Source organism: Eucyclogobius newberryi, unplaced genomic scaffold (genome assembly GCF_026437365.1).
Source record: "Eucyclogobius newberryi isolate DKJ021-1_F unplaced genomic scaffold, fEucNew1.0.hap1 SCAF_9, whole genome shotgun sequence".
Lineage (NCBI taxonomy): Eukaryota > Metazoa > Chordata > Actinopteri > Gobiiformes > Gobiidae > Eucyclogobius > Eucyclogobius newberryi.
The window spans coordinates 17,513,252-17,656,074 of NW_027316532.1; the positions used below are offsets into that span (position 1 = coordinate 17,513,252).

The window sequence follows — 142,823 nt, forward strand, 5'->3', positions numbered from 1 at the left end:
AAAGTGTGCAATATAAATGGAAGTGTGTTGTGTAATGTTTTAAAGTGTTAGAATAAGTCCAAAGACACAGAAATGAAGCTCATCGTTTTTTATTTTCTTTATTCATATTTGAGACTGAAATCTGAGCTGAACAAACAAGAATCCACTGTATTTTGTCTAAACTATTTAAAACCTAAATAACTGCATCAGATTTGCTCATTTCACTGGATCTGGCGCTGGACACTGAGCTCGGCCTTCTCACTCTGTCGGGGATTTAAGGTGATCAATGTTTAATTAATTACTTAATGAATGACTCAGCTGAGCTCTGCATTTGACTTCAGCACTTGAACTGAGGGGCCACGGGTAAACTCTGCTCAGAGGTCAAGAACATAAGACTCCACTGGAAATGTTTTAAAATCCCTTAGTTAAAATACAGTTGCTGTTTTTTAATTTGGTGTTTTTTTTCATTTTATTTTAAAACATTGTTTTTCAATACACTGAAATTTAAACACTGAAGCACAGAACAAACTGAATATTCAATTATTTTAAAACATCATATTTTTTAACAATGATTTTTTAAAAATCATTCATATTCAACGAATATTTTTACTTGATTTGGATGTTTAGAAAAATCAGTCGCCATAAATTGAAATGCAAAAGCTTTGGTAATAAAAACACAAAATAACCTTCATACTTTGGTCTTGTGCGAGCTAAACTAAACGCTGTAATGAAACAAATAAAGCTTCAAACAAATTCACAATTTTATTTTGAAAATAAAACAGTTTCCAAAGCTCGTGTCATCGTAACATTATGTTCAGAACTTTAACATCTTTGTGGACGGCGGAAACGATGATTTCAAATGAGAACGTCCTAAAACCAAGATGTCCACGAGAAACAAACAAAGTGGATCCAGAGGGGACTGTGTGAGGTCCACAGCGAGGGTCCTACGAGGGTCCTACCTGGTCCCAAAGACGGGGAACAACGAGGGTCGTTTGGGGAACAACGAGGGTCCTACGGGAACAACGAGGGTCCTACCGGGTCCCAAAGACGGGGAACAGGAAGCCCTTGTGCTGCAGCAGCGGAGAACCTGGAGTGAAAACACGAGTCACAAAGCTGCTGTGGATCATGATATTAAAGGATTATCTTATCTTAAGAACTAGTTTAACGCCAGAAGAGAACAGTAAGAGTGTTATTACTGTGTTTTTGAGTGTCGAGTCTGTTCCTTAGCATCAAAATAGTTATAAATAAATGTCTAATGTCAAAGGAATAATAGAGGATATTTGGCGAGCAATCTGAGTCTCATTTCCTGGTGGCGTGGACAGCCGAGTAGTTCTCCCACATGTCAATCATTAGGCAAGATGGCAAACATTTTGTGGGAGCTAAATATAATCACATGAATATTCATGTGCAATTACTGTCGTGATCACATGCAATGGTGTTTATTTATTATTTATTTTTATCTTTATTATTTTTCCCCTCCATCCCTTGTTGGGAAATGGGAGGTTTTGTCTATAGAAGTTTTTTGTTTATAAAAGATCTTCTACTGAAAGTGTTTTTCAAACTTCCTAAAAGTGATCTGTTCTTTTCCTCTGTATCTACCTCTGTATCTACCTGCATTGCAATGAAATTTCCCCATGTGGGGAAATAAAGGATTATCTTATCTTATCTTATGAAACTTATTTTTTTGTATTAATTATCAGTAACTTTTGAGCTGTTTAGGGTGAATAATGAACATATCGATGACTCAGTGATAAGAACTATGATGATGATGATGATGATGATGATGGTGAAAGATAAAGAGTTTAGCGTTTCCTTCTGTTATAAAGTAGTTTCATTATTACCGTTTATTGCAACATTTTTATGTGCAATATTGCACTAGGAAGGAAAATGTGACATTGTGGCATCAACTGCTTGTCTCCATGGAGACAGGCGTGTTTAAAGAAGTGACGCTTCTCCTGTTTTTCTAATTCTGACTTAGTTTGGTAGATAGTTATATTTATATACATTTATCACAGTTTCACTTCTGTTAAGTTGGAGTTTGTGAAGATTTTTTAAAAATAAGAGTTTAAAATGACAGGAAGTGGAGCTGAATCCCTCTGTGATGTCATCAGTGTGCGACACAGAGACAGTTTAAACCATGGTTGGACTAAAGAAATGTGTTTTATGGTATTATTGTGGGTCAAATCAGAACTGTTGTGTTGCTTATGTGGAGTTTGGCTCTTGTTTATAGTCTGGTTGCTAGGTAACAGCTGTGGAATTACCTCTACCTGTGTCATATTTGTGCACCTGTCCAACCAGGAAGTACAATTATTAAAGGTTCAATGAACTCGTGGCGTGGACTGCAGATTAGTCCTGCAATGTATCAATCACGTTTCCGCGTGTCTAAGCGCATTGATCTATCATAATATAGTTCCCTCAGTGTACGGGACAAAATTAAGACGGAGAAAGACAGTTCGAGCTGACTCAAAAGAAGAAGGAAATCTATGGGAGACGAGAGATGCGATGCGCTCCGTCGCACTAATAAACAAACGCACGTGTGTGTTGTATCAGTCCGCACGGGGGAGTGCGCATGCGCACTTCCGCCTGAGTTCTCAAATCGCCGAAAAATCGTCCATTGCGCCTTTAACTTTACACAAACTGGCAAAATGTTTAGTCTAATCTGTCATTTAGACTTTAAGCAGAAACAATTCACAAACTATGAACTCGTTTCTGTTTAAGGTGACATAAGGTGCAACATAAAACAATGACTAATAATAATGGTTAAAAATAAAGAACATGCAAAATAAAATGGCAGAACAGCAGTGGCATCTCCATGGAGACAAGCAGGTGACCCTCCAGCAGAAAAGTTACACAGAGCACCTTAAAACACAACTAGATTTCACTTCACAGCTCAAAGACATGACTAAAAACTAAAATTAACAAAAACTGTGACAGAAGTGCCCATGGCAGGTTTTTACGATTTTTTAATCTTGACTTTATTTGGTGTGTTTATACCTGTTGAACATATAAATGATAGTTTTACACCAATCGAGCAGGTATTTGTGGAGAAAACTTTGAAAAATCTGTAGAAAATGACAGGAAGTGACATCACACCAGGGACACTCATACAGGAAGTGACATCACACCAGGGACGCTCATACTGGAAGTGACATCACACCAGGGACACTCATACAGGAAGTGACATCACACCAGGGACACTCATACGCGTTTTCGTGGCAAAACCTGCGTTTAGCTCCGGGCTGTGGGGCCAAGTTGGAAGCTAAACTTGCTATCAACCTGTTAGCGCCGTACCAACCGGTTATTTATCTTAACGAAAGGTATTTATATAATGTATTTATACAATTGAATTGATGAATGTACTGAAGTATTTACTGCATTATTTGTTAATTTAAAGAGATGAACTAAATGACATAGAAGCTAGCTAATGTTTGGGTATTTCACTGATGGTCCTGTCTATTGACCGCAGGCCAGGTATGCCCAGTGGGGTACCAGAACAAAAGATTGAATTGATGGCGAGCTGAGACCAGCCTGGACCCGGAACCAGAACTGATTCACTGAACTTTACAAACCTACAAATCCTTCAACATGAGTCGCCTGCAGTATGGTAGGGGCTGATTCAGCCGTCCGATCCCACCCAAAAGACACCACAGACTTTGCAAACTCTCAAATCAGTCACAGCGCTATCTTTTGGACAATACAAAAACTCTGTTGCTTGCTCTTTCATGGACACTTTATTGCTATTTCATTGAGATGTGCAAATGTTATTTAATATGTGTGTGCACTTCCTACACTGGATGTTTTATGCTGAATCTCATGTTGAACTTTGGTTGCAATTTATACAACCATAGATTGTGAACCTTTCAGTATTTCAGTATATGAAACCATTGAACATCTGCAGATTGTACATTTTGTAAATATTGGATCAATTGTATGTTGGTAAACCTTCACTGTAAATATATAAGGCACAGCCACACTTTGATTCACTAGTTTGTATTATTGCTTACACGCACCTCCCTGAGTCAAACCTACCTTCTGATCTAGCCCAGTGGCATATTGACACACATGCTACATGTGGGTTGTGCTTTATGTGTGTTTTATGGTGCTGAATCAAAAGTAAATATTTAATTCAACTCCGACTTCTGGATGGTAGAGATGTGATTTGTTAACATGAAAATAACTTTCACATTCTTGGATTAATACATTTTTATTATGTAATGCACCTGTGAATTCTGTTTATCGACAAATGGCAATAAACCCTATTCTGATTCATTGATGCTATTCGGGGCCTTTTGTAATCCAAGTATTTCCATTTTAATATAGTAACTTCTAATTCTGATTCAAGTCCAGTTACCATCAATAACAACACTCCTCTTCAGTGCCCCCTACAGCTGTCTTCAGTGACAGCTGTAGGGGGAGGTGGTGTCAGTGTGACAGGGGGGAGGGCTTATCTCAATGAGATGCAAATGAGCCCCCCTGTGACTCTGGGCTCACTCCGGTGAGAAACTTTGAGCCCCGTTTTCTCAGTGAATGGGTTTGAGAGTTGTATACATTCAAATGACCACAACTTACTCAAATATTATCAGATCTACATGAGTGAGACATCATTGGAAAGCTTTGAATTCACACTTTCAGAATCTGTGAATAACTCGAAATGTCTCCGGGTAGACATGTAACTGGTTTAGCCACGGTCAGACACATATGTCATTGATTGAATAATATGCCCCAAGAAGCAATTGCCAATAGTATGTGAGAAAGTCTCAACTTTTACAAACGCATGTCCTACCTGTTTGCTGTTTATGACGGACGAAACGGCTTTAATTCTGTACATCCTTGTACTCAGGTAAGGTACCATTGAAAAACATTATCCACTATTTTTCCTGAAGTTATCCAATTTCGAGATATTGTCAAGTAAACAAAGTTTTCTTCTCTGACGATATTCAGGATTAAGGCTAGTCCGGCGCATTTCTCCGTCCATAACAAATTACCTGTTTGACTTATAAGATGGTGTTTGGCATCGATCTTTTCTTCAGACTGTTACCTACAGAATGAGACCATCCACAATTTTTTTTGTCCGCGGGTCTGTTTGCTACAGCCTCCGGAGGAAAAAAATGCACCGCTTTTTAGCCACATAGCTAACGTGGTGGGACTAAGGTTTTATTCACACAGAATTGTCCCTATTCTCGTGCGTAACGGCTGTAAAGAGACAGATTTTTGGGCAGGAGGCGACTAGATTTTACGCATCACGTTTTCTGATTTTATTAGCCTTTTGGCCGCGCATTTTGTTAGATATATTTATTATACCAATACAAAAAAATATATATATATTATAACTTTTTCTTTTTTTTTCACCTCTGTATGGGAAATTCATGGGTAAACTCATATTTACACATTTTCACATTCATTGCTTTTAGCAGTTATAGTAGGTATTAGTGGCCTACAAAACATCAAAATGTATGTTTTATGATCATAGAGGAGCTAAAATTGTAATAAAACAGGCACATATTTGGATCACTTGTTCCGAATATACTTTTTGATACAAAAAAGGTCAAAAGCACCAAAATGGCTGTTCCTAGAGATCTGAAACTTTACACAGTTGTTGTCAACAAGATAAACTTCATGTACAGTGAACAGCATAAGCACACAATGAAGTATGTCATGCTCAGGACCATCACAAATTGACAATATTCAGGCGAGACTAAAAAAGGATGTTTTGTTTATATTTGGTCTTCTGTTGTGTAAATTCTGAAGCCCTGACAGTGTTCATGTGCACATCTACAGAAACTAGAAGGCCTAAACTTTCTAATGATGCATCACACTCACATGTGGAACGTAAGATCGTCTTTTAATAAGCAATGCCATTTGGGTCCAACCATTGTGCACAGGGCGAAATAGGTGGATGGTAACAGGTTAAGAAGATGCTCACAAATCACTCCAAACACATTTAAACAAACAAACAAAAACGTTCACATTTGTCCTCCAACATCATGCGGCGCAGATTTATCGTGGACACAAGTTTGCTGCTGCAGCGCCGGCTTTTGTCTTTTGGCGATCAGTATCTCGGTCGGTATGGAAACGATCCCGTTAGATACGCACTAAACAGGAGATAAAGCGGCAGCAGAGGGAGGCGTTTCCAAGGCTAATCCAATCTGCATCAGGCGTTTAAAACGTGCACCAAAGTGTGAGTGGCTGCACAGACTCAAAAGTGCGAGCGGCTGCACAGAATCAAAGTGCGAGCGGCTGCACAGACTCAAAAGTGCGAGCGGCTGCACAGAATCAAAGTGCGAGCGGCTGCACAGACTCAAAAGTGCGAGCGGCTGCACAGACTCAAAAGTGCGAGCAGCTGCACAGAATCAAAGTGCGAGCGGCTGCACAGACTCAAAAGTGCGAGCGGCTGCACAGAATCAAAGTGCTCAGAGTGAATATTTGATGATTATTGTCGGGCACATTGACAGTTTAGATGATTAAAGTGGGTGTGGTTTAACAAAGACAGACTGTCGTTTAATTATCTTTGACGAAGGCGCTTCAAACAACTCTTTAATGGTTTCCACGGCAACAGTAAATACTCTACAGTGCGTTTGTGTGTGTTGTACCTGATGCCACGTGCAGGCCGAGGGTCCGGAGCAGAGGAGGGGCCGGGGCCAGAGGAGGGGCCGGGGCCAGAGGAGGGGCCGGGGAAAGAGGAGGGGCCGGGGCCAGAGGAGGGGCCGGGGCCGGGGCCAGAGGAGGGGCACTGGATCTGGACTCTGGACTGGACTGAAGCGAGGCCAGGCTCTTGGCCTGAAAGGACCAGAAAGAATCAGAGCGTTTGGTCAACACTGTATTTATAATGTGTAAAGACAGATATAATATTTGAGAACATTAAAAACTTTTAAGTGTATAGTGCGGACAATACGGTACTTGAATTACACATTTTTCATCTTCGTTTGAGACTTTTAGATTTGATTCGATCAGTAAAATGACCGGCAAATGGAACGAGAGCGTTTGTGCTTAAGAAAAACAATATTAAACGTAAAAAAAAGAACATCTCATGTCTCTTGAATTAAGAAAAACGATCTTGTTCCATTTTAAGATCATTTTTCTTTTCTTACAGATCAAGAGCTTATGTTATAATTAAAGTCCTTTAAAATGGCTCCACACTCTGCACTTCTCCTGATGCTGGTGCTTACGTTGTCGTCGGCGGCCGCGCAATGACCGAGGGCCTGGACCCGGGTCTGTGTGTGGATCAGGTCTGGGGGGGGCGTGGGGCTGCAGGGGGGCTCTGGAGGGTCGGTCAGGAATCCGGGCACGCTGCAGGTCAGAGACGACCCACTCAGAGTACTGGACTGAAACGAGAGCCACACACAAGTCTGAGTCCTAAACATGTGCACGAGCCCATAAATCTGTCCTAAACATGAGCACGAGCCCATAAACCTGTCCTAAACATGTGCACGAGCCCATAAACCTGTCCCAAACATGTGCACGAGCCCATAAATCTGTCCTAAACATGAGCACGAGCCCATAAACCTGTCCCAAACATGTGCACGAGCCCATAAATCTGTCCTAAACATGAGCACGAGCCAATAAACCTGTCCCAAACATGTGCACGAGCCCATAAACCTGTCCCAAACATGTGCACGAGTCCATAAACCTGTCCTAAACATGTGTACGAGCCCATAAATCTGTCCCAAACAAGTGCACGAGCCCATAAACCTGCCCTAACATGTGCACGTGCCCATAAACCTGTCCTAAGCATGCGCACGGGCCCATAAACCTGTCCTTAACATGTGCAGAGAACATAAACCTATCCTAAACATGTGCACAAGCCCATAAACCTCTCCTAAATATGTGTACGAGCCCATAAGCCTTTCCTAAACATGTGCACAAGCACATAAACCTGTCCTAAACATGTGCACGAGCCCATAAGCCTGTCCTAAACATGTGCACAAGCCCATAAACCTGTCCTAAACATGTGCACAAGCCCATAAACCTGTCCTAAACATGTGCACGAGCCCATAAACCTGTCCTAAATATGTGCACGGGCCCATAAACCTGTCCTAAACATGTTCAGAGGCCATAAATCTGTCCTAAACATGTGCACGAGCCCATAAACCTGTATATCTAATTTCTAATTCGTGTGCGATGTTCTGACCTGAAGAGGTGAGGAGCAGTTTTCAATGAACTCCAGCTCCGGCAGCTCCTCGTCCTCCTGCTGGAGAGGAAGACACGACGGTCCGAGGACGTCACACAAATGTGATGTTTGAAATTACAAATATCAAGAGTTCATGTTCCTGGTGAAGTGGAGACAGAGAGACAGCTTTTCTGTGCATGACTTTGAGACTAAAGCCAAAAAAACTAACTACACTGAACACAGAAGCTGCAGAGGAGGAGGGGAGGAGAGTAGAGGAGGAGAGTAGAGTAGGAGAGCAGAGGAGGAGGGGAGGAGAGAAGAGGAGGAGAGCAGAGGAGAGGAGGAGGAAATAAATAGAATGTATTTAGGTTACGATATGATAATTTTGTTAGACTATACTTAAAAAACTATAAAGTACTTTTTTATATGGCTGTTTTTGTCACATTTACTTTATTGTAGTATGTAGTATATGTAGTATATGCAGTAATGTGTGTCAGTAATAATTGCGAATAATGGTTAAATGACGATGTTTCTTCTTCTCACACTGATCGAGACACTAAAGTCTGACATGGAGTCGTCCCTCATCAGCACCTGATCTCCCCACGCGGGACACTTGCCTGGGCGTCGCCCGGCTGCTCTGCCCACGCCGCCGCCTCCTCGGGTTCGAGCAGCTCCACCATCCCATCGCCCAAGTACAGACTGATGGGCGTGGCACGCTGGCACAGCTGGAAGAGACAACAGTATCAAGAGGAGGGTGTTCCAGGAAAACGCCCAGGCTACGGTCAGATGCTAAGGGGGCGCTAAGGGGACGCTAAGGAGATGCTAAGGAGACACTAAGGGGACGCTAATGAGACACCAAGGAAACGCTAAGGGGGCGCTAAGAGGACGCTAAGGGGACACTAAGGAGATACTAAGGAGACGTTAAGGGGACGCTAAGGGGACGTTAAGGGGACGTGTTCGGTGCGTTACCTTGGTGCTGGCCGAGGGGCTGCAGGCCGTCCCGTGGCCCTTCTGGAGCAGGGCCGAGTGGACGTACAGGTCCTCGTCAGTGTGAGTGTCGCACAGGTACAGCAGCAGCACATCTCCGCTGTAACAGTCCAGAGCGCCCACTAGTGTCTGGTCCGAGCACAGCCTCTGGAAGTGCTCCGTGGCCTCCGAGCTCCAGAGCCCCTGAAACAGACACGGGACGGGGGGGAAAGAGAGCACGAGACACAGGTTTATCTGGGACTGTGTTTGTGAGTCCCGCTCGAGGCCACAAGAGGGCAGCAACGTTAATCAGCTATGAAATAAATGTAATGCAACCAATGATTAGTTTAGAAGTCGACTAGTCAGAGGTACATTTTACAGTGAGACTTTTTGAAAACCAAATAAAGCTGTAACTATGGTAACTGGCGGCTTTTGGATCGAGATGACCCCAAATCCATACAAAGTCGATGCATCATTTACACAAGTGAATCGACTTTTTTTGACAATAATTTTACAAAATAAATGTGCTCTGATTTGTATTTGTCAAATGTTTTAAAAAAAGATTGAGAATAGAAACGTTTTGGGTTTTGGAAGTGAATTTCCAAGTGTGATTGTCAAGTTATTACACGCAATGACTAAAGAAATCACATAAACAAAAACAATGAATTACTTACTACTAAAACATGGATGTATCTGAGAGGTCGATAAAGAGAACAATAATTATTGCGATATTGTGGCCCACGATATTTTTGTACAGCCATATTGTCATTCTTTTTCATCGTTCAGTGATTCGTTTTCCACGTTATGTCAAGAACCTTCACTGTCAACAGGTGGAATCATGACAAAGAATATCAAAAACAAGTATCATTTTAATTGTATTTCTTGTTCTGTAAAGCATTTTGAGGCTTTGTTTTGAGCTCTACAAGAAGCTTCTGGTTCACACAGCGGCACAAAGGATCATGGGATATGTAGTCATCTTTTAACGCTAAAGTGGACTCAGAACTACTATTTTTGACGCCAATTCAAGCCTTTCAATAAAGATCAGAGGCACTTTGGCGATCGCGATGCCACATAAATCATCACATCTTCAGCGTCGGACTCACCGCGGTCGGTTTGATCCCGGCCAGAGAAGCAGGAACAGCCTGAGCCGGAAGCACCGAATAACACGACCTGTGGAGAGACGTGACACATGTGACACGCGTGAAGACGCCCAGCCACGTGACGACGCCCAGACACGTGACGAAGCTAAGACACACGTGACGACGCTCAGACACACTTGACGACGCTCAGACACACTTGACGAAGCTAAGACACACGTGACGACGCTCAGACACACGTGACGACGCTCAGACACACGTGACGACGCTGAGACACACGTGACGAAGCTAAGACACACGTGACGACGCTCAGACACACGTGACGACGCTCAGACACACGTGACGAAGCTAAGACACACGTGACGAAGCTAAGACACACGTGACGAAGCTAAGACACACGTGACGACGCTCAGACACACGTGACGAAGCTAAGACACACGTGACGAAGCTAAGACACACGTGACGAAGCTAAGACACACGTGACGACGCTCAGACACACATGACGAAGCTAAGACACACGTGACGAAGCTAAGACACACGTGACGAAGCTAAGACACACGTGACGACGCCCGGACACACGTGACGACGCCCGGACACACGTGACGACGCCCGGACACACGTGACGACGCCCAGACACGTGACAACACTCAGACACGTGATGACGCTCAGACACACGTGACAACGCCCAGACACACGTGACGACGCCCAGACACACGTGACGATGCTGAGACAAACGTGACGAAGCTCAGACACACGTGACGAAGCTAAGACACACGTGACGACGCTCAGACACACGTGACGACGCTCAGACACACGTGACGAAGCTAAGACACACGTGACGAAGCTAAGACACACGTGACGACGCTCAGACACACGTGACGACGCTCAGACACACGTGACGAAGCTAAGACACACGTGACGAAGCTAAGACACACGTGACGAAGCTAAGACACACGTGACGACGCTCAGACACACGTGACGAAGCTAAGACACACGTGACGAAGCTAAGACACACGTGACGAAGCTAAGACACACGTGACGACGCTCAGACACACGTGACGAAGCTAAGACACACGTGACGAAGCTAAGACACACGTGACGACGCCCGGACACACGTGACGACGCCCGGACACACGTGACGACGCCCGGACACACGTGACGACGCCCAGACACGTGACAACACTCAGACACGTGATGACGCTCAGACACACGTGACAACGCCCAGACACACGTGACGACGCCCAGACACACGTGACGATGCTGAGACAAACGTGACGAAGCTCAGACACACGTGACAAAGATCAGACACACGTGACAAAGATCAGACACACGTGACAAAGATCAGACACACGTGACGACGCCCAGACACACGTGACGACGCCGAGACACACGTGACGAAGCTCAGACACACGTGACGAAGATCAGACACACGTGACGACGCTGAGACACACGTGACGACGCTGAGACACACGTGACGACGCTGAGACACACGTGACGACGCTGAGACACACGTGACGAAGCTCAGACACACGTGACGACGCTGAGACACACGTGACGACGCTGAGACACACGTGACGAAGCTCAGAGACACGTGACGACGCTCAGACACGTGACGACGCCCAGACACACGTGACCACGCCCAGACACACGTGACCACGCCCAGACACACGTGACCACGCCCAGACACACGTGACCACGCCCAGACACGTGACTACGCCCAGACACGTGACTACGCTCAGACACGTGACGACGCTCAGACACGTGACGACGCTCAGACACGTGACGACGCTCAGACACACGTGACGAAGCTGAAACACACGTGACGAAGCTGAAACGCACGTGACGAAGCTGAAACACACGTGACGAAGCTCGGCTCGGACACGCGTGACGACGCCCAGACACACGTGACGAAGCTGAAACACACGTGACGAAGCTGAAACACACGTGATGAAGCTGAAACACACGTGACGAAGCTTGGCTCGGACACGCGTGACGACGCTCAGACACACGTGGCGACGCTCGGACACACGTGGCGACGCTCGGACACACGTGGCGACGCTCGGACACACGTGGCGACGCTCGGACACACGTGGCGACGCTCGGACACACGTGACGACGCTCGGACACACGTGGCGACGCTCGGACACACGTGACGACGCTCGGACACACGTGGCGACGCTCGGACACACGTGACGACGCTCGGACACACGTGACGACGCTCGGACTCGCGTGCCGCAGGCTCGTTCTCACTTGAGGAACTTGAGCTGGCTCGTCTGCACCTCGGCGACGGCGCCAAAGTCCACGTAGTAAACCCGGACCTTTGACGGGCCGAGCACCTGATGGACGACCACACGGTAGAACCACATGCCTTTGGGCGACACGCAGCACGCCTGGCCCCGCCGCACAAACCGCCGCGGGAGACGGTACCGCTCGGACACTTCGGGACACGTGTAGCAGCGCCTGCAACGAGAGAGAGAAGCACACGGGGCAGAAGGTTGTGTCCCGGGCGCTGCACAGCTCCTGAGGTCGTACTGAAGGACCTAAACATATATAATATACCTGAACAATATAACCTGAACCTTAAAGGGCCCATGACAGTTTTTACGATTTTATAATTGTTACTTTATAATCATGTGTTTATACCTGTTGTAAATATGAATTATAATTTCGTTTTTTGAAGAGAAAACTTTGAAAAATCTCTAGAAAAATAACAGGAAGTGACATCCCACCAGGGACACACATTCAAGTCAAAGTTCATGCAGAATTTACACAAACTTTTTGGACTCTCTAAACATTAATTCAACAAAAGTTGTTCTCACGTATTTTTATTTGTCGAATAAAAACTACTCTCTACCTGAGTTTTGGCCCAGTGTTTGCGGGGTCATTTCCTGGTGTGATGTCATTGATTACAACCGGGAAGTGAAATTATACATCTAAAAATGTGCTATTCTGCGATACGTTTTTTAGAATTTTTAGCAAAATTCTAAATATATTCATCGTCACCGCATTTTAGTTCAATGAGTCGTCCGACCAGTGGGGGGCGCATTAACCCTACATGACAAGCTTTATTTCATTGTAAACGCTGGTGTTTGTCTCTTCTGGCGTTACCTCATCTCGATCATCATGTCCTCCATGGCGTGGGCCTCCTCCGTCTCATTGAAGCGGACGTAGAAGTTTCCGGGTGTGTCCACCTCCTCCACAAACACGGACACGAGCTCCCTTAGGGCGCGCTGCGTGGGCGGCTGCAGGCGCTGGCACTGGAGGGCGTCGAGGGGCACGATGGGGCAGCGGTGCACCTCGATGGACGGGTACGTCTGAGGGACACACGAAGGACCGGGTCAGGACGACAAGGACCGTGTCGAGACGCGCGGGACCGGGTCGAGACGCCCGGGACCGGGTCGAGACGCGCGGGACCGGGACCGGGTCGAGACGCGCGGGACCGGGACCGGGTTGAGACGCCCGGGACCGGGTCGAGACGCGCGGGACCGGGTCGAGACGCGCGGGACCGGGTTAAGACACGAGGAATGTACAGAGTATTTCACCTGATTACTACGTCTCAGCATCAGAATGCTCTGGGCGTCGACCTCTCCAGGGATGCAAAATATTCCTCTGTATCATATTTACTGCTGTTTTGTGGAGGGAACAGAAATGAAAATATTCTACTTTTTATCTTGTGCAAATAATTACTGTCAAATAATTACTGTCAAATTCCAAAGAGCTCAAATATAAGTCAATGTTTGTTATTTTGTCAGGCTCTTCAGTCTTAGAATGTTCAAGCTCTATAAAAAAAAAAAAATAAGTTCAGAGAGTAATAGTTAAACTTTTTTTTTTAAATAAATATAATCATTTGTGTAATTTTCTTATCATTGCTGTGGTTATTTGTAATTATAGCTTTTCCTTAATGTCAAAATTGAGTTTGAAATGTTAAAGTAATCTATTCTGTTTGGGCAATTGAACAAAATTTTAAACCCTCTCAAGTGTGAAAAGGTTTGGAAACGAATCACAAATACAAGACAAAAAAGGTGCAGGCTGGACCCAGTGCTGCCAGACAAACGTACGTCCCCGCCCTTTCCATCCCCGCCCTTTTTGTCCCCGCCATTTTTGTCCCCGTCCCTTGCTGTCCCCGCCCTCTCGTCCCTGCCCTTGCCACCCCCCTCCCTTGCCGTCCCCGCCCTTTCAGTCCCCGCCCTCCTGGTGCCACATAAACAGCAGAACTTGTAGCAGAAAATAAAGACCGTTTCCTGAGGCTGAGTGCTGGAGTCCAGCTCGTCGAAGGGCTCCAGAGCCGCCATCTCCTCCTGGTCCTCGCCCTCCTGGTCCTCGTCCTCGCCCTTGTCCTGACCGTCCCAGCGAGACGCGGCGCTGCTGAAGTAGAAGCTGGTGGGAGGAAGCTTAAACCCGTCAGCTTCACTTCTGGAGGCTGCGGCACAGGAAGAAAGAGGAGGTAAAAAGGAGACTTTTATGACTCACTATAGATACATTGCTATTGTACATTTAGAAAGTTTTTTGTGCCGTGAATTAGTTTCTATATTATTATTTATTGTCCATGTATATTTTCTTCAGCAATAAATGGCACTTCAAAATGTGTTGTGTCGGGTCCGACGTCCTTTTGATCTGCACTTTTCTTAACACTTTTAAAAGTTAAAACAGCAGTTTCCATGACTCCAAATCGACACAAACCAACCCGTGCGAGCGCCGTCCTCGCCCCGCAGCCCGGTGACGGTCCAGCTATTTGAATCTCCATCGTGGCCGTCCGCTCGGAGGTGGAACACGTCCGTCATGGCTCCCACCAGCTCCGTGACGCTGACGAAGCCGCTCTCCAGCAGGGGGAGCTCTTCTCCGAACGCCGCCTGAGGAGCACAGGGACATGGAGCAGGGGTCTTTTCGCCGGGGGGCAGGGCCGTGGACTTACCTGGTACTCGACGGGGAGGTCGTGCACGGACACTCCCTCTGGAAACCGCGCCACGACCTGCGGAGTTCACGTTTTAGGTCGCGCGTTTGTGGCACGTCACGGTCATTTTCAAACAACATATTTTACACATTTATCTCGACTGTTATTGGCCGTTAAACTGGTTATTTTACGTGTGTCGTTTTAGAGCTTAAACTAATGCATCCTCTGAACACACACATGACTTTCCCTGTGTCAGGATTGTGTTAGTGCGCAGTCTACTGGCAGCAGGGGGGATTTCCATGGGGATGTAAACAAAAGCTAGCTTGTCTGCAGCTATATCTCCGTGTTCTGTTGACTTTAGCTTCCGTGTGCTGTTGACTTTAGCTTCCGTTGTGCTGTTCACTTTCGCCGTTACCTGTTGTAGTTTGTCTTTTAAATCCTGACTTATGGTTCCAGCAACGCCGTTCTCCTGGATTTGTTGACGAAATTCCTCTTCGAGCTAAAAATAAGTAAGTCAGTTTTGAATATGTATTTGAATATATATGAATATGCTCAGTTTGACATGTGGCCCCTTAAAACAATGGACAACAAGTGATGTTCGTACCTTGAGCACTCGGTCCTCAAAGCACTGATGCTCCTCCTGACCGTCGCGACCGTCCCGACCGTCCTCGATGAGCTCGGGCATTGATCCGCCTCCAGACGACTCCTCGCTGAGCGCTCTCATAAGCCCAGGGGTCGCGGGCAGCCCAGGGGCCGGCTCCCGCTCCAGAACGTCAGGGCGAGCCTGGGGCACTTGGGGCACCTGAGGCACCGGTGCGGTCGGGGGCTCGGGTGCTCTTGGCCTGCTCACGGTGAACAGGGGCCTGGGCAGCATCTGGCCCCTGAGAGCCAGCTCGGAGCCCAGCCTGCTCTGACGGACCACCAGTAGGTCAGAGGCAGCCTCCAACATCTCGGCCGTGGAGTAGAAGCCGTAAGAGTAGACGCGCAAAGGATGACCAAAGCACCGCAGGAAAGAGGACTCCAGCTGAGCCAGCCGTACCGGGCCCTGCAGGGAGGAGCCAGAGAGTACCTGAGAGTACCTGATAATACCTGAGAGAGCAGAGAGGAGCCAGAGAGTACCTGAGAGAGCAGAGAGAGGAGCCAGAGTACCTGAGAGAGCAGAGGAGCCAGAGAGTACATGAGAGAGCAGAGGAGCCAGAGAGTACCTGAGAGAGGAGCCAGAGAGTACCTGGAAAAGAGGTTGGAATCCAAGATGGTGCCTGTGTTCGGCCACGCCACTGCTCGACTCCTGTTATGCCGCTTATTAGTGACGATCGTGACATCGTATGCAGTTTTATCAGCCCAGACATTAGTCTGTTGTGTGTCTGCTGTGCGGGTTTATGACCGTGGCGCACTTTTCCGAATCAAAGCGTCGATGGAGTCGCTTTTCGACACATGGGAAAGGTACAAACAAGCCTTTCCACCATCCCTTGTTTGTCCGCCCAACTCACCTGTCGTTTTGCTGCTGTCCCGAGGCCCGGGAAAAAGGAGGAAGCAGAGAAGAGGCACAAGGTCTGGTGTGCAAGTCAAGCGCAGACGAGCCTTGTGTTCGGAGCACAAGAGCCTGGACATTGGGAGATGTGCTCGGTGCTTACTCCTGATCCCGCTCCTCAATGTTTGCTGCTGTTCGCCGTCGTCGTCTTCGCCGCCTGCCCGGGTCAGCGCGGCTGCTTTCCCGGAGCCTGCACGTGTCATTGCGGCTGCTTTCCCGGAGCCTGAACGGGCCATCGCGGCTGCACCGGTCCTGGAGCCTGCGCGGGATGTGGCGGCTGTTTTCCTGGAGCCCGCGCGCCGCTGGAATTATGAGCGCTGGGGTCCACCGCCACTGTCCGCTTCCTTGTTTTCGTCGGCTTACCGGCGAAACAGATGGGAATCACGTGATCGTAACGCGTGCCTTCGACAGGTCCCGCTGCGCTCAGCTGAACCGATGGACGTGACGTCATCCACGGTCCGGCTCGGCTTGTTGAATGCACGTTCAATTGCCAACAAAGCTTTTTCCTTGAATGAACTTTTTACAAAACAAAACCTTGATTTCATGTGTCTTACGGAGACATGGCAGAAAGAGGGTGAGTTTATTCATCTAAATGAACTCTGCCCACCTGGCTGCTCCGTTTCTGCGATGCCTCGCCCTGGTCGACGTGGAGGAGGTCTGGCAGTTGTGTCCCAGGACCGTTACATGTGTAAAGTCATCGACTCACACACTTTCACTTCCTTTGAATCACAGATGATCAAGGTTGGTTTTTCCAAGTCCTTTTTACTGTGTTTTAGTCTACCGGCCCCCTGGTCCTGCTGCTGTCTTTTTAAAGGACTTTAGTGACTTTTTATCTTCTATTATAAAGCTGGAAAATGTTTTAATTCTTGGGGATTTTAACATTTGGGTCGATGGTTCATCATGCTCTGCAAAGGATCTTTTAACCTTGACCGAAACATTTAACTTTGAGCAGCATGTTTCAGCATTGTTTCTCACCAAAAGGGACACACTTTAGACCTGGTGTTTTCACTTGGCCTTGGAGTGTTGCTAACCTCTGTGTGGAGGATGTTCATATGAGCGATCATAGCCGTGTTTTATTTGAAATTTAACTTTTCTCCTGAGCCTGTGCCCTCAAACATCAGGTCTCAGAGGCGCATTATCACTGCAAATACAGCCGTCCAACTTTCTGATATGTTTGATCCTCATTTGTTTATGAATTGTCTTGATGTGGACAGTTTAATTCATTCCTTTAGCAGCCACTCTTTATCCATTTTAGATCAGGTGGCACCTGTAAAATCCACTTTGTCTTCACAGAAAAAAGCTTGTCCTTGGATAAATGAAGATATCCTAAATCTAAAGAGACTATGTCCGGAAAACTGAGCGTCTGTGGAAAACCTCTAGTCTTGAGGTCCATAGGTCACACCTCAGAGATCTTGTGTCATCTTACAATTAAATTATGGAAAGTTCCAGATCTGATTACTTCCGCCAGCTAATAACATCTAACAAGAAAAACCCCAAAGTGTTGTTTGACACTATAAATTCTATTGTTTGTCCTACAGCTGCAGTTACTCCTGTTTTCTGCAAAGCTGACAGCAATGAATTCCTCAGGTTCTTTATCGATAAGATCAAGATGATCGAAGACCAAATCCCACTCCTTTTGTGTGATAAACCTGTTTCTGTGGAGCCTGTTCCCCAAAATTGGTCTTCTTTTAAGCCTGTCACTCTAGAAGACATCTCAGCTCTGCTGACCAAAATGAAACCCTCCATACATCAGATGCCCTTCCCTGCAGGCTCTTCCTCAAAGTGTTTGATGTTATTGGCCCCTGGGTTACCAAAATGGTAAATCTCTCTCTTTCTACCGGTGTGTTTCCTGGTCCATTTAAACATTCCATAGTTGAGCCTTTACTGAAAAAGACAAACTTGGACCCGACAGACCCAAAAAGTTTCAGACCCATATCAAAGCTCCCGTTCATGTCCAAGATCCTTGAGAAGGTGGTCTCTGAACAATTGTCAGATTTCCTTGATCAGTCAAACATTCACGACTCTTTTCAATCTGGTTTCCGCAAACATCATTCTACGGAAACCGCATTGTTGAAAGTGTCCAGTGACATTATGATGTCTGCTGATTCTGGGAAATGCACGGTTTTAGTTCTGTTGGATCTGTCTGCAGCCTTTGACACTGTCGACCATCATATCCTGTTAAACAGACTGAGGGACCTGATTGGACTGGACTGATTAATTGGTTTTCCTCATATTTCTCCGGTCGGAGCTTTAGTGTTGCTGCAAACCAAATAATGTCCGACTCAGCTGATCTGTTTTGTGGAGTTCCTCAGGGCTCCGTTTTGGGTCCCGTCCTATTTCTGCTTTATATAATTCCCCTGGGAATGATCATTAAAGAGTTTAGTGATGTGTCCTATCACCTGTTCGCTGACGATATTCAGCTCTATTGCTCTTTTAAACCTTCTGAGATCCAGAAGCTGAACTCCTTGGTCAGTTGTTTAGTGCAAATAAAACAATGGCTGAGCAAAAACTCCTTGCAGCTAAATGCAGACAAAACAGAAACTCTGATTATTGCCCCTGATGATGCCATTCCAGGGATAAACCAGTACTTGGGTGATTTGGGCCAGACTGTAAAGCCAAGTCTTAGAAACTTGGGTGTTGTCTTTGACAAAGACATGTCTTTAGAGCACCACTCTAAGCTGTTGACGAGGAACTGTTTCTTTCAGTTGAGGAAAATCTCTAAGCTCAGGAAAATGGTGTCTCAAAATGATCTGGAAGTTATAATTCATGCATTTGTGTCTTCACGTTTAGACTATTGTAATAGTTTGTTTTCCTGTCTTAACAAGAAGGAACTCTCTCGTCTGCAGCTGGTCCAGAACTCTGCAGCGAGGATCTTGACCCGCACAAATAGAAGGGCCCACATTTCACCCATTCTCAAAGCCCTTCACTGGCTGCCGGTCTCCTACCGGATACAGTTTAAAATTCTAGTTCGGACTTTTAGAGCTTTAAATGGTCAGGTCCCATCGTACATCAGCGATCTGATTAAACTGTACACTCCCTCTCGCTCACTAAGGTCCTTGGACCAGAAACTGTTGCTGGTTCCTCGCACCCATTTTCGGACTAGAGGAGACCGATCCTTCCAGGCAGTTACCCCCAGACTCTGGAACGATCTTCCACTCTCCCTGCGGTCACAGGACTCAGTTATTGCTTTTAACCTGTTACCATCCACCTATTTCGCCCTGTGCACAATGGTTGGACCCAAATGGCATTGCTTATTAAAAGAGGATCTTACGTTCCACATGCAAGTGTGATGCATCATTAGAAAGTTTAGGCCTTCTAGTTTCTGTAGATGTGCAGATGAACACTGTCAGGGCTTCAGAACTTACACTACAGAGGCCCAAACATAAACCAAACATCCTTTTTTAGTCTTGCTTGTATATTGTCAGTTTGTAAAGGTCCTAAGCATGACATACTTCATTGTGTGCTTATGCTGTTCACTGTACATGAAGTTTATCTTGTTGACAACAACTGTGTAAAGTTTCAGATCTCTAGGAACAGGCATTTCCAGTGTGTTCTGTTTTTTACAATTTTAGCTCCTCTATGATCATAAAACATACATTTTGATGTTTTGTAGGCCACTCATATCTATTATAACTGCTAAAAACAATGTATGTGAAAATGTGTAAATATGAGTTTACCCATGAATTTCCCATATAGAGGTGAAAAAAATATATATATTTTTGTATTGATATAATAATACATATATCTAACAAAATGCGCGTCCAAAAGGCTAATTAAATCAGAAAACATTATGCGTAAAATCTAGCCGCGTCCTGCGCAAAAATCAAGGCTCTGACAGCCTTACGCACGAGAATACAGATGATTCTGTGTGAATAAACCCTAAGTCCCGCCCACCATTCTGAAGCTATACTTATTGGCGTCTACGTCGCTAGCATGCAGCGCTATCTTGATGTCAACAACAAACCATGTGCGTCAAAAGCGGCGCATTTTTTTTCCTCTGGAGGCTCTAGAAAACAAACCAGTCAACAGAAAAATTGGTGGATGATCTCATTCTGTAGGTAACAGTCTGAAGAAAAGATCAATACCAAACAAATTCTTATAAGTCAAACAGGTCATTTGTTATGGACGGAGAAATGCGCCGGACGAGCCTTAATCCTGAATATCGTCAGAGAAGAAAACTTTGTTTACTTGACAATATCTCGAAATCGGAAAACTTCAGGAAAAATACAAGTGGATATTGTTGTTCAATGATTCCTTACGGACAAGACCGAGTACAAGGATGTACAGAATTAAAGCCGTTTCGTCCATCATCAGCAGAGAGGAGCCAGAGAGTACCTGAGAGTACCTGAGAGAGCAGAGAGTACCTGAGAGAGCAGAGAGGAACCAGAGAGTACCCGAGAGTACCTGTGAGAGCAGAGAGTACCTGAGAGAGCAGAGAGAGGAACCAGAAAGTACTTGAGAGTACCTGTGAGAGCAGAATGCGGAGCTGAGCCCGCAGTGGAGCGGGCACAGCAGGAGGGGCCCGTCCTCTCCGGGGCAGAAACACAAAAGCCTGATTGGGGCAGTGGATGTAACGAGGAGAGAAGAAGCTGCCCGACCTCCTCTGCAGGCGCTTCCTGTCGGCCTGGGACGTGCGCTGACGGGACACCAGCTCCTGCAGGTTCCTCGTGGTCTCGTCGCTCGCGGCTAGAGAGAAAAACGTTTATCTTCTGGACCTGGAACTGTGTTTACCGTTTCTAACACTTCTACATTTGTAAAAGATGAAGAGTGGATAAGATGTAGTCACCGAGGCAACGCCCTGGTACCGTGTGTCTGGGGGGCGTCGCCGTGGAGCCATTAACCCCCCTGACATTTAGTACAACATGGTGTAAATAGATATATATATTCTAATGTATAGAACACTCACCGCTCAGATAAATGGTTCCGTCGGGCCTGAAGACGATGGACGCCACGTCGGGCATGTTCTTGACCATGTCCAGGATGTTCCTGAAGCCCAGCTGCCGGAGGGGCATGGGGTGGCCCAGCATGGACGTGTAGTCTCTCCTCAGCTGCTCCGGCTCCAGGCCCACTTTGGACGAAAGCAGCAGCGAGCGCACGTCCTTCTTCAGCTTGGACAACACCACGTCCTGGTCCATGGCCTCTGACCCCAGCGCGGGACAGCTGCAAGAACATAGTAACAATACATTATACTTATCTATTAAGTACTTTTGGAGACACTGCACAAAGTATAAGCAGCAATAAAAACTAAATAGGAACATAATAATGTATCATATGAGATCTTTACATCACAATTACATTTGATTTGGACAAAAGCAGTGCTAAAATGACAAATATAATTATTACATAAAACAGAACTAAAGGTTGTGAACTGAAGAGTAGTTTATTTACGACACCGTGAATTATGTCGTATCTCTAATAAGAATATGACACATTAAATAAGAGCTGTGCAATTAATGCCATTCAAATTATGATTATTGCTCCTATCGATTTGGGGGGAAAGTTGTACGTTTTGCATGCTGAATAATGCCCCTTAAAGCAGACACTGCACGTGACACATGTTATAAGTCTTATTGTAAATTTAAACCTGCAAAAACACGTTTTTACCGTAAAGTGATTCTTACCTTGCGCTGCTAATCCACGTTAGGTCTGGAAAAAACACGATTTAGAGACGTTTTAACTATGCTCCAATGACGTTTCGAACCCTAAAAACACTGGTTAATTTTAATGCGTTAACCGAGCACCGTAAATAAATATAAATATAAAAGTGAGGCCAATGTTAAACTTTAAAACATCCAAAACTTTAGGTTTGTCTTGATCCGCAGCGAGTGACGACAAAGATCGAGTGTTGAAGAGGATGCGCCGCACAAACAATGTTGGCCCACGGGTTTGAGGAGGAGGAAGAAGAAGAGGAGGAAGAAGATGAGGAGGTGGTAGAAACCAAAACAATATTATCCGAGCTTAATTAAGAAAGTCCAGAGGAGAGGAGGGAGGACAGGATACTCAGTAGAAAAGTGACGTGCTCAGTGAGGCTGTCCTCGCTTTATTTCAGCCCACGTGAGCTTTAGATCTTCACCTTGATCAAATCACGTAAACAATAAAAGACTAGATGTTTTAATATTTTACTGACCATTTTAAAAAGAGAATAAAGCATACAACTCAGAACATGAACAGTAATGGGCTTTTAAGATTCACAAAAATAAATACTACTTTGGTTGCACATCATGAATATTAAACTGCCTCATGTTTTTTAATCGCACAAAAACAACTTTAAAAATATGTGTCGTGGTTATCACCTCTCCACAGATCTGACTCGTAACTTGCTTGTCTCCAGAACAGTTTTTAACACTAAATGACCTGAAATATTTTTGTGAATGATCTGTCCAACAAAAATGTCACAAATAGAAAAGCGAGATCTCGTCTGCTCTTTTAACCGAGCTTAAAATCAGCTTTAAAGTTAATAAAAAGTAACTTAAACTAATCGTTAATGGGGGTTTTTCTTGCGACTTTGATTCTGCGTCAAGCAATAAATCCATTGTTCCGTGACATGTTATGCTGCTCTGGTCAGACCCAACGCTGTGAACTAAAGTCTAATTAAGTCCTTTGTTTGTCCGACGTTTCCACTGACGCTCCCTTTGCTTCCTCCTCCACCTCCTCCTCCACCTCCTCCACCTCCGGCTCCATCGCTCCATCCGCCACAACCTGAGCTCCAGAACACCTCGTCTTCTGCTCTACCCGGTCTCAGCATGGACACGGCGGCCTCCAGACCCAAGCCAAGACCCCAAACCAGGACCCCGAGGAGGAAGAGCGAGGAGAAGCAGGCGGGGAAGGAGGTGAAGGAGGTGAGGGAGGTGAGGGAGGTGAAGGAGGTGAAGAGGGCGACCGTGGTGGACATCGACAGCGTGCGGAGCGACATCGAGAACTCTTTTGGACTTCTGGAGGCGGCACAAGATGACGGTGAGTTGTGTGGAGGTGAAGGAGGTGAGAGAGGAGAAGAGGTGAGGGAGGTGAAGGAGGTGAAGGAGGAGAAGTAGGTGAGGGAGGTGAGGGAGGAGAAGGAGGTGAGGGAGGTGAAGGAGGTGAGGCAGGTGAAGGAGGTAAGGGAGGAGAAGGAGGTGAGGGAGGTGAAGGAGGTGAGGGAGGTGAATGAAGTGAGGGAGGTGAAGGTGGTGAGGGAGGTGAGCGAGGTGAAGGAGATGAGGGAGGTGAAGGAGATAAGGGAGGTGAAGGAGGTGAGGGAGGTGAATGAGATGAGGGAGGTGAAGGAGATGAGGGAGGTGAAGGGGATGAAGGAGGTGAGGGAGGTGAGGGAAATTAAGGAGATGAAGGAGGTGAGGGAGGTGAAGGAGGTGGAGGAGGTGAAGGAGATGAAGGAGGTGAGGGAGGTGAGGGAAATTAAGGAGATGAAGGAGGTGAGGGAGGTGAAGGAGGTGGAGGAGGTGAAGGAGATGAAGGAGGTGAGGGAGGTGAAGGAGGTGGAGGAGGTGAAGGAGATGAAGGAGGTGAGGGAGGTGAAGCAGGTGAGGGGGGTGAAGGAGGTGAAGCAGGTGAGGGGGGTGAAGGTGAAGGTGCTGCGCAGATGTTTCCTGAGCGACTTCAAGTACAGTAATTGTGCAGTACTAAGTTACACTCAACACTCGTACCTGAGCGTGTCAAATGTGCATGTGCAGGTCTGAAGCGCCGGAGCCTGAGCGTGCTGGAGTGGCTCCTCATGGTCCTTGTCCTGTCTCTGGTCCTGCTCTTCCTCCCTCTGTCCATCTGGTTCTGCGTCCGGGTAAGACGAGAAGCACGAGGAGCAAGAGGAGCACAGGGAGCACGAGGAGCAGAGGGAGCAGAGGGAGTAGAGGGAGCACAGGGAGCACGAGGAGCAGAGGGAGCAGAGGGAGCAGAGGGAGTAGAGGGAGCACAGAGAGCAGAGGGAGCACAGGGAGTACGAGGAGCAGAGGAAGCAGAGGGAGTAGAGGGAGCAGAGGGAGTAGAGGGAGCACAGGGAGCACGAGGAGCAGAGGGAGCAGAGGGAGCAGAGGGAGTACAGGGAACAGAGGGAGTAGAGGGAGCAGAGAGAGCAGAGGGGGCACAGGGAGTAGAGGGAGCAGAGGGAGTACAGGGAGCACAGGGAGCACAGTGAGTACAGGGAGTACAGGGAGCACAGGGAGTACAGGGAGCAGAGGGAGCAGAGGGGGCACAGGGAGCACAGGAAGCACAGGGAGCACAGTGAGCACAGGGAGTACAGGGAACAGAGGGAGTAGAGGGAGCAGAGAGAGCAGAGGGGGCACAGGGAGCAGAGGGGGCACAGGGAGCAGAGGGAGCACAGGGCGTCGGTTTGGGGTGGACACGGGCGTGACACCAGGTGTGTTTGACCTGAAGGTGGTGAGGGAGCACGAGCGCGCTGTGGTCTTCAGACTGGGACATCTTCTGAGGGGGAAACCCAGAGGACCAGGTACAGCTCCAGAACCTCCTCCTCTTAACCCTAACCCTAACCCTAAACCCAGAGGACCAGGTACAGCTCCAGAACCTTCTCTCATCATTTGAACATAGAATTGTCCAGGGAGAAAAAGCGTAATAAGCGTAAATTTTGGACAGTGCGATGAACATCTCTAACAGTTAAAGCAGTGTAAATATGAGATAAATATGAATATCAGCAGTAAACAGAGTGAACATGAGCAGTAAACAGAGCGAACATCAGCAGTAAACAGAGTGAACATGAGCAGTAAACAGAGCGAACATCAGCAGTAAACAGAGTGAACATCAGCAGTAAACAGAGTGAACATCAGCAGTAAACAGAGTGAACATCAGCAGTAAACAGAGCGAACATCAGCAGTAAACAGAGCGAACATCAGCAGTAAACAGAGAGAACATCAGCAGTAAACAGAGCGAACATCAGCAGTAAACAGAGCGAACATCAGCAGTAAACAGAGTGAACATGAGCAGTAAACAGAGCGAACATCAGCAGTAAACAGAGTGAACATCAGCAGTAAACAGAGTGAACATCAGCAGTAAACAGAGCGAACATCAGCAGTAAACAGAGCGAACATCAGCAGTAAACAGAGCGAACATCAGCAGTAAACAGAGCGAACATCAGCAGTAAACAGAGCGAACATCAGCAGTAAACAGAGCGAACATCAGCAGTAAACAGAGAGAACATCAGCAGTAAACAGAGCGAACATCAGCAGTAAACAGAGCGAACATCAGCAGTAAACAGAGCGAACATCAGCAGTAAACAGAGCGAACATCAGCAGTAAACAGAGCGAACATCAGCAGTAAACAGAGAGAACATCAGCAGTAAACAGAGCGAACATCAGCAGTAAACAGAGCGAACATCAGCAGTAAACAGAGTGAACATCAGCAGTAAACAGAGCGAACATCAGCAGTAAACAGAGCGAACATCAGCAGTAAACAGAGAGAACATCAGCAGTAAACAGAGTGAACATGAGCAGTAAACAGAGCGAACATCAGCAGTAAACAGAGTGAACATCAGCAGTAAACAGAGTGAACATCAGCAGTAAACAGAGCGAACATCAGCAGTAAACAGAGAGAACATCAGCAGTAAACAGAGCGAACATCAGCAGTAAACAGAGCGAACATCAGCAGTAAACAGAGCGAACATCAGCAGTAAACAGAGCGAACATCAGCAGTAAACAGAGAGAACATCAGCAGTAAACAGAGCGAACATCAGCAGTAAACAGAGCGAACATCAGCAGTAAACAGAGCGAACATCAGCAGTAAACAGAGCGAACATCAGCAGTAAACAGAGCGAACATCAGCAGTAAACAGAGCGAACATCAGCAGTAAACAGAGCGAACATCAGCAGTAAACAGAGCGAACATCAGCAGTAAACAGAGTGAACATCAGCAGTAAACAGAGTGAACATCAGCAGTAAACAGAGTGAACATCAGCAGTAAACAGAGTGAACATCAGCAGTAAACAGAGCGAACATCAGCAGTAAACAGACATCAGCAGTAAACAGAGTGAACATCAGCAGTAAACAGAGCGAACATCAGCAGTAAACAGAGTGAACATCAGCAGTAAACAGAGCGAACATCAGCAGTAAACAGAGCGAACATCAGCAGTAAACAGAGCGAACATCAGCAGTAAACAGAGTGAACATCAGCAGTAAACAGACATCAGCAGTAAACAGAGTGAACATCAGCAGTAAACAGAGCGAACATCAGCAGTAAACAGAGCGAACATCAGCAGTAAACAGAGTGAACATCAGCAGTAAACAGAGTGAACATCAGCAGTAAACAGAGCGAACATCAGCAGTAAACAGAGTGAACATCAGCAGTAAACAGAGTGAACATCAGCAGTAAACAGAGTGAACATCAGCAGTAAACAGAGCGAACATCAGCAGTAAACAGAGCGAACATCAGCAGTAAACAGAGCGAACATCAGCAGTAAACAGAGCGAACATCAGCAGTAAACAGAGCGAACATCAGCAGTAAACAGAGCGAACATCAGCAGTAAACAGAGTGAACATCAGCAGTAAACAGAGTGAACATCAGCAGTAAACAGAGTGAACATCAGCAGTAAACAGAGTGAACATCAGCAGTAAACAGAGCGAACATCAGCAGTAAACAGAGTGAACATCAGCAGTAAACAGAGTGAACATCAGCAGTAAACAGAGTGAACATCAGCAGTAAACAGAGTGAACACTTGTTGCTTCCAGGCCTCTTGTTCTTCCTGCCGATCCTTGATGTTTGTCACGTTGTGGACGTTCGACTGAAGACTCTCCAGATTCCCCTGCACACGGTAAAGTCCAACTAACTGGTCTCATGTTGATGACATCACAGCGCTACTTCCTGTCGTTTTAAACTTTTATTTTTAAAAATGTCTATTATAGTATTTATAGTATTTATTCTACTCTGTGTAAGCCTCGCCCTCCGGTCTGCTTTAAGTTTTACTAGAAACTAATCTCCTGGCCCCGGCCCCTGGCCCCCGTTTTTTAAAATGTCCCGGCCCCGGCCCCTGGCCCCCGTTTTTTAAAATGTCCCGGCCCCGGTCTTGGTCTTGGTCTTGGTCTTGGTCCTGGCCCTGGTCTTGGTCTTGGTCTTGGCCCTGGCCCTGGCCCTGGTCCTGGCCCTGGTCTTGGCACTGGTCTTGGTCTTGGTCCTGGCCCTGGTCCTGGCCCTGGTCCTGGCCCTGGTCCTGGCACTGGTCTTGGCACTGGTCTTGGTCTTGGTCTTGGTCTTGGTCTTGGTCTTGGTCTTGGTCTTGGTCTTGGTCTTGGTCTTGGTCTTGGTCTTGGTCTTGGTCTTGGTCTTGGTCTTGGTCTTGGTCTTGGCCCTGGCCCTGGCCCTGGCCCTGGCCCTGGCCCTGGCACTGGTCCTGGCACTGGTCCTGGCACTGGTCCTGGCACTGGTCTTGGCACTGGTCTTGGCACTGGTCTTGGTCTTGGTCTTGGTCTTGGTCTTGGTCTTGGTCTTGGTCTTGGTCTTGGTCTTGGTCCTGGTCCTGGTCCTGGTCCTGGTCCTGGTCCTGGCCCTGGCCCTGGCCCTGGCCCTGGCCCTGGCCCTGGCCCTGGTCCTGGTCCTGGTCCTGGTCCTGGTCCTGGTCCTGGTCCTGATCCTGTTTCTCATCCAGGTTGTGACCAAAGACCTTCTGCAGTGGGAGCTGAGTGCAGTGTGTTATTACCAGCTAGAGAACGTGGCCTTGTGCAGTGGCGCCCTCTGCAGCCTGGAGCCCACACTGCAGGCGCTGGTCCGGGGCGTGATCCGGGACGTTCTGGCCCAGCACAGTCTGACCCAAGCTGTGGGCCAGAGGAGGAAACTGGGCCAGAACATTCAGACTGCTGCTGATGCTCTGCTGTGTCGCTGGGGCATCAGGCTGGAGAGGACAGACATGTGAGTGAACACGTGACCCTTTAACTGTGTGAGAGGACAGACATGTGAGTGAACACGTGACCCTTTAACTGTGTGAGAGGACAGACATGTGAGTGAACATGTGTTTAGACCCTTTAACTGTGTGAGAGGACAGACATGTGAGTGAACATGTGTTTAGACCCTTTAAATGTGTGAGAGGACAGACATGTGAGTGACACGTGACCCTTTAACTGTGTGAGAGGACAGACATGTGAGTGACACGTGGCCCTTTAACTGTGTGAGAGGCCAGACATGTGAGTGAACATGTGTTTAGACCCTTTAAATGTGTGAGAGGACAGACATGTGAGTGACACGTGACCCTTTAACTGTGTGAGAGGACAGACATGTGAGTGACACGTGACCCTTTAACTGTGTGAGAGGACAGACATGTGAGTGACACGTGGCCCTTTAACTGTGTGAGAGGACAGACATGTGAGTGAACATGTGTTGAGACCCTTTACGTGTGTGAGGGGACAGACATGTGAGTGAACACGTGACCCTTTGACTGTGTGAGAGGCCAGACATGTGAGTGAACATGTGTTTAGACCCTTTAAATGTGTGAGAGGCATGTGACTGAACACGTGTTTAGACCCTTTACTTGTGTGAGAGGACAGACATGTGATATCTTTGTATCTTTGTATCGCCAACATAACAGGCTGACTCTGTCCTTTCATCTGTGTTTGTTTCAGAGAAGAGCTCATTTTACCTGTGGAGCTCCAGAGAAGACTCCACCAGGAGGCCAGACCACACCCACCTCTGCAGGTGAGTGTAGACCACACCCACGTCTGCAGGTGAGCACAGACCACACCCAGAGACCACATCCACAGCCGCAGGTGAGCACAGACCACACCCAGAGACCACACCCACAGCCGCAGGTGAGCACAGACCACACCCAGAGACCAAACCCACATCTGCAGGTGAGCACAGACCACACTCAGAGACCACACCTACAGCTGCAGGTGAGCACAGACCACACCCAGAGACCAAACCCACAGCTGCAGGTGAGCACAGACCACACCCAGAGACCACATCCACAGCCGCAGGTGAGCACAGACCACACCCAGAGACCACACCCACAGCCGCAGGTGAGCACAGACGACACCCAGAGACCAAACCCACAGCTGCAGGTGAGCACAGACCACACCCAGAGACCACACCTACAGCTGCAGGTGAGCACAGACCACACCCAGAGACCAAACCCACAGCTGCAGGTGAGCACAGACCACACCCAGAGACCACACCCACATCTGCAGGTGAGCACAGACCACACTCAGAGACCACACCTACAGCTGCAGGTGAGCGCAGACCACACCCACAGCTGCAGGTGAGCACAGACCACACCCAGAGACCAAACCCACAGCTGCAGGTGAGCACAGACCACACTCAGAGACCACACCCACATCTGCAGGTGAGCACCAAGCCCCCGGAAGCCAAGATGGCCGGCATTGAAACCTATGGAGCTGCTCATTGGCGCATGGTTCCAAAAAAGTTTTTTAGTTCCGCATTACTTCCTGAACAGTGGTATATCTCCTCCCACTTTTGTGACGTCATCGCCGTGAGGCTTTGGCGTCGGGAGCGCGCACGTCACAGCAGCGTGAAAGACTGAGAACAGTCAACACGGACTTTTGGAATAATTCGGCTTGAAATAGTCTGTTTACGTAACATATAATGATGAATTGTTATATCCATCTATAAATATACATGTATCATGATGTAAAGCTCTGATATTTAAGAGAATTATAAAGAAGTGTTAAGATAAAAGGTCTGGTTTAATGACAATTAATACAAATTAACATTTAGAGGTGGAATAACGTCCTCATCATTTTCTGTAGTTTTTGGTTTGGGTATTTATTTTGTTATTAACTTTTCAGTTATTTATTTACATAATGTAATTTGGCCAATCTGCATTTTTTTTAATCAGATGAGAAGAAATATAAAATATAATCATCGATTCTGTTACATAATTGAGTTAAGCAGTATTTAATTATATTCAGTTTCCTTTTGTGTCATTTTTTTTTATCAGGTCAATCTTTAATAAATACAAAACACATTTGTTTATTAATGTATTTAATATGAATAATGAACATGAATGAACTTGTTCAATAAATGCAAATCTGATTATATCTACAAATGATAAATTGATTTTAGCCAGTTTTAGTTGAGTTTTAAAGCTACAATGAGTTTTAAAGCTACAATGTGGGAGTCCCTTGTGTACTGTTCATTATTATTATCATCATTAATAGAATCAGAAAATGTATTGCCTTTGTCAAAGAAAATAATTCACAAACAGTGGAACTTGCTTTGGTGATTCAGTGCAACATAAAAATATTAACAATGATAAAACAACCTGCATAAGTCAAATAGAACAAACTGAATAAAATAAGATATTCCTTTATTGTCCACACATGGGGAAATGTCGTTGTTGCAACGCAGTAGATACCGAGGAAAAGGACAGAAAACTTATAGGAAGTTTAAAAAACACTCTTAATAGATCGATCTTAATAGAAGAACTCTTATAAACAAAAACTCCTATAGACCAAACCTCTCATAGCTTAATAAGGAATGGAGGGGAAATAAAGATAAAGATAAAATAAAAACAGCGTAAGACAAAATAATACTAATAATAATGGTAAAATAAACACTCTTTTTACATCAGTTATATGCACATGAATGTGACATTATTGCGTTAAATACTGAATATCTCAGTATTTAACAATACTTTGTTTCCATGGCTACGCAGTCTTCTGTACTTCAGTAACTGCTCCATCGTATGACTGAGACAAACAGAACATGTCAAAGCTTTAGATTATACAAGTCATAGAACATACACTTCATATGTTTAGATTATACAAGTCATATAACATACACTTCATATGTATTAGATTTATAAAAGTCATATAACATACACTTCATATGTTTGTCCTGAAGCTGTTTTACAGACCCATGTGACACAGCAGTGTCTCTTTTAAAGAACAATTATCATTTATTTTTTTTGGTCATAACAAAACAGACATTTTATAAATTCAAAGTACTGATTCTACACTGTTTACTTTTAGTCGAGGCAGAAGTTATTATTAAAATACCTTTTGCTTTGGAGTCGTCAGGAGTTTACTTGAGATGACTCTGTGTCTGCAGTGATTAGGTCTGCAGTGACCTGCAGTGACCTGTAGTGACCTGTAGTGACCTGTAGTGACCTGTAGAGCTCTGGACAGCACAGACAGACTAAACTCACTGGTCAGCACTGAAGATGAGAAAGATACTCATTAGAACATTGATATATTCTGCACATTTAACAGAGAAAAGCTGGAATATGTTATTGACAGATTTACATTTCGCTCTGTAACACAAAAGTTCCTCTTTTCACATTAATTTTTAAAGCTAGAACCAAAAGTCATTTATTTATGCATAAGTTTAAACCTTAGAAATTAGAACATAACTCACATGTTTGCTAAATCTCTACATATTCCATGGAAGTAAATCCATGACATTCCTATAGAAAACAAGCGTGTGCTTTGCTGTTTAAACACAGCACACGTCATTATGAAATATGTAATAAAACCTCAAATGTCGTCTCAGCCCCTGTAAGTACAGCACTGTCACTTTTAAACACCTTTACATTTATATATGTAAGATATGACCCATTTCAGCAGGTTATATTTGAATTATTGGTTGTTTTTTATAGCACATAATACAAACATCACTTTATTTCCCTTCTTTCTCTAGTTTTCCTTGATCTGTGCTTCCTCTTGTCTCTTAGAACATTTAGTAAGAGAAATAATTAGTTATTTATTTGCAGAAGCACGAGCCATCACGACGTGTTGTTGCATCTTTGTGTAGCTAAACTTTAGCTTACGTTAGCTCGTGTTAGCTCGTGTTAACTCGTGTTAACTCGTGTTAACTCGTGTTAACTGTGTAATCGTTGTTTTACACTTCATATGGAACAATGTGTGAAACGTGAGGAATGACATACAAACACAACTTACTTGTATCGTGCTCTCGTCTGGTCACTTTCTTCTGTTTGTGTTTAGTTTCCGTCACGTGTTCTCCCAAGGCTCGTTCATGAGGGTCACGTGCGCGCTCGGTGCGCGTACACCGTTCACCGGAAGGTTAAAAATGTATTTTTTAAGTATTTTAGAAACAGTTGAAGAGTGAAATTCCTTCTATTTTATTTTTAGACTAAAAACAATTTAGCATGTTTGGTAATTTTAGAGGCCGAACTCCTGAAATGGTCCGACCAAAAGGCTGCATTCTGCGAAGTGGCCACTACTCAATTTGGAGCCAGAGGCAGAGGGGGCGTACCCTATCCAGATATTATAATAGATCCATGGTGAGCACAGACCACACTCAGAGACCACACCTACAGCTGCAGGTGAGCGCAGACCACACTCAGAGACCAAACCCACAGCTGCAGGTGAGCACAGACCACACTCAGAGACCACACCCACAGCTGCAGGTGAGCGCAGACCACACCCACAGCTGCAGGTGAGCACAGACCACACCCAGAGACCACACCCACAGCTGCAGGTGAGCGCAGACCACACCCACAGCTGCAGGTGAGCACAGACCACACCCAGAGACCACACCCAGAGACCACACCCACAGCTGCAGGTGAGCACAGACCACACCCACACCTGTCCTTGCACTTGTACTTGAGTATAATTCGAGCACGAGTCCTCTGTCTCTGCTCCTTTTGCTGACATATAACTACCAAAATTTCACAAAAATATAATCGTCATCATGTAACTGTAGTCTTACTCGAGTACACATGTCCCGTACTCGCTCCACCCTAAGAGTGTACAACAGTGTGAACGTGTTGACCTTTTTGCAGTCGAGAGCGGCCGAGTCGGACGGCGATCCCTGGGACGGTCTTCGCTCGTCTCTGCGCCTCCTCCGCCCGGCCCTCGTCCTCCCTCTGCCCCCGGATCTCCTGAATGTGACTTCCGACCCCTCACCTCTGCCCCCGCCGCCGCCTCCTCCACCGCCTGTCGCCATGGAAATGGGGGCCGAGGACTCTTCGATGATGTGACGACTTTTGAAAGGTTCCTTTCTTTACGATGTAAGGATTTGTATTCATTGACAACAGCGAAAGTTATTTCATTATTTTATTCTTATTCACAACTATTGTTACTAAACTTTGACCTTCCAGTTTAATAAATGACAAAAAGGTTCTCTGTTGTTGTTTCTTGTAGTTACCCACTTGAATGTCTGATCGAATCTATTAAACATGATGGTGCACTACATCAGAACACGGTTTAGGACTATAAATAAAACATAACATTAAAGATAAGAATGTAACCTTTTTCACACAGGAGTAAACAAAGACAGCATGTCCGTAATTATGATATTATAGATCATGTTTAGTGTGTTAAAGTGCAGACGTATGTAACAGTCGTGTCTCAGCGTTTCCTGGTCTTTCTGGAGCCGGTTTGGGGTTTGGACTCGGGCGTTTTCTTCACCAGAGCAGCTTTAACCAGAGGAGCTGCAGACGAGGACGGCTCAGGGGTCTTCACATCTACAACAACAACAACAACAACGTCATCATATGTTCATCATCAAATGCTACAAACTCAGAGATCAGAGTTAAAAACATCTCTCCTCCTCCAGAGTTTTCACACTTCAGACCGACTTGACCATAACGTTCTCGCAGTCGTTAAGTCGACACATGAAAACAACTTCTGCTTTCAATTGTGGCTTTTTTCCTTAGTCCTTAAAGCGTCGTCGCGTTTCACATTGACTTTCCGTGCACTCGCTCTTGTAGTTTGTAAAGTTGCACCAGGATGATGACATTATGTCACAGTATACAGTATTGCACTTGAGTATAACAGTATTACACATGATTATAACAGTATTGCACATGATAAACTGGGAGGTTTTCAGAGCTGCCACAGATAGTTTGGATGAGTACACGACACTGTGACGTCATAAATTCGATTCTGTGAGGACAGCATTATACCATCCAACACACACCAAAGTCACCTTCAACAATGACAAACCCTGGTTCACACCAAAACTGAGGCAGTTGAGAGGGCAGGAGGCAGCGCACAGGGCCGGTGATAGAGAGGGCTACAAAGATGCAAAGTATGGATTTAGCAGGGAGGTGTCGAGAGCTAGATCTCAGTACAATACGCCTCTGAAGCAGCAGTTCTCCAACAACAACCCCGCCTCTGTGTGGAGTGGGCTCCGGCTTCTCACAAACTACAAGCCCAGAGCCCCCCCTTCCACGGAAGACAGAAAACTGGCCCAGCAACTCCTTCTACTGTAGATTTGACACCCCCTCCCCTACTGTGGCCACCTCTGCCAACCCAACCACGGTCGGCTGCAGACTTCCATCTCTGCAGGACCTGTACGTCTACAGGACTCTGGGACGAGCAGGTCGGATCACAGCCGACCCTTCTCACCATGGACACGGACTATTCGAGCCACACCCCTCAGGCAGGAGGCCACTCCCCTCAGGCAGGAGGCCACTCCCCTCAGGCAGGAGGCCACTCCCCTCAGGCAGGAGGATACAGTCCATCCGGACCAGACCTCCCGCCACAAGAACAGTTTATTTCCCTCTGCAGTTGGACTCATAAACACTTCTTAAACATTGTCACTTTAACCATAATTTAATTACTCACTGTTCACTTTCTGCACTACATATGTAAACTCAACTGTAAATGTGTGTACATATTAAACATTTTTATTTTTTCTTATTATTGTCTGATAGCTTATTGTTATTCTTATCCCATAGCAGATTTAAATTGTTTCTTTTTTGACTTATTCATTGTTTTATGTTGCACCGAATCAACAAGACAAGTTCCTATGTTTGTGATTTGTGTTACTTGACAATGGTAATAAAACTTTTCTGATTCTGATTATGAAGCTGAATTACACAAGTTCAGGGCTAACAGTGTTTGTTATAAAGTCTGACAGCAGAAGGAAGGAAAGACCTGTGAAACATCTCCTTCACACAGCGAGGGTGGCTCAGTCTGTCACTGAAGCTGCTCTCCAGAGCGGACAGAGTGTCCTGCAGGGGGTGAGATTCATGGTCCAGCATAGATGTGAGTTTAGCCAGGACCCTTCTGTCCTGCACCGAGTCCAGAGCACAGCCCAGGACGGAGCTTTGTCCAGCTTCTTCCTCTCCCTCTCTGTGATGCTGCTGCTCCAGCAGGCCACACCGTACAGGAGGGCTGATGCCACCACAGAGTTGTAGAAGGTCTTCAGGAGTGGCCCTGTCACTCCAAAAGACCTGAATATCCTCAGGAGGTAGAGCCGACTCTGGCTCTTCCTGTACAGTCTGTGTTGTGAGTCCAGTCCAGTTTGTGGTTCAGATGAACACCCAGGTACTTGTATGAGTCCACTCTCTCAATGTCCCGTCCCTGGATGTTCACTGGTGAGGGGGCAGCAGAGTGGCATCTGCGAAAGTCCACCACCATCTCCTTGGTCTTCCCCGCGTTGATGAGGAGATGGTTCCAGACACCAGTCCACAAAGTCCTGCGCCAGTCCTCTGTACTCCACATCGTCATCGTCCGTGATGAGTCCGATGATGGCAGAGTCATCAGAGAACTTCTGCAGGACACAGCTGTCCGTGTCGTGTCTAAAGTCTGCAGTGTAGAGGGTGAAGAGAAAGGGCGCGAGGACGGTGCCCTGGGGCGCCCCCACCCTGCAGGTCAGAGTGTCAGACACACAGTCCCGGGCTCTCACAAACTGGGGTCGGTCTGTGAGGTAGTCCAGGATCCACTCTGCCAGGTCGTACTCCACACCAGCCGTCTCCAGCTTCTCCCTCAGAGCAGCGGCTGATGATGTTGAAGGCACTGGATAGATCAAAGAACAAAATCCTCACAGCGCTGTCGGGCTTCTCCAGGTGAAAGGGTCCATGGCTGAGCCCACGGTGGAGCGGAGGTGGTCTAGGAACAGCCGCTCCAGTGTCTTCATCATATGGGACGTGAGAGCCACCGGCCTGAAGCTGTTGAGGTCTTTGGTGCGCGATGTCTTGGGCACTGGTATCAGACAGGATGTCTTCCAGACCTGTGGTACCACCCTCAGCTTCAGGCTCGTGTTGAAGACATGCTCCATAACTCCACACAGTTCATCTGCGCAGGACTTAAGGAGCCTGGGGCTGATGCCGTCAGGTCCTGCTGCCTTCCTTACTTTAATCCTCTTTATCTCTCTCCTCACCTGTGCTGCTGTGACAGTCAGTGGTTGGCAGGGGGACTGTGCACTGGGGGGATGGGTGAGTCCGGATGGAATGGTGAGCTGATGGGCCGAGGCGGAGGTGTGAAGAGGAATGGGTGAAAGCTCTCTTCTTCTCCTTCAGCAAAGCTTTCAATTCACGGTTAATTCACGGCTTTTTGTTTGGAAAACACTGCGTCGTCCGGGAGGCTACAGTGTTTTTAAAACAGAAGTTTATTGTTTAGTGTTGATGTCCTCCCCATGTGGGTCATAAATCTCAGTCCAGACAGTGGTGCTGAAGCAGTCCCTCAGACCCTCCTCTCTCTCAGCAGTCCATATCATCTGGCATATCCTCTGATTTCTGCTGCTAGAGAAACCATGGCTTTGCCTGCAGCCTTTGGTCTACCAGCTCTTCCACCGGAGCTCCTCCTCAGTTTGCTAAGGCAACTGGATATCTCTGGATGTCAGCAGACACTGTCGCAATACCAAATTTGACAATATTCTGTGGAAGCATCTCTTTCTGAGACTTCAGCGACCTTGATGCCAGGAATCGTTGGAGAGAGACCAACTGGAAAGAGCTTTATAGAAGACATTATAACACTCAATTTTTGACCAGAGACTAGTCCTTTCAGGTCTCGGAATACCCTGCCCAGCTATTACCCCATTACTAAATATATACTCCCAGATCAAGAGGCAGAGACAGAGGTTTTACCAGGCAGTTTTCAACTATTCAAATAAACCCCTTCACTAAATTTAAATAAGCCAAACAAAGTGTATTTCACTTTTATTCTTACACATATTTTATGTAATATTTTAGCTCAGTTTATACTTACTATTATTATTGGTCATTGTTGTATATTGCACCTTAAGTCGAAGCAAGTTCTCAGTGAATTTTGTTCACCGACAATGACAATAAAACTTTTCTGATTCTGATTGACACAAAAGTTTCCTTTTTGTTTCAATTTAAATGTTTTTATTTTTTGATATAAGAACACAGTGAAAGAGAAACATGACCAGAGAGAGCAGACAATACTTACTCAATAGAGTAAGCAGAACAAATAATGGTTGTCACTCAATTAGCAGAATGGTAGCTTTCTATACCACTTCCGACTTTCTTTATCCAGCTGCTCCTCTAGTTCTTTGCACATTTCCTCCAGCAGGTGGCGCTCTTCTTCTGCGCTCCTCAGCTCTTGGTCTTGTGCACTGTTCATCTCCTCCAGCAGATGGCGCTCTTCCTCTGCCTTCCTCAGCTCTTTTTCTTGATCACTATTCTTCTCCTCCAGCAGGTGGAGCTCTTCCTCTGCCCTTCTCAGTTCTTTTTCTTGTGCACTGTTCTTCTCCTCCAGCAGGTGGCGCTCTTCTTCTGCGCTCCTCAGCTCTTGGTCTTGTGCACTGTTCTTCTCCTCCAGCAGATGGCGCTCTTCCTCTGCCTTCCTCAGCTCTTTTTCTTGATCACTGTTCTTCTCCTCCAGCAGGTGGAGCTCTTCCTCTGCCCTTCTCAGTTCTTTTTCTTGTGCACTGTTCTTCTCCTCCAGCAGATGGCGCTCTTCGTCTATCCTTCTTAGTTCTTTTTCTTGTGCACTGTTCTTCTCCTCCAGCAGATGGCGCTCTTCGTCTGCCCTTCTCAGTTCTTTTTCTTGTGCACTGTTCTTCTCCTCCAGCAGATGGCGCTCTTCGTCTATCCTTCTCAGTTCTTTTTCTTGTGCACTGTTATTCTCCTCCAGCAGATGGCGCTCTTCGTTTGCCTTTCTCAGTTCTTTTTCTTGTTCACTGTTCTTCTCCTCCAGCAGATGGCGCTCTTCCTCTGCCCTCCTCAGTTCTTTTTCTTGTGCACTGTTCTTCTCCTCCAGCTGGTGGCGCTCTTCCTCTGCCCTTCTCAGTTCTATTTCTTGTGCACTGTTCTTCTCCTCCAGCAGTTGGCGCTCTTCCTCTGCCCTCCTCAGCTCTTGGTCTTTTGCGCTGTTCGTCTCCTCCAGCAGATGGTGTTCTTCCTCTGCCCTCCTCAGTTCTTTTTCTTTTGCACTGTTCTTCTTCTCCAGCAGGTGGAGCTCTTTCTGTGCCCTCTTCAGGTCTTTTTCTTGTACACTGTTCTTCTCCTCCAGCAGATGGCGCTCTTCTGCACACAGTTTCAAAGCAGTGGCCTTCTCCTCCTCAATTTCAGCGCTCACTCTTTTCTCCCTGTCTTTAATATCGGCGATCTGTTTTTTAAGTTTCTTGGACTCGTCAAGCAGGAATCCTTTTTCCTCTTCAACTTTGTCCAGTTCAGTTTGGACCTTCTGTGTTTCCACGGCCCGTTTTTCTAGTTCAGTTTGGACCTTCTGTGTTTCCACGGCCCGTTTGTCCAGTTCAGTTTGGACCTTCTGTGTTTCCATGGCCTGTTTGTCCAGTTCAGTTTGGATCTTCTGTGTTTCCATGGCTCGTTTGTCCAGTTCAGTTTGGATCTTCTGTGTTTCCATGGCTCGTTTGTCGAGTTCAATCTTATGAGCGTTTGTTAACTGCTTTTTCTGGTCCTCTAACTTCCTCTTCTCCTCTTTGTGCCGTTTGACGCAGAGCTCATTTTCAAGTTTCAGACGTTTGTTTTCGTCTTTCACTTTGTCCAGTTCAGTTTGGACCTTCTGTGTTTCTCTGGGCCGTTTGTCCAGTTCCGTTTGGACCTTCTGTGTTTCTCTGAGCCGTTTGTCCAGTTCAGTTTGGACCTTCTGTGTTTCTCTGGGCCGTTTGTCCAGTTCAGTTTGGACCTTCTGTGTTTCTCTGGCCCGTTTGTCCAGTTCAGTCTCATGCGGGTCTATTATCTGCTTCATTTTGCGCTGTGAATCCTCTTTGTTGTTTTTGATGCTCAGCTCATTTTTGAGCTTTTTTTTCTGCTGTGGGATTTTGAGCTCCCTAGAAAGCTCCTTCTTCCCTGGTTCTCCGAGCTCCTTCAACATGTTTTTCTCTTTCAACAGACTCCTTTCCTTTCTTTGGGCCAGTGACTCTCTGTAGGTCTTTGCATAGGGTCGGTTCTCCTCGTCGGTGGACCAACCAAGCTCCTCCTTGAGGTTGAAGTCCTCATTGTAAAGTGCTTCGTCGTCTTCCGAAGTATAGTCGCACCACCTTTTCGACATTGTTCAGTGCTCTCGGGTTTGGTCGCTGCTTGTCTCTTCGATTACTGAATTGTAATTCTTCTTTGGTGTTTTAGGGCGGTTGGTATCTAAGTGTTACATTACCGCCAGACTTTATTCCTTAGATTTTATTCCAGCTGGCCTTCTCCCACGCCAGACTGTATTCTTTAGAGTTTATCCAATATACTTCATTCATCAATTCTCCTACTACTTTGGTGTTTCAAAGCCCACAAGTTCAAAGCACATGAGTTCCAAGCACACGAGTTCCAAGCACAATAGATCATCTTCTTCCTCCTCATCCTCGGCACATCCTTCAACACACACCAAGTCTATAAACGTCTGCCCAACCCTGTTATATAAGTAAGCAACTACAGCCTTACACAAACCCTGTGACTAGAATATTTTGCAGATTGAATTCCTGCCTTTTACTCTGAAACCACAAGGCCTACCCGGTCCTTTCTCTTTCATAGGCCGAACAGCGAATTAGCACGTGCGCGACAGACTTTGTTGTTGGTTTTATGGCGGTTGGTATCCAAGTGTTACATTACCGCCACCTACTGTGGTTAGACTTTAGACTTTATTCTTTAGACCCAGACTTTATTCCTCAGACTTTATCCAATAGACTTTATCCAATAGACTCCATTCTTCAGTTCTCCTTCTACTAATTTTGGCGTTTCAAAGCCCACGAATTCCAAGCACATTAGATCATCCTCTGCCTCCTCATCCTTCTTCTTCTTCTTTGGTTGTTGTTGTTGTTGTTGTTGTTGTCGTTTTATGGCGGTTGGCATCCAATTGTTGCATTACCGCCAGACTTTGTTGTTGTTGTTGTTGTTGTTGTTGTTGTTGTTTTATGGCGGTTGGCATCCAAGTGTTGCATTACCGCCAGACTTTATTCCTCAGGTTGTTGTTTTATGGCGGTTGGCATCCAATTGTTACATTACCGCCAGGCTTTATTCTTCTTTTGCCTTGATGACAACATCCTTCAACACACCCATTTAACAGGAAAATAATGCTGATGTCATGAAGGCAAAAAGAGGATTCATAAAGGCAAAAAGAACGCTGTTGTCATCAAGGCAAAAATAATGCTAATTTTGCTATGGATACACAATATTGCCCTTTGCCGTTGGCTGCCAGCCGCCATTAAAAGCATCAATAACAACAACATGAGGAGACCTTGCTCAACACCCGGTCTGGAGAGACGGGAGATGGCGGAGGAGAGTGGATCGGGGATGGAAGACATTCTGGACGGCGTGGAGGAGCAGCCTTTTCTGCCTGCACGTGCCCGGAAACGTAAAAAGTCCCTTAGCTCGTCCGAGGGTTCTGGGAATGAGCAGCAGGATGAGGCTGAAGCTATTGATATCCGGGGTGAGAGCAGAGACTGTAAGGTGATCATAAAGCTTGCACAGGATAGTGCATCCTTTAAGGAGTGGAATTCAGTGACATTGTCAAAGAGCCTAACTGTAGCTGTGGGAGTGATCAAGAGTGCGAGTGTCCTTAGAGATGGCTCGCTGCTGGTCGTGTGCAAGGACGCGGCTCAGCAACGGAAGGCGATTGGAACTAAACGTCTGGGTGGAAAGGACATTCTTGTGTCTGATGCTGAAAGAAACACGGTCAGAGGAGTTATCGTAGGTGTCCCTACGGCGACGTCTGTGGATGAAGTTAAGGAGAATTTGACTGGAGTTACGGTGGTGGACGCTAGGCGTTTGAAGGTGACCCGGTTTGGGGTAAGATGTGACAGCTTGTCGGTAATGGTAACACTTGAAGGGAGGTGCCTGCCTAGTAAGGTGTTCATTGGGTACATGTGCTATAGCGTCAGGCCATATGTTCCGCCGCCCCTGCGTTGCTTTAAGTGCCAGCGCTTTGGGCATATTGCAGCGGTCTGTAGAGGGAAGCAAAGATGTGGTAAATGTGCAGGAGATCATGAGTATGGGAAGTGTGACGTGGGTGCAAAACTGAAGTGCTGTAACTGTGGGGAAGAACATAGCTCTGCCTACGGGGGATGCAGGTTTAGCAAAAGAGCTGCTGAGGTGCAGAAAATAAAGGTCTCTCAAGATATATCCTATGCAGATGCAGTCAAGAAAGTTTCAAGTAACGAGTTTAGAGTAAATACAGAGAGAGGAGCCAGCGCTGCTCCCAGCCAGGGCGAAATGAGAAAGGCCAGCGTGGCTCCCAAGAAGTGTGAAGGTTTCAAGAGTGGAGGTCCCAAGTGTGCAGGTTCCAGAATTAATGAGAATACCCTGGTTGTGGATAGAGAGGATTTTGTACTCTTTATGGTGGATGTTGTAAACTGTGCTGCTCAGACTCAAAGCAGAACTGAAAGGATCAGGATCATTGCTAAAGCTGCAGGGAGATTCCTTGGAACAAAGGAGCTTGATTGGGCAGATATAGAAAACAGGCTAAAGGCGCTAAATGGGAGTCGGAGTGATGGGGGTCTGCTTTTGGGGAGTCAGAGTGATCAGAGTGACGAGATGGGGGTGGGGGTGGTCTCCTGTCCTCGTCCAGTCTCGTAGACGCACGGCTACCAAGCAGCGACATCAGTGGAAATATTAAAGCCTATAGAATGAAGCCTAAAGAATAAAGCTGTACGGTGGAAGCACCGAACGTCAAAGAAGGAGAGGAAGATGAAGAAGAGTCTCCCTGGAATAAAGCCGGTTGTTGTCTGAAACAACAACAACTATTCTAGTCACAAAGACATATCATGACCTCATGGGCTTTGTAACACCAAAGCAATGGAAGGAGAACTTTTACGGACTACGACAGAGTCTGAGGACTACGACAAAGTCTGAGGAATAAAGTCTGGCGGTAATGCAACACTTGGATGCCAACCGCCATAAAACAACAACAACAACAACAACAACATTAGTTCGCCGCCTTCTGAAGAGACGTGACACATTTCACTGAGAGCAAAGGGAGCAACTGAGAGACGACTTTTCACTGCAGCAAACAGACCTGATTTAGTCTGTAACGTCATTTCTTGTACACTTGTACAGATGGACTAAAGGTTTCACGTGCTGCCGCCACTGTGACTTCTGCTTAGGTTACAAAGTCTCGAGCATTACAAGCAAGGTGCGGTTGAACCGCTCAACCAGATTTGCCCGTGGGTGGTACGGAGTGGTTTTGCTTTTTATGATGCCGGTAATAGTTCTTTGACGAGTTTGGACTCAAACTCTGGGCCCTGGTCTGAGTGGATGCGCTCTGGAATTCCGTAATGCACAATGGAATCATTCCAAAGGCATATTGCAACAGTTTGGGCCTTCTGGTTGGCAGTGGGAATATCAACTGTTATCTGTGAGAACTAAAATGTCCTTTGTGTTACTACTGTCTGGTTCAAGTGTGAGAAAATCCATGCACAGAAGTTCAAGTGGGCGGCTTGTTTTTATGTTGACTAGAGGAGCAGCTTTCTCCACTTGTGCTTTTCGCCTCTGCCACAAGTATTGATAGTGTTCTCAACTTCAGCTGCCATCTTGGGCCAGAAGAATTGCTGGCGCACCAGGTCAAGCGTCCTCTCAATCCCCATGTGCCCGATGTCATGATGCAGGTTCTTGAAAACAGTGGGACGCAGGGCTGGTGGAAGGACCAACTGTAAATTAAGCGTTTGTCTCCTCTGGCACAGAAGTCCATCTTCCAACTCCACCCTGTTCCACTCTCACAGCAGCAGAAGAAGTTCTGGCAATTCATCACGAGCTATGGGTGGCACGTTCTCACCGGTCTCGAGCTGATGGATAACCTCACGAATGGCAAGGTCCGCTCTCTGCTGTTCTTGAAGATTGTCGTGAGACAAGACTGGAATGACTGGCAGGCCATAGAACTCCCCTGTGAAAGTGTCAGGAAGGGTGTCAACAGTGGCAGTGAGAGACCAGAGTCAACGTCGTTTGACCAGGGTCGAGGGGTGTATACATTCTCACTAAGCAGCTCTGGCAAATGGCATCCACAATTTCTGATGGTATTTCTCCTGACCCACCTGCCTCGCAAAGCTGTTTGGTCATATTGTTATTGTCATATTGTGGGGCTGTTAGCCCCACAGCCTGGAGCTAAACGCAGCTATTCGGAGCTAAGTTGTAAGCTAAACTTTGCTATGTTATCAGGTTATTTTTCGGCGTGGGAAGAGAAAAAAACTACAACTCCCGATACCACTTCTGGTCACGTGGCTTACGTACGTTGCACGTCACGCACGCACTGCGTCACTCGAACCAATCACGCGCTTGCCTGGCCATTATCAGCTTCCTGTGTGTCTCTCTGTGCACGGTGTTGGGAGAGACAACAGGACGGCTGAACCAGGTAAGCTTTGCGACTAAAACACCCGCTTTTAATCACTTTAATGTGCGCCGGTTTTAAACTCGAGTGTATGTTTATGTTTTGGTGTGCTGTTCTGCAAGTGTTTTGCTTTTACGAGCAGTGTTATCTCAAGTGAGCTAGCTAGCCCCGCTAGCCGAGGGCAGATGTCCCAATATCTCCGCGTTTTGCATCTTAAATACACCGTTAACGTCACAATGTGAACTGTTATCTGTGAAGTGTGTTATTCCCATATTACTGTTAACCCTAATCCTTTTTTTCCCTTTTCAGAATTGGCAAAGACACCCTGACTGACATGACCTGTCTCTACGTGAAGTCTGCTAAGGAGCGTGGTAAGTGTAAAACATTATTTTGGTGATTTTCATGTTTTAATGATTAGAGTATAATTAACCATAAGCAACATCTGTTTTTCAGGTGAGCCTGCAGTTTGTACATCAAGCTTCAGATCACTGTGGAAACAGCTTCTCCCACACATCAGAAGCTGCAGGCCACGCACAGATCTCTACAACATAATCTAATGTGCTGTCTTTCGGACCCTCACCAGCTCACTCGCCAGCAAGCAAAGACATCAGGATGCATTACAGCTTTGACTTTGCACAGCAGGTACTAATAATAGTGCAAATGCAGAATAGCAATTATAGAGACATATATGTCTTAATCAAATGTTACATGTATTAATCTAATCTCCTTTCTCTCTCTGTCTACTACAGATACACTTTCCGTCCAACCCTCTGCAGCCGGGGCCAAGCTTCACTACACAATGGACATCCACTTCCTCATTGCTGGCCACACCAAATTCTCCCCTGATTGCGGCTTTGGACTTATCAAGCGAGCATACATGAAGACCAGGGTTGACACTTTGGAAGACGTCAATGAGGTTAGTTTATATTATTTGACTACTGTAATGTGTAAACATTAGCCTGGCAAAACTTCAGTGCTGCTCTCTGCTTAAGATATGTTTCCTCTGTTCTCATTTTTTTACATTGTCGCCCTTGTCATCAGGTAGTGGAAAACAGCTCTCCTGAGTCTCACCTCAATATCCCACTTCTTCAGACGGCTTCCAAAGATCAAGAGTTATCAGCACTTCAGGTATTTATATTGAAACTCACATTGTGTTAAAAAAAAAAAAAAAAAGTTAATGAGTGTTATGTGAAATAGTTAGCCATTTCTTAAATGTCCTGTTATTTGTTTACAGCTTTGATGCCAAGAGACCAGGTGTGGTGCTTGCGAAAAGTCACTGTGAAGCAGAACCAGTGGAATTTCAGCTACTACGCAATTCAGCTGTTCTGCCTCCGGTTGACAATCTCCATGTCCTGGTCCCACCTGGACAGAACTTTGACAGGCAGACCTACCTGCATGAAAAAAATCAGGCCTTTCTGTGCTGACGAGGCAAAAGACATCACATGCCCAGCGCCGAGAGTCACAGCACAGAAGAGTGCACAGACGAAGAAGAGGATGAGGATGTGATCTCTGATGTAATTGGACTCTGGTGGTGTAAATATCATATCTATTATCTCATATCTCATATATTCAAAGCCATGGACCCGTTGCAGTTCGTATACCTGGCCCTGGCATCTGTTTATAAGAGTTCTTCTATTAAAAGTGTTTTTTTAAACTTCCTATAAGTTATCTGTCCTTTCCCCCTGTATCTACTGCGTTGTAACATTAAAGGCTATCTTATCTTATCTTATTTTTGTTGTTGTTTGTGTTGCACTGAATCACCTGTGAATTATGTTTATCGACAAATGCAATGAACCCTATTCTGATTCTGATTCTTTGATTCTATTCAGGGCCTTTTGTAATCCAAGTATTTCCATTTGAATACAGTAACTTCTAATTCTGATTCAAGTCCAGTTACCATCAATAACAACACTCCTCTTGAGTCTTCAGTGACAGCTGTAGGGGGAGGTGGTGTCAGTGTGACAGGGGGGAGGGCTTATCTCAATGAGATGCAAATGAGCCCCCCTGTGACTCTGGGCTCACTCCGGTGAGAAACTTTGGAAGCCGTTTTCTCAGTGAATGGGTTTGAGAGTTGTTTACATTCAAATGACCACAACTTACTCAAATATTATCAGATCTACATGAGTGAGACATCATTGGAAAGCTTTGAATTCACACTTTCAGAATCTGTGAATAACTCTGGGTAGACATGTAACTGGTTTAGCCACGGTCAGACACATATCGAGGTGAAAAAAAAATTTATATAATATATATATATTTAATAATATTTTTATTTTATTTTTGTATTGGTATAATAATATATATATATATATCTAACAAAATGCGCGTCCAAAAGGCTAATAAAATCAGAAAACGTGATGCGTAAAATCTAGTCGCCTCCTGCCGAAAAATCTAGGCCCTGACAGCCTTTACGCACGTGAACAGAGACGATGCTTTGTGAGGAAACCCTAAGTCCCACCTCGCATTCCTAAGCTATTCTTATTGGCTAGAATAATATGTCAATCAAAGTCTTCTACATCATCTCAAGCACGCGCTAAGTGGACGTAAACAAACATGGATGCGTGCGTCGGAAGCGGCGCATTTTTTTGCGGAGGCTGTAGAAAACATGGATGCCAAACACCATCTTATAAGTCAAACAGGTAATTTGTTATGGACGGAGAAATGCTTGTATGCAGTAAAACTTTGTTTACTTGACAATATCTCAAAATCGGATAACTTCAGGAAAAATACAAGTGGATATTGTTTTTCAATGGTTCCTTATGGAGAGACTGAGTACAAGAATGTACAGATTGAAATCCGTTTCGTCCGTCATAAACAGCAAACAGGTAGGACATGTGTTTGTAAAAACTATTGGCAATTGCTTATTGGGCATATTATTCACTGTAAATCAACAACATATTCGTTTTGTTGAGAAAATAACCTTTAAAATGATGTATAACTTGCTGGTATTGACCACAGAAATAAAAGTGATGATGTAATAGAACTTTTCTAATTTGGAAAATGCGCGCTGGCGCACAGGTGGATGGTAACAGGTTAAAGGCGCAATGGACGATTTTTTGGCGATTTGAGAACTCAGGCAGAAGTGCGAATGCGCACACCCCCGTGCGGACTGATACAACACACACGTGTGTTTGTTTATTAGTTGCGACAGATCGCATCGCATCTCTTGTCTCCCGTAGATTTCCGTCTACTTCTGAGTCAGCTCGAACTGTCTTTCTCCATCTTCATTTTGTCCCGTACACTGAGGGAACTATATTATGATAGATCAATGCGCTTAGACACGCGGAAACGTGGGGACGAGCCGCACGCGGCTGCAGGTGAGCGGTAGGTGCGTTTTATGATTGATGCGTGGCAGGACTAATCGGCAGTCCACGCCACGAGGAAATAAGACTCAGATTTGGGCCCAAAAAAATCGTCCATTGAACCTTTAAGTAAGATTAAGATTTTGTTTTATTCTTTGTGACATGCTCTGTGTAAACCGTTGACAACTCTGAGATTAAATTGGTTTATTTTTTATCTACCAGATTCAATGTGTATGGAAGAATTGGGCGCAGGTTAGCAACGCAACACCGCTACTAAACTCAACAATAAGTGACCCATCCAATTATGACGCTGAATCAGATATTATTTCAGTTCTATTAATTTGACCATATAGTGTATGTTGCAGCCTCTTCCACATCTACAGTTCCTGAATCAGATTTAACCAATACAGTTGTGTTTGGTACTTTGATCCCCCGTGTCAAAAACACATCCATATTGAAATATTATAACAAAACAACAAAAATTACCAAAAATGGCCCCAGTGTGAATAAAAAACTTCCAAATCCCTCCTGGCTAGCTCACCAATTATGTAGTATGTATTAAACAGTGATTATATTTAATGATGTTGGGCTGAAGTGACGAGAAGTTCGGCTCATGGAGGGAACACAAACAAGGAGACAATATGGTGCAAGAGGTGTTGTATACAGCAAGATCAGTTCAGCAAAATCCGATACATGTTAAAAAAAATATGTGTAAGAATAAAAGTGAAATATAATATATTTTACTTTTATTCTTACACATATTTTATTTAGGGCTGGGCAACGATTCAAATTTTTAATCGCGATTAATTTCATTATTTCCCTGATTAATCACAATTAATCGCATTTGTACGTGCAAAATTCAAAATGAATTCAAAAGAAGTGTAAAGTGTATCAGCATTTTTGTTCAGTAGCAGTTGGGTAAAATATAAGTATTCACTTGCCACAAAATCCTGAGCCACAATCATTAAAGATGAACAGGCCACTTCGGAGGTAACGTCAGAAACATTGTAATCTCATTACATTAGACACTCAAAACACATTTTAGGAGCAGCAGAACCAGTCTAGTACCAAATGTCCCTAAACCAGAAAACACTTCAGTACAGTTTGTACATTCTTAGAACTTGACACTAAAGCGCCATAACATTAGTTGTGCAAACAAACACTTAACCAGTTAAATAAAAATAAATACATTGTGTACATTTTAACTTCAACTATGTTATCAAACACAAAACTAAAGCTTATTGCCACTGCCAGGGCATTGAAAAGAACCAGAAAAGTTTGAAGATTCCTAAAACTGGGTGTTTTTTTACTCCTCTGCACTAAGCCAGTTGCTAAGGCACCAGATTATTCACGTTTTCAGCTGATAAAGACGCGCGCCGGGCCCTTCTTGCGGATCTCCCCAGCTACGGCGCCCGTTGGGACCTGCTCACGTGGGCCCCCGTCGGGACCTGCTCACGTGGGCCCCTGGCGGGTTGCCTCGGCTGGCACCTATAGCCGCTGACTTTGTAAAGTTAATGAACCAAAGCCATGGTCCAACATTAAAATCCATTTACGCCACGAGAAAAGCAGCACAGCACAACTCCTCCACTGAGCATGTGCAGGACGACTCGGACGCACGTCTGCTGTATTCTACGGACATGAGTCCGGCTCGGCGAGAACGCGTCTTTCTAATGTACACACACTCAAATTCTGCATCGGGCGCAATTCGGCCGCAGCGGTTTGTACGAGGCTTTAGAACTAGTGCGGACCAGGGGAATTCGTCCTGCGTTAAAGCACGTTCAAATAATTGATCGCGTTAAATAAGTGATGAGTTAACGCGATAATAACAAGTTAACTTGCCCAGCCCTAATTTTATTATTTTTTTAAAGAATAAAAGTGAAATATATTTCACTTTTATTCTTACACATATTTTATTTAACATTTTAGCACAGTCTATACTTTTTACTATTATTATTGGTGATTGTTGTATGTTGTACCTTACTGCTGAAACAAGTTCTTAGTTTGTGAATTTTGTTCACCGACATTGGCAATAAAACTTTTCTGATTCTGTTTCCTTTTTTGTTTCAATTTAAATGTTTTTATTTTCCAATGTAAGAACAAATAATACCAAACACAGTGAATGAGAAACACGAGAGAAGGAGCAGACACTTTCTGTACCACATCTGACTTTCTTTATCCAGCTGCTCCTCAAGCTCTTTGCTCTCCTCCTCCAGCAGGTGGCGATCTTCCTCTGCCCTTTTCAGTTCTTTTTCTTGAGCACTGTTCTTCTCCTCCAGCAGATGGCGCTCTTCCTCTGCCCTTTTCAGTTCTTTTTCTTGTGCACTGTTTTCCTCCTCCAGCAGATGGCGCTCTTCCTCTGCCCTTTTCAATTCTTTTTCTTGTGCACTGTTCTTCTCCTCCAGCAGGTGGAGCTCTTCCTCTGCCCTCCTCAGTTCTTTTTCTTGTGTACTGTTCTTCTCCTCCAGCAGATGGCGCTCTTCCTCTGCCTTTTTCAGTTCTTTTTCTCGCGCACTATTCTTCTCCTCCAGCAGGTTGCGCTCTTCCTCTGCCCTCCTCAGTTCTTTTTCTTGTGCACTGTTCTTCTCCTCCAGCAGGTGGCGCTCTTCCTCTGCCCTCCTCAGTTCTTTTTCTTGTGCAATGTTCTTCTCCTCCAGCTGGTGGCGCTCTTCCTCTACCCTCTTCAGTTCTTCTTGTGCACTATTCTTCTCCTCCAGCAGGTGGCGCTCTTCCTCTGCCCTCCTCAGTTCTTTTTCTTGTGCACTGTTCTTCTCATCCAGCAGGTAGCGCTCTTCCTCTGCCCTCCTCAGTTCTTTTTCTTGTGTACTGTTCTTCTCCTCCAGCAGGTGGCGCTCTTTGTCTGCCCTCCTCAGTTCTTTTTCTTGTGCACTATTCTTCTCCTCCAGCAGATGGAGCTCTTCCTCTGCCATCTTCAAATATTTTTCTTGCGCACTGTTCTTCTCCTCCAGCAGATGGCGCTCTTCCTCTGCCCTTTTCAGTTCTTTTTCTTGTGCACTGTTCCTCTCCTCCAGCAGATGGCGCTCTTCCTCTGCCCTTTTCAAATCTTTTTCTTGTTCACTGCTCTTCTCCAGCAGGTGGGGCTCTTCCTCTGCCCTCTTCCGTTCTTTTTCTTGTGCACTGTTCTCCTCCTCCAGCAGATGGAGCTCTTCCTCTGCCCTTTTCAGATCTTTTTCTTGTGATCTGTTCTTCTTTTCCAGCAGGTGGCACTCTTCCTCTGCCCTCTTCAGATCTTTTTCTTGTGCACTACTCTTCTCCAGCAGGTGGCGCTCTTCCTCTGCCCTCTTCCGTTCTATTTTTTGTGCACTGTTCTTCTTCTCCAGCAGGTGGAGCTCTTTCTGTGCCCTCTTCAGGTCTTTTGCTTGTGCACTGTTCTTCTCCTCCAGCAGATGGCGCTCTTCTGCACACAGTTTCAAAGCAGTGGCCTTCTCCTCCTCCATTTCAGCGCTCACTCTTTTCTCCCTGTCTTTAATATCGGCGATCTGTTTTTTAAGTTTCTTGGACTTTTCAAGCAGGAATCCTTTTTCCTCTTTAACTTTGTCCAGTTCAGTTTGGATCTTCTGTGTTTCCATGGCCCGTTTGTCCAGTTCAATCTTATGAGCGTTTGTTAACTGCTTTTTCTGGTCCTCTAACTTCCTCTTCTCCTCTTTGTGCTGTTTGACGCAGAGCTCGTTTTCAAATTTCAGACGTTTGTTTTCAACTTTCACTTTGTCCAGTTCAGTTTGGACCTTTTGAGTTTCTCTGGCCCGTTTGTACAGTTCAGTTTGGACCTTCTGAGTTTCTCTGGCCCGTTTGTCCAGTTCAGTCTCATGAGGGTCTATCATCTGCTTCATTTTGCACCGTGAATCCTCCTTGTTGTTTTTGATGCTCAGCTTCTTGTTCTGCTCTTGATGGATTTTGAGCTCTCTAGAAAGCTCCTTCTTCCCTGGTTCTCTGAGCTCATTCAACTCATCTTTCTCTTTTAACAGACTCCTTTCCTTTCTTTGGGCCAGTGACTCTCTGTAGGTCTTTGCATAGGGTCGGTTCTCCTCGTCGGTGGACCAACCAAGCTCCTCCTTAAGGTTGAAGTCCTCATTGTAAAGTGCTTCGTCGTCCTCCGAAGTATAGTCGCACCACCTTTTCGACATTGTTCAATGCTCTCGGGTTTGGTCGCTGCTTGTTGTTGTTGTTGTTGTTGTTCTATGGCGGTTGGTATCCAAGTGTTACATTACCGCCAGACTTTATTCCTTAGACTTTATTCCTTAGACTTTATTCCTTAGACTTTATTCCTTAGACTTTATTCCTTAGACTTTATTCCTTAGACTTTATTCCTTAGACTTTCTTCCTTAGACTTTATTCCAGCTGGCCTTCTCCCACGCCAGACTTGTCTCTTCGATCGCTGAATTGTAATGAACTTGAAATGGCCTCGTCTTGTATTCAACAGAAAAAAATGGTAACGTCATAAAAGCATAAAGAGGATTCATAAAGGAAAAAAGAATGCATAGGGTTTGGAGGGGATGAAGGGGGTAATAAAGTCTAAAGAATAAAGTCTAAAGAATTAAGTCTGAAGAATAAAGTCTGAAGAATTAAGTCTGAAGAATTAAGTCTGAAGAATAAAGTCTAAGACATACAAATACAGTGGGTGACGGTAATAAGATAAGATAAGAGAATAAAGTCTGGCGGGAAAGTAATGCTTGGATACCAGCTGCCATAAAACACCAAAGAAGTACAGACTGAGGAATAAAGTCTGGCGGTAATGCAACACTTGGATGCCAAGTGAAGTAGTCTCCGGTCTGGAGAGACGGGAGATGGCGGAGGAGAGTGGATCGGTGGTCGAAGACGTTCTGGACGGCGTGGAGGAGCAGCCTTTTCTGGCTGCACGTGCCCGGAAACGTAATAAGTCCCTTAGCTCGTCCGAGGGTTCTGGGAATGAGCAGCAGGATGAGGCTGAAGCTATTGATATCCGGAGTGAGAGCAGAGACTGTAAGGTGATCATAAAGCTTGCACAGGATAGTGCATCCTTTAAGGAGTGGAATTCAGTGGTATTGTCAAAGAGCCTAACTGTAGCTGTGGGAGTGATCAAGAGTGCGAGTGTCCTTAGAGATGGCTCGCTGCTGGTCATGTGCAAGGACGCGGCTCAGCAACGGAAGGCGATTGGAACTAAACGTCTGGGTGGAAAGGACATTCTTGTGTCTGATGCTGAAAGAAACACGGTCAGAGGAGTTATCGTAGGTGTCCCTACGGCGACGTCTGTGGATGAAGTTAAGGAGAATTTGACTGGAGCTATGGTGGTGGACGCTAGGCGGTTGAAGGTGACCCGGTATGGGGTAAGATGTGACAGCTTGTCCGTAATGGTAACACTTGAAGGGAGGTGCCTGCCTCGTAAGGTGTTCATTGGGTTCATGTGCCATGACGTTAGGCCATATGTTCCACCGCCCCTGCGTTGCTTTAAGTGCCAGCGCTTTGGGCATATTGCAGCGGTCTGTAGAGGGAGGCAAAGATGTGGTAAATGTGCAGGAGATCACGAGTATGGGAAGTGTGACGTGGGAGCAAAACTGAAGTGCTGTAACTGTGGGGAAGAACATAGCTCTGCCTACGGGGGATGCAGGTTTAGCAAAAGAGCTGCTGAGGTGCAGAAAATGAAGGTCTCTCAAGGTATATCCTATGCAGATGCAGTCAAGAAAGTTTCAAGTAACGAGTTTAGAGTAAATACAGAGAGAGGAGCCAGCGCTGCTCCCAGCCAGGGCGAAATGAGAAAGGCCAGCGTGGCTCCCAAGAAGTGTGAAGGTTTCAAGAGTGGAGGTCCCAAGTGTGCAGGTTCCAGAATTAATGAGAATACCCTGGTTGTGGATAGAGAGGATTTTGTACTCTTTATGGTGGATGTTGTAAACTGTGCTGCTCAGACTCAAAGCAGAACTGAAAGGATCAGGATCATTGCTAAAGCTGCAGGGAGATTCCTTGGAACAAAGGAGCTTGATTGGGCAGATATAGAAAACAGGCTAAAGGCGCTAAATGGGAGTCGGAGTGATGGGGGTCTGCTTTTGGGGAGTCAGAGTGATCAGAGTGACGAGATGGGGGTGGGGGTGGTCTCCTGTCCTCGTCCAGTCTCGTAGACGCACGGCTACCAAGCAGCGACATCAGTGGAAATATTTAAGCCTATAGAATGAAGCCTAAAGAATAAAGCTGTACGGTGGAAGCACCGAACGTCAAAGAAGGAGAGGAAGATGAAGAAGAGTCTCCCTGGAATAAAGCCGGTCGGTCTCTGAAACAACAACAACTATTCTAGTCACAAAGACATATCATGACCTCATGGGCTTTGTAACACCAAAGCAATGGAAGGAGTTCTTTTACGGACTACGACAGTCTGAGGACTACGAAAAGTCTGAGGAATAAAGTCTGGCGGTAATGCAACAATTGGATGCCAACCGCCATAAAACAACAACAACAACAATATAAGATAAGATATTCCTTTATTGTCCCACATGGGGAAATTTCATTGGTGCAACGCAGGTAGATACAGAAGAACAGATCACTTATAGGAAGTCTGAAAAACACTTTCAGTAATGTAAAATTTGGATACCAACTGCCATAAAACACCAGATGGGGGGTAAATGCATCTTTTCAGTTGGCTGCCAGCCGCCATTAAAAGTAACACAACAACAACAACATTAGTTTACCGCCTTCTGAAGAGACACGACACATTTCACTGAGAGCAAAGCGAGCAACTGAGAGAAGACCTTTCACTGCAGCAAACGGAGACATCAACTGTCATAGTGTCATAGAGTCGTGGAAACTTTACAGAAATATTCAATTCAATTCAATTTATTTTTGTAACGCCCAAAATCATAACAACATTTGGCTTTGAGGGCGACAGTGAAAAACGGATTAAGCAATGTCCATATGGATGAGAGGTCATATGACGTTCCAGAGTCCTCTGTCCTTAGACCCTCCTTCTCGGCCAGGAAAAACTACATAGGTAGAAACCTGGAGAGTTAAGGAGGGATCTGACTCTCACAGACGGACGCGAGATAGACAGTGGAGCTGGAGCCACTCAGGAGGAGAACCAGTTCTTCAGGAGGAGAACCAATTCTTCAGGAGGAGAACCAGTTCTTCAAGAGGAGAACCAGTTCTTCAGGAGGAGAACCAGTTCGTCAGGAGGAGAACCAGATTTTCCAGGCAGATGAAATACCGCTTGACAGACTGTGACGTTAGCACAAGAAATTAAACTCTTCTCATGGAAATAACACTGTCTTCATGAAATATTTGCTCAACAGGCAGACGAGTCGTGTGGAGCTTCCTAAAGAAGACCAGACTTTATCAGAGCTTGCAGACCAAATCAGGCAGATACTGCTGCTTTCACAGGACCTGAGTCCCAACACAGAGTTCAGCATGTCCCTAAAAGGCACAGAACCTATTTCAGACGATGTACACTCGATTGTCTTGCAGTATTGTGTCTGAAGATTTGATCTGTGTCATACTGCTGGACATGTTGTTGCTGTTTCATGCACTGCCTCCACTGAGCAGACGCCTAACAATGCTGCTGGTCAGACTCAGCAAACAGCATTGATATCACAATGAACCCAGCTGCAGCAGGTCGTCCCCAGTTGGGAGCCCATGGTATGCAGAGAAGCAGAAGATGGTCAAACTTCTCTTTCTCTTGAACTCCTCAATCATGGAGCCCACAGCACAAGTCCCGGTGATGCCATCATTGTGGTTGGACACTTGCTTATGCTCGAAAGAGGATTTACTTATGAGAGATGTGAGCTCCAGTCAGTGGACGTGTCTGCTGGGTGGAGAGGAGCAGGGGGAGTTTACAAGCTGAAGTACAGCCATGCTCTATGTGAAAACCCAAGCAATTCTGGTAACTGGGTAGCCCTACACGTGTCATTAATGCAGTCACCAGAGGCCTTGACTTCAACCACATTTCTCCCTCATCTGTTCTGCCAACATACACCTACCTGCCCCACCTGAGACAATAAAACACTGGACTTGTTCTTTGCCAACACCCCCCTGCCTCCCCTGGGCAGCTCGGACCACAATGTTGTACATCTGCGACCTGTGTATGAACCCGTCGTGCACAGGCAGCCTGTGGTCTCCCTTGTGGTGAGGAGGTGGTCAGCTGAGAGTGAGGAGGCTCTGAGGGACTGCTTCAGCACCACTGTCTGGACTGAGCTTTATGACCAACATGGGGAGGACATCAACACAAACACAGAGTGCATCACAGACTACATCAACTTCTGTTTTGAAAACTATGTACCCTCCCAGACGGTGCGGTGTTTTCCAAACAACAAGCCGTGGATTAACCGTGAACTGAAGGCTCTGCTGAAGGAGAAGAAGAGAGCTTTCAGGTTCAGGGAACAAGGAGGAGCTGAGGACTGTGCAGAAGAAGCAGAGGAGGAAGATCAGGCAGGTGGAAGCCAGCTACAAGCGGAAGATGGAGGACCAGCTCCAGCAGAAGAACATTCAAGGAGTGTGGAGGAGCCTGAAAACCATTTCGGGCTTCAAAGTCCCCCCTGTCCAGACGGAGGGGGACCTACAGTGGGTGAACTCAATTCTTACTTCCTGAGATTTGATCAATCACCCACCCGTCCCCCTGCACAGCTGCATGCTCTCTCTTCCACAGCTGGACAACGGCCCACACCTGTTCCTCTTCACACTTCTGCTACGGCCCATCAGCTCCCCACTCCACCTGGACCCACCAGTGCCCAAGACACCGCGCACCAAAGACCTCAACAGCTTCAGGCCAGTGGCTCTCACGTCCCATCTGATGAAGACACTGGAACGGCTGGTCCTGGACCACCTCCTCTCCACCGTGAGCCCAGCCATGGACCCGCTGCAGTTTGCATACTGGCCTGGCATCAGAGTGGAGGACGCCGTCATCTCTCTGCTGCACCGCGCTCTCTCTCTCACCTGGAGAAGCCTGGCAGCGCTGCGAGGAGTCTGTTCTTTGATCTCTCCAGCGCCTCCAACACCATCAGCAACTGCTCCTGAGGGACAAGCTGGAGACGGCTGGTGTGGAGTACGACCTGGCAGAGTGGATCCTGGACTACCTCACAGACCGACCCCAGTTTTTGAGAGCCCGGGACTGTGTGTCTGACACTCGAACCTGCAGTGTGGGGAACCTGCAGTGTGGGGGCACCCCAGGGCACCGTCCTCGCACCATTTCTCTTCACCCTCTACACTGCAGACTTCAGACAATACACGGAAAGCTGTGTCCTGCAGAAGTTCTCTGACGACTCTGCCATCATCGGACTCATCACGGACGACGATGATGTGGAGTACAGAGGACTGGCGCAGGACTTTGTGGACTGGTGTCAGTGGTACTAACTCCTCATCAACGTGGGAAAGACCAAGGAGATGGTGGTGGACTTCCGCAGACACCACTCCACTGCCCCCTCACCAGTGAACATACAGGGAAGGGACATTGAGAGAGTGGACTCATACAAGTACCTGGGTGTTCATCTGAACCACAAACTGGACTGGACTCATAACACAGACGCACTGTACAGGAAAAGCCAGAGTCGGCTCTACCTCCTGAGGAGACTCAGGTCTTTTGGAGTGACAGGGCCACTCCTGAAGACCTTCAACGACTCTGTGGTGGCATCAGCTCCTGTACGGTGTGGTCTGCTGGAGCAGCAGCATCACAGAGAGGGAGAGGAAGAAGCTGGACTGGGCTGTGCTCTGGACTCGGTGCAGGAGGTGGGGGACAGAAGGGTCCTGGCTAAACTCACATCTATACTGGACCATAAGTGCCACCCCCTGCAGGACACTCTGTCCGCTCTGGAGACCAGCTTCAGTGACAGACTGATCCACCCTCGGTGTGTGAAGGAGACGTTTTACAGGTCTTTCCTTCTGCTGCTGTCAGACTCTACAACAAACACTGTCATACCCATGTGCAATACTGACATAATCATGTGCAATACTGTCATACCCATGTGCAATACTGACATAATCATGTGCAATACTTTGACATAATGTCAATCATATTGGTGCAATATTCTCTGTCCATATAACAGCTGTAAATAAGTGTCACTATTGTCATTATTATATAGTATTAGAGTTTATTTTATAAGAGTTAATAAGTTGCTGTTTTATTATTATTATTATTATTATTATTATTATTATTATTATTATTATTATTATTATTATTATTATTATTATAAGTAAATAGTAATAGTAAATAACGAATAATATATATATATATAATATATATATATATATATAATATTATTCGTTATTTACTTCTGTACCTACTTTGTGTTGCAACACTGGAATTTCCCTATTGTGGGACAAATAAAGGCTCATCTTATCTTCACCGCTGGGCACTCACCCTCGGGCCCCGGCGACTCCAGACGGGACCGGCCCTGCAGTCGTCTCTCCAGGTCGAGGATCTTCTGCAGTGCCGTCTGCAGCGCCTCTTCGGCCTCCTGCGCTCGCCGCTCAGCGCTCTGGACCTGCTCCTCCGAGTCTCTGAAACACACGCTGCGGTTGTTCAGGGTTCAGTGTGTCAGGTCACAGCGGCGTTCAGGGTTCAGTGTGTCAGGTCACAGCGGCGTTCAGGGTTCAGTGTGTCAGGTCACAGCAGCGTTCAGGGTTCAGTATGTCAGGTCACAGCGGCGTTCAGGGTTCAGTGTGTCAGGTCACACCGGCGTTCAGGGTTCAGTGTGTCAGGTCACAGCGGCGTTCAGTAGGTTCAGTGTGTCAGGTCACAGCGGCGTTCAGCGTGTCAGGTCACAGCAGCGTTCAATGTGTCAGGTCACAGCGGCGTTCAGGGTTCAGTATGTCAAGTCACAGCGGCGTTCAGTGTGTCAGTGTGTCAGGTCACAGCGGCATTCAGGGTTCAGTGTGTCAGGTCACAGCGGCGTTCAGTAGGTTCAGTGTGTCAGGTCACAGCGGCGTTCAGCGTGTCAAGTCACAGCGGCGTTCAGTGTGTCAGGTCACAGCGGTGTTCAGGGTTCAGTATGTCAAGTCACAGCGGCGTTCAGTGTGTCAGGTCACAGCGACGTTCAGGGTTCAGTATGTCAAGTCACAGCGGCGTTCAGTGTGCCAGTGTGTCAGGTCACAGCGGCATTCAGGGTTCAGTGTGTCCGGTCACAGCGGCGTTCAGTGTGTCAGGTCACAACGGTGTTCAGGGTTCAGTGTTCAGGTAACAGCGGCGTTCAGGGTTCAGGTCACAGCGGCGTTCAGTGTTCAGGGTTTTTGGGCTAACGACTTAAAAACGCATTATATCATTAACACTTACAGTAGCTCTTGTTGTAATAATCCCACGATGCTGAGGTCAGTGAACGCCTTCTGTGCCTCTTCAGTGACCGGGGCCTCCGCCTGTTCCTCGCTCTGACAAAGTATTCTTAAGTATTTCAAATAAACTAAAAAGTGTTTAATATAAACTCAAAAGTATTTCATATCAACTCAAAAGTATTTGATATAGACTTGAAACAAAGAGTGTCCGACCCCGGAGAGCTGGACCTGGCTCTGTCCCAGTTTGTTCCGAGTGATTCTTCTGTTGCTGGAAATCATCTGCACCACTGGACTGCGAGGCGACAGCGCTCTCTGCTGGACAAGGACGAGCACTGCAGTTAATGTCAAGCGTTCTTCTTTTGTCTTGTGGAAAATGCACTGAACCAAAATGTAGCAAAGGTAAATACATCTAAAATTTTGCTAGCATTTCTTAGGTTTGTAATTTCAATTCCTGTTTGTAATAGATGACATCACACTAGGAAATTACCCAGCAAACACTTGGCCAAACTCATCTGATGTCACAATTTTTTAAAGCAACTTTATTTTGTTGAAATAATGTTTAGAGAGTCAAAAAAGTTGTTTCTTTGTGTAAATTCTGCAAAAACTTTGACTGGAATGAGTGTCCCTGGTGTGATGTCACTTCCTATATGAGTGTCCCTGTTGTGATGTCACTTTCTGTATGAGTGTCCCTGGTGTTATGTCACTTCCTGTATGCGTGTCCCTGTTGTGATGTCACTTCCTGTATGCGTGTCCCTGTTGTGATGTCACTTTCTTTATGAGTGTCCCTGGAGTGTCCCTGGAGTGTCCCTGGAGTGATGTCACTTCCTGTCCCTGGTGTCTACAGATTTTTCAAAATTTTCTCCACAAATACCTGCTTGATTGGAGTAAAACTATAATTTATATGTACAAGTATAAATACACCAAATTAAGTCAAAACGAGTAGTTCACAGAAACGTTACCTCGGGCTCTCGGTCAGCCATCTCGTCCTTAATCTGAAAAACAAAACAAAGAAAACTGAATAAAAGTGTCACACAACCAGAATTCCATCAAACCTTATTTTTTTAACAAACACTATTTGAAACACTGTATTGCAGGTTAAACTACTCATTTCACTAAAACGTAATCTGTTATTATATTATATTTCAGATAAGGCCAAACGTCTCGCCTCGTTTTCCCTCGAACGACGATGTAAACAAAGGCCGAAGCTTAAATAAAACGTGACGACATCTTTATTTTTCTTAACTGGAGAATGAGCAACAGTTACGCATCGATTAAAAGGATGATAATTGTAAATAATTCATAATCTGTACGAAGCGCTCACCGGAGGGGGCATGTCCTCTGGCTGGGCTGCGGTCAGAGTCTCTAAACGAGGCATGTTCAGACCAACCAGGAGGATTTTAGACGTGTCCACCCAATCAGAGCGCTCCTCCTAGAAACAGACAAAAGCCACGCGTTTGTGACACGTTTATGGCGGTTTAAGGGTGTTCCTCAGGGACGCGGCGTTTACCTCCAGCTTTCGACTCTCCGTCACTTCCTGCTCCGCCTCTTCCTGCTGCGTCGGGCTGCGCAGAACCTGCTCTTCGTAAATCAGCTCACAAGTTCTGTCCATAATTAGAAGAAAAACACACAATTAAAAATATTACCCAATTCAGAATATTTTAATGTAAAGGCTTTAAAAAAAAAAAAAAAAAAAAAAAACGTATTTAACTGTTGTTTTACTTTTAATTTCCCATTTTCCCATTTATTGATCTTTTTTGCATTTGAATTTTTTTATACATTTTTGCATATGTTCAGAATTCAAGGGCTGTTTTTTCTTATTAATTAACTTATTTGACTATTGTTTTACTATTTAAAAAAATAAAATAAAGAACATTATTGGTTTTCTATTTCAGCCGCACTAGATTATATTTTAGGGTAAAAGAATTACCCATAATAACAATAACTTTGAGTTTTATAGTGTTGTTTCCTATTACTTTTCATTACATTGTGGTTTTTACTGTTTTATATTTGTTAGTTTTTTAGTCAGTTTTCTTTCTCAACAAACAGTAAGAAATTCAAACCAGACGCAACACATTTTTAGATTTATATGTCGAAAAATGTGCGCAATTTTTGCCATTTTACACACAAAATATCTTAATTATAGATGAATGATGATGAAATGTTAAAGTGCCTATGACAGGTTTTTATGATTTTCTAATTTTGACTTTATTTGGTGTGTTTATACCTGTTGTACATTTACATTATAGTTTTGGCTGTGGCTGCAGAGCCGCGGCGCGGTCAAATAACCCAGCAGTTTCAGGAGCCGCGGCACCGCCATATAGTCTCATGGCTAACCCTAACCTTAACCCTAACCCGGCGCGGTCTAACCCGGCGCGGTCTAACCCGGCGCGGTCAAATAGCACAGCAGTTTCGGCCGCGTGCCGCGGCTCTGTAGACACTCTCTATAGTTTTACACCAATCGAGCAGGTATTTGTGGAGAAAACGTTGAAAAATCTGTAGAAAATGACAGGAAGTGACATCACACCAGGGAAACTCATTTCAGTCAAAGTTTATGCAGAATTTACAAAAAAGAAACAACGTTTTTGACTCTAAACATTAATTCAACTTAATAAAGTCGCTCATTTTAATTTGTATTGTATTTTTATTTGTCAAATAAATAAATTGTGACATTAGATGAGTTTTGGCCCTGTGTTTGCTGGATAATTTCCTACTGTGATGTCATGAATTACAAACAGGAAGTGAAATAACAAACCTAAGAAATGCACTATTCTGGATAATATTTTTTAACAAATTTCAAAACATATTTATTTTAACTTTGTTTCAGTTCAATGAGTCGTGCGACCTGTAGGGGGCGCGTTAAATGTTTCTTAAATTAACTACAGAAGTTTCAGACCTCTGCATTTCTACATATTTAAATGACAAACGTCTGTTTGTGTGACACTGACGACACTAACGACACACTAACGTCATGTGTTTGTGAATGTGGAGCGGGTCATTGCCTGGTCACGTCTATGGAAAGGCGCTCGACCCTCTGCGACAGAAGCGCCGCGTCGTCCTCCAGCTGCGGGACCGAGCTGCGGGACCCGTGCGAGCGTCCGGGTCGGTTCTCTCTGTGACCGTCCAAGTCCGGCACCAGGACCAGGAGCAGGTCCAGCATCCAGCGAGTGCGGGCCCCGTGGACCCCCGTGATCTGAGACAGAAGGAAATGGGCCCTTGAAACGGGGTCAAACCATTGTCTTTTGTTTGTTATTCGAGCTGCAGTGATTAATCAAATAATCATATTTGTGTTTTGATAATCTTACTTGTTCTTTGGACAAAACACACTCTGAAAACATAGAGTGTGAGACCTTGGCTTTATCATAGTACTGATTTTCATGACACACTTTAAAGCGCCCCCTACAGGTTGGACGACTCATTGAACTAAAATGCAGTTCAAATGAATATATTTTAAATGTTGCTAAAAAAACCTATAAAAATATTATCCAGAACAGCAATTTTTTTAGGTTTATAATTTCACTTCCTGTTTGTAATTGATGACATCACACTAGGAAATGACCCAGCAAACACTGGGCCAAAACTCATCTAATGTAATTTTATTTTTTAATTTGACAAATAAAAATATATGACAGCGACTTTATTTTGTTGAATAAAAGTTTAGAGAGTCAAAAAAGTTGTTTCTTTGTGTAAATTCTGCATAAACTTTGACTGGAATGAGTGTCCCTGGAGTGATGTCGCTTCCTGTCATTTTCTACAGATTTTTCAAAGTTTTCTCCACAAATACCTGCTCGATTGGAGTAAAACTATAACTTATATGTACAACAGGTATAAACACACAAAATAAAGTTAAAATTGGGAAACCGTAAAAACCTGTCATAGGCTCTTTAATCCAGACTAAACATTCTCTAATGAAGGGAATACCACATATATTAACTTTGCTAGATTGTATTAAACTTAGTCATTCCAAGTGTGCTGAAACTGTGAAGGGGCCTCACACAGACCACGTTCCTAGATAAGGAAGCTGTAGACGAGCTCAAGGACATCTCTGTGCGAAACTGGAGAAGTACAGAGGAGAAGACCAAAGAGGCGTCACCTTTTATATTATGCCCTATATTGAAATGTTATAAAATATACGAGTGCCCAGGGAAAGGGCGCAGTTCGGAGTGCCTGCGTAAGTTGCCGATCACATTCGATAGGGACAGATGGTAAGCGCTCTGTTATCTCTGTATTAGAATTGTACGGGATTGTACTGACAGGGATTAAACATTTGATTCATTTTAACTGTTTTGATTCTTGCCCTTTCTTTCATAAACGAGCACAGCAACAACGTCTAGAAACGAGTCATTCATTTTTCTACCGCTTGTTCCTGTTTGGGACGTGATGTTGGTCTGGCCCAGGAATCAAACCCACGGTCTCCTTCTTGAGATTGAGTATAATAAAAAGTTTTGATGTGCTATAGAAATAATCGTTTGACAAGTCGACTAATCAAAAAAATGATCACTGTTTTTAGTCGAGTTGCAGTTCTATTTGTAATTATCACTATTATTTTAAACATGTATGCTAAGTGAACATGTCCATTGTCTACATCCTTAATGTTATTTGAGTCAGTTCATCCTGTGTCATCCGTTTCTTTGTGACGGCTTTTTTCCTGCTGCCAAATGTACAAAAGTATCCATCTATTGTTTCCACTGCAGGAGCTTTATGTCCCAGGCAGTTTTAAATCTCAGTTCAGCGTTTGAAACATGAACTGACTTTAACGTGTTGCTTGATCTGCTCACAAACCCTTTGGAACAGCTTTTTCAGACAGCTTTTTCAGACAGATATTTATAGTTCGTAGTAATCGTTTTCAGTTTGTGGCTCACCTCGCGGCTGACGCTCTGGTTCTCGCCGTCGATGAAGCTGCAGAGAGTTTCCACAAAGACTTTGACTCTGTGCGCGACCTCGTTTGTCTCCGTGCTGCGCAAAAAGACGTCAGGCACTGAACGTGTGCGGTTAAAATGAGCATCAAGATGGATTCCACCTGAGCTCTATGCATTACCGTATTTTCCGGACTATAAGTTTTGGTTTGTGTGTGTTTTAATGTCTCTCTTTTTATTGAATAGCTCATGACTATTGTTTTTAATCTGGTTTTGTTCTGTTTTTCGTGTTTTATATAATTTGGGGGGGAAAGAAAAATAAATGTCATGCAAACAGCTACATTTGAAGCAAGTAGCGTATTTCCTGGACTATGTTGCACCTTTTTTCATAGTTTTGGCCAGGGAGCGACTTATACTTATATTTATATTTATACTTATACAGTGATCTCTCGCTATAACGCGGTTCACTTTTCGCGGTCTCGTGCATTGTGTTCTGCATTCTGATTGGCTAAACAGTCTATCCGCGTCTTCTCTACCTGTGTGTCAATAACGTTATGGATTAATATGTACACGTACGTTAACCCGCTTGCCAAATTGAAGTTAGCGAGGCCGGTGAGTTATAGTCCAGAAAATACGGTATAACTCGTCTGTTCTGGAGTTTTTCCCTGAATTGTTTGGGCTTTTCAAAAAGCGCAAAACTATAACTTTTTTTAATTTCTCATTTTCAAATGTATTGAGCTTTTTTTTTGCAGAATTTTTCAGAATTCAAACTCTGAAGGTTCTGGACATGTTTGGGGCGTAAACTACGAGATCAACAGGTTCTTCACATAAAATACAAGTGTGTGGACCTCATACTCACTACAGCCCAGGCTCGTGGACCTGCTCCTCGGTTTCAGCTCCTAAAATGAGCTGCAGAATGTTCTCCACCAGACTCTGCCAAACGGTGAGGGACTTCTCCAGATGGTCCAGGTCCAGGGCTTTGTGAAGCTGCTCCTTCAGCTCGGACACTTTAACCAACCACGGCCCTATGGAGTCCGACAGCGACTGCAGCTGGGTGTGCACTCCTTAAACACAAGAAAATACTCGTGAAACACACGCAATACTCCTGAAGCACATGCAATACTCCTGAAAGACAACACAATACTCCTGAAACACACGCAATACTCCTGAAACACAACACAATACTCCTGAAACACACGCAATACTCCTGAAACACAAGACAATACTCCAGAAACACACACAATACTCCTGAAACACACGCAATACTCCTGAAACACAACACAATACTCCTGAAAGACACACAATACTCCTGAAACACACGCAATACTGTACTCCTGAAATACATACAATACTCCTGAAACACAACACAATACTCCTGAAACACACGCAATACTGCTGAAACACACACAATACTCTTGAAACACAACACAAAATACTCCTGAAACACATACTATACTCCTGAAACACAACACAATACTCCTGAACCACACACAATACTCCTGAAACACAACACAATACTCCTGAAACACACGCAATACTCCTGAAACACACATAATACTCCTGAAACACATACTATACTCCTGAAACAAACACAATACTCCTGAAACACAACACAATACTCCTGAAACATATGCAATACTCCTGAAACACAAGACAATACTCCTGAAAAACACACACAATACTCCTGAAACACCTGAAACACATACAATACTCCTGAAACACAAGCAATACTCCTGAAACACACACACACACAATACTCCTGAAACACACACACACAATACTCCTGAAACACAACACAATACTCCTGAAACACACGCAATACTCCTGAAACACACACAATACTCCTGGAACACAACACAATACTCCTGAAACACACACACACAATACTCCTGAAACACAACACAATACTCCTGAAACACACGCAATATTCCTGAAACACAACACAATACTCCTGAAACACACGCAATACTCCTGAAACACACACAATACTCCTGAAACCCAACACAAAATACTCCTGAAACACATACTATACTCCTGAAACACAACACAATACTCCTGAACCACACACAATACTCCTGAAACACAACACAATACTCCTGAAACACAACACAATACTCCTGAAACACGCAATACTACTGAAACACACATAGTACTCCTGAAACACATACTATACTCCTGAAACAAACACAATACTCCTGAAACACAACACAATCCTCCTGAAACACACACAATACTCCTGAAACACACACACACTACTCCTGAAACAAACACAATACTCCTGAAACATATGCAATACTCCTGAAACACAAGACAATGCTCCTGAAAAACACACACAATACTCCTGAAACACCTGAAACACATACAATACTCCTGAAACACAAGCAATACTCCTGAAACACACACACACAATACTCCTGAAACACACACACACAATACTCCTGAAACACAACACAATACTCCTGAAACACACGCAATACTCCTGAAACACACACGATACTCCTGAAACACAACAAAATACTCCTGAAACACACGCAATATTCCTGAAACACAACACAATACTCCTGAAACACACGCAATACTCCTGAAACACACACAATACTCCTGAAACACATACTATACTCCTGAAACACATCACACAATATTCCTGAAACACAACACGCAATACTCCTGAAACACAACAAAATACTCCTGAAACACACGCAATATTCCTGAAACACAACACAATACTCCTGAAACACACGCAATACTCCTGAAACACACACAATACTCCTGAAACACATACTATACTCCTGAAACACATCACACAATATTCCTGAAACACAACACACAATACTCCTGAAACACATCACACAATACTCCTGAAACGCAACACACAATACTCCTGAAACGCAACACACAATACTCCTGAAACACATCACACAATACTCCTGAAACACATCACACAATACTCCTGAAACGCAACACAATACTCATGAAACGCAACACAATACTCCTGAAACACATCACACAATACTCCTGAAACACATCACACAATACTCCTGAAACACATCACACAATACTCCTGAAACGCAACACAATACTCGTGAAACACATCACACAATACTCGTGAAACACATCACACAATACTCCTGAAACACAACACAATACTCCTGAGACACATCACACAATACTCCTGAAACACAAGACAATACTCCTGAAACACATACAATACTCCTGAAACACATACAATACTCCTGAAACACACGCAATACTGAAGAGGCGGGGCTTATCACTATAAAGAGGCGCGGCATATCACTATGAAGAGGAGGGGCTTATCACTATGAAGAGGTCGGGTTTATCACTATGAAGAGGCGGGGCATATCACTATGAAGAGGCGGGGCTTATCACTATGAAGAGGCGGGGCTTATAACTATGAAGAGGCGGGGCTTATCGCTATGAAGAGGCGGGGCTTATCACTATGAAGAGACGGGGCTTATCACTATGAAGAGGTAGGGCTTATAACTATGAAGAGGCGGGGCTTATTGCTATGAAGAGGCGGGGCTTTTCACTATGAAGAGGCGGGGCTTATCACTATGAAGAGGCGGGGCTTATCGCTATGAAGAGGCGGGGCTTATCACTATGAAGAGGTAGGGCTTATAACTATGAAGAGGCGGGGCTTATCGCTATGAAGAGGCGGGGCTTTTCACTATGAAGAGGCGGGGCTTATCACTATGAAGAGGCGGGGCTTATCGCTATGAAGAGGCGGGGCTTATCACTATGAAGAGGCGGGGCTTATCACTATGAAGAGGCGGGGCTTATCACTATGAAGAGGCGGGGCTCATCACTATGAAGAGTGCAGTTTTGAACAGGAATGTAAAATGGACCTGTTTCATTTATTCAGCATTTTAGGGGATTTAAAAAAAGAAAAATTATAGTAAACACCTTAAATAGCTGTAAAAAGAATAACTGACTTTTAACCCTGTTTTCTTTCTACTAAATGTTGATGTAAATCGCTGTTTCTAAAGTATTTGAGGCTGAGCTTGGGTCTTTTTACAGCAGAGGTCTAACAGAGTCCTACGTTAGGCACTATCGCCTCACAGCAAGAAGGTTGCAGCAACGTTTAGTGTTAAATGTCACTGATAAAAGTCTTGCTTATACTCTTAAGATAATAAAAGTCATACAGTATAATACATTTTTGCCGTTACCGTTTTCCCCAGTGATGTGGTCGCCGAGCTGGGCGTGGAGCTCGGACAGGAGGCTCTGCAGCTCGGTGAATGTCTGGTAGAGCTGAGAAGGAGCTCTGTCTGGACTGGAGTGTCTCTGAAGCAGCTGAAGGCTCAAGCTCAGCCATCCATCTCGAACTGTCACCAGCTTCTCCAGAGCCTCTGTGTGAGCGAGCACCGCATCGCCGTGGAAACACTCGGTCTGAAGCGCCGCGACCTGAGAGTGAAGACAAACACTGTGGACGACGAACGGGGAAAACTGTGCAAAAACATGTATCCACTTTACCTTGGACCACGTTTTAAAATCTGCGTTTATTTCCTCCACTGCCGTTCTTGGACATTTTTGAACATTATTCCTACGACACAAAATAACAGTTATGGTCAAAAAGTTGCACTAAACAAGCAGGAAATACCATCATATCAAGAACTTGTGGACACAAAAACACCTATAATGAAAGGGGCTGTATAATATTGAGGAACATGTTCATGCACATGTGTTTTGGATGGATTAAATCAATGTTTTATTGATAAGTATCTGTTTCTTTATTGTCCAAACTCGCTGTAGCTAAAATCCCCAGAGTACCAGCGGCGGTCTCCTCTGAGGTCTGAACTTGTAATCGACTGGTCCAGGGGCAGATTCTCTCCCACCACACCGGCTCACAGGAGGAGGCGTGACTTCAGAAGGGACGTCTCATTATCATACACAAGGACATGCCCCTCAAGGACACACCCCTCACAGTGAAATAAACGAAGATAAGTTCTGGAGCAGGAGCTGACCTCACGCACCTCCTCTTTCTCTCCTCTTTTCGACTTCTCGTTTCTTCTTTCACGTTTGACATTTTGTTCAATATTTAAAAGGACAACTATTGTGCGTTATTCATATTGTTATTGGTCTTAAACGTGCTATTTAATATCTTAACTTTGGCATTTCATGTGCTAGAAGAAGAAAAAAAAAGCTAAAAACAATATTGGTTTGTCGTAGCCTTGGGAGCTGCTAGAGTAACTGAGATTTGGCATAAAGCATCGGACGTCCTGGTCTCAGCGTGCAGTTGTACTGATCGTGATTTGACGGCAGAAGATTCTCAGAGCAACGTGACAGATGGAGAAAACGTCCAGGGGATTCAGAACGAAGAGTTTTTGAGGCTCGGGGAGAGAGGAATTTCTAACCAGTGTGAATGAAGCTGGGTCAAAGTGAGAACAGGGTTTTAATTTTACATTTTGCATAATACTGTATGTTTTGTCGGTTTAATCACATCAACTTTGATCATAAATCAGATGTTACTTTTACAGTTACTTAAGACATAGTTTCCCCAGATACTTTTATTGTTACTTGGGTAATTGGACTTTGGACCACTACGGTCTATATACTTCTTTACAAACTCAAATAATACATTGCAACACAAACAATGCACCTAAAGCCAGAGTAAACACGGCGTAAACACGGCGTGAACACAGGCCTTACTGTCGCTGAGTGGAGCAGAAGGACAACCACTTGGCGATGCCCGGCTGAATGGGGCAGATGACCTCACACTGAGCCCGGTCTCTCCTCTTCAGCCGAGACGTGAAGCTCCTCAGATCCTCCCTCCAGAGCTCCGCCATGTCCGAGAGAGACTTCAGGTCCTCCGAGTCCTGCCACACAAACACTGTCAGCGGGACGGAGCTCAAACCACTGAACAAAGAGTGGGCCGTACTGTGCTGGGAACAGACGAGAGTAGGCCATACCGTGCTGGGAACAGTCAAGAGTGGGTCATACTGTGCTGGGAACAGTCGAGAGTGGGCCGTACTGTGCTGGGAACAGTCGAGAGTAGGCCATACTGTGCTGGGAACAGTCAAGAGTGGGTCATATTGTGCTGGGAACAGTCGAGAGTGGGCTGTACTGTAATGGGAACAGTTGAGAGTGGGCCGTATTGTACTGGGAACAGTTGAGAGTGGGCCGTATTGTACTGGGAACAATCGAGAGTGGGCCGTACTGTGCTGGGAACGGTCTAGAGTGGGCCGTACTGTGCTGGGAACAGTCCAGAGTGGGCCGTACTGTGCTGGGAACAGTCGAGAGTGGGCCATACCGTGCTGGGAACGGTCGAGATTTGAAACCAAATAAAAGTACAAGACTAAGACGAATACTTTGCCTCTTCTCACATGATGGCAGTAAACATCTCCTCTACAACAGCGTTAAAGGCGCAATGGACAATTTTTCGTCGATTTGCGGACTCAGGCGGAAGTGCGCATGCGCACTCCCTCGTGCGGACTGATGCAACACACACATGCGTTTGTTTATTACGGATCGCATTGCATCTCTCGTCTCCCGTAGATTTCCGTCTTCTCCTGAGTCAGCTCAAACAGTCTTTCTCCGTCTTCATTTTGTCCCGTACACTGAGGGAACTATATTATGATAGATCAATGCGCTTAGACACGCGGAAACGTGGGGACGAGCCTGACGCGGCTGCAGGTGAGCGATAGGTGCGTTTTATGATTGATGCGTGGCAGGACTAATCGGCAGTTCACGCCACGAGGAAATAAGACTTAGATTTGGGCTAAAAAAATCGTCCATTCAACCTTTAAGTGTTACCTTAGCGTTTATATAAATGCTGCAGTTCTGTGCCGTTTTGTGCCACGCCTCTTCACTCGCGTGCAACTGACTGACCAGCTGCAAGTCCTTCACACTGATCACCTGAAACACAAACGCAGGATTCACGAGAGAAACCCGTAGTTCAGAAAGTATTCATCTGGTTAATTCTAACTAATCAATAACAGAAATAACTGTCAAGTCACTCACACTCTGAGTACCTCCTAACTAACTAAACACATGTTCCCCGGTACCTATGTTCCCCGGTACCTATGTACCCCGCTACCTATGTTTCCCGCTACCTATGTTTCCCGTTGCCTGTGTTCCCCGCTACCTATGTTCCAAGGTACCTATGTTCCCTGGTACCTATGTTCTCCAATGTTCCCCGGTACCTATGTTTCTCGCTACCTATGTTCCCCGGTACCAATCTTCCCCTGTACCTATGTTCCTCAGTACCTATGTTCCTCAGTACCTATGCTCCCCGCTACTTATGTTCCCCGGTACCTATGTTCCCCGGTACCTATGTTCCCCGGTACCTATGTTCCCCGGTACCTATGTTCCCCGGTACCTATGTTCCCCGGTACCTATGTTCCCCGGTACCTATGTTCCCCGGTACCTATGTTCCCCGGTACCTATGTTCCCCGGTACCTATGTTCCCCGGTACCTATGTTCCCCGGTACCTATGTTCCCCGCTACCTATATTCCCTCGTACCTATGTTCCCCGGTACCAATCTTCCCCTGTACCTATGTTCCTCAGTACCTATGTTCCCCGGTACCTATGTTCCCCGGTACCTATGTTCCCCGGTACCTATGCTCCCCGCTACCTATGCTCCCCGCTACTTATGCTCCCCGCTACCTATGCTCCCCGCTACCTATGTTCCCCGGTACCTATGTTCCCCGGTACCTATGTTCCCCGGTATCTATATTCCTTGGTACCTATGTTACTGGCATATTCTACTAGTTCAGGTTCCACATCCCCAATAGTTGTGCCTAAATGTATGGTTTTACAGCATGAAATATAGCAGCATATAACCCAAACCCTGACTCTAACCCTGACCCAAACCCTTGACCCAGGTCTCGGGAACACAGGGCTGACCCCGACCCAAGCAGACTCCGAACCTTGAGGGCCAGGCTGTAGGTGAAATGGCTCCAGAGGTCTCGCTCCTCGGACATCTGCAGCAGCTGAGCGTTCAGGCGACCACGCTGAAGCTCATACAGCTCGTGGTAACGCTGCACCACTCTGAAACATGCACAATCTGGAACTTTAGTAACAATTTGCAAACAGCAGGGGGAGATAAAGGACACTTCACCTCAGCACAACCATTGAAACGTCTTATTTAAGGAGAGAAAGTTGAACTGTGCGTGATGCAAAAGTCTGTGTCTACTTTTCTGTTAAATACACGAGTCGATTTGACTTCTGATCGTCGTGACGTCATCTGCATAAGCTTAGTAAAAGTATTTGACTGACTCTGAGTTGTTCTGTGTTTGACTGAGGGCGTCGGCCAGCTCGTGTTGGGCTCGCTCGGCCTGCTGGGAAACAAAGGCATCGTGGGCCTTGATCTTGGCTAGTTCTCTGCAAAGGAAAATGCAGAAAACTGTGTGAGTAAAGTTTCAAACAGATCCAGGGGCATTAAAGGCGCAATGGACGATTTTTCGGCGATTTGAGAACGCAGGCGGAAGTGCGCATGTGCACTCCCCCGTGCGGACTGATACAACACACACGTGCGTTTGTTTATTAGCGCAACGGAGCGCATCACATCGCTCGTCTCCCGTAGATTTATGTCCACTTCTGCGTCACCTCGAACTGTCTTTCTCCGTCTTCATTTTGCCCCGTACACTGAGGGAACTATATTATGATAGATCCATGCGCTTAGGCACGCGGAAACGTGGGGACGAACCGCACGCGGCTGCAGTTGGGCGGTAGGTGCGTTTTATGATTGATACGTGGCAGGACAAATGATTTATCCACGCCACGAAGAAATATGATAAAAATTTGCTGAAAAAAATCGTCCATTCCACCTTTAATATGAGAGAACATGCAAAACAAGAACAACGTACATACAAGAGGATGAATGTGTTTGTTTGCTGATTGTACAAGAATAAAGTATCTCTCTCCTTATAAAGCGCGCCGCTCCACAGACCTGGCTCACCTGCTGAGCTGCTGGATGGAAGTCTTGATGTGGTGGATCTCCACGGTGAGCCGGCGGTCCAGAGCTCTCTGAGCCACGGCCTCAGTGTGAAGGGCCTTCAGGTAATGTGGGATTCTGTCCAGGAGGGACTGGTACCTCTGTCTGCAGCACACAGGTGCAGGAACTCATACACAATATATACACAATACATACATATTATATACACAATATATACACAATATATAAAACAATGTATACATTGAATAAGCCTTCAACAATGAGGAAATAATCATAAGTGCATTTTTTCTGATGGTGCGCATGTGATTGGCTGGTGGTGGTGGGAGGGGCTGATGGCACAGATTGGCAGCCTCACCTCTGTCAGTCTGTCCCAGAGCAGCTGTGGCGAATAACACTGTGTAAAGCACTTTGTACGTCATGAAAAGCACTATATACATCAAATGATTCATTTATTTATTACAATTAATCGTAATAATCATCACTAATCAAATATTAAAATTATCTAATCGTATTTAAACAATATGAATTGTCTTCTGGACTAAACAGCATTATTTAATCCAAATCTCACAAAAGAATAAACGACTTGTGGTTTTCATAAATAACACACTTTGTGTTCAGCACAACAACACACTTAGTGTTCAGCACAACAACACACTTTGTGTTCAGCACAACACCACACTTTGTGTTCAGCACAACACACTTTGTGTTCAGCACAACAACACACTTTGTGTTCAGCACAACAACACACTTTGTGTTCAGCACAACACACTTTGTGTTCAGCACAACAACACACTTTGTGTTCAGCACAACGAGGTGGACGTCTCACCTGAGTTTGGCGAGCAGCTGCCCTCTCTCTGCACAGCCCACACTGACCTGTCGGATCAGCTCATGGAAAACCACGTTGTAGATATTCTGCTCCGTCCGCACCAGGTCCAGCAGACCCTCGATCTGAATCAATCATATTTACTGTGTTTTGATCAGTTTACTATGATCTTTAGAAGTCTGACTCACTTCCTGTTAGAATAAACTTCACCTGTGAGAGCTGCTCCAGTTCCTCGCTTTGCTGCTCGACTCCGGCTTTTTCCAACATGTCGTCCATCACGCACAGGAGCTGCAGTACCTCCTGTCGGCCACTGGGCTTCCTGAAGAAACAGTACCCAGAATATTGTATAGACCCTTTAAACGTTTGAAAGAAATATATTAAAAAAATCTGGAATTAAGGCCAAAGTCTAGAGGAATAACGCAGTATCAAGTTTAGCCACAAACTATAACAAAATATCAATATAATGTTTTTATGTGTGAAAGTCAAGTCAGTCACATGACCCCCAGCACATGTTTCACCACCTCCAGCACATGTTTCACCACCCCCAGCACATGTTTCACCACCCCCAGCACATGTTTCACCACCCCCAGCACACGTTTCACCACCCCCAGCACATGTTTCACCACCCCCAGCACATGTTTCACCACCCACCCCCAGCACATGTTTCACCACCCCCAGCACATGTTTCACCACCCCCAGCACATGTTTCACCACCCCCAGCACATGTTTCACCACCCACCCCCAGCACATGTTTCACCACCCCCAGCACATGTTTCACCACCCCCAGCACATGTTTCACCACCCCCAGCACATGTTTCACCACCCACCCCCAGCACATGTTTCACCACCCCCAGCACATGTTTCATGACCCCCAGCACATGTTTCACCACCCCCAGCACATGTTTCATGACCCCCAGCACATGTTTCACCACCCCAGCACGTGTTTCACCACCCCCAGCACGTGTGTCACCACCCCCAGCACGTGTTTCACCACCCCCAGCACATGTTTCACCACCCCCAGCACGTGTTTCACCACCCCCAGCACGTGTTTCACTACCCCCAGCACGTGTTTCACCCCCACCAGCACGTGTTTTGCGACCCCAGCACATGTTTCACCACCACCAGCACATGTTTCACCACCCTCAGCACATGTTTCACCACCACCAGCACATGTTTCACCACCCTCAGCACGTGTTTCACCACCACCAGCACGTGTTTCGCGACCCGAGCACATGTTTCACCACCCGCAGCACGTGTTTCGCGACCCCAGCACATGTTTCACCACCCCCAGCACGTGTTTCACCACCACCAGCGCGTGTTTCACCACCAGCACTTGTTTCACCACCACCAGCACATGTTTCACCACCCCCAGCACGTGTTTCACCACCACCAGCACACGTTTCACCACCACCAGCACGTGTTTCACCACCACCAGCACATGTTTCACCACCACCAGCACATGTTTCACCACCCCCAGCACGTGTTTCACCACCACCAGCACGTGTTACGCGACCCCAGCACATGTTTCACCACCCCCAGCACGTGTTATGCCACTCCCAGCACATGTTTCACCACCCCCAGAACATGTTTCACCACCCCCAGCACATGTTTCGCAACCCCCAGCACATGCTTCGCGACCCCCAGCACGTTGAATCTGATTTTGGTCCAGGGCTCAGATTAAGGATTTTCACTTGTATAGCGGTGCTGCTAAACAATCCGTTAATTTTTCATAATTGCATAGCAAAACACGAAAGTGACAAACAATCAATATTTTCCATTGATATAGCACGATCATTTATTTAAACGTATTTGTAAACATTCTATTAAAGAAAACTCTTAACAAATTAACTTTTAAACACTTTCTAAACATTTTTTCTTTAAATAAAACTCGCAAATAAAATTAATTGTTGAACAAATTAATCAACACAAAGTCAGATGGCCTTATTTACAACTTTCTTCCATATCATCATCAATCAGATGACTATTTGCAGGAGTCTCATTTACATATTGTCATTAAACTCACAAAAAAAAGGAGTATTAAGCTTCTGATGGAAAAATAAAGGTCGCTGTGGTGTCCATCATGGTGTATTTTATGTGTTATCCAAATTGCACCGCTCTATTTGACGTTCCATTTTTCGTTTTTCTATTTGATGACGGTCCCTAAGTACTCTCGTCACCGCTCCGGCTGCACATTTGATGATGGTCCCTAAGCACGCGTCTCGGCTCCGGCTGTACATTCAGAGCAATGTGATTAGTTGCGCCCAAAATACGCATCTGATTGTTAAAAACGAGGTTGTGTCACTTGGCAGTATAAATATTTTGGCATGTGAACGATCTGCAAAGACTTTTGCGTTTAGGAGCTTTTGACCTCGGAAGTCTGAATCTGTGACGCTAACTTTACCGCACGTGGCTCCTCCCACTTTCAGACTCGCGATCTGAGACAGCAGCGGGACTCGTCACGTCAACACAGCGTCCTACATGTGTCATGACGTTATTGACGATCGATTGACGAGTGATCAGTACTTTTAGGCGCTTTGGTTGTACAATTAAACACACATTTTTGTATCGCAAAAGCTGCGATACAAAAGCACTTTTTTATGACGAATGCATCGCATTCGAGAGAAATTGCGTCGCATTTTGCGATGCGATACCGCTTATTCTGAACCCTGTGGTCAGTCACTGATAATCTGTTCTGGTCGTCTTAGTTTCCCCTCCGTCCTCTAAGTCTGATTTGCCGGTTGACTTGATCCTTGAGGTTCTCGCTCACATTGAAGGAAAGACTCGTAGCTTCTGCTCGTCATCCTGCAGCGTCACGGTGAAGGCGCTGGAAACAAGGGCGAGGCAGAAGAAAACGGTGAGAGTTTCACATTAAACACGGACGTTCAAAGCGTTGCTGAAGACTCACTCCTCGTACAGCTCCAGGCTCCGCAGCCCCTTGTTTCTCACCACGTGATACTCGTCTGGGATCAGGCTTTCACCCACCGCCACGGTCTGTGCAGAAGATCAGGTTATTATCAAAAATGCACTGCTTTTATATTTCATCACCTGGCAAATATTTACGGTATTTTCCAGACTATAAGTTGCACCTTTTTTCATAGTTTTGGACAGGGTGCGACTCATACTTATATTTATACTTATATACTTATACTCCAGTGCGACTTATATATGTTTTTTTCTGCTCTATTATGCATTTTTTGGCTGGTGCGACTTATAGTCCGGAAAATACGGTAAATAAAATGTAATACTTTGGGAGATAAATAAATAAATAAAAAATGTCAAAAAGAGTTTATTTGCAATTTCCCAGGTTACGAAATCAGGATTCACGTTTTAATTGCATCCAGGTGCAATCGCATTTACGGTATTTAGTTTTGGATTTGACATTTTGGCCCTGCGACGAGTTGACCACTGTCCAGGGTGTACCCCGCCTAAGGCTCAAAGTCACTGGGATAGGCTCCAGTCACTCGCGACCCCGAAAGGGAAAAAGCGGTAGAAAATGAATGACATTAGATGAGTTTTTGCTGTCTGAATCTGATATGTGCATTGCCGAGAAGTCCGTGGAGCCCTAACTGTACACAGTGAAGAAAACAAACCTGGGCGTTCCCGGGCTTTTCCGACAGTGGCGGCAGCGCCACGGTTTTCCTCTGAGCCGCGTCGCACAGGAACGAGATGTCCCTGCAAAACATCACACGAGAGAACGCCGTGTTTGTGCGGGTTTGGCGCGTGTGGGCGGAGCTGCGTTTCCTCTGACCTGCCCGCCCCGCTCAGCGACGTCGGCTGCTCCAGGAAGTGCTGGTGTTTCTTGCGTCCGAGCGAGTGATGCCACACGGGGTCGGGACGTCTGAGCGTACAGCCCTGAGGAGGAAGACGGTATCATCGTCAAAGTACATTTTACAATATAATCACGTGAGAAGTTCAGAGACGTCACCGGCGGCAAATAGCAGCCATTTAAATGTAACAAACGCCGATTGTTGGTTGTAATATTCCCTTTTTCATCCATAAATTCACAAAAGCCAATGACAGATTCATTTTTATCAATAGTTTCAACTTTTTAACTGTGACTAACGTATTTTCCTCACTATAAGTCCCATTAAGCGAAACAAAACGTGTACAAACAAAACCGCTTCGAGGTCAGTAAGCACAACCAGAATGAATCATATATAAAGCGCACTGGATTATATATATTTTTTTAGATAATTAAAGGCTTTTAAGTGCTTCTTATGGTGTGGAAAATACGGTAAAGGCTTTTAAGTGCACCTTTAAGTGCGGAAAATACGGTAAAGGCTTTTAAGTGCGCCTTGTAGAGTAGAAAATACGGTAAAGGCTTTCAAGTGTGCCTTATAGTGCGGAAAATATGGTAAAGGCTTTTAAGTGCGCCTTATAGTGTGGAAAATATGGTAAAGGCTTTTAAGTGCGCCTTATAGTGTGGAAAATACGGTAAAGGCTTTTAAGTGCACCTTTAAGTGTCGAAAATACGGTAAAGGCTTTTAAGTGCGACTTATAGTACGGAAAACACGGTAAAGGCTTTTAAGTGCGCCTTACAGTGTGGAAAATACGGTAAAGGCTTTTAAGTGCGCCTTATAGTCCGGAAAACACGGTAAAGGCTTTTAAGTGCGCCTTATAGTGCGGAAAATACGGTAAAGGCATTTATGTGCGCCAAAATGCCTTATAGTGTCGAAAATACGGTAAAGGCTTTTAAGTGAGCCTTATAGTGTGGAAAATACGGTAAAGGTTTTTAAGTGCGCCTTATAGTCCGGAATATACGGTAAATGCTTTTAAGTGCGCCTTTTAGTCCGGAAAACACGGTAAAGGCTTTTAAGTGCGCCTTATAGTGTCGAAAATACGGTAAAGGCTTTTAAGTGCGCCTTATAGTGTCGAAAATACGGTAAAGGTTTTTAAGTGAGCCTTATAGTGTGGAAAATACGGTAAACACTTTTAAGTGCGCCTTATAGTGTGGAAAATATGGTAAAGGCTTTTAAGTGCGCCTTGAAGTGTGGAAAATACGGTAAAGGCATTTAAGTGCGCCTTTTAGTCCGGAAAACACGGTAAAGGCTTTTAAGTGCGCCTTATAGTGTGGAAAATACGGTAAAGGCTTTTAAGTGCGCCTTATAGTGCGGAAAATACGGTAAAGGCATTTAAGTGCGCCTTTTAGTCCGGACAACACGGTAAAGGCTTTTAAGTGCGCCTTACAGTGTGGAAAATACGGTAAAGGCTTTTAAGTGCGCCTTATAGTGTGGAAAATATGGTAAAGGCTTTTAAGTGCGCCTTGAAGTGTGGAAAATACGGCAAAAGGCTTTTGAGTGCGCCTTATAGTGTGGAAATAACGGTAAAGGCTTTTAAGTGCGCCTTATAGTGCGGAAAATATGGTAATCATGAAATCGTGATGTTGACCACCTCAAAAATAACGAAAGTAAAGCAACTGACTGAGCTTAGTCTGCGATTCAGAAATACAGAAAGTAATTTAAGTAAAAATATGCAAAATTGAAGGCAGTAAGAGTCATTGAACAGATTACATTTGATTCTAGATGCATTCGTTTGAAAAAAATATATTAAAAAACAGCATTTAAACGCATTTCCCCTCCAACACAGACGTCTAAATTGGTTCTAAACAAATCTGAAATATAATAATTACACCTTAACAAAGCATGAACAAAGACAGAACAGTTTATTAAGCATGATTCAAGCTTAGTAACGACTTAATTAAGAGTTAGCGAAAGGAATTATGGTTAGAGTTTAAGCTATGTAGTTATTAAAGCTGAATCATTCTTAATAAACTGTTCACTATGAATTAAGTCTCTGTTCATGCTTTACTGAGGCAGTGTAGTTATTATAAAACGCTTTATCTTCCATTTCTAATCATAAGTTGCCTTTTATTGTTCTAAAATATCCAGATTATCACTGTCCAAACTCATCTGATGCTGAGTTGTGTTATGTTTTATGAGTGTAGCTGAATGAAACACATGACACTGCATGAGTTTCTCCCAGAATGCACCTCTGTGATCGGCTCGGGTGACGCCTGAAATCATAGAACGGCTCAGTAGCAGAAGAACACGCTTTATGTGGACAATATGATGTCCTTCAGACGCTCCTTCAGATATCGTTCTGTTTTTCCTATCCTTTGAAAACACCACATTTGAATACTTCTACTTTATTTGCAGTAGCAGTACTTGAACCTCTGCCCATATTCTGTCCCATAATGTACTGCAAACACATTCAGACACAGGATACTTCTGTGCGTCTCCAGTCTGAGGACAGGACGTTGCAGAATGAATTGTTTTGGGGATCACAGGTGAGCGGGCGCTAGTACCTGGCAGTGGCGCTGGTGGGCGGGCGCTAGTACCTGGCAGTGGCGCTGGTGGGCGGGCGCTAGTACCTGGCAGTGGCGCTGGTGGGCGGGCGCTAGTACCTGGCAGTGGCGCTGGTGGGCGGGCGCTAGTACCTGGCAGTGGCGCTGGTGGGCGGGGGCTAGTACCTGGCAGTGGCGCTGGTGGGCGGGCGCTAGTACCTGGAAGTGGCGCTGGTGGGCGGGCGCTAGTACCTGGCAGTGGCGGGTGCTAGTACCTGGCAGTGGCGCTGGTGGGCGGGGGCTAGTACCTGGCAGTGGCACGGGTGGGCGGGGGCTAGTACCTGGCAGTGGCGCTGGTGGGCGGGCGTTAGTACCTGGCAGTGGCGCTGGTGGGCGGGGGCTAGTACCTGGCAGTGGCAATGGTGGGCGGGCGCTAGTACCTGGCAGTGGCGCTGGTGGGCAGGCGGTAGTACCTGCCGGTTGCGCTGGTGGGCGGGCGTTAGTACCTGGCAGTGGCGCGGGTAGGCGGGGGCTAGTACCTGGCAGTGGCGCTGGTGGGCGGGGGCTAGTACCTGGCAGTGGCGCTGGTGGGCGGGCGCTAGTACCTGGCAGTGGCACTGGTGGGCGGGGCATAGTACCTGGCAGTGGCGCTGGTGGGCACTGGGCATGAGGCCGTTCTCGTGGCAGACTGTGGAGGTCAGACTGACCAGCAGCTCCTCTGGGATCACTGCATTACGAGCTGAAGGAAGATGTGTCTTTGTGATTTCTGCAGACACTGGAAATAAAGGGTTAAATGTCATGATGATGATGATGATGATGATGATGATGATGATGGGGCAGACAGGCAGAAGTGTGGCTGCCGAGCTGCGCCATCGGCCCCTTCGACCACCACACTCTATATTTTATATATACAGTTATTATAATATACTGTATATATATATGTAGTATGTGTATATATATATATATATATATATATATATATATATATATATATATATATATATATATATATATGTATATATATATATATATATATATATATATATATATATATGTATATATGTATATATGTAAACACTCACTAACGCACTCCTCCACTCATGCACGCCCCGTGCATACTAATTAGTTGTAGGAAAATGGAACATTACCGTTGCAAACGGGCAAAGCCCGTGCAAAAGTTCGCACTAAACGAGCACTTTACATTGGGATGACGACCACTTCGCGGTCGTCATCCCCATATAAAGCACTCATTTGCGCTAAGTAGCTCACAAATACGTTCCCCATCTCTTGCATGTTCCATGCATATAAGCAAGTAATGCAAAAATTGAACATTATTACTGTATAGAGGGCCAAAAACACAAAGTGGGCGGAGCCCACTCAAAATTATCGAAAGTACCCGTCAGTGACCAGGGACCCACACCATGGGGTAAGAAAGCGCGAAAAATGGGAAACATTGTTTTCGCATCGGAATATTATTAGGCCCGAGCCCCAGCAGGGCGGAGGGCCTATTGCTCCCGCAATAGGCCCTCCGCTGCCTAGACAGTTGCAACGCTGCCTTCGGCAGCGTTGCAACTGTCTGACCAAACATGCGGGCGCAGCCCGCATGTTTGGTACTCCGTCGCCCCTGGCAAGTACAGTGAACTAGCCCATGCCGAAGGCATGGATCATGCATACTTACTCCTGCTATGACAGAAATAGTCAAGAATGAGTGAATGGGCGTAGCCCATTCACTCATTCTTGACAACAGCATCGCGAAGCGCTGCATTCCTCCAAAAACCCTCCTGGCATCGTCCCGTACGCGAAAATCCATGCCGCAGGCTTGGGCCATGCTTGTATCTGCTCAAATCAATGGAAATCTATGGGGAGTGGGCGGGGCATCCCGACGGAATAGGGAGTGACGAGCGCGTAAGCGCTCGTAATGATGATTCCACCCCATGACGGCATGGGGAAGGCTTAGAGCTTTCAAACGATGTATAATTTGTTGTTATAGTGGAAACGGCTATATTGTTTTTGCTAAAAATATTATTAGGCCCGAGCGCCACAAGCTGGCGAGAGGCCTATTAATCTCGTAAGGCCGTGCAAAGCACGGCTGCGAAAGTGCGCACGTAGTGCGCACGAAATCGAGCGCGAAGCGCTCGCCCACTTCCAAACACTCACTAACGCACTCCTTCACTCATGCACGCCCCGTGCATACTAATTAGTAGTAGGAAAATGGAACATTACCGTTGTAAACGGGCGAAGCCCGTGCAAAAGTGCGCACTAAACGAGCACTTTACATTGAGATGACGACCGCTTTGCGGTCGTCATCCCCATATAAAGCACTCATTTGCGCTAAGTACCTCACAAATATGTTCCCCATCTCTTGCATGTTCCGTGCATATAAGCATGTAATGCAAAAATTGAATATTATTACTGTATAGAGGGCCAAAAACACAAAGTGGGCGGAGCCCACTCAAAATTAACGAAAGTACCTGTCAGTGACCAGGGACCCACACCATGAGGTAGGAAAGCGCGAGCGCTTTCCGAAAATGTATAGTTTATGATATTTGAAAAATGGGAAACATTGTTTTCGCATCGGAATATTATTCTTTCTTTCTTCTTCTTCTTCTTCTTCTTCTCGGGACCAACCCCCCTATTTTTCACCCAGTGAACATTGACGAAAAGTCACAAAAATTTGCACACCTCTAAAAATCGTGCCTCTCTACATTCTGGCTATTTCCCTTTTCTAAAATTAAAAAAATTGGCGCGTCAGCGCCCCCAAATGTACCAAAAATGCATTGAGAGATGGGAAATGACCCAAAAAAAATCTGATCGTAGAATCATGAAATTTGGCGCAGAGGTAGATGGTGACAAGAGAAGTAAAAAATATTATTACGGCAACGCCGTCCGCCCAACCAAATGTCGGCCATATTGCTTCAAAAATGGCTAAACATGACTTCGGAGTTTTTCCAAACGTCGTACTTTTACGAACTCCTCCCAGGGCGGTGGCCCTAAAAAGCTGAAATTTGGTGAAAATGCTACTGAGGAGTGGGACATCAAAAGTTATCCAAATTACATTGATACCTCTCACGGTCTCTGAGCGGCGAAGCCGCAAACTGTAGCAAGAATTTCAGAAATCTCCCAAATTTAACATTTCTGCCGTTTGCGCAGATAAAGTCCGAATTGCGTCAAATTAGAATCAGTTGTTAAACTTTTTGCCCTAAACCTACTTGAAGTGAAATAAATTAATTTGGAGCCACAGCGCCCCCTACAGATTTTATATGGAGGTTAAATATTTAGTTTTGCGAAATTATATGAAATTTGACACACAACTCAATTTTGGCATCCCCATCAAAAAAGTCAATGAGACCCATGTCATAATTGTTATGGCTTTGCTGTAACGATGACCGAAACCTTCCATGTTATTCCAATGGGGAAATCGCCAGAACATGTTTACACTTTAGACTTTCACAAACTTCTCTTAGGGCGTCAGCCCTATTAACCTGAAATTTGGTGAGACTCATCTTCAGGGGTGGACCGTCAAAAGTTATCCACATTTTTATTCAAAGAGTCACGGTGTCTGTGCGGCAAAGCCGCACATTTTGCCAAGAATTCAAAATAAAATTGCTTTTTGATGGTAAAACAAAGGGGAGAAGATGTGACAGCGTCACAGATTCAGCAGTAGGCGTAATAAAAGGACAATTGGGGCGCGTTAGCGCCCCCTCCTCTTGCGGCGTGGAGGCGGCGTGGCGAGGGCCGATCATTGCCGCTTGCGGCTATATTTATTATTATTATCATTACTAGCCCACATATATATCCTTTTAAATAACTATTAAAAGTATGATGGAAGCAATTAAGAAAGTCACGTGATGCAATGAAAGGGAGAAGAATGTAAACAATAGCCTTAGCCTTAGCCTTAGCATTGGCCTTAGCATTAGCTCACCTGTCCCGTCCATCGCCCTCGCTGAACTCGGGGCTGAACTCGGGGCTGAATTCGCTCTTACGGACGCGGACATGTCACACTTTGAGCCCGGGGTTTGGGTGAGACGCGGCGGACGAGCTCACGTCACTCCATGTCACCGATAAAGTTACGTATCCTCTGTAGAAAGAAGAGCAAAGTGTAGAAAAGTCCACCGTCTTCGTCAGCTCGGCTCCGTGACTGACCGTCGCCATGGCAACGATGTGACGGTGAGTTCACGTTAGCGCGTTAGTTCAAATAACAATGTACTCGTCAGTTGCAACTTCAGGGTGTATTTTTCAGATTAGATGTTTCTTACTTTCTCAGTTTATTTTGGTTTTATTTGATTGGCTTGAATATGACATATGCTAATTATTATGACACGTGTTATGCTACATTAATAACACAGCTTGCTGTCCATTTCTAGCCAGTCTGCTCATTTTGCTGCTGTAGCTCAGTTCATATTGTGTTATGTGTACATCTGATAACCCAATAATAATAAGATCTGATTAATGACGTATGTTTACAGAGAAATCTCATCATCAAAAATGAATTTAGATTTTAGAACTGTTGCATTTGGATATTTTTTATAAATACATCTCTAATATGTTCTATTTAAGTTTTGCACATTGTTAATTTGGCCTTTTTTCCCCTTCATAATTGTCCTTGTCAAAACTTTACAAAGAAATAAAAATACCGTGTTTTCCAGAGTATAAGTCGCACCAGCCAAAAAATGCATAATAGAGAAATATACATATAAGTCGCACTGGAGTATGAAAGGCAGTTGCAAGTGTGAAAATAACAAATAATATCACATATAAGTTGCTCCGGAGTATAAATATATAAGTATAAATATAAGTATAAGTCGCACCCTGGCCAAAACTATGAAAAAAGGTGCGACTTATGGTCCGGAAAATACGGTACATGCATCAAATGTAGCTGTTTGCATGACATTTCTTTTTCTTTTCCCCCCCAAATTATATAAAACACAAGAAGAAAACAAGAAACAGAGAGAAAACAATAGTCATGAGCCATTTAATAAAAAGAGAGACATTAAAACACATACAAACCAAAAAAACTGTCGCATTTAAGCGTCAAATGTGTCACTTTTCAAATTCATGAATCAGATAATGATCTATGCCACACATAAAAGTTTAGAAAGAAATCAAACTATCGTATGTTCCGGACTATAACATTAAAAATGCATAATGGAGAAGAAAAAAACATATATAAGTCGCACTGGAGTATGAAAGGCAGTTGCAAGTGTGAAAATAACAAATAATATCACATATAAGTTGCTCCGGAGTATAAGTATATAAGTATAAATATAAGTGTCGCATTTAAGCGTCAAATGTGTCACTTTTCAAATTCATAAATCAGATAATGATCTATGCTCTATGCCACATGTTTGCGTTCTCTGACTTTCCTGCAGAACATCCGTCAGAAGGAGGGACGCGACCCCCCCTCCCCTTACACAGGGAGGAGCCTGCGCGTGAAGAGGCCCCTCCACACGACGCTCTGGACTCGAGGAGGAGCGACGGGTGAAGTGGCCCCGGAGCCGAGGACGGACGAGATGCTCTGAGGAAACGCAGCAGCAGCAGGAGCAGCAGGAGCAGCAGGAGGAAAAGGAGGAAAAGGAGGAAAAGGATGGTCGCCCCCCGGAGCCGCCATGGAACTCCTCTGCGTCCCTCTTAATCTTCTTCTCTCCTGCGCCGCTCTCATCGCCGTCTGCTTTACCCACCGTGAGTTACTTTAGATACAGTTTATCACTTTAGATGTCGTTTGTCCAGCTGAGGACCAAACCAGCGCTGCGGGATACTGTAAAGGATGTTGTTAATGACTGTATTAGAATATTAGAATGTACTTTTTGACACATTTGTATTTATGTAAATAAAAGCGCTCATGTCAAGTCAAATGATGTCAAAATAATAGACATTAAGAGGCTAATTTAAACCGAAGGAGGAAATTGTGCATTTAAATCGGCCTTTTTCAACCTTTTTCACTTATTTTTGCGACATATTTATAGTTTGTTGAAGTGTTAATAAAGAAATTAACAAATATGGAAAATCTAAGCATAAATTGTCCAGGGTTTTGTGTCGGAATATTCAAGTTCTTTATCTCATCGGAATGTTATTACTCTAAACTTATATAACGTTAAAACTCTAGAGTTACAGTGCAGTAAAGTTATTGTTTACTTGTTATTGTTATTGTAGTCTTTATGTATTTCTGTGCGTTTAGTCAATATTTCTTATTTTCACACACAAGCCGGCATTTATTATGATAGAATTAGACCTTTTGTTTTTTTAGACTTTAAAGTGACGTATGATTTTTTATGATAGACTTTACTTTGTGTACTTCTACCTGTTGAACATATAAATTATGGTTTTACAATAATCGAGTAGCTATTCGTGGATATATATATATTTTTAATCTGTAGAAAATGACAGGAAATGACATCACACCATTCCATGCAAATGTTATGCATCATTTATTTTACACAGAAGAAACAACTTTTTTGACCCTCTAAACAACAATAAAGGTGCTCTCATATAATCTTATGAGTCAAATTTTGTAAAATGTTTTGGCCCAGTGGGCGCAAGCTAATTTCCTAGTGTGATGTCATCGATTACAAACAGGAAGTACAATTGTAAACCTAAAAAATGTGCTATTCTGGGATAAAATTTGTACAATATATAGCCAAATTTTCTTCTATCTTAACTCCATTTTGGTTCAATGAGGCGTCCGACCTGTAGGGGGCACTGTAAGCTCGACGGCGGCAGGAGTGCGTGTAGAGTAAGTGTTGTAGAGACGGGAGGGCGGCTGGTTCTGATCCCAATTTACCCACATTTACCCACATTTCCGGTCGCAGTGCGGGGATCTGGTTTAAAATCTGCACAATTATTCATTGCATAAAAAACATTCGTATTTCTTTATTTCGACCTTTCTTTCTTCCAGAGAGCTACAACTGTTAGCGGTCGCAAGAATGTCCGTCGCTATAACGATGACGGAGTTGTAGAACGTACAGTTATTACGCGTTTGATTGAGACAATTTTAATTATACAGCAAAACGTGACCAGTGTGAGAGAACCTAAGAGGCTTTATTTACCAACAAATCTTCCCCGTTTCTGAGCACGTTGGAGCAGAAATGTCACAATGTAAAAATTTAGCGTTACAATTATTGTGAGAAAAAGCATCACGATTTAACGATTATTCACGATTATTGAAACTGTGACCAAACAAGGGTGAAATCTTTAATTTTCTTTCATTCTCGTGGTCTGACATGTGACTATTCTTCAAGTTTGTGAGCAACTTTACCAAACTGAACGTTCTGAAAGACAAAATAAAGTTAAAAGTGACAAAAACAGCCGAGTTCTTTACATTTACATCTATTTTTTCGGCTTCATATTGACCAAAAACACTTAATTTTGCTTCTAAAGCTGTCACAATTCTTACTCTCATGATCATACTATGACCTGAATGTTCACGATTATCGATAAACCCGATCGTCTTGCCCGCGTTGGCGTTTCAGCGACTCTCGAACCCAGATTGTCGCCGTTAAACGCCTCTCACGTGGCGTCCGTGCGTTCAATCTCAATGGCGGGATCGCATGGCGATGACATCACATATCCCGGGGCAGAACTGCTGATTAGAAAAGAGGCCTTAACAATGCCACTCCAGTGACCCACGGGGAGGGGGGGTGCGATGGCGAGGGCCGGCGAGGGGGGTGCGATGGCGAGGGGGGCCCTGCGGATAAGTTATCGGACAAAAGAGCAGTACTAGTGCGGCTCTCGACGTGCTTATCAGCGCCAAAACACAGGACGAGGACGGCGTCAGAGCTGGGTGTGCGTCAGGTGTCCCCCCACCGCCGGGACAAAGAGCAATAAAGGGGAATTAGCATGTGAAAAAGCTTACACGCTCGGTGAAAGAGGAGGGCGGGATGGATGGAGGGCGGGATGGAGGGAGAGATGGTCCTAATAAGCGCTGGGACGAGCAGTAAATCCTTCAAAACCAACGAGCTCAGAGACTTAAGATGGGAAACGGAGAGCTGTGGGTTGATGTTCTCCCTGTTTATCCTCAATTTGGTCCTATTTTAGTTCAGAATGATTTGTAGCCAGGCTTTTAGATAGAGGGCCGTCTTCCTGTATTTTGGACAGGGTATTTTAAAATGTGGACGGGTATTTTCGAGTGCAGGGATGGCCATTTTATTAATAAATCTTAGAAAAAAAGGGAATAATATAGTGTTCTCGCTGAGGGGTTTTGGCTGGCGGGCCCCCGCCATGCTGAAAAGATACCACCAGGTATTAAAATAATTGTCCGCCGCTACCCAAAAGATAGCGTCAGGCTGAAAAACAAAGATCGTGTTTTTTATTCAAGTAACATACAACGCTATCATACAGTTCAGAAAGCTACACTCAATAACGTAGACGACTTCCATTCTCTGTTCACCTGATCAGTTCGTCCGAGCGCCGTAGTGTAATTTTTCTGCTCGCGCCGTCTGCCGTAAAATTACGGCGCTCGTTTACGGCGTACGGCATAACGTCCAACGGCGCACGGCGGTAAAAGCGCCGCTTTATTTTGTAAACGCGTCGGAAAATACGCCGCGATACGCCGATCCTAAGTGGCGGAGTGTGATCATATTGGCTTTCCATAAAAATGTATTATTATTAAATTTTTTAAGTACTTTTTATTAGTCCGGAGAATGCCGAAGCTACTCGTATTTCGCCTAGTCGGCCCCCGTACCCCCGGACAAAATTATTTGGAAGGGGTGTTTTCAAATCCTATCTAAAAGCTGCTTGTAGCGACTGCATTACGGTCGTGTTTGTATTCTACTTGTGTATTTAAGAGCATTTACTGTGTCTACTGTAAGTTTAAGCTGTTTCTGTGACTGGTATTTTTAGATGTGGTTCTTGCGTAATGAAGCAAACATAATTAATACAGATGATCTTTAATTATTTCACCCAGCTTTGACTATCCCTCTGGTTTACACTTTAAAAGAGACATATAACATATTTAAAGGAGGAATATTCACTTTTATGAGCTTTTAACCAAGATTGTTTAATTCATGTTTGAGTAATCCTGTACGGAAAAGCTAGAGTGCCCAGAAAATGAGTTGTTTTCACCTACCTCCTATGTCCGCCCCTTTGACAGCAGAGCGAAACATCCATAAAGATCCATAAAGATAATCTACATCAGCCGAAACAACGTTAAAAAGTAAAGAAAAGTGCATTTATCACTTATTCATCAGCGTCAGAAAAGCGTTGACTGTTACGCTTTGTATTTAGTGTTTTAAAATCTCGACTGGCACAATCCTAGACGCTAAACTAACTTTAATTCCAAAAATGTCAAACCCGTGGGCTCTGAAGATGTTGTGTTGTCATTTTTCAAAAGTAAAAACACATTAAAAAATCCACTGCTTGTTGTATGAGTGAAAATGGTCTTATGAGTTCTGCTTTTTTCTGCATTTTTTAATGTTCTATTTCTATTACTAAACCGTTTCAGATCAATTTTACGATTTTCAATGAACAACATGCAAAATAAAATCTATGTAATTGTTTATTATTGGAAAAAAATCTTTATTTTAATCTTATAATAAAATGTAATGTTAAAGTGCCCATGACAGGCTTTTACGATTTTATAATGTTGACTTTATTTGGTGTGTTTATACCTGTCGTACATATGAATTATAGTTTTACATCAATCAAGCAGGTATTTGTGGAGAAAACGTTGAAAAATCTGTAGAAAATGACAGGAAGAGACATCACACCAGGGGCACTCATGCAGGAAGTGACATCACACCAGGGACACTCATGCAGGAAGTGACATCACACCAGGGACACTCATGCAGGGAGTGACATCACACCAGGGACACTCATGCAGGAAGTGACATCACACCAGGGACACTCATGCAGGAAGTGACATCACACCAGGGACACTCATACAGGAAGTGACATCACACCAGGGACACTCATACAGGAAGTGACATCACACCAGGGACACTCATACAGGAAGTGACATCACACCAGGGACACTCATTCAAAGTTTATGCAGAATTTACACAAAATAAACAACTTTTTAGACTCTTTAAACATTAATTCAACAAAATAAAGTCGCTTTCATATATTTTCATTTGTAAAAAAAACAAACATTTTGACATTAAATTATTTCCTACTGTGATGTCATCAATTACAAACAGGAAGTGAAATCATAAACACTAAAAGATGTGTCATTCTGTCATAACATTTGTATATTTTTTGTTTGCCACATTCAAAATATACTTATCTTAACTGCATTTTAGTTCAGTGAAACGTCCGACCTGTAGGGGGCGCTTTACCTTTAATACAAGGCATTTCTCTCTGTAACACGTTCAATTAAAATGAAAAGCTGCACATAGATTGATTGATTGAAAGCAGCACATAGTAAGAGAACAGACATACAAACGCGGCGTACGTCTGGACCACGCCCCTTAAAACTGACCCGGACTGACCCGGACTGACCTCGACCACCGCCGGCCTCCGCTCCGTGACGAGGTCCATGAGCGCTCCTCCGACGCTCTCCAGGGCCTCACTTCATCTGATTGCGACGCGAGAGAGCGCCCACTTCAGACCGGAATGATCAACGTGGCGACGAGCTAAACCTCACGCACGCCGCCTCTCGTTAGTATCGCGTTTGAACCCTGATTGTAAACGCAGTGGCTCCGCGCGTGGCTCTAGTGGCTTTATGGTGATTACGAGACGTTTTCGAGAGGCTGCACTGCACAAAGAGGGTTAGACGGTCGGTAAAATGAGCAAAAAAGCAGATAATATTGCAATTGTCGTCTTGGAGATGGGCAAAATTAGAATATCCAGTGTATTGTCTGCAGTCGAAACGATTAAAGAAGCTGAACATTGTTAAAGAAGTAGAAAAATTTCTTTGATTTTTACAGCTTTTACATGTTTATCATCAGGTTTGAGCACATTTCTGATGCTGGAGAATGTGAATCTCTCTGTGAATCTCCCAACGTTTAGTCTTGGCGTGTTTAGATGGATTTGTTTTACTTTTTTAAATGCAGTTTGCACGTTTGTATTGTGGATTCTGTTGGAGGCGTGTTCTTTTTGCCGTGTGTGATCAGAACATGATGCTCGGGTGAAAGGCCTCGGCGCTCGCTCTTGTCTTCAGAGCATTCCTGCATATATTACATCTGAGAGAAGTGCGAGCGTGCAAAGACGCTTCAGACGCAGCGGGAAAGCCTCCTGCAAAACGCATTTATATTGATTATTATTTCAATCGTGATGAAAATACAAAGATATGACTGTCTGTAGTCGGCTGCAGGAGTCGTGTTTGCACTGGCTTCATCTCGACATCAGACGCTCGCTCCTGGCCGAGCGGTCAGATCAGCTGACCACAGGCAGATGCCACAGGGGAAGACTGCCGCTGTGTCCTTGGGCAAGACACTTGACCCGCCTCGCCCCCAGCGTCTGACAAGTTTTGTTTCCTGGTTTTATGCTTTATTTATTTAGTTTCGCGATTTATTTTTTTTCTATTTACTTATTTTCTTATTCATTTAGTTACTTATTTATTGACTTACTTATTTACGTGCTATTTATTTACTTATATGTTTATTTATTTACTTATTTATTTACTTGCCTATTTATTTATTTATTTATTTATATGAATGGCCCCTGTCCAAGATGAACCCGCCTAAGGCCCAAAGTCACTGGGAACATGAGGCAGAAAATAAGATAAGATTAGCCTTTATTTGTCCACACAATTTGGAAATTCCAGTGTTGCAACACAAGTAGATACAGAAGAAAATAACTGATAACTTATAGAAAACCTAAAAAAAAAAACACTTTTAATAGAAAAACTCTTATAAATAAAACTCTTATAAACAAAACTCCTATAGACAAAACCTCTCATATTCTTAATAATGAATAGAGGCAGATTTTTTTTAAAATTAAAATAGCTAGCATAAGACATAATAATACTAATAATAGTGGTAAAGTAAACACGTATTTACATCAGTTATATGCACATGATTATGTCAGTATTGCACATGGGTATGTCACTATTGCACATGGGTATGTCACTATTGCACATGGGTATGTCAGTATTGCACATGATTATGTCACTATTGCACATGGGTATGTCAGTATTGCACATGGGTATAACAGTGTTTGTTGTAGAGTCTAACAGCAGCAGAAGGAAAGACCTGTGAAACGTCTCCCTCACACAGCGAGGGTGGATCAGTCTGTCACTGAAGCTGCTCTCCAGAGCGGACAGAGTGTCCTGCAGGGGGCGACACTCATGGTCCAGCATAGATGTGAGTTTAGCCAGGACCCTTCTGTCCCCCACCTCCTGCACCGAGTCCAGAGCACAGCCCAGGATGGAGCTTTGTCCAGCTTCTTCCTCTCCCTCTCTGTGATGCTGCTGCTCCAGCAGGCCACACCCTACAGGAGCTGATGCCACCACAGAGTCGTAGAAGGTCTTCAGGAGTGGCCCTGTCACTCCAAAAGACCTGAGTCTCCTCAGGAGGTAGAGCCGACTCTGGCTTTTCCTGTACAATGCGTCTGTGCAGTGTTGATGAATGTATTTAAGATGAATGTATTTAAAATGAATGTATTTAAAATGAATCTATTTACTGTTTGCCTCGTCTTTGATCCAAACAAACACTGCAGCTCGTTTATGGACATTAATCTACACAATTAATGTTCAAAATAATGTACATCAAAATGTGCCAAATATGATCTTAAATACACCGTCCTGACCGTTATGACACTTTAGTGACCGTGATGACCCTTTAGTGACCGTGATGACTGACCGTTGACTCTTTAGTGACCGTTATGGCTCTTTAGTGACCGTGATGACCCTTTAGTGACCGTGATGACTGACCGTTGACTCTTTAGTGACCGTTATGGCTCTTTAGTGACCGTGATGACCCTTTAGTGACCGTGATGACTGACCGTTGACTCTTTAGTGACCGTTATGGCTCTTTAGTGACCGTGATGACACTTTAGTGACCGTGATGACTGACCGTTATGACTCTTTAGTGACCGTGATGACTGACCGTTATGACTCTTTAGTGACCGTTATGACTGACCGTTATGACTAGGTTACAACTCTTTAACGCTGGTGTGTTTTCCAGGTGTGTTTTCTGGCGAGCTCCCGTCGGACCCCTGCTCTCCGAACCCGTGCCAGAACCGCGCCCTGTGCCGAGTCCGTGGCGGCGGCTACGCGTGCTTCTGCGTCCCCGGGTTCCAAGGGGCCCGCTGCCAGATTGACGTGAACGAGTGCGTGTCCCGGCCTTGCAGGAACGGGGGCACGTGCGTGGACCGAGTGGGCGCGTTCCGATGCCTGTGCACGCCGGGATTCACGGGTAAGAACTTTTTAGGTTTATAATGTTACTTCCTGTTTGTTACTGATGACATCACAGTAGGAAATTACCCATCACACACTGGGCCAAACCTCATCTAATGTAAGATGTAAGAGCTGAGAGTGGATCTTTGATGCTGGACTTGGACTGACCTTTACACCCACTTTAGACTTCTGACACATGTTTGGCGAGCGACGCCTCCATGATGAAAGCTCCATCTCCCCCTGGACCCCCCCTCTCCCCCTGGACCCCCCCTTCTCCCCCTGGACCCCCCCTTCTCCTCCTGGACCCCCCCTTCTCCTCCTGGACCCCCCCTTCTCCTCTTGGACCCCCCCGACCCCCCTGGATCCCCCCTCTCCTACTTTACCCCCCTCTCCTCTCGGACCCCCCTCTCCTCTTGGACCCCCCCTCTCTCACTGGACCCCTCCTCTCCTCCTGGACCCCTCCTCTCCTCCTGGACCCCCCCTCTCCCCCTGGACCCCCCTGACCGCGACTCGCTTTGATCCTCAGGAGCCTCGTGCGAGTGGGACGTGGACGAGTGTCAGTCCGGGCCCTGTCTTAATGGCGGCAGTTGTCATGACGACACGGCCGGCTTCAGCTGCACCTGCCCGCCGGGTTTCCACGGAGACCGGTGCCAAACAAACACGGACGAGTGCCAGGACGAGCCGTGCCAGAACGGGGCCCGCTGCAGAGACGGAGTGAATGAGTGAGTGGAGGGAGAAAAGGGAGAAGAGAGGAAAGAGATGGATGAGAGGGGGAAGAGAGGGAGAAAAGGGGGAGAAAAGGGGGAGAAAAGGGAGGGAAAAGAGGGGGAAAAGAGAGGGGGAAAAGGGAGGGTGAAGAGAGGGGGAGAAAGAGAGGGGGAAGAGAAGGGAGGGAAAAGAGGGAGAGAGAGAGAAGGGAGGGATGAGAGGGAGAAAAGAGAGGGAAGAGAGAGGGAAAAGAGGGGGAAGAGAGGGGGGTAAAGGGAGGGAAAAGAGGAGAAAAAGGGAGGGAAGAGAGAGGGGAAAAGGGAGGGAAAAGGGGGGAAGAGAGGATGAGAGAGGGAAGAAAGAGGGAAGAGAAAGGGAGAAAAGAGGGGGGAAAGGAGCGAAAGGGGAGGGGAGAGAGGGGGGAAATGGAGGGAAGGGGAGGAAAAGAGGGGGAAAAGAGGGGAGAAGAGAGGGGGAAGAGAGAGGGAAAAGAGAGATAAAAGGGAAGAGTGAGGGAAATGGGGGAAAAGAGGGGGAAAAGAGAGGAAAGAGAGCGAAGAAAGGGGGAAAAGAAAGATAAAAGGCAGGGAAGAGAGGGAGAAAAGAAAGGGAAGATAGAGAGAAGAGAGAGGGAAAAGAGAGGCTCATTGTTGTTTTATAAGTTTGTACCTGAAACTCATTTCCCATGTCAAATATAACATTACATTTGACCGTAAAGACTTTAGATACACATTAGAACTGTATTAAAGTCTTTTAACTCTAACGTGTTCGTCAGGTTCAGCTGTGACTGCTCTGGCTCCGCCTTCACAGGACGTCACTGTGAGCTTCCTGTTCCAGCCTGCGCCTCTGAACCCTGCTCCAACAGCGCCCTCTGCCAGGACACTCCTGGTAACTACAGCTGTCAATGTCTGCCAGGTGAGAAAACAGCGGGAATTTCACCTTTAAACATCGAATACAACGGAATAAATCACAAACAAAGTTATTCAAACTGAGATACAAAGCAAACGCAGCACATTTATTTCAGTTTTCCCCGTTTGCTTGTCCCCCCATGTCATACACATGTCATTCCTAAAAAAGAGTCTCAAAACTTTTAAATTTATCTTTTTTACTGGACACAATAACTAAACGTCTTGGTATTTCATGTTCACAATGATTTTAATAATAGAACACAATGTATTTTCATGAATAAGTCACTTTTTCAGCTCAACATCTTAAGCCTTAATGCAGCAGGACGTTTTGCTTAGAATTAAATTTAACATTGTTTAAAGTGTTGTGTTTTTGTTCATTTCTCTCGGGGCAAAAGACATTAAACCTGATCTCTTGCCACAATTGAGATATAGATGTTTGTATTGATAAAGGTATAGTTTGACATGTTTCCATTACAATCAATGTGCGAGAGAAAAGAGAGGGAAAAGAGAGAAAAAAGGAAGTAAAGAGAGAAAAGAGAGAGAAAAGGAGGGAATAGAGAGAAGAGAGAGAAAAGAAGGGAAAAGAGAGGGGAAAGAGGGAAAAGAGAGAGAAAAGGAGGGAAAAGAGAGGGAAAAGAGAGAAAAGAGGGGAAAAAGAGGGGGAAAAGAGAGAAAAGGAGGGAAAAGAGAGAAAAATGAGGGAAAACAGAGAGAAAAGAGAGAGAAAAGGAGGGGAAAGAGAGAGAAAAGGAGGGTAAAAGAGGGGGGAAGAGAGGGGGAAAAGAGAGAGAACAGTGCGTATTGCCGATATATCGCTGTATCAATATTTTGACCTCAACTGAAATACTCTACAATGCACCAATGCAAAGCTGTCGTCTCACGGGTTTAAAGCGCTGCACCTTTTCTGTCGCAGGTTTCGAGGGGCGTCAGTGCGAAGTGGATGTCCCCGAGTGCTCCGGCGCCCCCTGTCTGCATGGCGGGCGCTGCGTGGAGCGGTCGTGGCGAGCGCTTTACGGCAGCGAGCCTCTGTTACCGGAGCGATACGACCCGCGCGAGGCCGACGGCTTCATCTGCAGCTGCCCCGGTGGAACCACAGGTGGCGCTCATGTTATTCTCACTCTTCAGCATGTGCAGTGAGCCCGGCAGTGAGGGATAAGAGAGAGAAAAGAGGGGGGAAACAGAGAGAAAGAGGGGGGAAAGAGAGAGAGAAAAGAGGAGGGAAAGAGAGAGAAGAGAGAGGGAAAAGAGAGTGAAGAGAGAGAGAAAAGAGGGAGAAAGTGAAAGAAAAGAGAGGGAAAAGAGAGAGAAGAGAAAGGGAAAAGAGAGAGAAAAGAGGGGGTAAAGAGAGAGAAAAGAGAGGGAAGATAGAGGGAAAATAGAGAGAAAAGAGGCGGAAAAGAGAGAAGAGAGAAGGAAAAGAGAGAGAGAAAAGAGAGGGAAAAGAGAGAGAAGAGAGAGGGAAAAGAGAGATAAAAGAGAGGGAAAATAGAGAGAAGAGAGAGAAAACAGGAGGAAAAGTGAGGGAAAAGGAGGGAAAAGAGAGAGAAAAGAGAGAGAAAAGAGGGGGAAAAGAGAGAGAAAAGGAGGTAAAAGAGAGAGAAAAGAGAGAAAAGAGGGGGAAAAGAGAGAGAAAAGGAGGGAGCCTCTGTTACCGAAGCGATACGACCCGTGCGAGGCCGACGGCTTTGTGTGCAGCTGCCCCGGTGGAACCACAGGTGGCGCTCATGTTATTCTCACTCTTCAGCATGTGCAGTGAGGGGTGTATTGTTGAAGACAAGCAGGTGTCGGACCGTCCACCAGAGGGTCCGTGGTGCATCTTCTACACCACATGAACAACGCGTTGCAGTCACAGATTTAAAAAGTCTATTCTAAACAAAAGAATCCTGGTTTGGTCTTACGTAAGAGTTGAGCCACAGGTTGCACTGAGCTGCTGCTGCTGCGTGGACGACTAAAGCGCTGCACACGGGCGCTAAGGTGGCCAAATAGCATTAAGCTAATCCTCCAGGAGCTTTGCCGGTCCCCTGACCACAGCCACTCAGCTGCGTGTCGTCCCCCAGGCCAGGCCAGCCTCTGCCACGCTTCTGTAGATAAACTACTATGGTGCACGCAGTGGTCTTCAGGTGGTCTCTGGAGGAACCGCACACGGCATGATGTGGACCGCCGCACCGTGGATTTTAGGGGTTGTGTTGCTCGGGACAGGTAACGCCGTGATTGGCTTTAGGTTTTAAGTAGGAGGCATCTGTGAGAGGGTAGAACGAGCTTCCTTTGGCTGTGAACGACTGTGATTGTGACTCGTCGACGACTAAATATATCATAATCTTCTTTTGATCATCGCAGTTGTTAACGGGAGTATTCTATCTTCAGTCACCTTATATTACCCTTTGGTTGTGAAGACAGTTCTTTTTACATGTTCTGTATTAAGTGTGTTTTGGGTGGTTTAGAAGTGGTTGGTCTCTGTCATCATGGACAAAAGGTAAAAACATAAATATATCGTTACATTACCAGATATATGCACTTACAGACATCTCCAGTGTGAGATAAATGAGCTCACAAACCCGGGATTTGCTCGATTCAAGTGTCTCTTCTGTGTCCAGGCTCTTTGTGCGAGGAGGTGATGGACCAGTGCTCGTCCGGCCCGTGTCAGAACGGCGGCGCCTGTGAGAGCCTCGTGGGGGGCTACGTCTGCCACTGTCCCCAGCACCAGCCCCAGCACCGGCCCGGCGCGGCGCTCTACGGGGGCCCCACCTGCTCCGAGCGGCTAATGGGCTGCGACGGACACGAATGCCAGAACCACGGCTCCTGCACCCCCTTTCTCCTGGGCGGGACCCACGGCTACACCTGCTCCTGCGCCGCGGGATTCGCCGGGCCCCTCTGTAAGACCTCCACCACCTTCTCCTTCGAGCGCAGAGGGTACTTAGTGCTGCAGAGCCCCCTGGTGGAGACCGAAGTGTCCATCAACGTCACGCTGAGCTTCAGGACCGTCCTGCCCAGGTAAGTACAACCTTTATGAAGTTAGAGCTTCAGACTCAGGCGTGATTGATGTGGTTTGACAGACTCACACCGGAATAAAGGACATCAAAAATAGGTTGACAGGTTTATAAATGCTTGAAATATGTAGTATTTATCTTGTTTTGAGTATTGAATATGGAACGAGCATAAAAGATGAGCATTTTGAACTTCTATTTTCTAAAAACAATGCTCCAGAGTCCAAGATGTGGGACTCCAATCACATCATTACAAACCAAGAAGTGAATTTGAAGTCAAACAAACAAAATAAATCAAACAAGACCCACATTCTTTCTTGTACTGCACTGTGTATGACTAACTAACTCGACACGTGTCCTCAGGGCGCTGCTGTTTCAGAGGAACAGTCGTGGTTTGCTGCTCACGTTGGCTCTTCACGCTGGACGACTCAGACTCTCTCTAACCAAAGACGTCTCCGTTACCGGACCCCCCGAATCGTCGCCCGAACCGTCGCCCGAACCGCCGCCTGAACCGTCGCCCGAACCGTCGCCCGAACTGTCGCCCGAATCGCCGCCCGAACCGTCGCCTGAGCGCCCTGTCCAGGTCCTGGAGCTGCCCCACAACGTGTCGGACGGCCGGTGGCACTCTGTGGAGGCCACGCTGGGGAACTGGATCCTCAGCCTCAAACTCCTGGACGTGGCGCGGACCTATGACGCGCGGACCTACCACAGGGTGGCGCTGGCCCAGGTCCTGGCCGAGCCGATATCGCCGCCCCAGAACACGTACATCGGCGGCGTGCTGGAGGGTCCGGACGGGCGCGGCTCGGCGTTTGTGGGCTGCATGCGGGACGTGTTCGTAGACTGGCAGCTGGTGATCCCCGAGGAGTGGCTGAGCAACTCAGCGGTCAACGTGTCGCCCGGCTGCGCCCACAGGGACCGCTGCCTGGACGCGCCGTGCCAGAACGGGGGCGAGTGCGTGAACCTGTGGCAGAGCTACCTGTGCCGCTGTCCCAGGCCGTACGAGGGCCCGGACTGCGATGAGGGTGAGAGGCCAGAGCTCCCGGGTTTTTGAATCACAGCATCAAGTCAGGGCAACGTCAGTGAAGCTATAATGACATAAAGGACACATGTTATGCACAATATAACCATTTCAAATATTTCACCTCCAGACTCAGACACAGAACAAGAGAAAGATCGTTTAGCAAGCTTTATTACATGGGTTAATTGGCGCTCAGACCCCGGTGGAAGACATTGCGATCATGAGCACTCCATAATCTAATTGAATTAGATGTCTCCCCCCAGGGCCTGGAGACTGGTGGTGGTAGATATGGGGACAAGTTAGAGAGGATGATTAGGATGAGAGGGATGCGGAGGAGGAGGGGGGAGGTGGTGGATGAGAGGGATGCAGAGGAGGAGGAGGGGAGGTGGTGGATGAGAGGGATGCAGAGGAGGAGGAGGGGAGGTGGTGGATGAGAGGGATGCAGAGGAGGAGGAGGGGAGGTGGTGGATGAGAGGGATGCAGAGGAGGAGGAGGGGAGGTGGTGGATGAGAGGGATGCAGAGGAGGAGGAGGGGAGGTGGTGGATGAGAGGGATGCAGAGGAGGAGGAGGGGAGGTGGTGGATGAGAGGGATGCAGAGGAGGAGGAGGGGAGGTGGTGGATGAGAGGGATGCAGAGGAGGAGGAGGGGAGGTAGTGGATGAGAGGGATGCAGAGGAGGAGGAGGGGAGGTGGTGGATGAGAGGGATGCAGAGGAGGAGGAGGGGAGGTGGTGGATGAGAGGGATGCAGAGGAGGAGGAGGGGAGGTGGTGGATGAGAGGGATGCAGAGGAGGAGGAGGGGAGGTGGTGGATGAGAGGGATGCAGAGGAGGAGGAGGGGAGGTGGTGGGTTGCAGTACGGTCTGAAGCGGCTCAGCCAACTGCATGAGGGTTTAAATAAGACCGGCTGTGCACTGATTGGGAGTAGAGGAGGTGCGCCGTGCCACGGGGAGGAGTAACATGGGTGCGTTGATTGGGGATGGGGAGCAGGTGCGAAGGCCGTCCAGGGAGTCCCCTGTCCTTAGACCCTCCTTCTCGGGCCAGGAAAAACTACAAAAAACCTCCTGGGAAAAGTAGAAACCTGGATGAGTTCCACGCGAAGGAGGGAGCTGACTTCATCAGACGGACAGGCGAACGCCCGGCTTGGGTGCGTTGGTTGAGCTGGCATAGCAGTGGACGTAAATGGGTGGAGTTAGGTCTTCCAGGATGAATTTACGCAGGCTTCATTACTCCCTCATCAAAATCAGAAAAGGTTTATTGCCATAGGAACTTGCTTTGGTGATTCGGTGCAACACACAACGATGAGCAATAATAAAACAAGAAAAATGGCATGAAATTTAAATTAAAACCACATTTCGCTTCATTTACACGTGTTTCATTCGTCCTGGTTACGAGGTCGTCTTCTCTGAGCCTCACAAAAACACTTACTTTCATGGCGATGTCATTGCTTTGCCTGGACTTCTTCTGCATTAAACTGATCGATCTCCACAGAGTCATTGAATGAACGCATCGTCGCTCAGTTTAAAGCCGTACTGCGGAACATCCCAGACAACGCAAGAACATAATCGAGAAAAAACATCTTTCACCAATGTTTCTATTTAACGTCTTTGATTACGACACGCCAAACATGCAACCGGATGCTTTTACCTGTCATTTTAATCATCTTTTAGCTCAACAATTACGAGAATGGCCAGTTTTAGAGTGCGCCTTTAATATTCAACAATTAATGTTTCTTAATTAAGTCCCACAAAAGTTGTCATTTATTTAAAAATGAATAAGCGCCGCCTGCATCAGAAGAAGCGTCTTATCACAGTTGTCTCTCCAACTAACACTCCACTAGCTAAAGATACGTATAAATTATTTTAATACGAATGTGAAACGTCTAAATGTTCAAAAAGTGGTTTGATACGAGATTGGATAATTAAATAAATTCAAGTTCAAGCCTGATTTATTCACGTTTTTACAAAAAAAATGAGGCACAGTCGCACCTTTTTTCCTAGTTTTGGCCGGGATGCGACATATACTTATACGGTACGTACACACTGCAGACGCCTAAACGCGCCCGACGCAGAATTTGAGCGCGTGTACATTTGAAAGGTTTATGCTCCGGACGTGCGCTCTCGACGCCCCGGGCACTGTACACAGGCGCGCGTACGGCGCGCTCGAGCTCTCTGCGCACATGCGCAGTAGAGGTGTTGTCGCATGAGCAATGGAGTTGTCGGTGTGGCCTTTCATTGTGTAAAATGGCGGATATCGAGAGCGTTGTTTTCACGTTTTTGATTTTCAAAACCCTCACACTGAGGCGCCGGGCTTATTTCTGTCTCTGTATTCCACCGTGAATACATCGTACAGCTCCTTTCTCCCACACACGGCCACAATCAGTCTTTCTTCTGCTATTGCTGACGAGCAAGGAAAAAGTGGCGCTTCTTGGGGAATTCCACGGAGAATACCGGAAATGCGAGGGAAAATACGTACACACGTCACTGGAGCGTCAGCTCTGATTGGGTGCTGCGGCGGCTGCTACGCTTCAGCTGCAGAGACCTCAACATATCTGAACGCGTCGCGTAAGCCGCATCGGCCGCATCATACGAGCGCTCATAGTGTCGAGAGCGTAAGAAAACGCACCAATCGCGCCGCAAAAACGAAGAAATCACGCCGCGGATAACGCACTACGTGCTCGACGCGCGTTTACTATAGACTTCGAATGTAAACTGGACGCTTCGGCCGCGGCGGTGTGGAAGCCCATTTATATGTGATATTATTTGTTATTTTCACACTGGCAACCGCAAGAGGGCGCTTTAGGCTCTAAATCTAAGAAGAATCTTGCACTTCTTGCACTTCCTCTACCTCCGGAGTTTGTGGAGTTGTTTAGAAGTGACACAGAGGAAGAAGAATTCAATGGATTTAGTGATTTGGGGTAAAACTGATGCTTTGGTAAACTTGTTAGCATGTTCTTTATGCTATAGTTATCTGAATAATTTCATATGTTACGTTAACATACCAACTTATATATATATTTTTTTCTTCTCTGTTATACATTTTTTGGCCAGTGCAACTTATAGTCCGGAAAATACGGTACCTAGCTCCCTCGAATACTCATAACTTTATCCAAAATCCTGTCTGTATTATTTTTTTTTTAATTTGACGAGTCCATAAAATGAAGAAAGAAATTTAAGTTTTGCTCCATTAATCCAGATTTATATGTCCAGAATATTTACGATTTTTTTGTATTATTTCAAGTAAAACGTCTTATTTGCATTTGTGAGCGTCATCGTCCACCTTCTTACGCGTATCCAGGATATTAAAGTGTCTCACGTACATTTCCCCGTACATTTAGGTGAACGATATTTTCCATTTCCAGAACTCGTGAGCGCTCGCTTCGGACACGAGGACGCCCAAAGCTACGCCGCCTTCGCCATCACCGACGACTTGGCGGACCGCCTCAGCATCTCGCTCTTCCTCCGGACCCGGCAGAGCGGCGGCCTCCTGCTGGCCGTGTCCAGTAACTACACCGTGTACTTGACCGTGTGGCTGGAGGAGGGCCGGCTCCTGTCGCGGTCGCGCTCCTTCGGTGTTATAAAGTCTAAAAACACGATGGACGACGGCGAGGTGCACTTTGTTGAGCTCGGGATGGCGAACGGAACGATGACGCTGCACGTTCGAGGGGAACTACAAGGACAGGCGGAGGTTACGGGTGTTAATGTCCAAGCCGGAGACGTGGTGTACGTGGGCGGAACGTCAGAGAGCGAGGGGGCGGCGGCGTTCGGGGGGAGGTTGAAAGGGTGTGTTCAGGACCTGCGCATCAACGACAGGACGCTGCCGCTTTTCGAGCCGGATGTGACGGTCAGATCGTATCCTCTGCTGCGCCAGGAGAACGTGACGGAGGGATGCACCGGGGACGACAGATGCAGCGTAAGCTTTAGAGCTTTAGAGCTTCTGACATTAGAGCTATGGACTTCTGACTTTAGAGCTATGTACTACTGACTTTAGAGCTATGTACTTCTGACTTTAGAGCTATGTTCTTCTGGCTTTAGAGTTATGTACTTGTGACTTTAGAGCTATGTACTTCAGGATTTAGAGCTATGTACTTCTGACTTTAGAGCTATGTACTACAGGCTTTAGAGCTATGTACTTCAGGATTTAGAGCTATGTACTTCTGACTTTAGAGCTATGTACTACAGGCTTTAGAGCTATGTACTTCAGGCTTTAGAGCTATGTACTTCTGACTTTAGAGTCATACGTGTGACTTTAGAGTTATGTACTTAGAGTTATGACTGTGCTATGTGTCTCCAGAGGAAGCCCTGTCTGAACGGCGGTATGTGCTTCTCCATATGGGACGACTTCAGCTGCTCGTGCCCCCCCAGCACCTTGGGGCGTCACTGTGAGGAAGTGCAGTGGTGTGAGCTGGCACCCTGCCCCCCCGAGGCCGAGTGCAGGGTGCTCAGCCAAGGATACGAGTGTAAGTACTAACAAAATATACTCAAATATGACCTACACCACATAAAAGTATTATAACTCTGTCTCCACATCAAAAACACACTCGGGTTAATCCAGGCTTGTTTGTGAAAATTGAAACCAAGTGTTTTTCTGAAGCTCAGAGGGCACTCCCCTCTGAGCTTCAGAAAAACACTTGGTCTTGCTAAACAGGGCTCCTCACATTTGAGACTTTGTCAAAGTTAGAGCTCTGGAGGTGCTAAAGTTAGCATGTCAGGAAAGCTAGCCTTTGTTTATTTACACATGGTAAAGGTTACATTAGCACCATCGTCACTAAACAAGCTTTACCAAATTAATCTATTGTAATTGATCTATTGTAAACAGTTTTGACCTTCAACATTAATTGCAATTTTCCTGAACAAAATATAAGATAAAAAAATGTAATTGTAAATGTTCTATTCGCTTTACAGCAGGGGTGTCAAACATACGGCCCGCGGGCCCCATCCGGCCCGCCAAACGTTTCAATCCGGCCCGCGGAACATTTCGAATTCAGATTTTATTAACCTCGTTCATAGAACCGTAGTTACATCCGTAACTGTTGTTAGCGCTAAAACTACACGTCCCACAATGCCGCTGGTGGCCGCCCCTCCCCCGCGCGGCTCTTCACTCCACTGTGTGCTGCCGAGGGAGAAGTGCTGAGGGAAGTAAGACGCGCGTTTGCGCACTTTACAGTACTTACACACATCAGAGCAGAGGTCTGAGCGAGGAAAGAGACGTGCGGTTTGGGGAACACGTGGAAGAAAGAAAGGAGACGGTTTTGTGGATGTTAGAACTGTGCTAAAAGTGGAGCTAATGTGGAGCTAACAACAAGAAAACGAACTTCTGTGATGATGCTGATGTGAGGAAAACATCCGAACAAGTGCAAACCAGGACAGATGAGCAGCCGCAGGTAAAAACACAGGTCAGAGTGTAACAAAGTATGAACATGACTAATGTGACTGTGAACACAACCACAATGCATTCATGTAAGTCACTACATGAATCATTTGTCACTAACATCAGCTTAAACTATGAAAATAGCGAGCTCATATTGAGTTTGAGCAGAAACATGTCTGTGATATGAACATTTCACATCGGAAATCACATCAAGTCCATGTTCCTGTTCCTGCTGCTACATGAATCTGGACTCAGTCTTTCACCACAACAGTCTCCATAACTATTACTAGGTTGTAAAAAATCTATTTATTTATTATATTTTTTGTTGTTATATTTTGTACATAAGATTTGGCCCACAATTTGACAAAATAGTTTGGTTTGATGGAACACTGTGGCTCATAACTTAACCTCCTTAAACGCTCCACGTGTGTTTGTATTTAGTGGTGTGTCAGTTCAGATGTACAGATAACTACACAGACGTGGAAATGTTAGTTAGTACATTTAAAAGGTTTTTTAGATCTTGAGAAGTTTATTTTGTTATAAAGTCAAATACAACATTTTTCAGTTCCAAATACCCATGACTAAATGTTTATCTCTGTAGATCAACTCTGAAGTTATGATGCACATAAACTGAAGCACAGTGTTGGTGAAATGACACTTGTTTTTCTTAATACATTTTAGTTTATGAGAACAAACGTGTTTGTAATTTCTTTTAATGGATCCAGTAATTGCTTCAAAAAATGCGTAGGCTATATAAAGCTATTTATTTCTTATATTTTTTATTGTTTTACGTTATGTTCGGCCCGCGACCCAGCCTGAGCCTCGAAATTCGACCCACGGCCCAAAATGAGTTTGACAGATTAAGCCTGTTGCTTCCACTTTCATGAGCTGTTAATCCCTGTTGCGCTACTTAAAGCTTGAATTTAGAGCTTTCCCATGGAGTGTTGTGTTAATCCATGTTATGTTACTTAAAGCTTGACCTTAGAGTTTCCCACAGAATGTTGTGTTAAATGTTCTGTTACTTAGAGCTTTACCATAATGTGTTGTGGTAGAGGTTCTGTTACTTAAAGCTTGACCTTAGAGTGTTGCATTAAATGTTCGGGTACCTTAGAGCTTGACCGTAGAGCCCTTAGAGCTGGGTGACATAGTGCCCTGGGTGTGAGCTTGACCTTAGATTCCTTAGAGCTTGGTGACATAATGCCCTGAGTGTGAGTTTGACCTTAGAGCCCTTATAACTGGGTGACATAGTTCCCTGGGTGTGAGCTTGACCTTAGAGCCCTTAGAGCTCTGTGACATAATGCCCTGAGTGTGAGCTTGACCTTAGAGCCGTTAGAGTTGGGTGACATAGTGCCCTGGGTGTGAGCTTGACCTTAGAGCCCTTAGAGCTCTGTGACATAATGCCCTGGGTGTGAGCTTGACCTTAGAATCCTTAGAGCTGGGTGACATAATGCCCTGGGTGTGCGCTTGACCTTAGAGCTGGGTGACATATGGCCCTGGGTGTGAGCTTGACCTTAGAGCCCTTAGAGCTCTGTGACATAATGCCCTGAGTGTGAGCTTGACCTTAGAGCCGTTAGAGTTGGGTGACATAGTGCCCTGGGTGTGAGCTTGACCTTAGAGTCCTTAGAGCTCTGTGATATGCCTTGGGTGGAGCTTGACCTTAGAGCTTCCCTTAGAGCTCGGTGACATACCCAGGGTGGAGCTTGACCTTAGAGTCCTTAGAGCTGGGTGACATAATGCCCTGGGTGTGACCTTAGAGCTGGGTGATATAATGCCCTGGGTGTGAGCTTGACCTTAGAGTCCTTAGAGCTCTGTGATGTGAGCCTGACCATAGAGTCCTTAGAGCTGGGTGACATAATGCCCTGGGTGTGAGCTTGACCGTAGAGTCCTTAGAGCTCTGTGACATAATGCCCTGGGTGTGAGCTTGACCTTAGAGCTCTGTGACATAATGCCCTGGGTGTGAGCTTGACCTTAGAGCTCTATGACATAATGCCCTGGGTGGAGCTTGACCTTAGAGTCCTTAGAGCTCTGTGACATAATGCCCTGGGTGTGAGCTTGACCGTAGAGTCCTTAGAGCTCTGTGACATAATGCCCTGGGTGTGAGCTTGACCTTAGAGCTCTATGACATAATGCCCTGGGTGTGAGCTTGACCTTAGAGTCCTTAGAGCTCTGTGATGTGAGCCTGACCATAGAGTCCTTAGAGCTGGGTGACATAATGCCCTGGGTGTGAGCTTGACCTTAGAGCTCTGTGACATAATGTCCTGGGTGTGAGCTTGACCCTAGAGCTCGGTGACATAATGCCCTGGATGTGATTCTGACCTTAGAGTCCTTAGAGCTGGGTGACATAATGCCCTGGGTGTGATCTTGACCTTAGAGTCCTTAAAGCTGGGTGACATAATGCCCTGGGTGTGAGCTTGACCTTAGAGTCCTTAGAGCTCTGTGACATAATGCCTTGGGTGGAGCTTGACCTTAGAGCTTCCCTTAGAGCTCGGTGACATGCCCAGGGTGGAGCTTGACCTTAGAGTAGTTAGAGCTGGGTGACATAATGCCCTGGGTGTGACCTTAGAGCTGGGTGATATAATGCCCTGGGTGTGAGCTTGACCTTAGAGTCCTTAGAGCTCTGTGATGTGAGCCTGACCGTAGAGTCCTTAGAGCTGGGTGACATAATGCCCTGGGTGTGAGCTTGACCTTAGAGCTCTGTGACATAATGCCCTGGATGTGAGCTTGACCTTAGAGTCCTTAGAGCTGGGTGACATAATGCCCTGGGTGGAGCTTGACCTTAGAGACCTTAGAGCTCTATGACATAATGCCCTGGGTGTGAGCTTGACCTTAGAGCTTCCCTTAGAGCTCGGTGACATGCCCAGGGTGGAGCTTGACCTTAGAGCTCTGTGACATAATGTCCTGGGTGTGACCTTAGAGCTGGGTGATATAATGCCCTGGGTGTGAGCTTGACCGTAGAGTCCTTAGAGCTCTGTGATGTGAGCCTGACCGTAGAGTCCTTAGAGCTGGGTGACATAATGCCCTGGGTATGAGCTTGACCTTAGAGCTCTGTGACATAATGCCCTGGGTGTGACCTTAGAGCTCTGTGACATAATGTCCTGGGTGTGAGCTTGACCTTAGAGTCCTTGGAGCTCTGTGACATAATGCCCTGGGTGGAGCTTGACCTTAGAGTCCTTAGAACTCTGTGACATAATGCCCTGGGTGTGAGCTTGACAGTAGAGTCCTTAGAGCTCTGTGACATAATGCCCTGGGTGTGAGCTTGATCTTAGAGTCCTTAGAGCTCTGTGACATAATGCCCTGGGTGGAGCTTGACCTTAGAGTCCTTAGAACTCTGTGACATAATGCCCTGGGTGGAGCTTGACCTTAGAGTCCTTAGAGCTCTGTGACATAATGCCCTGGGTGTGAGCTTGACCTTAGAGTCCTTAGAGCTCTGTGACATAATGCCCTGGGTGGAGCTTGACCTTAGAGTCCTTAGAACTCTGTGACATAATGCCCTGGGTGTGAGCTTGACCGTAGAGTCCTTAGAGCTCTGTGACATAATGCCCTGGGTGTGAGCTTGATCTTAGAGTCCTTAGAGCTCTGTGACATAATGCTCTGGGTGTGAGCTTGACCTTAGAGTCCTTAGAGCTCTGTGACATAATGCCCTGGGTGTGAGCTTGACCTTAGAGCTCTATGACATAATGCCCTGGGTGGAGCTTGACCTTAGAGTCCTTAGAGCTCTGTGACATAATGCCCTGGGTGTGAGCTTGACCGTAGAGTCCTTAGAGCTCTGTGACATAATGCCCTGGGTGTGAGCTTGACCTTAGAGCTCTGTGACATAATGCCCTGGGTGTGAGCTTGACCTTAGAGCTCTATGACATAATGCCCTGGGTGGAGCTTGACCTTAGAGTCCTTAGAGCTCTGTGACATAATGCCCTGGGTGTGAGCTTGACCGTAGAGTCCTTAGAGCTCTGTGACATAATGCCCTGGGTGTGAGCTTGACCTTAGAGCTCTATGACATAATGCCCTGGGTGTGAGCTTGACCTTAGAGTCCTTAGAGCTCTGTGACATAATGCCCTGGGTGTGAGCTTGACCTTAGAGTCCTTAGAGCTCTGTGACATAATGCCCTGGGTGTGAGCTTGACCTTAGAGCTCTATGACATAATGCCCTGGGTGGAGCTTGACCTTAGAGTCCTTAGAGCTCTGTGACATAGTGCCCTGGGTGTGAGCTTGACCTTAGAGTCCTTAGAGCTCTGTGACATAATGCCCTGGGTGTGAGCTTGACCTTAGAGTCCTTAGAGCTCTGTGACATAATGCCCTGGGTGTGAGCTTGACCTTAGAGCTCTGTGACATAAAGCCCTGGGTGGAGCTTGACCTTAGAGTCCTTAGAGCTCTGTGACATAATGCTCTGGGTGGAGCTTGACCTTAGAGTCCTTAGAGCTCTGTGACATAATGCCCTGGGTGTGAGCTTGACCGTAGAGTCCTTAGAGCTCTGTGACATAATGCTCTGGGTGGAGCTTGACCGTAGAGTCCTTAGAGCTCTGTGACATAATGCCCTGGGTGGAGCTTGACCGTAGAGTCCTTAGAGCTCTGTGACATAATGCTCTGGGTGGAGCTTGACCTTAGAGTCCTTAGAGCTCTGTGACATAATGCTCTGGGTGGAGCTTGACCTTAGAGTCCTTAGAGCTCTGTGACATAATGCCCTGGGTGGAGCTTGACCGTAGAGTCCTTAGAGCTCTGTGACATAATGCTCTGGGTGGAGCTTGACCTTAGAGTCCTTAGAGCTCTGTGACATAATGCTCTGGGTGGAGCTTGACCTTAGAGTCCTTAGAGCTCTGTGACATAATGTCCTGGGTGGAGCTTGACCGTAGAGTCCTTAGAGCTCTGTGACATAATGCTCTGGGTGGAGCTTGACCTTAGAGTCCTTAGAGCTCTGTGACATAATGCTCTGGGTGGAGCTTGACCGTAGAGTCCTTAGAGCTCTGTGACATAATGCTCTGGGTGGAGCTTGACCGTAGAGTCCTTAGAGCTCTGTGACATAATGCTCTGGGTGGAGCTTGACCTTAGAGTCCTTAGAGCTCTGTGACATAATGCCCTGGGTGGAGCTGGCTGCAGGAGCTGATCCTTCTTCTGGGATTAGTCCTGGCGCCTCCATCTGCCACGTCGCCTCCTGCAGTGTCAAGAAGTCATTACAGCGGCTCTAAAACACTCAGTTTTCTATTGTCTTTGTTTATTACAGACTCAGTGATGTCATCATGAAAATAATAAATAATAATAATTAATCTTTATGAATGTCACAATGTCCTGTTTGTAGTGTAGTATTTAAGAATAATATATGTGGAGGACAAACGTCTTAAAGGACACGTCAGCCGACAGCAGAGGGCGCTCTAAGGCCCTCACGCCTCATTGGAAGCAGAGGTGTAGTTTTAAAGTGTGTTTTACAATTATAGAAGATTTTTTTTAAAGATAAATAAGTGAAATGCTAATGCTTAAGTGACCAAAGTAATGTTTAAAAGCAATTTAATACATGAATGTATGTTACACACTTTAAAAGATGTGAGGTTCTTAGGGAAGGAGCCGTTTTGCCGTGATGGTTTAGTCTTGGTTTAGACCTGGTTTAGTCCTGGTTTGGACCTTGTTTAGTCCTGGTTAGTCCTGGTTTAGTCTGTTTAGTCCTGGTTTAGACCTGGTTTAGTCCTGGTTTAGACCTGGTTTAGACCTGGTTTAGTCCTGCTTTAGACCTGCTTTAGACCTGGTTTAGTCCTGGTTTAGTCCTGGTTTAGTCCTGGTTTAGTCTGTTTAGTCCTGCTTTAGACCTGCTTTAGACCTGGTTTAGACCTGGTTTAGACCTGGTTTAGTCCTGGTTTAGACCTGGTTTAGACCTGGTTTAGACCTGGTTTAGTCTTGGTTTAGTCCTGGTTTAGTCCTGGTTTAGACCTGGTTTAGACCTGGTTTAGACCTGGTTTAGTCCTGCTGTAGACCTGGTTTAGTCCTGGTTTAGTCCTGGTTTAGTCCTGGTTTAGTCCTTTTCTCGTCCTTGTGATCCATAAACATTTCTGACCTCTACACTTCTCCTTCTTTCAGGCTTCTCAAACGCGACCTTCCTGAACGACTCGACCGTCTTGACCTTCAGAGGAAACGGCCACATCGTGCGCAGCCTCAGCGACCTCTCCCTGAGCGTGCGCACGCGGAAACGCAACGCCGCCATCCTGCACGCCGAACACGCCTCCTCCTTCATCACGCTGTCCATCCAGGACGGTCACCTGTTCCTGGAGCTCCAGAGCGCAGCCGGGGACGAGCTCGCCGGGGACGAGCTCCCCAGGGACGAGCTCGCCAGGGACGAGCTTGCCGGGGATGACAGCGCGAAACGGCGAGTCTCCACCGTCAGCCTGAGTAGCGGGCAAATCGTTAGCGACGGCGAGTGGCACGGCGTCCACCTGTTCATGGCCACGCCCTGGACTCGGACGTCCCGCTGGACTTTGGTGGTGGACGAGGCGGCGGACGAGGCGAGCACTTCCAAAACTCAAGCCGGGAACCTGGACTTCTTGCGCAACGGGGTGGAGATCTTCCTGGGCGGTCTGGCTCCGGACGCCGGGTGGTCGCTGGCCGGTTGCCTGGGCACGGTCGAGCTCGGCGGCGTCGCGTTGCCTTACTTCACCCGCGCCGACGTCAACCTCCCACGGCTGCAGCCCGAGCAGTTCGTCCTGACCTCCGGCGCCGCGCCCTCGCTCGGGTGCGGCGGGGCGGCGGTTTGCCGGCCGGACCCATGCCAAAACGGCGGGCGATGTCAAGACCTCTTCAACTGGTTCAACTGCAGCTGCGAGGCAGGCTGGGCGGGGCGACGCTGCGACCTCTTCGTCAACGCCTGCGCCTCGGACCCGTGTCGCCGCGGCAACTGCACGGCGCGGGGGCTGTCGTACGAGTGCTCCTGCGAGGCCGGGTGGGCGGGGCTGGACTGCGAGGAGGAGGAGGCAGACGTGTGCGAGAGCCACCGCTGCGCCAACGGCGGGACATGTCTGCGCGGCCCCGGGACCTACGCCTGCCTCTGCGCCGACAACTACACGGGCCCCCTGTGCAGGTGCCCGCCCGCCACGGCCGGGCTGTTCACGAGCCACACGCCCGGGCTGTTCACGAGCCACACACGCCCGAGCTGTTCATGAGCCACACACGCGGAAAAAGTAGAACGAAATCAGGAAATAACGACAGAAAAAAGGATCTAAAAAGGATCTGCGGCAATGAAATGACTAATCGTGATTGTTGTATTTTCATGATGGTTTCGTGGACGAGACAGACTTTAAAACGCACAGAAAGTCCATTTATAAGATAAGATAAGATATTCCTTTATTGTCCACACATGGGGAAATTTAATTGTTGCAACGCTGGTAGAAACAGAAGAAAAGAACAGATAACTTATAGGAAGTTTAAAAAACACTCTTAATAGAAGAACTCTTATAAACAAAAACTCTTATAAACAAAAACTCCGCTATAGACAAAATCTCCCATTTCCAACAAGGGATGGAGGGGAAAAATAATAAAGATAAAATAAAATAAAAATAAATAAAATAAATAAAATAAATAAAATAAATAAAATAAATAAAATAAATAAAATAAATAAAATAAATAAAATAAATAAAATAAATAAAATAAATAACAGCTAGCGTAACACAAGGTATTAATAATAATGGAAAAATAAATCAAGCATTTTTATCAATACAGTAATACAACACTTTTGTCGTATATTGTCTCTAGAGAAGCTTCTAGTCACATATTTCAACCTTCATTTCTTTGATAACGTCATTAAAAAGTGACAATAGAAGTCATTGTGTGCTGAACTACCTGCCGCTGCGCTCCTAGTGGACAGAAGCGAGCATTACACACTGAAAGGTCGTATTGTCGGTGAGATCGTCAGCTCTTTGCCTCGCTCCCCGCCCCGCCCGTCCTCTTCCGAGTGCATGAAAGCGCTTCAGAGAGATAAACTTTACAAACAGGCGTAAAGCGGCGCGCGGCTGCGTTCGGGTGCCCGCAGCGCTCCCCGCTCAGATGCCCGGGCCCCATCTCGTCTGTTCATCCGGCTCCCTTTGCCTGGCGGACGCAGCAGGGGAGCGCCGCCGACTATTTACCCCGAAAACACACACACACGATGGCACCAAAGACAGCTCTCGACTGTTCACGGCGCTCGCTTTGTGCCTTTGTCTAACCGCCGTTTGCTCTTGTTCCCTCCAGTGAGCGCGTGAGACAAATACCCTGGTACATGATCGTCAAAACCGCGTAAGTTGTTTTGTCGTTTTTTGTTGTTGTTGTTGGTTTCCTCTTTTAGAAATGTGTCAGTCAAACGTCGCCCGTCGCGCACTGCACTTTTTGCGTTTGACAAAATGACAAACAAAGCTAATATTATCCCCGGCGTCGCCGCGGCTGTTTGCTCTGCGCCGACTGTCTGAAGTGATCCTCCGCGTTTCACGGGAACGCGCCGGGGAAAGTAGAGCGTAATCGCAAATTAAAGGGAAATTACATGTCGTAGAATAAGGTCTCGTCAAGTTTTAGCGTTTGATTATTGTGAGAAAATGGACGAATTCTCACATTTAATATTATTATTATTAAAGGTTGAATGGACGATTTTTTTGGACCAAATCTGACTCTTATTTCCTCGTGGCGTGGACTGCAGATTAGTCCTGCCACTCACCTGCAGCCGCGTGTGGCTCGTCCCCACGTTTCTGCGTGTCTAAGCGCATTGATCTGTCATAATATAGTTCACTCAGTGTACCGGACAAAATTAAGACGGAGAAAGACAGTTCGAGCTGACTCAGAAGAAGACGGAAATCTACGGGAGACGAGCGATGCGATCCGTCGCGCTGATAAACAAATGCACGTGTGTGTTGTATCAGTCCGCAGGCGGAAGTCCGAAAAATCGTCCATTGCGCCTTTAAGAAATGATGAGAAAAGACATGTGCTGGCAGTATATACCTGTGGGCGTGTCAAATGAAGCCAAGATACGAACCAGGAAGTCATGTGACCAAGTGTGCGGTTTGTGTGAAAACGTCGTATACATATTCTTGTTATTGTTATAACCCAAAAAGTAGTAGAAAAATAAATAATAGTACATTGAAAAAAGGGAGTGTCTACAGAGCCGCGGCACGTGGCCGAAACTGCATGGGTTTTTTGTGCCGCGGCTCCTGAAACTGCTGGGCTATTTGACCGCGCCGGGTAGGGGTAGGGTCAAGGTCAGGGTCAGGGTTAGGATTAGGGTTAAGGTTAGGGTTAGCCATGAGGCTATATGGCCATGCCACGGCTCCTGAAACTGCTGGGTTATTTGATCACGGCTCTGCAGCCACGGCCTTGTAAAAAATGCTATTCTTTGTAATACATTTAAATGCCCAGTAGATGGCAGTATTTTGAGGCCCCGTTGGTTCAGGAGGCTTCACTTTCCTCGTCACTTCCTTGTGGTTTGGGGACTTGACTCGTGCATTATTTAAATTATTTCAGAGAATGTGTTGCAGTTCCTAATAACATTGAACCGTAATTAAAAAAAATGTTTTAAATAAGGCTGAGCAAAATAATATGTCTTTTTGCCGTAACCCGACCGACCCGGTATGAAACTAGCCGACTGAAAAAAAAATATCAGCATTTTGTTGATAAAATGTCAAAATCTTTTATTTTTCAATTATTTTGCCGACTCACCGACTGGTCTGTTTCGGCACCACTGGAATGTCCATAGAACATGTCACTCTCTATCACGGTGTGACTTGATTTAAATTTGATTTACGCAATGCATTCTGGGATTGAAACACACCCAGCAGCGTCATCACAATGAATATGGCGGGAACATGGCGGTGCCCATGTCCCCCGCATGTTCCCCCTGCTTGCCTTTGCAACCAAAATAAAGGATAACGGCGTACAAAAGGTTGATTGAAATATCTTAAAATCGTGAGATTTAGTCTCCCGATCGGCTTGATAGAGACGTTTTCTGTCATTGACTGTTGAAGCCTGACCCCTGGACTGTTGAAGCCCGACCCCCGGCGGTCACTCCGAGTCAAAATATGGCAAAATTTGGATCTTTTTTTTTGCCTTCAAAGTAAAAAAATAAGAATTTGCTTACCGTCCAACCCACTTGAAAAAATTTGGGTCGGATTACATTAAACAGACTTATTTGGGGTAGCCTAAACTTTTTATTTTATTTTTTATTGTAGGTATCGCAATACAAAATATCATGTGTCACAATATATTGAAATGATTGTACATATGATTGTAACGGGCCCCGTGTATGCTGATGGTCTCGTCCCCGCCGTTCTGTTTGTAGATAATCCTTACGCAACTAAAGACATCACGATATCGAATGTTAGCGCTACGATTATTGTGAGAAAAAACGTCACGATTTAACAATTATTCACGATTATCGAGACCGAGACCAAATCCAAATGTTCTTTCACTCTCGTGGTCTCACATGAAGTTTGTGAGCAGCGTTACCAAACTGAACTTTTTAAAAAACAAAATACCGTATTTTCTGCACTATAAGGCGCACATAAAAGCGCACTTAAAAGCCTTTAATGTTCTCAAAAAAACGACAGTGCGCCTTATAATCCAGGGTGCCTTATTTATGGATTAATTCCGGTTGTGCTCACTGACCTCGAAGCGGTTTTGTGTGTACACGTTTTGTTTCGCTTACTGTCCGGTGCGCCTTAAGAAAAAATATTGAAAATAGACCATTCATTCATTGACAGTGCGTCTTATAGTGCAGAAAATACGGTAAAGTTAAATTTCGATTATCATTTCATCTAATAATCGTGATGTCCCTAACCATAACCTGTGCTCTCTGCGGCGCATTATTACACACAACGGCGCGACTCACGGTAGAACAAAGGCTTAATGTCTGACAAACTCTTTATCCCCAGACGTCCCAAGCCGCCGGTGTCCGTGTGCGGGGACAGTCTGAGGAACTACACCTGCTTCAACGGAGGCAACTGCACCCAGCGAGACCTGTCCTGCGACTGTCCCGCGGGCTTCACAGGACACAGGTACCGACTCGTAAAGCGCCGACTCTTACAGCACCATTTCCATGTCCTAAAGTGCTTTCCTAAGCCCCAAAGCCCGTCTGTGCAGGTGCGAGCAGGAGGTGGACGAGTGCCGGTCGAACCCCTGTCTGAACGGAGGCTACTGCCGAAACCTCATCAACAAGTTTATGTGCGTGTGCGACATGAGCTTCGCCGGCGACGTGTGCGAGATCGACGTAAGCGACATTTACTTTTACGTTGCTCTGCTTCTGTGGCAAAACCTTTTCCAGCTGCTGTCGTACCTGATCCTGAGGCTGGACGACGAGCCTGAGGTGGACTGGGGCGAGGTCGAGTGACCGGGCGAGGTCGAGTGACCGGGCGAGGTCGAGTGACCGGGTGAGGGAAGGGTCAGTGGCTACGTTCACATGCAGGCCGGGAGAACAAAAGGAACCACTTTACTAAATTTTTAAAGTCACACAATGAAGATGTCCTGGTGGAGGTCATTCACCAGTTTGGGCCATTCACCTGTTTGGGCCATTCACCAGTTTGGGCCATTCACCAGTTTGGGAAATTCACCAGTTTGGGCCATTCACCAGTTTGGGCCATTCACCAGTTTGGGCCATTCACCAGTTTGGGAAATTCACCAGTTTGGGTCATTCATCAGTTGGGGCAATTCATCAGTTTGGGTCATTCACCGAGTTATGGGTCACTTCCTGTATCGGTATTGGTCGATATCGGAAGTTCTTTGTACAATATCGGTCGTTCCCAGTTTCTAAGCATCAGATTTGTCTTTTTGAACTAAACTAAACCAAAACGCAAACAGTATGTTAACACAATCATGCAACTAAATACTTTACATAAAAACGTAGTGACCGTGGCAGGAGGAGATGTAAACGTAGTGACCGTGGCAGGAGATGTAAACGTAGTGACCGTGGCAGGAGATGTAAACGTAGCGACTGTGGCAGGAGGAGATGTAAACGTAGTGACCGTGGCAGGAGGAGATGTAAACGTAGCGACTGTGGCAGGAGGAGATGTAAACGTAGTGACCGTGGCAGGAGGAGATGTAAACGTAGCGACTGTGGCAGGAGGAGATGTAAACGTAGTGACCGTGGCAGGAGATGTAAACGTAGTGACCGTGGCAGGAGGAGATGTAAACGTAGTGACCGTGGCAGGAGGAGATGTAAACGTAGTGACCATGGCAGGAGGAGATGTAAACGTAGTGACCATGGCAGGAGGAGATGTAAACGTAGTGACTGTGGCAGGAGGAGATGTAAACGTAGTGACTGTGGCAGGAGGAGATGTAAACGTAGCGACTGTGGCAGGAGGAGATGGGAGCAGATTTGTGCCTTAAACTGGTCGTGAATGTCAATGGAAGCACTTTATTAGAATATGGATAAAGGGAATACAAGACTTTCTTCATCGTTAAAGTTGTAGATTTTATATTTGAGGGAATACCCCAAGGTACGGCACTGGGACCACTTCATTTCAATAACCAAAATGCGGCTAAATATTTGTGTTGTGAGTATTATACAACCTTTATTTCTCATATAAAACTTGTAGCATAAGCAAAGATCTAGATTACAGCGCCCTCTGCTGGACGCCGTAACACAATCTGTGGCAACGTTACTTTGTGCTGAGACTTAAAGACACATGAGTTGAACATAATGAAGTCAGAAAGTCTTGGTTGAAATAATAGTTTTGATTATACAATACGCAAATATTTGTGGGTCAAATGTATGTGATTTCTATACATTTTTGTGCAAATGATTTAGCAATAATTTAGATGTTTTATTTTTTTACTTTCTTTGCTGTGCTTGTGTATTTGTGATGTGCGTCAATATAAACGGAGAGCACTGTCAGTAATTAATTATATATATTTTTGTTATCATTGTCAGATATTTAGTGTGTGTGTAGTGTTTGTAACGATATAAAAACTACACAGTAAACAAATTAATCTGAACTAAATTGCAGCCACTTGAGGTCTCGGAAAAGGCTTTTAGCTTCTGGAAAGATCTTTTAAAATGTCTAAAAACCAAAACTGTGACTTAATATTTATCATGTGGCCTCAGTTTAAATAATATTGCATCATTTTGTAACATGAACTGCGATAAACTATGAACTATGCTGTGAATCTTTGATGGAACACCCCAAGGGACACTTTATTTTACAGTAAAATAACTTTTATTTGTAATTTAAAACTTTTAGCATAGTCAAAGAAAATATTTTTGATAATAAAACGACCCTTGCACTTAATTACACTCAGGACATTTACTTGAGTAACTTTTAATGAACAAATGTACTTCCAAAAGTAGTTGTGTTTTGTGTTTGTGTAGGATTTGAACATTGTTGTTTCTTGTTAATGGAGGAATTATTATTATTTTTTCATATTTTTGTGGTCTATTCTTTGAAAATACCATCTTTTGTGCTTTATTCCATGTTTTGTCCTCACAATTACATTCATTATAAATTGGAAATCAGAGCGTTACTTCACTCTTACTTGAGAAGTCGTTTTTCCAAATGATGTTTTTGCTCCTTCAGTGATTGATTTGACCTCTGTTCTCCTCGTTTGATAATCAGAATAGTTGATTATACAGATTATAACAAAGAAAACTAAATTATTAAATCAAATTGTCAAAAAAATAATACAAATTGTAACTATTCTCTATCTAGAACCCTTCAGTTACTTTTCAAATAATTGCTGACAAAGAGACGAGTACTCGAGTACATCTCCACCTTTGCATGAGTTGGATGTCTCACTCTGTTGTGATGGCGGTCGTCATGGTCACCAGCGTCTCGATCACGTCTTCTCTTTCTGTTGGACGAATCGTGTCCGTCTTGTCGTTGTTTGTGTCTTTTCGGCATCTTCTGTTTTTGTCCATTTTCCACCTTTGTCTGTCAAATAAAACTGTCAATCATCTTTTGTTCCTCCTCTTTCATTTCATTTGTCCAAAAGGAGATATATTATGGAAAGATTTTAAGAGTAAAGTTTTCAGTTTTTCTTTTGCTGCACAAATTGAAAACAGGAAGTGCTCCTCTGTGTTTTTAAAGTCCATACACTTGTCATAGGAGCACTCAACGCTGAGGTACACAATGGAGGTGTGCAGATGATCAAAATATCTGTAATATTTAGAAGATATGCAACGTTTGCTTTAGAAACAGCTGATTAAAAATGAAAAAATATGTATTGTTAACGTAAAATAAGACATAAGACATTCGTCTGATGCTGAAACCTTAAATAACACATATTTCAACACATTTCACCCTCTTCCAGGGCACAATATTATCATATATAAGAGAGAGTTTAGCTTTTCCCCTCGAGAGTGTGAAGAATGAGGTGCAGTTGTGGATAACAGTTTAAACTTCTTCTGTTTTCCCAGCTTTAAAGCCACTAAACCTCCTAAATGAGTCTACAAACGCACACAATTTGAATTCAGAACGTTTCCAAATATGTCTCCTTTACAGTGTTGAACCATCTCTGACCATTATTTACTCTTACTTTACAAACGGTCATTCATTTCTTCTTCATTCTTCCTCTTTTGCCTTCACTTCTCACCAAACATGTGCTCGGACCGTCACAAGCGTGTTTCTCTTAATCCGGCTTAAACTCGGATCGCGTGCAGTTCCCAGAATAGCCCAGTGGGTGGCGTGCAGTTCCCAGAATAGCCCAGTGGGTGGCGTGCAGTTCCCAGAATAGCCCAGTGGGTGGCGTCAGACAGGTTTAGTATATGAATGACACTGAAATAGGTGAAGTGTAAAAGTGTTTGGATAAATGGAGTGGAAACTAAAGAAGACGCATGAGGCTTTTGTCTTTTACACACTTATAATCTACGACACGTCTGGAGTACTAGTTTACATTTTGGAGTTTTTGAATATGGATCTTAAACGGTTTGATAAAGAAAAGTGTCGCCTATAATGGAGCGACAGACGGTTGTGAGCAGTGGATTGTGCGTCACAGCTGAAGTGTTTAACAGTTTAAAAGATATAAAATGGAGAACAAAGTAAGTACAGAGCATTTTCAGAGTATCTTGAACGTCGGAGAATAAAGATAAAGACTCAATATATCAAAATACAAATACAGCTTTGAGTGGGTTATGGATGAGGGGAAACATTATGGCTAAAAGTCTGACATTCATCTGATTGTTAAGTACGAAATGTAACTGATCTGACTTTAGTCGTTTAGTTGATTCTCGTGAGATTTCGTGACACGTCTGTTAAATGTTCAGACTTTCAACAGGAATGAGCAGAACAAAATGAGTTAATTGTGTCTGGCAAAAAATATAATATAGATGTTTTAGATAGAGCAAAAAATGATGCCTTTCTATTATGAATATTGTAGATTTTATATTTGATGGAGTACCCCAAGGCACTGCACTGCGACCACTTAATTTTAGGCCATCCTCAGATTTAAAAAATGCATATACGCACAGACATTTTGGTGGAATACTTATACCTGCACCAGCGTTTTAAACTAAACTCGGGTATACGTGTCAAACATCAGCCTGAATAATGCATGATAGACTTTTACACGCTGCAGAATCAGGTTTTTTCCAAATCATCTCTTTTTTTGCCCCTTGGGGGCTGCTGTATCATGCCGTTTAAAAACTAGCACAAAGTGAAAGACAGATTCAAGAATGAGAAGTAAAACCGTGTCCTAAGAGTTCCTGGGTATTTCTTTCCCTTGGATGTGAGGCGCGGTGGTGGTGAACACGCCGTCCCTGAGCACGCCATCCCGGAGCACATACTGCACACACAGCTCATTTCATCTGACGCCGGTGTCGTGTGCGCGAGGGAGACATGGGGGCCTCGTGCAGTGAAGTGTCTCTCCTCTGGGACCACGACGGGACGGGTGCAGGACAGGGACGGGGAGCGCGGGACGGGAGCGCGGCGGCGGAAGAGCGAACGTGCGGTGCCAGCAGAAACCGCCTGTGGGGCAGAAAAGTGCGCGCTCAGCAGCAGGAGCAGTCGTCTTTGGCAGGATCCTGTGAGGGCAGCTTATCTGGAGTTTGTGCTGACAGAGAGCGTGGCCAGCACCTTGTTCCTCCTGCTCCGTGTGTTCCTTGTACTCCTTGTGCTCCTTGTGTTCCACGTACTCCTTGTGCTCCTTGTGTTCCACGTACTCCTTGTGCTCCTTATGTTCCACGTGCTCCTTGTGTTCCACATACTCCTTGTGCTCCTTATGTTCCACGTACTCCTTGTGCTCCTTGTGTTCCACATACTCCTTGTGCTCCTTATGTTCCACGTACTCCTTGTACTCCTTGTGCTCCACGTACTCCTTGTGTTCCTTGTGCTCCTTGTTTTCCGTGTCCTCTGTGTGTTCCGTGTACTCCTTGTGTTCCGTGCAGTCCTTGTGCTCCTTGTGTTCCTTATGTTCCTTATGTTCCTTATGTTCCTTGTATTCCTTGTGCTCCTTGTACTCCGTGTGCTCCTTCTGCTCTGTGTGTTCCTTGTGCTCCTTGTACTCCTTGCGTTCCTTTACATTCTTTTATGTTCTTTTGTGGCTTGTTGGTCTTTTTCTACCACGTCACACATATATATATATATATATATATATATATATATATATATATATATTTAGTCTCACTTTAATGGAAACGGCAGTGTTAACTTATATTGAGTATACTTTTTTTTCCGCATAAGGGCCAAGCGTGCTCTGGTCTAGTGTTGGATCTTGGAGACACAAACCCAAAGGTCAGAAGTTCATTGCCAGTAAGGACCAGTGCATCTGTCTTCATGTGTGTCACGCGTGTTCCATGACATACACCGTCGTCAAGAGTATCAAAAATCAGACGATACTTAAACTAGTATTGAAACTAGATACTCATTTGAGCAGATATCGATACTAAACACATCACAAAACAAGACTAAAGTCTAAGACCACAGGGTTTAATAAAAATAATGTAATTAGGGTTGTCTTGACCTTAAAAAAAGCTCATCTTTTATCATAGTTTTGGCATCGAAGTTGGAGAATATTCCCTTATATCAAAATGGAGTATGGCATTTTGATCTTGTGACAGTCCCCACCAAATGAACTGATAAAAATGATGATGGGTCATTAAAATAAAGCTGTGAACCATCTTATTCTACATATGTGAGTCATGCAATGTTCCCCAAACATTTATGGCCCAAAGACTCGCACTAAACCTCTGATTCCAGTGGAAGAGGGAAGTAACAGCAGTTTACCAGGTTAATTTACTCTATATTCTCAGTCAAACCCAGGGAAAGCGTGGCAGACCATAAAAGATGTATGATATAATCCCCCGGGGTCTGATACTGCGTGGCCCTGCTGCTCAGACCTGATGTAATATATTCTTTGCAGTAGAAATCCTCGCTTGAAACCCGAGTAGTGCCGTGAAAAGTGCTCCTTCAGCATCCGTCGTCCTTTCGGCTGCTCCTATGAGGGTCCGACCTGCTGACAGAGGCGCGGGCTCGGGCGCTGCACCTCAGAGAGCGCCGCAGAGCGATGGAGGCTCGTCGCTCGGGGCGCCTGCGTTTAGTCTGTGTCGGCGCGCTGCTGTCGGCCGCCTGCGTCTCCGCCCTGACAGGTAAGCACTTTCACCCGCCGACAAAGGGACAACCAGAGCACAGACCTCTGTCTAAACTTAGTCCGGCCCCTGGATACGGAGCGAGTCGACGTTTGTTCCGACTGGCAACGGAGAAGGGGTTTGTGGCTCGCTCTGGATCTTTCCACGATGTTTCCGCGCCGGTTCTGACGTCCACCAGGCGGCGCAATTCCTCACCATCAGAAAGAAGTACGATGGTTTTGCCGTTTACATAAAAATCCAATAATCGCTTAGAGAAAATCCACAAGTTTGAACTTGTTTTTTTTAGGTGTCGAGTCCTTTTGTTTCAACATTCAGACCATTTTTTGTGTCACATGGCTACGCCCAGTGATCGCCGAGACGTGAACCTGGTTCAAGCGCCTGTGTTTTTGAAAGTTAAATTAGAATTCTGACCGGCACTGGACTCAAGGGTTACGGTTTAATGCAGGATAAGTGAGACCTTGTGGAGACACAGGGGCATTGACAGGAAAACTGCAGCGTTTGTGATTCGCTGAAGATATTTTCCTCTCAAATATCCTCAGTCTGCGCTGTTTGTCCGTGTCATTACTTTCTTTCTTTGACACATAAATCGCCTTTGATTGTTGTTGTTGACTGGGCCCGAGACTGCTCAGATCGTATTGAATAGAAGCAGCGTTTAGTCTGTATTTAAAAGTGTTTGTGAGTGGTTTATAGACACTAGGTTCATGTTAGGTCTACGATTGAGGCGTGCAGACATCCCAGTGGCACATGCGTTGTCCATGTGATGCTGCGTGTAAAAGACGAGGAGAGACATTCAGCTGCACCAGGGAAGAAACAGACTGGACAATACAGTATTAGACAAGTGTTAGGACATGTAGTTTAGCAGCAGCAAAAGGCATTTTCACACATAAAGAACCAAATCCCTAAATTCAATAGTTCCTCTTTAATCAGAGGAACCACTCAGTCCCCAAAGCTCGCGCTGAGTGGCTTTAAAGTGCTCCCTACAGGTTGGACGACTCATTGAACTATAATGGAGTTTAGGTGAAATATCTAACATTTTGGCAAAAAAATATAAAAATGTATCACAGAGACATTAAAATGGACCTTCGACAACTGTAAAAAATCACATTCGGACTCAATTTGAAAATGGACGAATCGGACACGTTGTGGGTAAAGTGGGACATTTGTTTGGGTTCAGTTCGTTTTCATTGATTTGTGGAATGTCTTTAGATTTATGTCCGTATTTCTTTCTCTGGTCGTGTTTTGTTTGTTTTTTCATGTTTGTATGGATTTTTGTTCTTAAAAAATAAAATAAAAAATGCGTCACAGAATAGCTCACAATTTTACAGGTTTTTCCATTTTTTCTCCACAAAAAGCCACTTGACTGCTGTAAAACTATCATTTGGATTTACACCTCGTACAGACACAGCAAATAAAATTAGAAAATCATAAAAATGCACATCATACGCACGTCATACGCACTTAGATACACATTAGCTTCTGTGTAGTGTGTAGAGTTCACATAGTGTGTAGAGGTCACATAAAAGTGACGCACAAAAAGGTAAACTAACAATGACACAAGTATCCACAGTAATTAAACATTTCACTTACTATATTGCCTACTTATTTACATGTTTGTTTTTGGAGCTACAACGTATAAATCTGAGAATGAATTGGGAGAGAAAACGCCGCAGTTGAATGAGATGTTACTTATCTATGTTTAGTTATGTGTATGTCAGTTTGTATTAGTTTTGGTGCCAATGTTAAATTACTAGACGCACTGTTTTGGTCTGACATAAATGCAGCGACTGTTGTGGTGTTGCAGCCTCTGAGAATGTGACGACCAGCAGACCCCTCAGCACTGTGGAAGTAAGTGTGGGCGTAAGTGTGGGCGTAAGTGTGGGTGTAAGTGTGGACGTAAGTGTGGGCGTAAGTGTGGGCGTAAGAGTGGGCGTAAGTGCGAGTATAAGTGTGGGCGTAAGTGTGGACGTAAGAGTGGGCGTAAGTGTGGGCGTAAGAGTGGGCGTAAGTGCGAGTATAAGTGTGGGCGTAAGTGTGGGCGTAAGAGTGGGCGTAAGTGCGAGTATAAGTGTGGGCGTAAGTGTGGGCGTAAGAGTGGGCGTAAGTGCGAGTATAAGTGTGGGCGTGAGTGTGAGCGTAAGTGTGGACGTAAGAGTGGGCGTAAGTGCGAGTATAAGTGTGGACATAAGTGTGAGCGTAAGTGTGAGCGTAAGTGCGGACGTAAGTGTGGACATAAGTGTGGACGTAAGTGCGAGCGTAAGTGCGGACGTGAGTGTGGACGTAAGAGTGGGCGTGAGCGTAAGTGTGGGCGTAAGTGTGGACGGAAGTGTGGACATAAGTGTGAGCGTAAGTGTAGACATAAGTGTGAGCGTAAGTGCGGACGTGAGTGTGAGCGTAAGTGTGGACATAAGTGTGAGCGTAAGTGCGGACGTGAGTGTGAGCGTAAGTGTGGACATAAGTGTGAGCGTAAGTGCGGACGTAAGTACGGACGTGAGTGTGAGCGTAAGTGTGGACGTAAGAGTGAGCGTAAGTGTGGACATAAGTGTAAGTGTGAGCGTAAATGCGGACGTGAGTGTGAGTGTGAGCGTAAGTGTGGGCGTAAGAGTGGGCCTAAGTGTGGGCGTAAGTGTGGACGTAAGTGTGAGCGTAAGTGTGGGCGTAAGTGCGGACGTGAGTGTGAGCGTAAGTGTGAGCGTAAGTGCGGACGTAAGTGCGGACATAAGTGTGGACGTAAGTGTGAGCGTAAGTGTGGACGGAAGTGTGGACATAAGTGTAAGTGTGAGCGTAAATGCGGACGTGAGTGTGAGCGTAAGTGTGAGCGTAAGTGTGGGCAAAAGTGTGGGCGTAAGAGTGGGCCTAAGTGTGGACGTAAGTGTGAGCGTAAGTGTGAGCGTGAGTGTGAGCGTAAGAGTGGCCGTAAGTGTGGACGTAAGAGTGGACGTAAGAGTGGGCATAAATGTGGGCGTAAGTAAGCGCATAAGTGCGGACGTAAGTGCGGACGCGAGTGTGAGCGTAAGTGTGAGCGTAAGTGTGGGCGTAAGAGTGGGCGTAAGTGTGGGCGTAAGTAAGCGCATAAGTGCGGACGTAAGTGTGGACGCGAGTGTGAGCGTAAGTGTTGAGCGTAAGAGTGGACGTAAGTGTGGGCGTAAGTGTTGAGCGTAAGAGTGGGCGTAAGTGTGGGCGTAAGTGTGAGCTTAAGGGTGGAACTGTGTGCGTGTGGCCGGGTGTTATGGGGACACTTTAAGGGGAACACTCCGGTCCCCGTGAGGTAAGTTCTTTTATAGATTTGGGGTGATTTAAGGTTTATGTTGGAGTTGGGCTGGTGCATGTCTGAGCTGCACAATCTCAAACTTATTACATCATTATTATGGTCTATTTATGTATCTGTTTGAAAGTACTTTGTCAAAAACTTGTTCTAATTAACATTCTAAGAATATATATTATATATTTTCAGTCATTAACACATTTGCCCTCATATTGTGCAGCTCTAGAGTGCGAATGGTGTGATCTGGGCTTGATCAAGATCTTTGGTGCGTGATTTGAGTTGTATTCATTTGGTTTGTTTGGTGCTCTGTGGAGCGGCCCCAGTTCGCTCTAGAGATAGTTCTATTTTCTTCACATTTGGCTCATTTCTAGTTTCAAAAGGGTTTTATGTGCCTCGGATGAGGGGGCAAACCCTGTGCCCTCTTAGACCTGAAGACCCAGTGGTAAAAGGGTCTTCAGGGGTGCGGGCGCTGCACAGAGGCTGAAGCGTCTCGCTGATAGAAGTCCAGGGCAAACGGACGTTTATCGATGTCAGGCACGTGGTCGTCCGCTCTCACCCCTCGCTCACTCCAGAGAGTGGGAGGAGCAAATCTGAGTATTAATTTTGATTGGGTCGTTCACAACATTCTTGAGTGTGAGGACACTTTTTGTAGTGTGCTGTTTCCATGGCGCTGTCCTGAGGAGACGCATCAGTGGCATTAAGGATCGATCCCGTGCAGAGGACGATGAAGTGAACTTTAACCTTTGAAGAATCATAATTCCTCCTGACATTGAACTTTGTGCTAGTTTTTGTGTCATGTGGATAGTCCCAGTAACTATAGCGATATGAACCATAAACTAGAAAAAAACATCTATATTTATTAAATGTGACTGAAACCTCTCCGGTTGTTGTGCTCCACAGAAGAGCCGGGCGCCGTACGGTTCACGCTTGGCGGCCGTGTTGGTGCCGTGTCTCGTTGCCCTGGCGATCGCGCTGCTGTTGTTGTTGTCGATGGGCGTGGCCAAGCTGAGAGAGAAGCGGCGCACAGAGGGAGGCTACAGGCCGCAGCAGCTGGACCCTGCGAGGGCCCGCGAGCCGCCGGTTGAACTGCACGTCTCGTCCCTGAGCGATATGGCAACACGTGCCGAGAGGCTCGTGTAGACAGGGGCGTGGCCCCGTGCAGCAGGTTACTACTAATTTACTCCAAATTTACTCCAGGCTTACTCCAGGTTTACTCCAGGTTTAGTCCAGGTTTAGTCCAGGTTTAGTCCAGGTTTAGTCCAGGTTTACTCCAGGTTTACTCCAGGTTTACTCCAGGTTTAGTCCAGGTTTACTCCAGGCTTACTCCAGGTTTAGTCCAGGTTTACTCCAGGTTTACTCCAGGTTTACTCCAGGCTTACTCCAGGCTTACTCCAGGCTTACTCCAGGCTTACTCCAGGCTTACTCCAGGTTTAGTCCAGGTTTAGTCCAGGTTTAGTCCAGGTTTACTCCAGGTTTACTCCAGGCTTACTCCAGGTTTACTCCAGGCTTACTCCAGGTTTACTCCAGGTTTACTCCAGGCTTACTCCAGGCTTACTCCAGGCTTACTCCAGGCTTACTCCAGGCTTACTCCAGGTTTAGTCCAGGTTTAGTCCAGGTTTAGTCCAGGTTTAGTCCAGGTTTACTCCAGGTTTACTCCAGGTTTACTCCAGGTTTACTCCAGGTTTACTCCAGGCTTACTCCAGGTTTACTCCAGGTTTACTCCAGGTTTAGTCCAGGTTTACTCCAGGCTTACTCCAGGTTTACTCCAGGTTTACTCCAGGTTTAGTCCAGGTTTACTCCAGGCTTACTCCAGGTTTACTCCAGGTTTACTCCAGGTTTAGTCCAGGTTTACTCCAGGCTTACTCCAGGCTTACTCCAGGCTTACTCCAGGTTTAGTCCAGGTTTACTCCAGGCTTACTCCAGGTTTAGTCCAGGTTTACTCCAGGTTTACTCCAGGCTTACTCCAGGTTTACTCCAGGTTTACTCCAGGCTTACTCCAGGCTTACTCCAGGTTTACTCCAGGTTTACTCCAGGTTTACTCCAGGCTTACTCCAGGCTTACTCCAGGTTTAGTCCAGGTTTACTCCAGGTTTACTCCAGGCTTACTCCAGGCTTACTCCAGGCTTACTCCAGGTTTACTCCAGGTTTACTCCAGGTTTACTCCAGGCTTACTCCAGGTTTACTCCAGGTTTAGTCCAGGTTTAGTCCAGGTTTACTCCAGGTTTAGTCCAGGTTTACTCCAGGCTTACTCCAGGTTTACTCCAGGCTTACTCCAGGCTTACTCCAGGCTTACTCCAGGTTTACTCCAGGTTTACTCCAGGTTTACTCCAGGTTTAGTCCAGGTTTAGTCCAGGCTTACTCCAGGTTTACTCCAGGTTTACTCCAGGTTTACTCCAGGCTTACTCCAGGTTTACTCCAGGTTTACTCCAGGTTTAGTCCAGGTTTACTCCAGGTTTACTCCAGGTTTAGTCCAGGTTTAGTCCAGGCTTACTCCAGGTTTACTCCAGGTTTAGTCCAGGATTACTCCAGGTTTAGTCCAGGTTTAGTCCAGGTTTACTCCAGGTTTACTCCAGGCTTACTCCAGGTTTACTCCAGGTTTACTCCAGGTTTAGTCCAGGTTTACTCCAGGCTTACTCCAGGTTTAGTCCAGGTTTAGTCCAGGTTTACTCCAGGTTTACTCCAGGTTTACTCCAGGTTTAGTCCAGGTTTAGTCCAGGTTTACTCCAGGTTTAGTCCAGGTTTAGTCCAGGTTTACTCCAGGCTTACTCCAGGTTTACTCCAGGTTTACTCCAGGTTTAGTCCAGGTTTACTCCAGGCTTACTCCAGGTTTACTCCAGGTTTACTCCAGGCTTAGTCCAGGTTTACTCCAGGTTTACTCCAGGTTTACTCCAGGCTTACTCCAGGTTTAGTCCAGGTTTACTCCAGGCTTACTCCAGGTTTAGTCCAGGTTTAGTCCAGGTTTACTCCAGGTTTAGTCCAGGTTTAGTCCAGGTTTACTCAAGGTTTAGTCCAGGTTTACTCCAGGTTTACTCCAGGTTTAGTCCAGGTTTAGTCCAGGTTTACTCCAGGCTTACTCCAGGCTTACTCCAGGTTTACTCCAGGTTTACTCCAGGTTTAGTCCAGGCTTACTCCAGGCTTACTCCAGGTTTACTCCAGGTTTACTCCAGGTTTAGTCCAGGCTTACTCCAGGCTTACTCCAGGTTTACTCCAGGTTTACTCCAGGTTTAGTCCAGGCTTACTCCAGGTTTAGTCCAGGCTTACTCCAGGCTTACTCCAGGTTTAGTCCAGGTTTACTCCAGTCTGAAGTGGGAATGATCAAAACCCAACAACAACTTTGTGACTTTCTGTGTTTATTGGGTTGTCCAGACCCAGGTCAGGTCCAGACCCTGGTCAGGTCCAGACCCTGGTCAGGTCCAGACCCAGGTCAGGTCCAGACCCTGGTCAGGTCTTTCTGAAACGTCCTGGTTAAATAAAGTGCTCTCATCCAGTGAAGTGTCCTTTCCTCCAGCAGAAGCTTCACTCAAATGTTCCTCATTGTTCTTAAAGTTAGAGTAAATCAGACATCAGAGTTTGAGCTTCACAAAGAGCTCAGACATTTGTTTGTTCTCTAAGAAACAGCTTCAGGAGCGTTTTAGGAAAGAAACATTGTACATTGTACTTTTCAGTACTTTTGCTCTGAATACTTTCTTCTTCCTTTGAAAATAGCAAATGTCCTGTTATGACTTAATTATGAATTAGTCGTATTGTTTTATTTTAGGTCTGGTAAAGTTACTTTTTTTAATCATTTATTTATACAGGGCAAACCTGACTGTAAGGTCAGGTTGGTGTACAAATCCAAGGTCTCTAAGGTGTCTAAGGTCTGTCCTCAGTCCCTCAGCTCTCGGCTCGGGGTCTCTAAGGTCTGATCTGTCCTCTGTCCCTCAGCTCAGGGTCTCTAAGGCCTCTAAGGTGTCTAAGGTCTGTCCTCAGTCCCTCAGCTCAGGGTCTCTAAGGCCTCTAAGGTGTCTAAGGTCTGTCCTCAGTCCCTCAGCTCTCGGTCTCTAAGGTCTGTCCTCTGTCCCTCAGCTCTCGGCTCAGGGTCTCTAAGGTCTGATCTGTCCTGTCCCTCAGCTCAGGGTCTCTAAGGTGTCTAAGGTCTGTCCTCAGTCCCTCAGCTCTCGGTCTCTAAGGTCTGTCCTCTGTCCCTCAGCTCTCGGCTCGGGGTCTCTAAGGTCTGATCTGTCCTGTCCCTCAGCTCAAGGTCTCTAAGGTGTCTAAGGTCTGTCCTCTGTCCCTCAGCTCGGGGTCTCTAAGGTCTGTCCTCAGTCCCTCAGCTCTCGGCTCGGGGTCTCTAAGGTCTGATCTGTCCTCTGTCCCTCAGCTCAGGGTCTCTAAGGCCTCTAAGGTGTCTAAGGTCTGTCCTCAGTCCCTCAGCTCTCGGTCTCTAAGGTCTGTCCTCTGTCCCTCAGCTCTCGGCTCAGGGTCTCTAAGGTCTGATCTGTCCTCTGTCCCTCAGCTCTCGGCTCGGGGTCTCTAAGGTCTGATCTGTCCTGTCCCTCAGCTCAGGGTCTCTAAGGTGTCTAAGGTCTGTCCTCTGTCCCTCAGCTCGGGGTCTCTAAGGTCTGTACTCTGTCCCTCAGCTCTCGGCTCATGGTCTCTAAGGTCTGATCTGTCCTCTGTCCCTCAGCTCTCGGCTCGGGGTCTCTAAGGTCTGATCTGTCCTGTCCCTCAGCTCAGGGTCTCTAAGGTGTCTAAGGTCTGTACTCTGTCCCTCAGCTCAGGGTCTCTAAGGTCTCTAAGGTGTCTAAGGTCTGTCCTCTGTCCCTCAGCTCTCGGCTTGGGGTCTCTAAGGTCTGATCTGTCCTCTGTCCCTCAGCTCAGGGTCTCTAAGGCCTCTAAGGCGTCTAATGTCTGTCCTCAGTCCCTCAGCTCGGGGTCTCTAAGGTCTCTAAGGTGTCTAAGGTCTGTCCTTTGTCCCTCAGCTCTCAGCTCGGGGTCTCTAAGGTTTCTAAGGTGTCTAAGGTCTGTCCTCTGTCCCTCAGCTCTCGGCTCGGGGCCTCACCTCCAGACTGCTCGTCTCCATCAGTCTTCTGTCAGTGGTTGTTCTGCTGGTGCTTGTCATGACCTCCGTTGTCCTGGTGATGGCGCTGAAGCGCAGGGCCACACACGGCGCCTACAGCCCGAGTCGACAGGAGAAGGACGGCTCGCGGGTGGAGATGTGGAGCATCACGCAGCCTCCGCCCATGGAGCGGCTCATCTGAGAGTTTGAACAAGAATGTCTGAGTTTCTGCTGAACTTAGAGTCTTCCAGTGTTTGTATCACACGCTCTGAAGAGACATCTGTGTTTTTAGGGCTGGAGTGTCTGAGTGCTAATGCTAATGCTAATGGAAAGTAACTGATACAAATTCAATTAAAGACAAGTTGTTTTTTTACACAAAATAATTCAGGCGCGGCTCTATTTTGAATGTAAAGATTTTTTTTTTTTTTTTAGCAAAACGATTTAAACACTTTAATATCAATGAATCGATCTTTATTTATGAAGCGTCTCTCTGAAACACACACACCTGATGAACCAGCTGCAGAAACACCATCAGAGGAGCCATCTGCACCAGCCGAGGCCCCAAACCTCCACCAGGGGCTCAGAGAAGAGACGAGGGCCCAAACCTCCACCAGGGGCCCAGAGAAGAGACGAGGGCCCAAACCTCCACCAGGGGCCCAGAGAAGAGACGAGGGCCCAAACCTCCACCAGGGGCCCACGAGACAAACCCCAAACCACCACTGGGGGCCCAGAGGAGAGACGAGGCCCCAAACCTCCCCCAGGGGCCCAAGAGACAGGCCCCAAACCTCCACCAGGGGCCCCACAGACCACCACCGCTCCTGATGCAGAGAAAAGACTGGAGGATCCTAAAAGTGATAGAAGATTAAAATAGACAAGGGGCCGTTCAGACGTTTAAAACCAGTAAAAGAGCCTTAAACCTTAAACACACAGGGGCCAATGCAGTTGAAACCCAGTGTGACGTGGCCCCGCCCATCAAACATGAGTGAACTTTAGAAACTGGAGCTGGAAGTCAGATCTGTGATTATTCTTTTTTTTCAAACACACTGCTGCAAGGGTCTTTAGACCGTGTTGGGTCAGCCACAGTTCAGGGTCCGTGAGGTCAGAGGTCAGATTTACTCGTTCAGGGCTCAGTTTGTTTTGTGTTTCCAGTTTTCAGGATCTTTCCTTCTGAGGCGACTTCAGCCCAAATAAGTTTGTGACTTAAATTGAATGCACTTTTGATGTAATTATTTATTTATGTGATTCTTATTTTTACATGGTTTATTTAGTCTGTTTAAGTATAAAACTACTAACTTTCTTAAATTATGCTGCAAAAATAATGAATGAAAAGCTCTTATTATCAAGATATTTAAGCAGATTTTATTTGTGACGCTGAAGGAAAGATCCTGAACATCACAAACGTTTATTTTCAGAACTGTCTGTTTTGTGCCAAGATTTTTTAGAAGAATATAAGTAAAACGTGTAAATTTAGTGAAAGATATGATACGTGTAAGTGAATTTAGTTTTTATACTGAGAATTTCATCCTCATGTGAATGAAAATAATCAAATTTTGTGCCATAAAATCAATAAAACTCTTTTTGTAAATCCTGTCGCTCGAATGATTTCAGACGTGCATTTTGACATTTTTTACATTATTATATCCAAAACAGCTCAATAACAGAAACACACCCATTGACTTCCTGTTCAAAACTGCAAACTGATAAGCCCCGCCCCTTAATTATGACATAAGATAAGACAGAACCTCTCATTTCTTAATAAGGAATGGAGGGAAAAATAAAGAAAAAATAAGATAAAAAATAGCTAGCATAAGACAAAATAATACAGACATTTCTCTGTAACAAGAAGATTTTTTTATTTTATTTTAATAATACTTTGATAAGGGAAATTTACCTGGAATCTGAATTGAAAGTACATTTAGCGTGCAAGAAATACTAGCAAACTAGTAAAAGTTGTGTCACTGAGGAGGGACTTTTAGATATTTGTATCTCACACATAAGGGGCGGGGTTGCAGCGGCATCAGTCTGAGCAGCCCCAGACTTCCCTCCCTCCAGACACTTCCTCAAGCTCCTCTGGGGGAATCCCAAGGTGTTCCCAGGCCACACAGAGACACAGTCCCCCCAGCATGTAGAGGGTCTTCCCCGGGGCCAGAACAGACCTCGGCTGAAGGAGCAGCGGCGATACTCTGAGCTCCTCACCCTATCTCTAAGGGAGCGCCCAGCCAAAGAACAGAACCGGTGACAAAGCGCAGCCCTGAGGGGTCCCACACGCACTGACTTACTGCAGTGATCACAGCTCCTGCTCCGGTCATACAGGGGCCGGACAGTCCTGAGTGAAGGGGAAACCAAATTTATTAACCAGTACATCATATTCATTTAACTATTACTGTATTAAAGTATTAAAAGTATTAAATAATAACTATATTCATTTTAGACTGTATTAAACTTGAAGGGTTTACTCCTTACACGCAAAACACATACTCCATTGTTCCTTTTGAGACACTCTCTGATAAGGGGGGCCACCTGGCCGGAGAGACTGCAGACTTCAAGGACAAAGTTCAATGGGAGAATACTGGGAAAAGGCGTCAACCGTCATATTCCGCCTTATATCTGAATGTTATAAATATACGGCAGAGCAGGGAAATCGGCACGATCCTGGAGCGCCCGCGTAAATCATTCGAAAGGGACAGATGGTAAGCGAGTTCTGTTATCTCTGTATTAGAATTGTACATGGCAGGGATTAAACATTTGACTGATTTTAACTCTTTTGATTCATGCCATTTCTTTCGTAAACGAGCATGCCAACAAAGGGCCCCGGACCCCGTACTCCCGGAGCACCCCCCAAAGGACACCCGGAGGGACACGGTCGAAAGCCTTCTCCAGATCCACAAAGAACATGTGGCAAACTCCCATGAACCCTCGAGCACAACACATCGAGCATACAACCCTGAGTGAGACAAGAGAACGCCGCTGTGACGTTGCCAAAAGTCTCACAGATGTCAAATGTGAATAAATCTCCTTTAAAAATGACTCGAGACAAAGAGTAAACATCATAATCCTGTTTATTGGCGTTCACAGTGCGTACATGTGCTGCTGGACCAGTCGAAAGCACTTTAAGATCAGATTGAACATGCAGAAAAAGACCTTCATGTGAGAAAGGCCCTTCATGTGCTGCAGAGCGTTCCTTTTGACCTTGTAAACTAAATAAAGAGCGCAATATGTAACTTTTTCTGGTGGAATTAATTTATGGAATGTAAAACTTCCTCTTTTCATACAATATTTTGATGACTTTTCACCATCTAAAATACATAGTTTTTAATCGTTTATCGGTGTGGAAACAGTCCTAATGTTTCATCGTTCTGAAACCCACAGCGCCATGGCAACTGCTCGTCTCCACAGAATGTCCCACAGTGCGGCATTAAAGAGGTCGATCCAAAACGCATGCGACAACACAAGGACGAGTGACAAGTTCGTCCATAAAAACGAGTGTTAATGCCATAATATGAAACATCACAGCCAAAGCAATCACAGCTCCACCAGAAAAGTTATGTGGTGCCGCTTTAAATAAATGTGGGCTACCTCATTTGCATGTGTTGTTTCTGTAGTAAAACTTGCTACACGTTCGGGCCGATGGAACACGCTGCAGCAAAATGTCAAATAAAAAAGCATTTCACGTTTAAAAATGTAACATTAGAGTTTGGAGGAGGAGTTTAGAGGAGGGCAGTGGCCGGTGATGCTTTTGTCACTCTCCAAAAAGACAAATAAATGTTAGTGACCGATATTTGGACTTTTTTCTATAGAAATTAACAGTTTGAAACCAAATATTCTTCCTATAAAGCGTAAAAAGTCAGCAAAATAGAGGAAACTGAATAAAAGTCACTGCACGATCTGCGGGACCAGTACTTCCGGGTGTTTGAAGCGTCCGTCGCCCCCTGGTGTCTCTGGGCAGAAAACCAGCCTTGGAACGTTTGTCGACGCGGAAACTACTACTACTGTTTTCTGACAGTGTAATGTCACAAGAGCGCTGCAGGGGGAGCTCTAGCACCACTGTGTTCTGAAGCCACAGACTGAGGAAATATGTTGTGGATTTGTATTAATTTAGATAGTTCTAATATTCATTTTAATATTTATTTTATTTTTTGTTGAAATGTAGTTTTTTGTGTGGGTTTAGTTTACTTTAATGCACTGCAGTGTTTTATATTGTGTAAATATATTTTGCTTTATTAAAGGCGCAATGGACGATTTTTCTGCGATTTGAGAACGCAGGCGGAAGTGCGCATGCGCACTCCCCCATGCGGACTGATACAACACACACCTTCGATCCCAATTTTATCTGCGTAAACTCCTTTTTTCCACAGAGCTGATCCTGTGAAAAGGTATCCTGTTTGTTTATTAGCGCAACGGATCGCATCGCATCTCTCGTCTCCCGTAGATTTCTGTCCACTTCTGAGTCAGCTCGAACTGTCTTTCTCCGTCTTCATTTTGCCCCGTACACTGAGGGAACTATATTATGATAGATCAATGCGCTTAGGCGCGCAGAAACGTGGGGACGAGCTGCACGCGGCTGCAGGTGAGCGGTAGGTGCGTTTTATGATTGATACGTGGCAGGACTAATCGGCAGTCCACGCCACGAGGAAATGAGACTCAGATTTATGCCAAAAAAATCGTCCATTCAACCTTTAATATCAAAAAGCATAAATAAAGTTAAATATAAGTTAAATAGTTTTACATTAAAAACAATGTAATTTATCGCACATTGTCACAAATAAATAATATAAAACACTTCCTTTATTCAACACATATCATCATTACTATTACTATCATGTAAACATGTTTGTATCATTAATAATGTGTTTTTTATGTTTTACTGGGTGAATTATAGGTTATTTATAAATTTATTTCACATATTTATTAATTTCTTTCACAACTACAGTGGATATTGCTGTATTATTGAGCATGTTGTGGTTATTTCCCGCAGATCGTGCAGTTTCACTCACAGCTTCCTGTTTGTTTACAACATTTTGAGGATTTTTCACCATTTAAAACAAAATGATTTAAATTTTTCAATCGTCAAAAGTCAATTGTCCTTGATCTTCATCGTTCTGAAACCAATTTAAATGAAAACACCTGCGTATAAAGAATCGTACTGCCGCTTAAGAAGATAAAACTATTTGACGTTTGAACTTTGTGTCAGTTTTTGTTTCATGTGAATAGAATAAACAAACCGGCTCAAAACATCTGCATTTTGACTCTTCACTTGGATTTCACGCCCGCCCTCCTCGTCTTTCACCTGAAACAAACTCCTGAACCGACACCGAGCGACAAATGTACAAAACGTCGTCCGGTGTGCGACACGGGAGCGACATGAGGCAAAAACCCGAGTCGTCGTTTGATGCAGAAATACAAACCTTAGAGCTACAGCGAAGCGCACACTCATGCAGAAACGGCTTTAGAGTTTCTCTTTAGATCCTTGTGACGGTTAAACTCTCTGAATATATATATCTATATTTATATTATATTTATACTATGTTCAAAAATAAAATCTAACACATTCACGTAGAGATTCTGTGACACGTCGTTTGCATGTCAAATATATCCAGGCAAAAAAATACTCATTTGTTCAAAATCATTTTCAGTCTGTACATGACATTTTTTACGTTTGCATAAAGCACAAAGTTCAAAGAAAGAAACTAAAAACAGCACATTTCTAATTCTTTTAAAGTGAAAAGTAGATTTTTACACACTTGAATATACTGTAAGGTTTTAAGGCACCGCACTCACGTTTTTCACTTTCTCTTCGGGACAAACATGGCTCAGTCTAAAGCAACACTGCGGAACTTTAAAGACAACGCTTTTGTCTGCTCGTGGAGCATCGTTTTGGACATTTTAAATCGCAATATTGATTAAAATCTTGTTTGCGGGAAAATAAAGACGACAAAACATGGTGAAAGATTCTTCAACAGTAAAAACATGTATAATTACCATATTTCCTGGACTACAAGTTGCACCTTTTTTCACAGTTTTGGCCGGGGTGCGACTTATACTCCAGAGCGACTTAAATGGGATATTATTCGTTATTTTCACACTGGCAGGGCGCTCTATTAATTATTATTAATTGTCAATTAATTATGTAATAAAACCACATTTGTTGAGATTTACTGCATTATGTAGTAATACAGTTATTACATGTTGATCAAATAATTACAAAATACAAGTGTTAAACTATTTTAGTATAAAAGTAGTAGTATAAATGCCATTGCCACACTATTACTACAATACCACACTATTACCACGCTATTACCACACTATTACCACGCTATTACTGTGCTCTAGTATAAAGTAATTTGCACATTTCTTAAAAATAAATATTGCCCCTATTTTATAAAACATTGTTTCAAATTGTAATAACTTTAGTTTATAACACGATGCTCCACGTTATTACAAATGTGGTTTTATTACATGATAGTGACGCTGTTATTACATGATAGTGAGACTCATTACATGATAGTGAGGCTGTCATTACATGATAGTGAGACTGTCATTACATGATAGTGAGACTGTTATTACATGATAGTGAGACTGTCATTACATGATAGTGAGACTGTTATTACATGATAGTGACACTGTTATTAAATAACGTTGTACCTGGCTTAGAGAAAAGGGCTTTAAAAGCTGAAATAAAAGTGAAATACATCTCTAACATTGCGAGAGAGCCAAAGTCTGAAATCTACATTCAGATTATTTGGAGTTTTTACAGTTGCAGAGTCAAAGACATTTCCCTTGGATGAATAAAGCATGTCTAAGTTCCACAGAGTTGCTTTAACTTTCAAGAAAAACACGGGTTCAAACTCTAACGTTTTCTAACGTTTTTGGCTCCACATTTGCATAGTTTTCGACCGCGACGAGGCTACGGGGGCCTAAGCGGGCCACACTTTACGAGCGAGCGGTTTACGTAAATTTAGCGTAAGCGAGCGCTGTAAATCTGTTGAGTCGGCACAAACTTCCACCACGGCGTTGAGTTCAAAGACGTTTAAACGCTGGACACATCGAATCTCAACAAATCCCATCGAATGTTAATATTTCATGGATGGAGTTGTTCTATGTCATCGTTCTAAATGTTTCTGGGCTGGTTATAAACATCTAAACTGCTCTGGGCTCTGGGCGGCTCTGAGCGGCTCTGAGCAGCTCTGAGCAGCTCTGGGCGGCTCCAGGCGTTCTAATGCTGCAGAACAGTTTTACCTTTAAATGTGTTTTAGAGCGTTAAAAAAAAATAAAAAATACAATACAATACAATATATATATATATATATATATATATATATATATATATATATATATATATATATATATATATATATAAAATCAGGAATATTAGACTTTTGATATGCTAGAATTGCGCGAACAAGTTTTCAAGTGGCTCAACACCAGAGGGCGCTCCATAGACCATGATGCTTTGCTCCGTTTAAAGGACAAACATTCTGCATTTTTAGTACTGGCCTTTAAACACGCTCTTCGTACCTTTAAATTGTCTTCTGAAGTTTTTTAACAAAAACATGTGACCCTCATGGCTTTTCCGACGCTTGGAACTACGTCTTGGCTCCGCCTACTGGCAGCAGAGGGAATGACAAAGGAGCGATAAACAAAAGCTAGCTTTCCTCCGACATGTGAATGCAGCCGCGCAGTTGTGACGATCGCGATTGGACGGGAGAAAGTCACGGGACTAGTCTGGAGATGATTTACGGAGTTAAAAAACAGCACGGGAGCGACATCACAGGTAGAGTATGACATCACACATCGACAAGATTCAGAACGAGTGTTTCTGACGCTCGGAGGGGAGAGGACTGTCATCAAACTGTGAACGAAGCTAAACGTGACTCAAGATCTGTGTTTGTGACGAAGAACTATGATAGAAACGGGTCTTTTTTAAACCTTAATCTTTTTGAACGGGCAAATGGTCAAACTTCTCCAGCAGCGTCTTTCTTCTGACATCACATCGTACCTTAAAATGAGCCGAGAGAAACCGTAACGTCGTCGCTCCGTCACGTTACGTTCGATGACGCGGTCGTTTATGGGATTCGCTGAGATCGACAGGACATTAGTGAACGTCCAGCTTCACGTCCAGAACACGCTCAGTTTAAGAACTAAAAGATACACTGGGTTAAAAAAGTCTAAATCTAGGTTAAAAGCGTCCGTAAGGCTTTAACAACGTGAGAAACAAAGGCCTGAACCAAGGACAAAATGGTGAAACGTTCCATTTAAAAAAGTGACGTCATCGCTTCAGTTAAACGAGGAAAACGACTTGAAATGACGAGGACAAAAGGACAGAAGAGGGTCACACGGGTCAAACGCGGTCAGACAGGGGTCACATGAGGTCAGACAGGGGTCACATGAGGTCAGACACGGGTCACAAGTACAGTAGCATGTATAAGTACAGTAGCGTGTAGAAGTACAGTAGCGTGTGGTCGTACAATAGCGTGTGGTCGTACAGTAGCATGTAGTCGTACAGTAGTATGTAGTCGTACAGTAGTATGTAGTCGTACAGTAGCGTGTAGAATAGTAGCGTGTAGTTGTACAGTAGCGTGTAGTCGTACAGTAGCGTGTAGTCGTACAGTAGCGTGTAGTGGTACAGTAGCGTGTGGTCGTACAGTAGCGTGTAGTGGTACAGTAGCGTGTGGTCGTACAGTAGCGTGTAGTGGTACAGTAGCGTGTAGTCGTACAGTAGCGTGTAGTATAGTAGCGTGTAGTTGTACAGTAGCGTGTAGTTGTACAGTAGCGTGTGGTCGTACAGTAGCGTGTAGTCGTACAGTAGTAGCGTGTAGTATAGTAGCGTGTAGTTGTACAGTAGCGTGCAGTTGTACAGTAGCGTGTGGTCGTACAGTAGCGTGTAGTGGTACAGTAGCGTGTAGTCGTACAGTAGCGTGTAGTATAGTAGCGTGTAGTTGTACAGTAGCGTGTAGTTGTACAGTAGCGTGTGGTCGTACAGTAGCGTGTAGTCGTACAGTAGCAGCGTGTAGTATAGTAGCGTGTAGTTGTACAGTAGCGTGCAGTTGTACAGTAGCGTGTGGTCGTACAGTAGCGTGTAGTCGTACAGTAGCGTGTAGTCGTACAGTATCGTGTAGTATAGTAGCGTGTAGTTGTACAGTAGCGTGTAGTCGTACAGTAGCGTGTGGTCGTACAGTAGCGTGTAGTGATGCAGTAGCGTGTGGTCATACAGTAGCGTGTAGTCGTACAGTAGCGCGTAGTCGTACAGTAGCGTGTGGTCGTACAGTAGCGTGTAGTATAGTAGCGTGTAGTCGTACAGTAGCGTGTAGTATAGTAGCGTGTAGTAGTATAGTAGCGTGCAGTCGTACAGTAGCGTGTGGTCGTACAGTAGCGTGTGGTCATACAGTAGCGTGTGGTCGTACAGTAGCGTGTAGTATAGTAGCGTTTAGTTGTACAGTAGCGTGTAGTATAGTAGCGTGTAGTAGTACAGTAGCGTGTAGTGGTACAGTAGAGTGTGGTCGTACAGTAGCGTGTGGTCGTACAGTAGTGTGTAGTGGTACAGTAGCGTGTGGTCGTACAGTAGCGTGTGGTCGTACAGTAGCGTGTGGTCGTACAGTAACGTGTGGTCGCGTGCCGCCCGCTCAGTGCCCGTCTTCCTCTCAGACCCTTCTCGTACCAAACCTCTTCCTCTCGTGCTGAGACGCTAGTGCCTTGTGCTCCCTCTACAGGACGCCGGGTTCACTGCACCTTCAGTTTCACTTCACAGGTTGCCGGGTAACGCGTGTACGCAGATAAATATAAAGTACCACCAGTGTTCACGGACGAGCTGATGTCCAGGCAATCACGAGTCTGATTCTAGTACTTTGTGTGAGAAATGTTCAAGATGTTTAAAGTGTTTATTTAAACTCCACATCAAACATCTGGAAATCTCATTTGACTTCATTTTGGATGCGTTTTATGTCATAAAAACATGTGTTATGTAATAAAAATATGCTTTGTCATAAAACATGTATTATGTCATAAAAACATGTATTATGTCATAAAAACATGTATTATGTCATAAAAACATGTGTTATGTCATAAAAACATCCGTTACGTGAGGTATCACGCTCTGTTCGACCGCTTTCCCTTTAATCCACAGTCATCTGGCCTCACTGTGACATCATAGGTTCACGAGCGCCAAAATCTGACTATGATCCGACGTCTGGACCTTAAAGACGATTCAAACGACACGCAAACTGCCAAATCTGATCATGACGAGAGGGAAATCAGATTGCAGATTATAAATGCTTTTCGAAACACACTTTTTCTTTTAACCAAGCATGAGTTGTTGTCCTTTTGTTTTCCTTTGAGTACATCTGGATTTCCAAAACTGGAAAATCTGATCATGACCAGAGGGAAATCAGATTACTCGCATCATTGTTTTAGTTTAAATGTTTCACAAAATGCTTTCTGAAACATATTTTTTCTCTTTTTCTTTTAACCAAGCATGAGTTGTTGTCCTTTTGTTTTCCTTTAAGTACATCTGGATCTCCAAAATTCCAAAAATCTGATCTGAGCGACCTTGATCAGAGGGAAATCGGATTACTCTCATCCGATTTGGCGGTTTACGTGTCGTCTAACACGCATGCGACTTCAGCTCGAACGCGCGCTTCACTTTTTGGCGTCTGATTTGCCGCTCAGATCGCTGTTACACGTGTTCAACCCGGGGGGCATGTCTGAGCCGAGGCAGCAGCCCATCTCCTCCAGCAGCCCCTGCACCTCGGCCACGCCCTTCCCGCCCTGACCCAGGCACAGGCCGAGCCCCAGGAGCCCCTCTTTACCGCCGGCGGGGTCCTTCTCCCACGGCACCTGCACGCCCGAGTTCCTGGCCGGGCTGCCCCCTCGACTGCCCGCCCGGTGAAGGACCTTCTCCTGGTAGTGCCGGGCTGTTTCCTTGGACAGAACCTTCCGCCGCAGGACACTGGCGGAGCCGGGCGCGGGGGCGGTGTCCGGAGGGTCAGCGGCGCTCTGTGGCTCTGAAATAGTTCTGGTTCTTCCGCCCGGAGTCGGTGAAGGAGAGCTCGAGGGAGAAGGCGGAGTTCTTCTCAGGGGTGACACGGGCGAGTAGGAGTACCTGTCCTGGGGTTGGCGAGCGCCGAGGAGGGCGTCGTGGCGAGCGTCGTGGCGAGGAGGCGTTCGTGGGAGGGATCTGGAATAGTCCTGTCAACAGAGACGCAACGAGTCGTGTTTACTCAGGAAATGTGACGTGAATACCTGTAAAAAAACGGACTATATCGTCAATGTGAAGAGCTAACAAGAGGATGAAGACGCTACAGTCACAGATACACGCTAAACAGGCCTGAATGTGAAGGGCTAACAAGAGGATGAATACGCTACAGTCACAGATACACGCTAAACAGGCCGAATGTGAAGGGCTAACACGAGGATGAAGACGCTACAGTCACAGATACACGCTAAACAGGCCGGAATGTGAAGGGATAACAAGAGGATGAAGTCGCTACAGTCAGAGCAGAGGAACACAGCAGCCCAAACTGTCAATGTGAAGAGCTAACAAGAGGATGAAGATGCTATAGTCACAGCAGAGGAAACAGCAGCCGAAACAAGAGATGTTTACACAGGAAATGTGACGTGAATACCTGTAAAAGAACGGACTGTAAAAGATGCAACGGAACTGAACATACGAAACACCAAATGATACAACGCCATAAGACCATCTCAGGCCCATAGAGATCCAGAGACAGACTGTGAACCGGGACGAGGGGGCGTAACCACTGTCCCGCACTCGGGTTACGGCGCTGGAGAAGTCGGACTGCAGATAGCAGATAGAACCTTAACTTTAACCAGTAGGAATAAACAACGCCCTAACCCTAGACGCCACAGTCACAGGAGAGCAACCCAGCAGCCCAAACTGTCAATGTGAAGAGCTAACAAGAGGATGAAGACGCCACAGTCACAGCAGAGGAAACGGCAGCCCACACTGTCAATGTGAAGAGCTAAAAAGAGGATGAAGACGCTACAGTCACAGATACTGGCTTGAATGTAAAGAGCTAACAAGAGGATGAAGACGCTAGTCAGAGATATAGGCTTGAATGTGAAGCGCTAACAAGAGGACGATGACGCTACAGTCACAGATACAGGCTTGAAGGTGAAGAGCTAACAAGAGGATGAAGACGCTACAGCCACAGATACAGGCTTGAATGTGAAGATCTAACAAGAAGAGGAAGACGCCACAGTAAAGCAAACAGCAGCCCACACTGTCAATGTGAAGAGCTAACAAGAGGATGAAGACATCAACATCAACTTCTGTTTTGAGAACATTGTTCCCTTCCGGACGGTGCGGTGTTTTCCAAACAACAAGCCATGGATTAACCGTGAACTGAAGCCTCTGCTGAAGGAGAAGAAGAGAGCCTTCAGGTCAGGGAATAAGGAGGAGCTGAGGACTGTGCAGAAGGAGCTGAGGAGGAAGATCAGGCAGGCTGAAACCGGCTACAAGAGGAGGATGGAGGAGCAGCTGCAGCAGAAGAACATTCAGGGAGTGTGGAGAAGCCTGAAAACCATCTTGGGCTTCAAAATCCCCCCTGCCCAGACAGAGGGGGATCTACAGTGGGTGATTGATTTAAAGGCTCACTTCTTGAGATTTGATCGGTCACCCGCCCCTCCCCCCGCACAGCTGCATGCTCCTTCTTCCACAGCTGGACAATGCCCTGCATCCGTTCCTCTTCATTTCTCCGCCCCGGACCATGACGGCATCAGCCCCAGGCTCCTTAGGTCCTGCGCAGAGGAACTGTGTGGAGTTATGGAGCATGTCTTCAACATGAGCCTGAAGCTGAGGGTGGTACCACAGGTCTGGAAGACCTCCTGTCTGGTACCTGTGCCCTTCAACACCATCAGCCGCTGCTCCTGAGGGACAAGCTGGAGACGGCTGGTGTGGAGTATGACCTGGCAGAGTGGATCCTGGACTACCTCACGGACCGACCCCAGTTTGTGAGAGCCCGGGACTGTGTGTCTGACACTCTGACCTGGAGTGTGGGGGCGCCCCAGGGCACTGTCCTCGCACCATTTTTCTTCACCCTCTACACTGCAGACTTCAGACATGACACGGACAGCTGTGTCCTGCAGAAGTTCTCTGATGACTCTGCCATCATCGGACTCATCACGGACAACGATGATGCGGAGTACAGAGGACTGGCGCAGGACTTTGTGGACTGGTGTCAGCGGAACCACCTCCTCATCAACGCGGGGAAGACCAAGGAGATGGTGGTGGATTTCCGCAGACGTCACCCCACTGCCCCCTCGCCAGTGAACATCCAGGGACGGGACATTGAGAGAGTGGACTCATACAAGTACCTGGGTGTTCATCTGAACCACAAACTGGACTGGACTCATAACACAGACGCACTGTACAGGAAGAGCCAGAGTCGGCTCTACCTCCTGAGGAGACTCAGGT

The 142,823-nt window shown here is 45.6% G+C and overlaps 6 protein-coding genes and 2 long non-coding RNA genes across 9 annotated transcripts in view; 2 read left to right on the plus strand and 6 right to left on the minus strand.

Annotated features, from left to right (window-relative positions):
- Positions 1-728: 728 nt before the first annotated feature.
- LOC140353336 (uncharacterized) lies at positions 729-7,295 on the minus strand. Its single transcript, XR_011925919.1, has 3 exons — positions 7,146-7,295; positions 6,570-6,756; positions 729-1,066 (listed from the first exon to the last, which is right to left on the minus strand). It is a non-coding gene; the product is annotated as an uncharacterized lncRNA (long non-coding RNA).
- A 788-nt stretch (positions 7,296-8,083) lies between these two features.
- Positions 8,084-21,720, minus strand: tdrd5 (tudor domain containing 5). The gene is made up of 13 exons (XM_072438031.1): positions 21,478-21,720; positions 21,037-21,257; positions 15,645-16,085; positions 15,456-15,539; positions 15,062-15,118; positions 14,834-14,999; positions 14,385-14,569; positions 13,258-13,463; positions 12,400-12,609; positions 10,156-10,222; positions 9,056-9,256; positions 8,704-8,811; positions 8,084-8,167 (listed from the first exon to the last, which is right to left on the minus strand). Exons 1-13 carry the CDS (start codon positions 21,704-21,706, stop codon positions 8,084-8,086), a joined length of 2,259 nt encoding a protein of 752 aa, XP_072294132.1. The 5' UTR covers positions 21,707-21,720.
- A 1,594-nt stretch (positions 21,721-23,314) lies between these two features.
- Positions 23,315-33,452, plus strand: nphs2 (NPHS2 stomatin family member, podocin). Its single transcript, XM_072438032.1, has 7 exons — positions 23,315-23,525; positions 24,239-24,342; positions 24,936-25,008; positions 27,235-27,317; positions 28,149-28,408; positions 29,116-29,194; positions 33,255-33,452. The coding sequence occupies exons 1-7, from the start codon at positions 23,315-23,317 to the stop codon at positions 33,450-33,452; spliced, it is 1,008 nt and encodes a 335-aa protein (XP_072294133.1).
- LOC140354270 (uncharacterized) lies at positions 30,580-32,474 on the minus strand. Its single transcript, XR_011925956.1, has 3 exons — positions 32,410-32,474; positions 31,510-31,667; positions 30,580-31,200 (listed from the first exon to the last, which is right to left on the minus strand). It is a non-coding gene; the product is annotated as an uncharacterized lncRNA (long non-coding RNA).
- Positions 33,453-33,822: 370 nt separating the features above from the next.
- On the minus strand, positions 33,823-83,489 carry axdnd1 (axonemal dynein light chain domain containing 1). The gene is made up of 24 exons (XM_072438033.1): positions 83,409-83,489; positions 83,260-83,315; positions 79,976-80,216; positions 76,803-76,906; positions 76,645-76,726; positions 75,960-76,045; positions 75,822-75,878; positions 73,265-73,373; positions 73,058-73,179; positions 72,235-72,375; positions 71,553-71,657; positions 71,204-71,324; positions 70,088-70,189; positions 68,984-69,150; positions 67,808-67,877; positions 67,504-67,738; positions 64,179-64,383; positions 63,326-63,419; positions 61,465-61,656; positions 59,426-59,458; positions 58,680-58,778; positions 58,471-58,562; positions 57,559-57,698; positions 33,823-33,938 (listed from the first exon to the last, which is right to left on the minus strand). Exons 1-24 carry the CDS (start codon positions 83,487-83,489, stop codon positions 33,823-33,825), a joined length of 2,850 nt encoding a protein of 949 aa, XP_072294134.1.
- LOC140354261 (uncharacterized) lies at positions 37,008-51,376 on the minus strand. The gene is made up of 4 exons (XM_072439210.1): positions 49,402-51,376; positions 43,384-43,491; positions 37,782-39,647; positions 37,008-37,051 (listed from the first exon to the last, which is right to left on the minus strand). Exons 1-4 carry the CDS (start codon positions 51,374-51,376, stop codon positions 37,008-37,010), a joined length of 3,993 nt encoding a protein of 1,330 aa, XP_072295311.1.
- A 12,802-nt stretch (positions 83,490-96,291) lies between the features above and the next one.
- On the plus strand, positions 96,292-125,866 carry crb1 (crumbs cell polarity complex component 1). 2 transcript variants are annotated; one of them, XM_072438115.1, is made up of 10 exons: positions 96,292-96,422; positions 96,818-97,214; positions 97,571-98,229; positions 101,585-102,135; positions 102,517-102,682; positions 109,653-110,646; positions 111,792-111,836; positions 114,455-114,577; positions 114,663-114,789; positions 125,258-125,866. In XM_072438115.1, the coding sequence occupies exons 1-10, from the start codon at positions 96,371-96,373 to the stop codon at positions 125,495-125,497; spliced, it is 3,354 nt and encodes a 1,117-aa protein (XP_072294216.1). In that variant the 5' UTR covers positions 96,292-96,370; the 3' UTR covers positions 125,498-125,866. The 2 variants fall into 2 exon arrangements, with proteins under 2 accessions (XP_072294216.1, XP_072294218.1); XM_072438117.1 differs by lacking the exon at positions 125,258-125,866 and adding an exon at positions 114,955-115,032 and having other exon boundaries at positions 114,663-114,918.
- A 14,129-nt stretch (positions 125,867-139,995) lies between these two features.
- The window catches only part of dennd1b (DENN/MADD domain containing 1B), a 223,272-nt gene continuing 220,444 nt past the window's right edge, over positions 139,996-142,823 (minus strand). Inside the window, exon 23 of the mRNA XM_072438119.1 lies at positions 139,996-140,575. Within this exon, the coding sequence (XP_072294220.1) occupies positions 140,027-140,575 (549 nt within the window). The 3' untranslated portion in view covers positions 139,996-140,026. The remainder of the gene's footprint in view (positions 140,576-142,823) is intronic.

What these genes read in the sequence shown, in the direction of transcription:
- LOC140354261 (XM_072439210.1), bottom strand. Translation starts at nt 51,376, where the DNA reads ATGTCGAAAAGGTGGTGCGACTATACTTCGGAGGACGACGAAGCACTT. An exon ending in GGAGCAGCTGGATAAAGAAA is followed by an intron (nt 43,492 to 49,401) that starts GTCAGATGTGGT and finishes ACACTTTCACAG; the next exon opens with GGGAGTTCTATGGCCTGCCA. An exon ending in TATCCATCAGCTCGAGACCG is followed by an intron (nt 39,648 to 43,383) that starts GTGAGAACGTGC and finishes ATACTTCGGAAG; the next exon opens with ACGACGAAGCACTTTACAAT.
- nphs2 (XM_072438032.1), top strand. Translation starts at nt 23,315, where the DNA reads ATGGACACGGCGGCCTCCAGACCCAAGCCAAGACCCCAAACCAGGACC. An exon ending in AGGCTGGAGAGGACAGACAT is followed by an intron (nt 28,409 to 29,115) that starts GTGAGTGAACAC and finishes TGTTTGTTTCAG; the next exon opens with AGAAGAGCTCATTTTACCTG. An exon ending in ACCCACCTCTGCAGGTGAGT is followed by an intron (nt 29,195 to 33,254) that starts GTAGACCACACC and finishes ACCTTTTTGCAG; the next exon opens with TCGAGAGCGGCCGAGTCGGA.
- tdrd5 (XM_072438031.1), bottom strand. Translation starts at nt 21,706, where the DNA reads ATGGACCAGGACGTGGTGTTGTCCAAGCTGAAGAAGGACGTGCGCTCG. An exon ending in CGAGGACGGCGCTCGCACGG is followed by an intron (nt 14,570 to 14,833) that starts GTTGGTTTGTGT and finishes CCTGTGCCGCAG; the next exon opens with CCTCCAGAAGTGAAGCTGAC. An exon ending in AGCAGCCGGGCGACGCCCAG is followed by an intron (nt 8,168 to 8,703) that starts GCAAGTGTCCCG and finishes CTTCCTCTCCAG; the next exon opens with CAGGAGGACGAGGAGCTGCC.
- axdnd1 (XM_072438033.1), bottom strand. Translation starts at nt 83,489, where the DNA reads ATGGCGACGGTCAGTCACGGAGCCGAGCTGACGAAGACGGTGGACTTT. An exon ending in GTCCACGAGCCTGGGCTGTA is followed by an intron (nt 63,420 to 64,178) that starts GTGAGTATGAGG and finishes CTTTTTGCGCAG; the next exon opens with CACGGAGACAAACGAGGTCG. An exon ending in GGAGTCGCCGGGGCCCGAGG is followed by an intron (nt 33,939 to 57,558) that starts GTGAGTGCCCAG and finishes TTGTTGTTGTAG; the next exon opens with ATGTGAAGACCCCTGAGCCG.
- crb1 (XM_072438115.1), top strand. Translation starts at nt 96,371, where the DNA reads ATGATGTGGACCGCCGCACCGTGGATTTTAGGGGTTGTGTTGCTCGGG. An exon ending in GGTTGTGTTGCTCGGGACAG is followed by an intron (nt 96,423 to 96,817) that starts GTAACGCCGTGA and finishes TTCTGTGTCCAG; the next exon opens with GCTCTTTGTGCGAGGAGGTG. An exon ending in GCTCAGCCAAGGATACGAGT is followed by an intron (nt 102,683 to 109,652) that starts GTAAGTACTAAC and finishes TCCTTCTTTCAG; the next exon opens with GCTTCTCAAACGCGACCTTC.